The sequence below is a fragment of the Cibotium barometz genome, chromosome 8, assembly GCF_041138505.1.
Source record: "Cibotium barometz isolate CiBa-2024 chromosome 8, ASM4113850v1, whole genome shotgun sequence".
NCBI lineage: Eukaryota > Viridiplantae > Streptophyta > Polypodiopsida > Cyatheales > Cibotiaceae > Cibotium > Cibotium barometz.
In genome coordinates, this window is record NC_141053.1 from 53,405,523 (window position 1) to 53,526,275 (window position 120,753).

Consider the following 120,753-nt stretch of genomic DNA (forward strand, 5'->3'; position numbering starts at 1 on the left):
TGAATGCAGTCTTTTGTTTTATAAAATAGTTTTGGTACTAATTAGATTTACACTATCTAACTGTAGCATTCAAGAATGTCGCATTAAGACATCCTTGTGTTGACGCTATCCTTATTAAATTCAATAAGGATAGTGAGGGGGAGGTTCTCACAGTGATCTCTTGCTTAAATAGGTAAGAGAATATATATTTTAAGACTCTTTGAATTAGGAATATTTGACCTACTATGTTTCAATCTTTCATTAACCTTAAATTTTATTGCCATAGAATGAATGAAGTGGGCTATGTTTCTTCTTCCCTTGTGGACAAAGTGTGCCTCATTACGGCGCTTGGGCTGGCAAAACAAAGAAACAATTATGAACCACACTAGAGAGATGAACAAGGCATGGATGGAAAAGCATGCCTTGACACATAAAAAAAAGGGCTACCCATCCTGGTATAATTGCAAGCTCTTTCCCAAATAGTATTCTAGTTAGATACTTGCAATATATGATAGACATTTGCATATCATCCACTAATGTTGTAATTTGTGAATAATAGGATGAGTACATAGTTTGAAAAGAAATGGAGAACGGCATTTTATAAAGATGAAAGAAAGTGGAGGTATGGTACAAGGCGGCTAGCGGTGATTACAAACCACCCTACACAAGAGGAAGGTTTATTTGAGTAAGAAATCCTACACTATTTCTCTGTCTATTTCATAGGCAACAACATTTTATGGTTTTAATGTTGCGGTTTAATTATGGTGTTGTGTTGCAGATGACTAATGTAAGTTAATTGGAAAGACGAGAAACCGGATTATTTGACAGAGGATAGGCTATACAGCTTAGCAGTTAGCTTGTTGCCAAATGACCACAAAGCACAGATTTTGGATATTTTGATTGATGGTCATTTGCAGAGGCTGAAGGATTCACAAATCTCTAAAAGTATATAATGATTACTTTTTCTATCTTCTTGATATTTTACAAAGTACTCTATTTTGTTTGAATAACAATTTCAATGGCAATGCAGTAAATGCAAGTTTATTCAGGGTTGGCTTCGAAGAGAAGTCATATGGCATGAGATTGGAGCACATGGTGTAGTCGTCCTTGTAGAAATATCAAAAAGGTATAAGGCAATTATTTCATATACATTCCTGGATGACCTCACTGATCTTAAGAGAATGTATTTTGGGAAGCTGTTTGAGGAAATGGTGGGATCCCTAAAGAAACAAGATGTGGTAGCTTCGAAACCTACTGTCGTCCCAAGGCTACCAAAGCGTGCTGTGTTCAGGTGAGTAACATTCCATAAAGTATACTTACTACTTGGTTGTACTCTTATATTTGTAAACTGAACGGATATAATAATGTGTAGATGGATTTGTAAGTGCCATGCGAAGAGATCTATTGTAGATGTGTCTGCAATCTTAAAAGAATGGCACAATCCAAAACATGAAAGCACTATGTATACATAGCAGCAACTTCGAGACCTTTGGGATGCAGAGATATACAAGAGATGCCCATTGTTCCTTGACTTTCCAAGTGGCAAATTTCCCAAGAGCAAGAAGGAGATGTATACTCGAACTTGTAAAGAAAAGCAATCAACCATGGTATAAACTATACAATTAGATATTTTACTTTAATTTAAATATTGTTTCTTATATCTTTTCAAATGGTAAATTCTATTGTGAAGCCTAGAAGTCTATGTGAAATCACATGTTCAAGGCAAAGGTAAAGGTCTTATGAAAGATGAAGGGGGTGATGAAGATGAAGAGGATGATGATGAGATGAAGAGAATGATAATGATGAAGGGAAAAAAGTGCCAAAGGGATGATGATGATGAAGAGGATGATAATGATAAAGAGGATGATAATGATGATGGAAAAAAAGTGCCTATAAAGGATGCAACAAAGGGAAAGGAAAAAGGAAAGTCATTACAGGAAGAGGACGACTTTGATACCTCTCCATTAGAATATGACGAAAGCGATTCTGATGATAGCATATGCAAGATTGAGGCAATCCCAAAAGTTGAAGAAGTTAGTCATGCAGCAACATAGGCAAGGCACTCTTTTACTTGTGTTTCATTGGTATTATTGTTACATTGTTTGCATACTAACATAGATTAAGTTATGGATTTAGATAAGCTTGGCAAAAGGTGAAGTGCCAAATGCACCATTGCGACCAATTTATCCACCTAGCTTGGGTGACCTAACTCCAATCCAAATGAATTTGCCAGATATGATTTTACTAATTGGTAATGATAATGTAAAGTATTTGTGTGATGCATGCACTTACAAAATGTACGCTTTGTAGGAGTGTCTCATCATACCACGACAGTAGTCCTCGGTGCTCCTAGCGAACATCAAAGTGCTAGTTCCTCTACCGTTATAGAAGCCTCAACGTTAACAGGTGTAATAATCAATTGTGACCACATGTGAAATAATTGTAAAGGTGTGTCTTTTATATCTTGTAATAATAATGGATATATAACTCTACTCAACATGGTGTGGCATGACATTATTCTACAAAGATGATGGCATGTGTTGGGGATTCTTTGAAGATAGGCCGTGCACTTCTGAACCAAGTGTCCATCAGAGCTAGAACATGTCTTTGATACGTTGCTAAAGGCCAATGTGGGAGATAGGACCTTTACTAGTAAAGGTGTCAATACAAACATAGCGTGTGATTGTATTGTAGTGAGGTTGCCCACAGGAAGTTTTGTTTATGGTTACCCCGATGACATTATCCCACCATGGAATCTTTGCACATGTGAGTGATAAGATTATCTTCCCTTCAATCATTAAGACCATGTGTGTTGTTGTGCATATGTTGCATGTGTGTATGTCATGCTTACATTTTTTGTGTATGTCATTCTAATTAATGCCACATAGATGGAGAGGAGCATGTATTGCTTCAGATTTGTGATACCATCTTAGACGATAATGGCTCTATTATTGTCATCGATATTGTGTATCAATTAGCAATCATTATAGCTCACGTCGAGCGTTCTAGCTTTTCCTTGGACACCTTGGTGAATGTGTGATGTACAACGCAGATTGGAAGGGCTTTTGGACAAGAGGTAAGCAACACTTACCATAGAGGTTGCCATTGAGCATCATGTTTTGCTATAAAAAATCATCTCATAGTCTTGTGCAAATATATACCTCTTTCGCTGCTACCTTCATGAGCATAGTTGGACAAAACCATATACAACCTTTCTCACCTGATTATATCATTGATCCTTGCAACATGATGCACTGGGGCAGACGCCAAGATAAGATAGCATGGCAAGGTATGGAGTTAACTCTTCATATGCTCCTAAATAAGGGCCTTACATTTTTTGGTGGAATTAAGAGATGTTTTCTTTGTAGGTAGATCTCAGTGTGGATATGACTTTTGGGATAGCTTGTTGAGCCCTCATGTAAAGCAAGGGCAAGTGTTAGTAGAGCTTTATGCTGGATGTGGAGATTGTGCTATGGTAGCACAAAAACTAGGCATGAACATTGTTTGTATTGATCCCGAAAAGGATGTAGTGGAGGGTGTCTTGATGAAGATTTCATTGTAGTGTAGTAAACATATTTATTTGTGAATATTCAAGTGACTGGGTCATGATCTTATTTGTAGCAATTGTTTATGATTGTGTCATGATCTTATTTTTCATATTAAAAAATAGAGAAAGAGGATGAGAGCAATGTATGTTGGGGTTTTGCAATAAGAAATCATTCCCCTTAGCAAAGATGCTTATATATGTACAAACCAATAAAGAATTGACATTTTCTATATTATGTGAATGAATAAGGTAGTGAAGCGTTTGTAGACTCGAGGATTTGTACGTAAAACATGAGTTAAGTAAGCTTTGTTGAGAAATGAGAAAGAAATATAGAGAGAGTGAGCAAAGAGAAGGACATAAAGAGTGAGTGAGAGAGAGAAAGCGAGAGTGAGAGTGAGCAAAGAGAAGGACATAAAGAGTGAGTGAGTGAGAGAGAAAGCGAGAGCAAAGAGAAGGGAAGAGAGAGAGAGAGAGAGAGAGGGAGGATAAAGAGAGAGAGCAAAGAAAGGGACTGAAAGAGAGAGAGAAGGGTAGAGAAGAAAGATAGAGAGAGTGAGTAAAAAAGGGGGAGAGAGAGAGAGAGAGAGAGAGAGAGAGAGAGAAGGGTAGAGAGAGAGAGAGAGGGAGAGAGAGAGAGAGAGAGAGAGAGAGAGAGAGGGAGATGAGAGTGAGAGTGAGAGTGACAGTGAGAGTGAGCAAAGAGAATGATAGAGAGAGGGAGAGGGAGATGAGATGAGAGTGACAGTGACAGTGAGAGTGAGTAAAGAGAAGGACTGAAGAATTAGCAAAGAGAAGGATAGAGAGAGAGAAGGATAGCTAAGAGAAGGATAGAGGTAACAGAAGGATAAAGAGAGAGAAGGAGATACAAAAGAGAGAAGGATAGAGAGAGATAGCAAAGAGAATGATAGAGAGAGAGAGATAGAGAGAGTTAGCAAAGAGAATGATAGAGAGAGAGAGAGATAGAGAGAGAACGAGAGCCAAGAGAAGGATAGAGAGAGAGGGGGGAGGATATAGAGAGCGAGAGAGAGGGGGGAGGATATAGAGAAGGATAGAGAGAGAGTAAAGAGAAGGATAGAGAGAGTGAGCAAAGATATATATATATATATATATATATATATATATATATATATATATATATATATATATATATATATATATATAGAGAGAGAGAGAGAGAGAGAGAGAGAGAGAGAGAGAGAGAGAGAGGGGGAAGGGGCCTAAGAGGTAAGAGAAGGATAGAGAGGGAGAGAAGGATATAGGAGCGAGAGACGATAGGAGGATAGGAGGAGAAGGATAGAGAGGGAGGGTGGGAGAGTGAAAGGGAGGGAGAGAGAGGAGAGAGAGGGAGGGTGGGAGAGTGAAAGGGAGGGAAGAGAGAGGGGGAGGGAAGAGGGTGGGAGAAGGAGAGAGAGGGTGGTGTGGGCTAGGCGGTGGTGGGACAAGGAGAGAAAGAGAGGGAAGAGGGTGGAGAGGAGAGAGAGTGAGGGTGGGAGAAAGAAAGGGAGGAAGAGAGGAGAGAGAGGGAGGGTGGGAGAAGGAGAGAGAGGGAGGGTGGGAGAGTGAAAGGGAGGGAGAGAGGGAGGGTGGGAGAAGGAGAGAGGAGGATATAGAGATAAATATAGCCCACACCACACTCTCTCTCCTAGAGAGAGGAAAAGGGAGAGAAGAGAGAGAGGGGGAGGGAAGAGAGTGGGAGAAGGACATAGAGGGTGGTGTGGGCTAGGTTGGGCTAGACGACAGCAGCAGTGGCGGTGGCAATAGTTAGAGAGAGATTGTTCGTAGAGAGAGAGAGAGGACAGCCAAGAAAAGCTTCCTGCACAACCAAGCTCGCTCGATGACCATCCCCTAGAGACGATAATCCTTGCTTTTAGCACTAAAGCTAATAAAAAGGCATTTCACTACCTTGTCATCAAGCTTAGTTCTGCTTTGTGCTGGCACATGTGCATATGATAGTCTTCAAAGCTTTAGTAGGCCACATGTTCAACACATAGCTAGCACAAAGAACCGCTTACATCCAAAACTTTTGTGGAAGCTGTAAACCTTTAATCATCTCCCCATGAGAGTTTTTTTTTGCCTCTTAGTAACACCATTTTGTTGGGGTGTATAAGGATTTAAACACTGATGCTTAATGCCTTTCTATGCCAAAAATTATTTGAATACATTAGACATATATTCCTCCCCTCTGTTTGAATGGAGGGTTTGAAACTTTAAGCCAAATTCATTTTCAACCATAGCAGCAAAGTGTTGAAAATGCTAAAATACCTTTGATTTTTCTTTCATAGGGTAAGACCAGTTGAATGAACTGTAATCATCAATGAATGAAACAAAGTATAAGTTTTCTCCCAAAGAAGTAGTCTCTTCGCATTGGACCACACATATTATTGTGTATGAGTTGCAATTTATGATCAGTTCCATCTACTACATTCTTTGGGAAAGGTTGGCGAGAAAGTTTGCCAAGGATGTCCTTCACAAACATATCTTGGTCATGGATCATGTTGAGGAAGATCCGCTAAGCATTAAGCCCCACCAATAGAAGTGTGGCCAAACCTAGCATGCCACAATAACTGGGCATCTTCCATTGTATTAGTGTCTATCAGACAAGCAACATCACACTTATCATACATGTCTAGTTTGTACAAACCATAAGTGGTTATAGATCTAGTAAAAATATTATATTTATCATGTTCTCTGTCACATGGACACTGCTGTATCATCTGCAAATTCAACATTAAGACCCCCCTTGCTAGAGTGGACATAGAAAGTAGATTCTGTGAACTCCTAGAACACAAAGTACATTTTGAAGATAAAGCTTTTCACCACTAAAATAGTAGTGAGAACTATCTCTTCAATACCTTTGATGGGGTAAGAGGCATTGTTGGCACATGTAACCACCTTGTGCAGTGTCCATATGGTTGACCAAGCATTTTTAAGAAGTTATGTGCTTATTAGAAGCACCATTGTTTATAAGGAACCAATTCTTAGAGAGAGTTGCACTAACATATGCATCCTATTCAGAATTATAGCTGCAAACAAACATTAGTGAGAAGTCTTGATGGGTAATGACATTACCAGAGTCCTCTTTCTTAGAACTCTGATTGTCAGAGGCACAACTACTAGAACCCTTGTTGGATTCCTTTCTTTATTTTGAAGTTTAACGCAATTGTCAATTGCATGACTGAGCTTCTTGCAATACCGGCAAGTCACCTTCTTTGGCATGTCGGAATCACCCTTAGACTCAGAATTTTTGTTTGAATTAGTATTCCACTGTAATTTCTTACCCTTATCCTTGGTTTCTAGGCTAGAACTCTTAGAGATATTCTTTCTATTTCGCAACAGTAAGCTAACAAGCTCCTGATAGGTAAGAGGGACTGCATTGCCTCTCAAAGAAAGCCCTTTGAGAAGTAGCACGAGCAATTATGCTAGAGGAAAAGAGGAAAGTGAAAATAGAGGTCTCTTCTTCTATGAAAAGAGGAAAGTAAAAAAAGAGGTCTCTTCTTCTAGGAATTCAAATATGCCGAGAGCATAGACAAATTTGAGAACTTTATCATGGGTGATTTTGACACCAACAAATCTTTGGCTTTTTGAGATAGTCTTTTGTGATGAGGGGGACAATAATTAATTGTGGTGGTTGACATAAAAGATTTCTAATGATGCTCTAACCACTTGGAAAGATTTTAAGGCAAAATAGTATAGGTACCTTGGATGGTGGCACTAGTTCAGATATAATTGTGGCATCTACCTCTACACCTCCCACAACAAAACAAAACAGGTGGGATGAGAGGGATACACATGCACATGCATTGGTGGAACTTTGAGGAGCATTATTCCTCATATTTGCTTATATGAAATTGGCAAAGCAAGCTTGGAATGCACTTGTTGAGCTTTACCAATTGCATAATAAGGCACAAGAAGTGGTCTACTTATATAAATAGTTAGATTTCAAGCATACTGCCGAAAGCTTCTCGCTACTCCAAAACCTTTCTGTGGCTAGACAAAAGGAGAAGATGGATGTGGCCCAACAAGCACTCTTTCTGGTGCATGCCAACATTGCCCAACTAGAGACTTAGAAGAACGTCACCACCATTGCCCTCAATGATAGGCTGCAAGTATAGCCCCTTGAAGCCAACTCTATGATCACTCATCTTCAACGTGAGCTAAAGGTCCCACCTAGGAAGTGGGGGCAGCTAGGAAAGCTAGAGCACAAATCCATGAGGAACTCACCTTGGCTATTACTACACTCAAAACGGCCGAGACCGTGACACGTAAATCAGGCAAAAGCAAGTGGAAAATGTCCACAATCAAATGTCCAAGTAGTGGCACAAATTCTAGAGGGCCATTAAAGCCAAGGACCAAACCATCACCCAGCTCGAACACACCATTATAGAGATGAAGCTAGACCCCAACCCAAGCACGTCACCTCATAGACAGAGCGGAAGATCGACAGTCTTATGGATGCGCCTACCAAACCTCGCTATCCCTCCCCAACCAGCCTCGCAGAGCAACAGGACCCTTTGGCTCACCTCCTCCAAAACAACATCTTCCTCGACGAGGAGATTCCCACCTCCACCTTCTCCACCATGCTACTAAAGTCTCTAATGATGCCTCTCGCAACACCCTTGCCATGCTATTCTTCTAGAACACCATCTCCTTCACTAAGCCCTCCACCATCTTCGTTTCTCTCACCACATCCTCTGCCTAAACCTCTAGTCTTGGTGCCATGTCCTTACCTTTTTCGACCACTTGGAGGAGGGTGACTTCCTTGATATTTTTGTTCCCGATGAGTTATGCCAATACCCACTTCCAACACACATGGCTAGCATGCCGTGAATGAGACCTATCACCATCTCACTACTGAGGCCATCACTATCTACGCACCCATCCGCATCCTTGTATCAATAGGGCCATACAGTGGATGCACACACATGGCTAGCATGTCATGAATGAGACCTATCACCATATCACTATGAAGGCAAGCACTATCTACACACCCATCGACATCCTTATACAATAGAGTTTAAAAGAAGAGCTACAAATCGATGCGCATAGCAAGTGCCACCTCTTCAACATAGTGCACGTGGCCTACCCCTAAGACATCTCCGATAAAGAATATAGGGATACTCTCGAATTTTATCAATCCATGAAGCCAACACTCGAGGTAAAGGAAGAGGAAGAGGACACCATCGACACTGCCAGGGACAAGGATGACAATGATGCATCCGCGGTAGCAAAGACATGTCCAAAAACACTGCCAGGGACAAGGATGACAATGATGCATCCGCGGTAGCAAAGACATGTCCAAAAACATTGCCAGGGACAAGGATGACAATGATGCATCCGCGGTAGCAAAGACATGTCCAAAAAAGTCCCCCCCCATAGTTTTAGCAAATGGGTAGTTGCGGCATGAAGCTTCACAAGGCCCTTCCACATCATGCCTCCCTTTAGCTGCACCTGCTCTTGGGACTTCTGCCAAAGGTAAGGAAAAATTACTCCCTTTCTCTAGACCAACCCTCTACATTAGCTTCCCGTCTCCTCGCCTTCACCTCACCACCTGCCACTCCTGCTTGGATCACCCTATTATCTCCCAAGCTACCCCCACCACTTACCTCTCTTAAGGACGTTCTTAATGGACTCACCAAGGCCTCAACCTCACAAGCTAATCACCCCTCTCTCCCATCATAGGTCTTGGAAGAAGGCAAGATCCCAGAACCCCCATTCATCGGAGAGTAGCATCATATGCACCCCTTTACTCCCCATTCAACTGGTGTGATCCTCTCAATGGGATTGATACTGACAGAGCCCTCTAAATCTTGGACCAGTAACAATGCTCCAATTCTACCCTTGACATCAACAAGATCACCGATCGCTTGGATTTATGCCTTATCAATCTTTATCTAGAACATAAGTTCAATTGATGGTCTAGATCTCATCGTAAAAGAGAGACCGTGGGGGTTACAAATGACCATAAGCTAGGGCAGTCCCTAATACGCACAACCTGATAAGAGAGCAACCTATGTGGTGATGACCCTACCTTCGCCAGGCCAAGTATTGTGGAAGGAGTACTGCTATGCTCTAAGGTATCTTAAGATCAACCCTTCTTATTTCTTGATCAAATGCAGATGGGCACCACAAACCTCTTTGAACAAGAGGTGGAGAAGAATCCGAAGCTGCAGTTCAATTTCCCATGGATACCTCCACCTCAACATCCCTACTCCTGCATGCTTCGCACAATTAAAAAGTTCATACAAGATTACGATGTAGTGCAGGACCCATCTATGCTTTTTTCGATTCATCATCAACCTTTTGGTGGAATTTCCTAACTGGCATACATTTGATGAAGGTAAACAAGGCATGGTTTTCGATATTAACAAAGGCCCAACTCTTCACCAAATACTCAGCTACTATTAGCGAGTACAATGAATACAAGGTTGACACATGCTCACTTTCAAAGATATGTGCGAAGCAACCTTCCAGACATTCTACAAAGCTTTTCGTCGAACCACCAAGTACACAAAGTCTCGCTTCAACTTCTATTGGGATTTCAATGGCTTCTACCACTAGCCTCTCACTAAGCTTCACTGCCGATTCCGAGGTCGAAATCGTGATTAGGGAGGGGGTATGTTAACAACATTGATTAACATTACTTCGAACATGTGGCAACATCTTCAAGCCATATTTTTTGTATTGCGCCATATTTTTTGCACTGCACAATGCGCATTAGGTGAATTGATTATGGAAAATTTGAGCTTACGACTTGTGAAATGCTAGAAGATAGTTAAACACCGAGCTTACGACTTGTGTAATGTTGATAATATACATTTAGACTAGGAAATTGGCCTAGACTAACCCGAACATTATTTGGATAACTAGGCATTATACAAATGAGTCTTGTATATAAGACATTTTTGACTAAGAAAACATATAATTCCATTCTCACAATTGAATTTGAGTCTTCTTCCTCTTGTGGTTGAAGGGCTTGTATGCTTTCTCTTCTTCTTTGTAGCATGCACGCTTAGGGATTGTGTGGGTGAGTGATGGTGTTGATGGATACTCTCTTTTCTCTTTCTCCTTCTTTTGTCTAATCTCTCATGTTTTCACTCACCCCGCGGCATTGAAGAAACTGCCATGGTATATAAACTCGCTGTAGATATGACATGCAAAGATCTCTCATCCGTCATCTGAAGGCGATGCCGGCTCCGACCTGAAGGATACCCCCGTCAGGTGTGATGTCGCATGTGACACCCAAAGTCCCAGGGCACGTGCACATCGGCACTGGTGGATCGGCACACTCGTGGGGGCACTGGTGGGGGCACTGGTGGTGTGGTACTCTGCCGCCGCTGATGCCTACGCGCAATACAAACATACGATATATTGAGATGTGAGTTCGTAAAAAATACTTGATATTTAATCCGTAATCGCCATAAAAGATATACTTGCAGGAGGAACGGCCACTACCCTGTGAATCAGGTGTCACCTAAGTACTAGGAGGTACATCAGGAGTAAGCCGCTGACTCTCGTGATGTGATGTAACTGGGATAGGAGTCCTAAGCAAACAAAGACATCAAAAGGATATATATATTAAGGTTTTAATATCTCTCTCTCTCTCTCTCTCTCTCTCTCTCTCTTCCCTACCTAGTGCAAAGCTCTTTTGTGATGACTACAAAGGAGGCAAGGTTGAGGATCCTAACTCTCCCACAAGAGGGAGTTATTCTACCTAGAGTGAATTGAGGTGTAGACTAGTCAGACCCTTGCATTCTTCTCTCCTTCTCTCTATCTTGCAAGGTTCAAGTGTTCTCAATCGATGAAAAAAGTGTGTTCCCTGGTGCATACAATTATTGGTCCTTCACAAATCTCTCTTGTACAAAATTTTTATCATTATTAGAATTGGCTATTTTGACTTTTTGACGTATCCTATTTTTGGAAGTATAAAGTCATAAACAAGTACCTTATCAAGTTTTAAAGTGCTAGGGGTATTCTTTCTCTTCTTTGTTCATCTTGCTTATAGTCCACTTCTCATTTGGAAGTGTTATTTTCTAGTTTTTTTTTAATATAAAAATCGATGAATAGTGAGAGGAAAACTTATGTCCCCATTTATATCGTTTTTCATCCTTATGACTTATAAAAAATAGATAGCCAAGGTCATCATCCTCTACTAACATAGCCATGAGAGTTCCCTTATTAATATCTTGGGGATCTGCACTCCAAATCTTGAAGCTATTCTCTTCTTCGTCTTCAAAAACCTAGATGCATCTTTCATGCATTAGCATAAAGAAGACTCTCAATCTCCATGTGTATTTTCACTCTCAATCTCCTAAGGAATATGTGTTTGAGTGTGACACATGTTTTCACTTATGACTGACCAAACAAAAGGATTAACTAAATCCCAATAATCTCTAAGAATTTAGCAAGAGTTTTCTCTTAGTCATCATCAAAGAGAACCTCCCACCATTTCACATCTTATTGTTATGCATATTGAGTGGCTTTGTCTAGCAACCTCTTTCTCTCTTTCATTTTTGTTTTATGAAGTTGAAGGTATAGTTTCTTTGGCAATATACCTTCCTAAGATGAAATCACCAAATGTATTATTGCATATTTTATTGTAATTGTCAAATTGGAATCATTATACATATAGGATATGCAGACTTTAGAATGCACTCGTTGATGGTTGTATACAAGGCAACCAACCAAATGCATTTACACAAGAGTCTCCTCATTAACATCCTTTAATAGCCTTGATAAATGAGACAAGTAGGATTTATTTTGGTCCATTCTATCAATAACCAATCCAATGTACTTTTTTGGTGATGAAAAACACTTTTTCTTACGATCCATTGCCTTCTTTATCTCATTTTCTTTCTCATCTTTATGGATTTTCAAAGCAATCGTGATCATTTCAAGTTCTGCAAGATCTTTTGCACTCTTTCCTCTACTCTTTTCTATGACCCATTGCCTTCTTTCTCCCATTTTCTTATGCATTTTCAGAGCAATAATGATCATTTTAAGTTTTACAAGATCTTTTGCACTCTTTCTTCTACTCTTTAAATTTGCACAAACACCACACACACACACACACACACACACACACACACACACACACACACACACCCGTTCTTACCTTTGTAGGGATGAAAACATGGTCAAAGTAAATCTTCCATAGCCTTGGAATGAGTAATTAGCATTTAGCATCTAGCATTTAACTTGAAAACTCCTCATTTGCATTTAGAATATTCTCTTTGTAAAATGAGAACACCTCTCTCCTTCTAAAATTGTTTGCAAGATGAAGTTTCTTGTAGTTGGCATAACCTCAACATGTAGTTTATCCAAATGGGCCAATTTCCTTAGAAGCATTCACAAATCCAACCTTTTTTCTTTTCTTTATACCCTAGATTATACTTTCTCCATGTTAACATTCCCCAAACTCAAAGCAATTTTAAAAGTGATTGCAAACCACAATATTACCAAGGTTGCATTCAACCTTATCATGTAGCAATGGTAACAATTGACCAAAAAGATATTCATCGTGTTGCTCATAGTTTAGAACAAGATATAAGAATCTCAAGGACCTTAAACCTTTAATCTTTAATAAACAATCATGTAACACTAGTATCGATTGTTTTGACGAGAGAGAGAGATTCATTGTGTTTCTTATAATTTAGATTAAAATATAATAATCTTTAATAAGCAATTATTCTTAAAACAAACAACATTTTATGGCAATCCTAATTGATTATCCTAATTTGCACAAACACCACACACATCCGTTCTTACCTTTCTAGTGATGAATACATGGTTGAAGTAAACATTCCATAGCCTTGTAGTGGTAATTAGCATTTAACTTGTAAACTCCTAATTTGCATTTAGAATATTCTCTTTGCAAAATGAGAACACCTCTTTCCTTTACTTGTAGTGAGTAATTAGCATTTAACTTGTAAACTCCTCATTTGCATTTAGAATATTCCCTTTGTAAAATGAGAACCTCTCTTTTCTCTAAAAATTGTTTACAAGATAAAGCTTTCTTGTAGATGGCATAACCTCAACATGTAGTTTAAAATAAATTTCCACCTATGTCATTGCCAATTATCCAAACGGGCCAAACTGCCCTAGAAGCATCCACAAATCCAACTTTTTCCTTCTCTCTACCCTAGATTTTAGTTTCTCAAGGCAAACATTCCCCAAACTCAAAGCAACTTTCAAAGTGATTGCAAACCACAATATTGCCAAGGTTGCATTCAAACTTATCATGTAGCAATGGTAACATTTGACCAAAAAGATATTCATCATCTTCCTCGTAGTTTAGAACAAGATATAACAATCTCAAGGAGCTTAAAACTTTAATCTTCAATAAACAATCATGTTGCATTGGTATCAATTGACGAAAGAGATATTCATCGAGATATAATTATCTTTAATAAGGAGTTATTCTTATAGCAAACAACATTGCATGGCCATTCTAATTGATTATCAAAAGTTAAAAATTCTTTCTTTCTTACCTTAGGTTCTATTCCTCTTGTGCCAATGTTGCAATTGTAAACTAGCACTTTGTTTGATAAAATTATGCTAGCTCCTTGGCAAATCAACCAAAGATGGAGTCTCACACATTACACATCAAGGAAAAATGGGGAGTCAAAAGTTACACATCAAGCAAAGATAGGGAGTCAAAAGTTACACAATTAGGATCATAGGAGGCAAATGATAAGCCAAGGGAAGTATGGCTCACCTAAGAATGATGATTTTTGTTGAACTTCCATTATCAACACCTTGTGATGTTGGGAAATTGTAAGGGAAAAATGAGATACCTTTTCATTGCCTTGGTCAAAAGGAAGGTGTTGCTAAAGTTGTTGGCCTCATAAAGCTAATCACTAGGCGCATATTTGCCCTCATGGTAGGTCTCTAAATGAGTAAGGGCAATGAGTTATAAACCACACATTATACAGACTTACGAGATAATAGTAATCTAATTAAACTTTAAGGGTATGGTAATAAAAAACCTTAATGATCTTACTATTTCTGGCCTTGTGGGCAAGGTATAGACAGGAGTGAGGATACACATTTAGAGCTTAGATCACTACAAGAGTAACAAGAGCTCCTAGAGGCAAGGTTTGAAAAAAGCACACCAAGAACACAACATCACAAGCCAACTTTAAAAGATGGATAGATGGGTAATTTTCACCCCAAAAGAATCCTAGAAGATTCCTTTGTCAATCCTTGCAAAACTTGATTTGTTGAAAGTCGTGAAACTTTGAAACTAAAGACCTTGTAGGTTTGAAAAAAAAATGATGGAGATATATTTGAGAATATGTCTCAATGAAAAAAACACCACTAGCATGGTATGGCTTTTGATCATTACGGTTAGATAATAAAAAATAATACGGATATTTTGATGATTTAGCAAGCCTTTAATCTTAAGCACATTATGTTGAGGGCTACAAAAGAAATAAGGAAAACAAAATTTTAACACATTGTTAAGTGTAGCATTAAGAAAACAAAATTTATAATTTTAAGTAAGTACAGCATTAAGAACAAAATTAATAATTAAACAAACTCACATATACATGTCTTGTGAGTTTTAAGCTTCTTAAATCCTACACTCAATGTGTAGCATCGAGTTTCAAGGCCATTGGTCACAAATAACTAATATTTTAAAATGGAAATAGAAAAAGTAGTGCAAACAAATAATAATAATAAAACAATAAAAACTTCGTTGCTGTGAGCTTGGAGCCCAAACATCACAATTGCTTTTTTGCACTCAAGCAACACTTGATAAGTCAAGGCTTCCATATAACTCGATGCCACCAGCTCTCAATAAAGAGCTTTTATACTTTCACAAATAGCTTAATAATCTTTTTTTTTCGAAAGCCCTTCTCAAGGATGCAATGCAAGCATTGCACTAGTCAACACTCACACACCATAGATGTCAAGGTTTAAACACAGGCCTATTTGTTTGGGTACTTGCAATGCACCTACCACTCACACACACCACGGATGTCTGGGTTTGAACCCGGGTCAATTCGTTTGGGTAGGGTAGAATGACTCGGGCTAGACCACCGCGCTAGAGCTAGCTAACAATAGCTTAATAATCTTAACCTAAATCACATACTGAATGGCCTCTGCTTCGCTCGATAAGAGATCGTAGGCTTAACTATTGAAAGCACACTCCATACCACATCCCATGGTCACCTCTTACAACTCTTGTACATGTTGTAGTTGATGTTCAGAGAGGCTCCCTTTGTAAGATTTTTTATCCTTGCTTCTTCAAATTTAAACCCACGAAAAAATTGCTTTCCAATCTTCATTACCCTTTTCCCATCAAGTTAATTCTGAGTACCCTAAAGAGGTAACACACCAAATTATACTAAGAAAATATTTCCATTTGTTATCATATGCCTTCAAGATTGATGATTTCTTTTTTGGGAGTGGCCTTAGGGCCCAAGATCCTATTCATAGATACCGTTTTTTATCGCCCGCCGCTTGAAACCACCATGTGCGGTTTCGAACCATGGACCTCCCCTCATTGGCAAAAAATGATGAATTTTATCTTACTTTTTTCCATGCATAAGCGAATTTAAGGTCAAATCTGTGTTTCACTCTTGTCATCCATGTTTTTGACTTCAATATGGTTTTCATTAAGAAACTGCTTTTGTTTATTTTTTGGGTTTTTTTAAATATGTAAAGGTGATGAAGCGAACAAGCCCACTAAGAGAAGCAATGACCAATCTCTCTCAAGTTGAAGAAGGGATATTGTGCATAACTCTCCTCCTTCCATGAAAGTCACCAAGAAACCGAAGAAGAATTCTATGGGCTTCACAAATAAGAGTCAATAATAAGAGAGCTCTTTTTCAACCTAGTGGTTTGGATGAGTCATTCCTACCTTCATCTCAAGAAATAAGAGAAGAGATTTGGGGTTAGTCAATAAATCAAAGGCCACTTGGGGCACAATCTCTTACATCTCTTGAGGGAGGGCAAACACAAAAAGATCCTCAAAAGACCTTTGCTACTATCAAATATCCAAATCCACCTCCTCCTCATGAAAGATTCAAAGGAGAACGGTGAATCAACAACAAGTGATAGTGAAGAGTCAGATGAGAAAACGAGGCCGAGAGAAAGAGATTGTAAAGGTGAGAGCTAAGCCCATAACCAAACAAATAAGCTACCCTGTCCTCAGCAACTTGGATTTGCGAAGTCTTCTTTTACTCCTTGTGTGTTTCAATTGCAATGAGCCCGGACACTTTAAAGCGAATTGTTCCAAGCTTGCAACATCCTTTTCTCAAAGTGATCGAGCGAATCAAGGCCACGGAACCCCCATCCGCCAAGGTACAAGAGGTGGTGGACGTGGCAGAGGTTGCGAAGCAATTGCCCACGCCTGTGTTGTAAATGAAGAAACAACTTTGAAAATGGCCAAAGAAGAGCGCGCCACCATCCATGCGGCCGTAGAGCATCAAAGTCCTATGTTAGAATAAAATCGCGCACAGATTTCAAATTTGGACTCATAATTTTAAGATTCCAAGTAAAAATAGTTCAATTATTAAAATGATGATTTTTACATTATAAAAGGGACCATAATTTTATCTACTAAATGGACATACATTATTATTGAAGATGGACATGTTACAATAACAAAATGATTCTTGTAATAGTAAGGGCAATGGCCGGATGGACAAGGTCGTCCTTCCAAGATAGCAAAGAAGGAAGCAATTAGCAATTAGGAGATAGATATATAGAGGGATAGAGAGAACAGTAAACACACAGTTAGTTTGAAGTAGAATAGCATTGTACAGGTTTAACAATAATACAGAGCGCTTGAGCATTATTCATTGTGTACTATCTGAGTGAGTGAGTGAGAGAGTGAGCTTATGTAGTTCCATGTGCATTCTCTATTTAGGTTGACGGCTTGTAAGCTTTGAACCCATTGGGATTAGGCATTGACAGAATTACTTCTAACCAGTGGACTATCTTGCCTGTAGGATTGACCACTGACACCAACATCTCAGAGGAAGTTGCCAATGGATTGCACAGATTGATGCAGCTATACCTAACCATTGGATCACTTGTACATTCTTAGATAGGTATCAACACTTGTGGCAAGGGTTTTTTTCTTGGAGAGGCATGCCCCTTCAAGTGGTGAGATTCTTGAAACCAGAGGAGGAAGACGTTGCCTTCTATTGCATTCAATTAGGATGGCGGATGGAGAGATGTGCAGGTGATCACACATGGCTCTGTGATCCATCCAGTGAGAGTAGTGGGTCGCTCTCGGAAGAGTTGCTATACTGGCCCTTCCTCAATGATGGTTACTCATGCTTCGTGGTGCCTATCTGGGACCTGGTGAATGGGAATGGACTGATGTGACTAAGCCCATGAGGAGCATACCTTTCTTTAACTACACTGTGCATAACGCCATGTTACTCATGCTTGGACAGACCAAGAGAGTTCCCACTCTTAGGCCTCACTAGGAGGCGTATGACATTACAACCCCCATTCACAGGAGATTCTAGCAGACCAAGAGAGTTCCCACTCTTAGGCCTCACTAGGAGGCGTATGACATTACAACCCCCATTCACAGGAGATTCTAGCAGGGACTCTAGCACTCGTATAGGAGGAGCTAGGTATCCTACTTTTTCAAGCTGTCTCTACGCGGAGGGTTGCCCACCAACCACTGCAGATCTATTTTTGATGTGAACCTTCTTGTTCTAGTCTCTAGATGCTCAGCTCCATCCTGTGAGAAAGAAGAGATGAGAGAAGAGACAATGTACTCAAGAACTCATCAATGAACCACTAGCCAACTTGATTAGAAATGAACTACAATGCCTCATATATATAGAAAAGTTCCTCCACCCAAAAAGTGTGTAAATAGGAAAAATGGAAATGAATGCTATAAATCCCAAAAATGCCTAGAGGCTAAAGAGTGTGCTACTAGCATGACACCATCTGGAGATGACACCTATCCAACACCTCCTCTTCAGGTCCAGATGGGAGGACCAACACCAACGCGCTGAAGAAGATAATCCAAGGTAGGTCGAGGAAGAGGCTCAGTAAACAAATCAGCAACATTATCTTTGGTAGGACAATACTCAAGCTGAATGCGACCTTCAGAAATCCAATCACGAACAAAATGAAAATGAACATCAATGTGTTTGGATCGTCCTCGAATAACTGGATTTTTGGCTAAAGCAATAGCACTCTGTGAATCTGAGTAGATGAATGTCGGAGTAGATGAACATCCAAGGTGATTCAGAATTTGCTGAAGCCAAAGTGCTTCAGAAGTGGCATCAAGATATGACTTGTACTCTGCTTCGGTCAATGAAGAAGAAGTAATTCGCTGCTTTTGACATTTCCAAGAAACAAGTCCTTTACCAAGCATAAAACAATAGCCTGACATGGAACGCCTAGTATCAATACACCCTGCCCAATCAGAATCTGAGTAACCAATAAGTGTATCTTCACCTGCATAAGAAATGCCATACTCAAGAGTTCCATGAAGATATCGAAGAACCCTCAAAGCTGCCTGCCAATGAGATCGACGAGGCTGTGAAGAGAATTGGCTGAGAATACTCATAGCATAGGAGAGATCTGGCCGAGTGTTAACCAAATAAAGTAGAGAACCAATAAGTTGGCGATACTCTGTAGAATCAACCTCAAGAGAATCATCATCTTTGGATAATTTTGAATTAGGATCCATGGGACAAGTGAGTGATGCACAATCACGCATGCCATATTTCTCAAGCAACCTTAAAGTATACTTCTTTTGACAAAGAAAGATGCCAGAAGCAAATTGCCATAAAGTATACTTCTTTTGACAAAGAAAGATGCCAGAAGCAAATTGCCACACTTCTAAACCAAGAAAATAGTGTAGTAGTCCAAGATCAGTCATGGCAAATGATGTTGTGAGTTGAGTTTGAGCCCGCCCATTTGAGTAGATCTAAATTAGAGCCAGTGAGTGTCAAATCATCCACATAAAGCACAAGAATGCATATATCATCATCCACAATAAGCACATAAAGATTAGGATCTGCATGAGAGGACTAGGATCTTCTGATACCAAGCTCGAGGAGCTTGCTTAAGACCATAAAGAGCTTTCTGTAATAAATACACATCATGTTCATGACCCTGTGCAATAAAACCTTCAGGTTGTTCCACATAAACTTCCTCCTCTAGATCTCCATTCAAGAAGGCAGATTTAACATCCATTTGATATATAGGCCAGGCATAGTGAGAAGCAAGAGCAAAAACAACACGAATAGTAGAATATCTGGCAGTAGGAACAAAAGTTTCATCAAAGTCTTCACCTTCTTTTTGAGCATAACCTTTAGCAACAAGGCGTGCCTTGTACTTATCAAGAGTACCATCAGAATGAAACTTGACTTTGAAAATCCACTTAATACCAATGACCTTTTTATGTGAAGGTCGTCGAACTAACTGCCATGTGTTATTAGATTCAATAGAAGAAATCTCTGCTTGCATTGCTACACACCAATGTGGTAAGGAAAGAGCTTCCTTAACCGTTTCAGGCTCAAACACATCACCAATATGAGACATCAAGGCAATATTTACTGAAGGGCGTGTACGTAAGACACGTATAGTAGATTGTTGAGCATCTGAAAGTGATATACCTGAATCCTGAAGTAGAGAGCGAACCCATTTTGGAGGACCAGAAGTCCGTGTAAAATCCAATGAAGTAGTAGGTGTCGCAATCGAAATGGATGAAGGGCATGAAGTAGGAACTGATGGTCAGATGAGGATGAGACTGTAGGGAATGAGAGAGGCTCAAGCTCAAGAGATGAAAATGGATCTGAGAGAGATGTAGAAGATGGTAACTCATCAAGACCAAAAACATGCTCATCAAAGATGGCATCACGTGAAAGAACAATATCCTCACGAGAAGGATCCCAAAAACGGAACCCTTTGGAGCGAGAAGCATATCCTGTGAATATCATAGGTTTGGACTTAGCATCAAGAGTCCTCCTCTTAGAAGAAGGCACATGCACATGAGCAACACAACCAAAGACATGAAAATGAGAAACAGTAGGCTTGTGGCCTGTGAAAGCCTCCTCTGGAGTCATGCCGTCCACTGCTTTCGTAAGAGAGTGATTGAGAAGATAAACTGAAGTAGCTATAGCCTCACCCCAAAAGGAGGAAGGTAGCTTCGCATGATGTAAGAGAGAGCGGGCCATTTCCTTCACCGTTCTATTCTTTCTTTCAACCACACCATTCTGCTAAGGAGTGTAGGGTATGGTGGTTTGTCGTTGTATGCCTTTTGAAGCTAGAAAATCCTCAAATGCTATAAACTCACCTCCATTGTCAGTCATGAGAAAAGATACCTTTTGACTTGCTTGATTCTCCATTTGGGCAAGCCAAACCTTAAAATGAGAAAGAGCATCAGACTTCTTAGGTAAGAAATAAACCCATGATTTGCGAGAGAAGTCATCCCACAAGAAGCATAGGTCCTGCAAGATCAGCATGAATAAGCTCAAGTATGCGTGTGACCCTATGAGTAGCCTCCTCTGGAAAAGAAGCCCGATGTTGCTTTCCTTGAGCACAAGAAGAACAAATATGATGGCGAGGTTTCTGAAGCTTTGGTAGACCTGTAACCATGTCATGTGAGACAAGATGTTGCAAAGTAGCAAGAGGAACATGGCCAAAGCGGAAATGCCATAGATCACTATCTTCATTAGAAACAAGTGCTTTAGGAGAAGCAAATAATTGATGAAGATGAGACTCATGTGGTGGCAACTGTGCTGTAAAAGAGCTTATATGATAAAGCCCAGCATTTTGAGAACCATATGCCACACAAGAAAGTGACTGTCTATCAATGATTTCAATCACTTCATCATCAAAGTAAACCCCAAGACCTTTAGAAGTAGCCTTAGAGATAAAAAATAAGTTGGCAGAAATCTTAGGCACATGCAAAACATCATGTAAGATAGCATCTCCAAAAGAAACATCACCAATACCAATCACAGGGAGAGACGAAGCATCACCAATGTGTACTGATGAAGAGATAGACTTATAGTTTTCCAATAAGGAAGAACTATTCGTCATGTGAGAGGTAGCACCACTATCGGCAATCCACTCATCCACAGTATGCGTATCAAGATCTCTGATTACCACAAGTGATGTGTCACATGAAGAAGTAGAAGACATAGCAACATATGCAATCTTGGCGTTACCGTCTTCCTTCTTGTCTTTGTTTTTGTCGTGAGAAGATGTTGATGTAGAAGAACCCTTAGATTTGGATTCAAGTTCAGCTTTTACCTTCTTGGATGCCGCCTTCTTAGCAAAACAACGATCCTCCATATGGCCACTACGACCACAGAAAGTGCACTCCTTGGAAGAATCCTTTGATTTGTCCTTGTCGCCTTTGGTTGAAGAATCTTTAGCATTGGAATTAGAGCCTTTGCGTTGATCATTCCTCTTGCCTTTGCCTTTGCCCTTGCCTTGGCTTACAAAAGCCGAGTCCTTTTTGTTTTGCTTGCGAGTAAGGCACTTATCATGAAGAAGACCCATAGTCTCTTCAAAGGAAGGGAAAGGAACTCGAAGAAAGATGTTATCTTTGAACGATTCAAAAGAAGAAGGCAATTTACCAAGTAGCTTGTGGACCGGATTGCTTACTAATGTACCAAACTCTTCAAGTTGCCGCTTGATTCGATTGAATTCTCCAAGCTTCTCCACTATGTTGTCGGATTCGGAGATAGAAAGCTTATCCAAATCTTCTTCCAACTTAGCCATCTTAACCGTTGAAAGTCTTCCATATTGCATTTGTATAGCGTGCCATAATTGTTGAGCCGTACTCCTTGTAGAGAGAAATTGAGACACAACCGATGTAGACATGCCATGCACAAGTAAAGCTTTGGTCCGTGCATCCATATAGGTTTGAGATTGAGAAGGCACCATATGAGGAGAAGTGATTATAGACCACACCCCGGCGCTTTCCAAAAGAAGTTGCATAAACAAGGACCAAGTGTGGTAGTTGTTTGGGGTAAGCTTTTGTGAATCGGAAAGACTTGGAAGGCTCAAAGATTGAGTGAATGGGTTAAAGGGCTGATATGATTGAGTGGGAAGAGGAGTAGTAGTGGAAGTAGTAGAAGAAGGAATCATAGTAGATGAAGTTGCCATAAAAGACATAGATGATGTAGGGGGATATACCATAGAGGACATAGAAGTATGTGGATAGGAAGGCATAAAGGACAAAGAAGAAAGAGTGTATGGATCCGTAGAAGGTAATGGATACGACGGAAAAGAGAAAGTAGAAGCACCTACCGAAGAAGGAATTGCACCAACTTCCGTTGTAGTAGTTGCCGGTCCAACCGTCGTAGGAGATGTAGGATCCATAGTATCTTCAAGTTTGCCTTTGTCTTTTGGAGTAGAGGACTTCCGAGATCCCATAGGGAGAGGAGGGTGGGAAAACACGAGGGAAGAAGTGTCGTACCTCCAAAAACGCAGCCAATAGATGGGCAGTCCACCAAGAAAGTATCCCCAAAATATGCACAAAGATAGTGCAAAAACGCAACCACAAAACGCAGCCGATATATGAACCAATAGACTCCGTAGAAACCACCAAAAGAGGGCTGAGAATGTAGCCTTAGGTAGAAGGAGTATGGAGGAGTTGATTGTCCACAAAAACGCAAACACAAAGTGTGTAGCAAAGTGGAATTTTTAGCCGGTAGAAAGGTGTAGAAAAGAGGATGAATATGTACCTCAAAACACCATGAAGAAGGCTGAAGTTGATGATGAAAACGCAGCCAAGAAATCTCTCCACAAGAAGCCTCCAAAAAAAAACGCTACCGCATGTAGAGAAAACTAGTTGGCAATCTTTTCACCGCAAGTAGAGTTGTAGGACTCGGATTGAAGTGCTTTAAAAACACACTTGTAGAGGATGGTAAGGGGCTGGTTTGAAGCCTCTTGCATCATTGAATGAGTGCAAGGATGATGAGTAAGGGCTTCTGCAAAAAACGCAACAAAAATTCTGCATGCAGGCAATCTGCGAAGAATAACTCAAAAACGGTGAGGAATTTGCGAAAACTTTCTTCTGCAAAGTTGTAGACCACGATGATTCCAGTAGGTCACGCGGGCACAATCCTCAAAAACGCATCCGTTTAGCAGATAATCAAGAATGTAAGGGCTTTTGCAAAAAACGCAAGCAGAAATTCTGCATGCAGGCAGTCTGCGAAGAATAACTCAAAAATGGTGAGGAATTTGCAAAAACTTTCTTCTGCAAAGTTGTAAACCACGATGATTCCAGTAGGTCACGCGGGCACAATCCTCAAAAACGCATCCGTTTAGCAGATAATCAAGAATGAAAAAAACGCAATTGAAAGCGGGGTGGTTGAAGAGGACTAGAGGTAGAGAGGAAGAAGGATAAGGAGGCTCTATGTGCGCCACCACCTTGCTCTGATACCATGTGAGAAAGAAGAGATGAGAGAAGAGAGAATGTACTCAAGAACTCATCAATGAACCACTAGCCAACTTGATTAGAAATGAGCTACAATGCCTCGTATATATAGGAAAGTTCCTCTACCCTTTCCTCCACCCAAAAAGTGTGTAAATAGGAAAAAATGGAAATGAATGCTATAAATCCCAAAAATGCCTAGAGACTAAAGAGTGTGCCACTAGCATGACACCATCTGGAGATGACACCTATCCAACACATCCTAGACACTGTAGCATTGCTTATGGAGTGCAAAGGAGCACAGCAGATCTGGGTATCCATAGCCCAGCTCCTGGGTGGATTGAGGAGTGATCCTATCTATACTCCTCGGGGTGTTATTGGATGGTTGACTTAGTCTGGCCAACAGCTTCTTCTTGAGGGCAGGGGAATAGATCATGTTATACTTTTCCATAGGGACAAGCTCATAGATATTTGCTTCAGGATATCCCCCCATTACGATACACACCACCTTCGCTGAGTATCAACACCACCTTTTAGATTATTGTTGCTAGTATCGCGGTGTGACATATATGGAAGACCAGGTGCTCAGAGGCCGTCAATGGTATTTTCACACCCAGTGTATTTGCAATATATGGAGTAGCATCATTCATATTCTTTTGGCCACCTGGGTAGGGATCTTCTAGAGCTGTGTAGACAAAACACGACAGATTTATGAGAGAGAGGAGCCATGGTATTTTCTTCTCCTCCACTCCTACGGGGCTTTTATGTCAGCATAGTGTGCCCCCCATTGGTTGAGATCTCCCTACCTTTTGGCTTGAGGTCTCCCTTTATATGATTTTATTTTACTTAATAGAAGTCTCTTTTCTGGAAAAAAACAAAAAAAAGATTGGACCAACTTGTATCATCAGCTATCTCAAAATACTTGAAAAAAGACAAACTAAAAAAATGACCTGTATGCTTGAGAGACTGAGAACTCCAAAGCTGCCAAGCCTCAGCCCTCAGAATTGTACAAGGAGATTGCAAATGGCTTCATAGAATAGCTGGCCTTCCAAACCTCGACACTTGACAAACCAAAAAAATGACCTGTATGCTTGAGAGACTGAGAACTCCAAAGCTGCCAAGCCTCAGCCCTCAGAATTGTACAAGGAGATTGCAAATGGCTTCATAGAATAGCTGGCCTTCCAAACCTCGACACTTGACAAACCAAAAAAATGACCTGTATGCTTGAGAGACTGAGAACTCCAAAGCTGCCGCCTCAGCTCTCAGAATTGTAGAAGGAGATCGCAGATGGAAAAGCTCGCCTTCCAAACCTCAACGCTTCAATAACTTCCGAAACAAACATAGGTGGTGCCTCAACATGATTCAAATGGCAATGCAATTTGAGAACATGTTGGGCATGCTTGGCTAATTGTTCCACGTGATCAACCTCTTTGCACTGAAAAAGCAAGGGCAGGTCAGAAAAAGAGTAAAAAATCAATGTGTGGTTTACAACACGGCGGCTGGCCTGTTATTTGATACTAGCACCTCTTTGAATCACCCCTTCTCCTTTTTGAAAGAATCATTGAACCCAAATCAGACCAACCCTTGTACCATGTAGGCAGCAGTCCTAGGGTTGTATGTATGTTTGCATAGCAAGACCAAAGAACTGAAGGCTTTGGGTAATCAGGCTATGAAGAAGGCCACTTCAACAACAACAGTTGAAGTAGAGAGTGTCAAGAAAAGAATGATTGGCTCTTTCCTCTAAAATATTAAGACTGGGCATCCTTTCTATCACATAGAGTCCATGAGGAGCACAACAAAAAGAAAAAATGTTCCTGACACATCCTTTACTATAAGGCTTCACCTTGTCGGGTATGTTTCTGCAACAAGACAATTTCCAAATTCTAGTTATTAAAATACAGCGATGAAAGTGAAACTAAATGAGTCCTGTTAAACAAAAGTACCTGAGCTCCGGAATGCGCTTTCTCCTGATCAGTTCATGAGTTGTTTGATTTGTTACCACTAAATAGCTGCAAAAAACAACAAACAAACAAACGCGTAGTTGATTCCAATCATTTGACATACAAACTATCTTTAGTGGCTTAAAGGCCCACCAGGGACATCCGAAGGAAGGCAAGCATTTTGAGATCAATATATGACAACTCAACATGGTAGAATTATAAAAACTGTTTGTATTCTTTTTTTTTTCCGAGAAAAGATCCTTTCATTAGTTATGTAAAAAACGCCCGTAGGGCTACAAAAGATCTCTCCTGCTCCTAAGAGAGAGAAGAGCAGTGAAAACATCATGGCAGCCCGGGAGACTCTCCCTAGGTGCTGCAAAATACAAGCATCAGTCTAAAAAACTGAGCGGCTAAATCATACAATAGGGGGGGGGAAGAGCCAAACACGTGGCCTGTAGTGCCAACGGGGGGATCCCGTGTGGAGGGTGTAGAACGGGCCGCAGCGCCAAGTGGTGTGAAAGGCCTGGCGCCGTGAGGTCGCCTCATCCGAGTCTCCCCGGATGCGGTCGTACTGTCCTCGCAGGGTGTGGATCAACTCCTGCCAAATCCCCCGAACAGTCTCTGCTGGTGGCTCTAATCTCCCCTCAAAGGCCGTAAAGCACCGGGCCCTCCAGGTGAACCAGATGGTGAGGCTGCTGAGGAGCTCCCATCGTAAATCCCTCTCCTGTGTCCAGCTGGCGGACGAGAAATCCGGTGCCGGAACCAGGCGAGGCTGGCCCCTAATAAATCTGATGGCCTGATTGCCCTGCTCCATCTCATAGCCCATAGCAGGCCCTGACAAAGTCGACCAAGCAGCGGCACCCCACGTAAACATACCCTCTGGAGAGAGGGGGGCCAGAATACGCAGCATCCGCAGCCAAATCTGCTGTGCCTGAGGGCAGTCCCAAAGGCAATGTCTCTGTGTCTCCATAGGGTGGCCGCATCGGACGCAGGCCGCCGGAAGACCGCTGTAAACAAGCCAAGTGCCAACTGCTGAGCCCCTGTGGGCGACCAGCCACTGAAAAGCCGAGATCCCGCGGGCCTGTCGACTAGCCCAGAGCCGAGCCCAGAAATCCTCCAGGAACTCCTAAATCCTTCAGGAACTCCTGTGATAGTCCCTGCAATCGCCAATGCCCCGCTGCCGCCGCTGGAGTAACCGTCCTCCTCGCCGTCAAAATATGCCGTTCCAGCCGAACAGTATACTGGAAAAAGGTGATCTCTGTGGCCTCAAGGGATGCATAAGGATCATGCCACTCGTACTCCCCGGGGTCCCACTGTAGCCGGGCCAAGGGGCGCGCTGCATATGCCCATATGCGCCAATCCGGGAGCACATCAGCAGGGTCGGAGTCAATATGCCACTTCCGAGAAGCGACAGCCACTACCCGAATCCTCTGAAAGGTGCACTCTGCAACCAAAGGCGACTCCACCTCCACTCTCTGGAGTCTGCCCTCATCCTGAATCTCATAATAGAGGCATCTGCCATCCTCAGTGCTAGCTCTGACAGCAATCAGGATCTCCAACTGTGTAAAGGCTCCCATCCACCGTGGGGCCACTGGCTCGAGAGGGGTGAACCACTCCTCTGTAAGTGCCTCCTGAATATCATCCCTCATAATCAACCCCCCTCTGAAGTGACTCAGCCTCTCCACCTGGGTCTCCTCTGGTAGACTGCAGAAAGCCTGCCAGTCTCCAAAACTACGAGCTGGGCCTGCCGCTAAAGGTCCCCAGGCTAGACGAGGCCGAGAACCCAGCATATGACCCTGCTCTGTACGAACCGCTGGGCTCCAGATGAGCGGCTGCCTGGCCCGCTCCTCAACACAAGAAGGAGGCCGCTGAGAGAGCCCCGGTCTCAGCAGCTCCCAAGCTCTCAGGATACTCAAAGCAAATCTGTCCTCCCATCCTCTACTGAGGCCTGTTCCCTCATCTCTATGAAGATCCAGCGAATCTCTGGTGCCCAAGTACCCCCTGCAGGAGGCGCCCGGGCCTGCAGTCGCTGCAAGAGGAGCTCTTTCCAAGGCTCAGTGCCTGGAAGCAACCCCCGAACAATAAGCTTCCCCAATAAGGCTCTACTCTGATCGACTGGATCTATAATGCCCAAACCGCCCTGAGCCAGCGGAAGTGTAATAACTGCCCATGCAACCTTTGCCCGAGCTGGCTGACCGTCCCGCCCAGACCACAGAAAACTGTTTGTATTCTTGTATCCACTATCACAGCATTTGGAAATATCGGGAGCAAGGAAAGGCATGTCCAAGCCAAATAGTGCCTGCAGATCTCTGGCAGCTTTTCAATGGAACTATCAGATGGGTAGGCAAAGTTGCTCATCCAAGAGTGCCCACCCGTCATCAGATCTCTTACAGCTTTTGATGAACAGGCATATCTAGCATGGGCCGCTGGAATTTTTGGATGGACAGACAACATTGCCTGCCCAAGCTCAAGAGTGCCCCACACATCATCAGATCACTGACATCTTTGTGATGGGTGGGCATTTCTGGCATGGGCCTAGAACTCCCAGATAGACACAGGCACTGTTGCCTGTCCAAGGCCAAAAGTGCCCACCACCCATCAGATCTCTAGTTTTTTTTAAGTTTTTTAAAAGGGCGGGCATATGGCATGGGTGCTGGAACTCTTATCAAGCCCAAGGGTGGTCACCCATCATCCGTCTTTTTGACAGGAGCAAGCATATTTGGCTGCTGGCATGTGTGCTGGAACTCTCGGATGGATGGGCAATAATTGCTCACCCATCATGAGATCTCTGGCAACTTCCAGCGTGCATGCTGGAACTCACTGATGGACACGCAGCATTGCCCAAGATTGCCCGCCTGCCCATCATCAGATCTCTGACAGCTTTTTGACAGCAGAGAGGAATATCTGGCATCTGTGCCTAAAAGTTTCGAGTGGACCGCCAACATTGTTTGTCCAAGACCAAGCGTGCCCAGATATGTGATAGCTTTTCGATGGGCGGGCACATCTGTAAAGGCCCTCAGACTAAGCATGAAAAAGCTTGCACTCTTCAAGTGCGAGTTAACATATTTTACATCTTGCAATGCACCATCACAACAAATCTCCTCAAAACAGTACAGCAAACAAACAAAAGCAGTGATTAAAACATTTCCACCTCTACTCAAGGAATGATGAACAATGTCTAAAAGAGTTTTAAAGAAATACAAATTGTTAAAGCTTACCTATGGAACAAAAGTAGTAATACCAAAAATAAGAGGGCGGCTAATAGTACAATCAGTAAGATGATGACAGCGGTAGCATGCAACCTGCCAAATCAATCAACACCAAAGACATCAATTTCAACCTAAAGGCTCATACAAACTACAACACACACTGACTGAAGCTCCTAAACAAAATCGAATCGATATAGCACAGTCATTAGCAGGATGCACTTTGCTTAAAGCATTATTTGCCAGATAATCTTGAATGACCAGCATATTGGTACCATGAGTTGAAGCCCCCAAAACTTCTGAAGGATGTTGCATAGATAACGCTGGTCCAAAGACAGAGTACCGTCTCCTCAAAAATGTACCACCTGTGAAGCAGATTACTACATCATGTTTCTTGTAACATAAAAGTTCCCCCCCAATCCCCGCCCCCTCCGAGCCAGTTGCTGTGGAGGATCTTGGAGGTGGACCCTACAGAAGCAGTAAGATAAAATGGCAGCCAAGAAATTTCCACAAAGGAATATCCATGCAAAAAATGTGACGCATCAAAGACACCAGATGGAGCAGCATGTCAGCTGATAGCGATGGAGACATGTGACCACATTGACATGCTCTTATTACCTTTATGGTGCATAGCACACCGTACACGCATGCTTATCATGAATACCACACAACCACAGCCATAGCCACTCTTTTGACTGTATTCCATGTCTCTTTGCTATTGTCACGATGAGCTGTTGGCCTCCCAACCTAAAAAACAGAGGCCCATCCCATTATTTGAGCATTGGGCACTCACTTCAGGGCTATCATCTTGCCCCAAACCTTACATCTTGGAGGAAACTTCGATCCACTCTCCACCCCCACCCCCCCCCCCCCCCCCCCCCCCCCGGGTCGAGGGTGAGACGTTCAACCAGTTGGGCTACAACTCTTTCAGCGCTGTTTTCACAATTTCCCCAATAGCACTTGCTGTTCCCAAGTTTAGTTTGAGCCAAGTAACAGATTCTCACGTACCTATCTTCCCTCTTCTCTCTTTTTCTTTCGTCTCACCCCTTCCAAAATAGTCTGGACTCTGTTTTTTTTAATCTCTCCAGGCAAGAGGTCAACCGTCTTATCCATCTCAACTTGACAGGGCTTCACACGTGACGCACATGGATGTTCCCACCAAAGCTCCCTACAAAACTCCAGTTCTACAGAGAGCGGTTCCTGCAAGTTTCCAAGGATAGATTCATTGTAAACCCTGGATACCTTCATAGGCACATGTCACACGCCATGTGGATCACCATCAGCCAGTTAAGAGTATCATCACACCGAACAGATTGACTCTGGTAGAGCAAAGAGCATTCCTTGGGAGGCACAGGTATGCAAGGTATGCACGACTAGGGAGGTTGAGACAAAGGACGTTCAGATGCCCACACTATCATGAGATTCACAGGAGATTCCATTGTCTTTTTTGAGATGGATTCGTTCGTCTCTCACAGGTTAATGCAGTTTGAGGATCAGACATGCTTGGGTATGTACTTACCGGAGCTCTGTCGTCATCGGGAGGTCGTGCTCCTAGGGAGTCAACGTCCAAGACCTCCATTACAGACTTCTTTGACTTCATCTGCCTGCGACAAAGGATGTCACTCAGGTTCCACAAAGATAGAGAGAACACACAGCCCATCAACTACATGCCACATCATGGGACACTCTTGCCCCATGCAGCTGCGGATTCACTAGAGCACATTCCCTTCTGAGAGCTAGACATCCAAGCCCCCAGGCATCCTGACCTTCCACCTTCCAACTGTAGATCCGGGATATACTCTGGCAACATGGAGAGGTCTCACCACAGGAGGTGGACATCATCACAGGTTTGCACTCCGTTATGGAGGATGGTACTATTATTGGATGTGGCATGCACTCCTCCCACCCCAGTACACCTTGTATTAGCCATATGGCTACCCGTACTACTTCCCTTTGACACATGTTCATAGTATAGGTATCTAGTTTCTTTTTTAGCTTTCAGTTTTCCCATGGATCGGTCCATAACTATGATATAAAATGCCACTTTCTGAAGTTTGAAAACCATTCTCACCCTCACAATCAGAGCAACACTTATCTTGCTTCTATGCAATCAGAAAATGCAAGGATCAAACAGTTAAAAAGTAGCCGACTAGTAAACAAGCAAATGAACACTTTTTTGAACAAGATGCTTACCAAAACCTACAATGGTTGCCATATCCCACACAAGTGCCGAGCCAAGCACAATAATGATCGAATCTAAGAACACATTTGTTACAATCATGACAGTGTTTTGACCGTGGAGGCCTGCAGAAACATTTACATATATACATCAACGGTTATGACAAACAAAGAAATAACTAAAGGTGCAGGTTATGAATATGATGTATACAACAAATCAAGCAGCTAACCATAGCAAGAAGCTCATACTTAACCTGAAACACTCGACAGGTGGGGCATGTCTTATTACTGCAGCAATCAGAAGGAAAGTGAACGTCAGTTGTTTTAGATGCTCATTTGACATAAGGAAGTAGTTCTATCACCTTAGATGGGATAGAAGATTTCACCAAATCACATTTAACAATTTAAGAAGCCTTTACAGAGATGGACCACAGCTTTTGGATAGGCCCAGAAGCATGTGGAATAGTAACCAAGACTTAGAAGGGTGATAAGGACAATAAAGGTACTCAAACCAGAGTTGCATTTTTACATTTCTTCATAATGTTTTTTGCCTGTTCATGACGTTTCTGATGTATTTAAATCACAATGAGATGAAAACATCTGTCAACTTGTCTATAACATTTACAAACCCTCACGAGCTGATTTCATCCCACCATTGAGGTCGCAAGTGTCACTTCCAACCATAATCACAAGAAACGTTTGAGGCTTTTTTCATTTCGAGGTCTTTGAGGTTTTTTTTTTCTAGAAATATTTTTTCCCTTGGCCAAGAAGTTAATGAGGGTTTTGAAAAAACAATACATTGAAAATTACCCAAAAAAAAAATGGATGTTAGTTGTTTATGAGAGAACGGAAGTAACTATGGGGTTGGGTTCAAGTAGACCACCCCAAAAAGTCATCCAAAAGGTCATTTAGTGTGTTCCTGTGATGGTCTTCTAAAATTTCTATGCTCTTTTCTTCTTGTGCCTGGTACAAACTTCAAAATGTCATCCAAAAACTTATTGATGTGATCTAGCCATACGTAAATGAGAACTAGCAATTGAAAAGAATAATAACCTATAGTGGTTGCATTGGACGAAAAAACTAAGCACAAGAAACCTTTAGCTTGAATATCGATTTCCACCTATTGAACATTAACTTGATTTCCACACAATTTCATCATTAACTTGCAGCTACATTGTACCAATTTAACTTGCAGCTACATTATACCAATTTAATCAAAGCATTCATACTCAACTTGCAGCTACATTGTACCAATTTAATCAAAGCTAACTTGATTTCCACACAATTTCATCATTAACTTGCAGCTACATTCAGCTACATTGTACCAATTTAATCAAAGCATTCATACTCAAGGCAAAACCATTGTGATTCGTCTACTAAACAATACGCGAGCTCACTAGGAAACTCACTCAAAGATGACATCCTTTGTGATGTTGTACTTACACAGGACTATAACTTACTAAGACCTTCCCGAACCTGGTCATGTGAAACCATCTTTTCTCTTCTCTTAGTGGAGTTTCCCTCCACCTTGGCAACAAATGGAAGCATCAATTGGGATAATTGAATATACAGTTGTAGAAAAAGTGGGGCTAGAGTTAGCTAGGTGCAATTGCATTAACTATGCCCGACTACGTGGTAGAAGAAACATGATGTTTGTGACCATGGAGAGCTTAGTTACTGCACTAGACTGGAGACTTCGTTACTACAACAAACTTGGAGTAACTCCTTATGCTAGACTTTTTTTTTTTTCGAGAAAAGATCCTTTCATTAGTTATATAAAAACGCCCGTAGGGCTACAAAAAATCTCTCCTGCTCATAAGAGAAGAAGAGCAGTGAATACAGCATGGCAGCCCGGGAGACTCTCCCTAGGTGCTGCAAAATACAAGCATCAGCACAAAGGACTGAGAGGCTAAATCATACAATAGGGGGGGGAAGAGCCAAACAGGTGGCCTATAGTGCCAACGGGGGAATCCCGTGTGTAAGGTGTAGAAGGGGCCACAGCGCCAAGTGGTGTGAAAGGCCTGGCGCCGCAAGATCGCCTCATCCGAGTCTCCCCGGATGCAGTCGTACTGTCCTCGTAGGGTGTGGATCAACTCCTGCCAAATCCCTCGTACAGTCTCTGCTGGTGGCTCCAATCTCCCCTCAAAGGCCGTGAAGCACCGGGCCCTCCAGGTGAACCAGATGGTGAGGCTGCTGAGGAGCTCCCATCGTAAATCCCTCTCCTGTGTCCAGCTGGCGGACGAGAAATCCGGTGCCGGAACCAGGCGAGGCTGGCCCCTAATAAATCTGATGGCCTGACTGCCCTGCTCCATCTCATAGCCCATCGCAGGCCCTAACGAGGTCGACCAAGCAGCGGCACCCCACATAAACATACCCTCTGGAGAGAGGGGAGCCAGAATACGCAGCATCTGCAGCCAAATCTGCTGCGCCTGAGGGCAATCCCAAAGGCAATGTCTCTGTGTCTCCATAGGGTGGCCGCATCGGACGCAGGCCGCCGGAAGACCGCTGTAAACAAGCCAAGTGCCAACTGCTGAGCCCCTGTGGGCGATCAGCCACTGAAAAGTCGAGATCCTGCGGGCCTGTCGACTAGCCCAGAGCCGAGCCCAGAAATCCTCCAGGAACTCCTGTGAGAGTCCCTGTAGCCGCCAATGCCCCGCTGCCGCTGGAGAGACCGTCCTCCTCGCCGTCAAAATATGCCGCCCCAGCCAAACAGTATACTGGAAAAAGGTAATCTCTGTTGCCTCAAGGGATGCATAAGGATCATGCCACTCGTACTCCCCGGGGTCCCACTGTAGCCGGGCCAAGGGGCGCGCTGCATATGCCCATATGCGCCAATCCGGGAGCACATCAGCAGGGTCGGGGTCAATATGCCACTTACGAGAAGCGGCGGCCACTACCCGAATCCTCTGAAAGGTGCACTCTGCAACCAAGGGCGACTCCACCTCCGCTCTCTGGAGTCTGCCCTCATCCTGAATCTCATAGTAGAGGCAACTGCCATCCTCAGTGCAAGCTCTGACTGCAATCAGGATCTCCAACTGTGTAAAGGCTCCCATCCACCACGGGGCCACTGGCTCGAGAGGCGTGAACCACTCCTCTGTGAGTGCCTCCTGAATATCATCCCTCATAATCAACCCCCCTCTGAAGTGACTCAGCCTCTCCATCTGGATCTCCTCTGGGAGACTGCAGAAGGCCTGCCAGTCTCCAAAACTACGAGCTGGGCCTGCCGCCGCTAAAGGTCCCCAGGCTAGACGAGGCCGAGAACCCAGCATATGACCCTGCTCTGTGCGAACCGCTGGGCTCCAGATGAGCAGCTGTCTGGCCCGCTCTGTCCTCCCATCCTCTACTGAGGCCTGTTCTCCTCATCTCTATGAACATCCAGCGAATCTCTGGTGCCCAAGTGCCCCCTGCTGGGGGCGCCCGAGCCTGCAGCCGCTGCAAGAGGGGCTCTTTCCAATAACAAGCAACCCCCGAACAACAAGCTTCCCCAAAAAGGCTCTACTTTGATCGACTGGATCTATAATGCCCAAACCTCCCTGAGCCAGCGGAAGTGTAATAACTGCCCATGCAACCTTTGCCCGAGCTGGCTGACCGTCCCGCCCAGACCACACAAAGTTCCTGATCAGCCTCTGTACCTAGCTGACGCAAGAGCTCGAGAAAATCCAGCAAGACGTAATGTACCACATGGTCGCTAACAGCACCTGATTTGCCACCACCACCCTCCCAGCCAAGGATAGTCGAGCTGTACTCTAAAAGCTTCTTCCGAATGCTCAGAAGAAGCGGGGCAATCTGCTGCTCAGGTGACAAATCTAGGCCAATCTGGCATCCCAAATACCGCACTGTTGTGCCTGGAGGAATCCATCTAAAATCGGGGTCCGGGCTCCCTGCCGGAGTGGGGGCACTACTGATCCAAAAGGCCACTGTCTTGCGCCAATTGATCAATGCTCCCGAAGCTGCACTAAAAACCTGGAGCAACTGCTCTGCCCGAAGAAGATTGGCCTCTTGGCCATGCAAAAATAAGCCCGTGTCGTCTGCAAACTCACCATCGAGCAGGTCCTCCCCCCGGACTGGGAGCTGAAGTCCTCTCAAACCAACCTCCTCTGCCGTCAAATACATGCTCATAGCCTCCGCAAAGAAGAGAAAAAAAAAGGGGTGAGGGGACACCCCTGACGGACTGATCTGGTCAGCTCAAAACTCGGCCCCCGTCCTCCTGCAATCAGCACCTGGCTGCGAGCTGTGGAATACAGAGCCGCCACCCCTCTGATCCATCCTGGCTCAAAGCCCAAGCGAAGCATAGTGCCCTCTAAGAAACCCCAATCAACTCTATCGTATGCCTTCTCAAAATCGAGAAGCATCACGACCAAGTCCTCGCCAAGAAATCTAGCTCGGGCCGTCGCCTCCCAGAAAGTAAAGATGTTGTCAAGGATACTGCGCTCCTTGACAAATCCTGTCTGAGTAGCATGAATCAACTCCCCCAGGAAGGGCTGGATCCTCAAACTCAAGGCCTTTGCTAAGACCTTGTAGACAGTATTGAGGATCGTAATAGGCCTCCAATGCCGAATATCATCTGATACTCCCTCCCCCTTGGGGATAAGATAGATCAAGCCCTCTGAAAAGCTCTGCGGCATCACCCCAGTGTCCAAAACACGCTGAAAGCCCCTGCGAAGGCCTGGCCCCAAAAGGTCCCAATAGCGCATAAAAAAGGCCGGCGTCAGTCCGTCCTCCCCTGGGCAACTATGTCGCGGCAGGACCCTCAAAGCCTCGGCAAGCTCAATCTTTGACAAAGGCGCACCTAGAACTGTACGGATACGGTCTGTGACTCTCCTCTGCACATGGGCCCACACAGTCTGTCTGCAAACATCTCGATCCTCAGTGGGGCTGGCTCCGCTGAAAGCAGGTCTCTATAGAATGCAGTGGCAATGGCTCTAATCTCCCCGAGCTCAGTAGCTACCGATCCATCCGGTCTACCAAGCTGGCGGACTCCTGCTCGCGCATGACGGAGTCCAGTGATCTCAAAAAACTCTCCAGTCACTCTATCACCAAGCTGCGTCCACTGAGAGGCCTGACGACGATAGTAAAACTCATGTCTCTGCTCCTCTACCTCTCTAACCTCCTGGCGTACCTGGGTCAGCTGGGACGCCACCCACTCACATGCAGGCTGCTGCTCCTGAAGGCGCTGTAGCGAAGCAAGGCTGCGTCTCAGCCGATGCTCCCGCTCGCGAATCTCTCCCAGCCGTGTCAAAGCTGCAGCGTGTAGAAAAGAGCTAAGATCGGTGAGTCCCTGGGCACACTGGCCCGTTGCATCCTGTTCAGAGCACTGACTATCATGCCAGATCCTCTCAATGTCCTCAGCGAGACTGGGATCTGTAAGTACCCTCTCTAGGATCCTCAACTGCAAGCTGGGCTCCCGTGTCCTCTCCTCCAATGTCAATATAACTGGCGCATGATCTGAAAATGAGGTGCCAGCGAGAATGCTGACGGAGCCCCCTCGCTCCCCTAACCAGTCGCCCACATAAAAGCGATCAATCCGTGATAGATTAGTCCCTCCCTGTCGGCGATCCGACCGAGAGAAACTAAGACTGTCCTGAGACCGGGAGAAAGCCCCATGCTGCCATGCATCAGTGATCCTCAGTGACATGCAAAACCGGTCCCAAGCTGCAAGCTCCGTGCCATGCACTGTAACATGACTGCCTCCCACCCTATCTGCCGGGTCCTCAAGCATGTTGAAGTCTCCCCCGACACACCAATGTGCGGCCTCTGGCAATGCATCCGTAACCTGGGTCCAGAACTCTGCTCTGGCACTAGCATGATTGGGTGCATAGACGTTGAGCACACCCAATAGCTCATCATGCATCCTCAGAATGACATACTGTGCTCTACCACGCACAATGATCCCTCGATCCACAATGGCCTGCCGCCATACATCTGCAATGACCATGCATACTCCTCCCTGTCCACCCAAAGGACCAAACCCTGCAGACCAAAAAGTGTCCCATCTACCAGGCATCACCGAACCATATCTCCGGATCCTGCTCTCACCCAAGTGGTGCTCCTGCATCATCAAAATATCAATGCTGCCACCAACCAGGCATCTCTGAAGCTCCTGCCTCAAGCAACCACGATAGCGTATAAAATGTGCTCCGCCAAGACCCTGTACATTCCATGAGATGATCCTCATGGATGCCTTGCTGAGGTGGATGCTGTCTCAGCCGTACGGCGGGCCTTCGCAAGCGGCTTGGATGGAGAGTAGTCCCCATCCGAACGGCTGCGAATCTGCCCACCCGGTGTACTGCAAGAATCCCGGATCAGGCGCCAGTGGCTGTGGCCCATGGCGACTGCCTCCCGCTCTGACAGAGCAACCTCGTGTATACACACATATCCAGGGTCGCGTGCTAAGTCTGCCACTATGCGCACGACCAAATGCCGAATCCCTGAGGTATCCACACTCCCGGGATCCAAGAAAAAATGAGCCAACTCCCAAAGTCGGCCTATCACATCTGTCACCTCCAGATCGCTCATGTGATGAGAAAACTCAACTGCCTGAGTCTTCAAAGTGCTGAGAGCGAGCTCTAGAGTCCACTCCCGGTCGCAAGGGCCACACAGAGGGAAAGAGAAGGCCACCGCTGAGTCTAGTGCCTCCTCCCCGCGGGCCAGAGGTATCACTACATGAACTCGGATGGGTGCTGGCTCATGGGGGACCTCTGCTCCAAAAAGCCGTGTGAAGGCATAATCAAAAGCCTCCGAGCGCTGTCTAATGCCAAGGCGACTCAGCCGACTGCGGATAGATGAAATCCGTGAAGCCCGAATCAGCACAGTAGGTCTCCTCTGTGATGCTCGAGCGAGGTCAGTGCTCAGCGCCCTCCGGAATGCAGGTGAACGCCAGGGGACTGCCAGGGCCTCCCGGGAAGGTGAGGCGGGCGGAGGGGGAGGAGGGGGGGCGAGGGGGGTGGAGAGGGAGCCGCTGCCGAAACTAGAGCGGGGACGGGATGAGGCGATGGTGGAAGCGAGGCAGAGGGAGGGGACGGGGGTGGGGGGGGGGGGGTGAAGGAGGGGGTGCTGGCATCTCCTGGTCCTCAGTCGTAGCCGCGGGGTCTACTCCTGGAGGGGAGAAAAGCTGTTCCTCACGAAAACCCAGTGAGGCTGAGACTGTGGCTGCTGCTGCAGCGGTCTTTGGGCGTGCTGCTGTGGCTGTCTCCCTCGACGGCGCCCCTGTCCAGGCTGCCACTCCGAGGTCTCTGTGGCCTGAGCAGGTGTCCCGGAGGCAGCCTGCCGAGCCGAATCTGTGGGCGGGCCATCAGTAGCCTGCTGCTGTGGTGAGGGTCGGGGTCTCCTGCGAGGGCATGCCTTGGCCAGATGGCCGACCTGCCTGCAAATGAAGCACTGATTCGGGAGCCCTGAGAACTCCACTCTCTGATCTATCCATCCCCCCCCTATCCTAGGTAGCTGAATGACCTTAGGAAGGGAGGAGATGTCAGACACCAACACTCTGACCGAAGGTAGCCCAGCTACTCTGGCCACCACTGAAGCTGCTGAGGGGCCAGTCTCTCTCTAGTATCGAGCCCACCAATGCTCCGAGCCTGGAGAGGAGCGGAAGATACTCCCGGCGGAGTCCAGGGAAGCAAACTGTAACATGGAAAAGGCGCTCTCCCTACTCCGCCGCTGCTGGGTCAAATCCATGCTGCCAAGGTCTGAAGAAAGCCCGAGCACCCCTGATGTCAAGGGGACTCATGGCAAGGACCTTGGCAACGTTTTAAGGGCCTCGAGCTCGATTTGGTAATGTCCTCGGCCCAGGAGCTGTACATCCAGGATCTTGCCCACATCTGCAAGAAGGCGGGCCTGAAGAAGATCCCTGATCTCCCCTCTGCTGGGGCGAGTGCCGACTATACGGCAGATGGTGGAATGAGCCTGGAGGCGTCCCACCTCTGCGGTGAGGCTCGCTTCCTCTTCTGGCGAAAGAGAAAGCCTGATGGGGGTGTCCTCAGGGGCGGGCTAAGGGGCTGTGGATGAGTCCCTCTGAGGCGGGGCGGGAGGAGCCTCCATCAGAGTCTGAAGCTGCGGCGAAGGCGAGGCGAAGGCAGGATCCTGCTGGAACCGAGTTGCACACAGAGAAGCGGAAGACGGAGCAAAAAGGAAAACAAAACCCCCTGGGGGCGGAAGCAAGAAAAAGGAGGGGGGGGGGGGGGGGGGGGGGGGGGGGGAGGGCGGGAGGGAGCTGCGCGCAAAAGGGAGGGGAGGAAAGCGAGCTGGCGGAGGGGGGGGGGGGATGAGGCGCTGCAGAGGGGAGGAGGGCGCGAAGACAAGGGGGGGGGGGGCGCGAAGGAGAGGAAGGGCAGCGAGCAGAGCAGGGCGGCGGCAGCGAAGGCAGGCGGAAGGGCGTGCAGCAGCGAATGCAGGCGGGGGGGGGGGGGGGGGGGGGGGGGGGGGCTAAAAGATAGGCGGCGGGCAATGCAGGGCGCAGCAGCGAAGGCAGGCGGGGGGGCAAGGAGAGGCGCGAGGAGCGAGGGGAGGCGAGGGGGCGAGCAGGTAGGGAGGGCGACGGGCGCTATGCAGGCAACGCGAGCAGGGAGGGGGGGCGGGAGCTTCAGCGAGCAGGATTGAGTACGTAATAATACCTCCTTATGCTAGACTTAGTAGCTCCCTATGCAAATTGACTAGAGGATTTTAGTTATTATAACAAACCTGGAGGAACTCCTTGTGCCAAGTCTCCCATGCAATTATTGCTAAGCACACGAGATCAATGCTAATCAAACTTATCTTTCACGCACGCAAAAGACAACACTGAAATAAACTAAATCTAAAGTATAATACAGAACATAGAGATCCTCATTACACATACCTATTTCCAAATGCTACTTGCATTTAAGGCTAAAGGCTGCAACAAACAGTTGTATCACCCTATATGTCTGCAATAACCGATGAGATGAGATGCCTAAAATAAACTTTAAACTACACTTTCATAGGGTTTGTTATTTATCTATAAACAAAACCCTATAAATAACCCGCAGCAACAAACACTAAATGACCTTTTGGATGACTTTTTGGGTGGCTCTGATACCACTGTTGGGTTAGGGTTGCACAGAGACACACAGAGAAGTACACAGCAGCACTCTAAAGAGAGTGAGAGAGATAGTGATAGATGCTCAAAGAAGATGGATACAATGTGTGGAGCAAGAGAGTTGACTCCACAATATCAAAATACATAATAATTGTGGTGTTCTTTAACACCTAATATCCAAGGGGAAAATCCCAAAGGGAGAAGAGTGCCCTTGGTTAGCCCATGTTCACATAAGGCACTACTCATATCATATGTGGCATTACTCATATCATATGTGCCAATAGTCCATGTATGAAAGCTAGCGGGTCAAGTGCATTGGGGGGCGACTGTTGGCTAGAAGTTTTTCTTGATGGAGGAGGAATCCAATATGAAGAGGATGGTGATGTTTCTTGGCATTGTGAAGGTGATATAGGGATTCTTGTTGATTGTGATGCTCACGTAGGAGAACGTGAAGCCTAGATAGATGTTGATCGTGGTGTTTTGAAGATTCTTGGTCACCATATGAGCTTTTTCTGCACCTTACTTTGCACACACATGCCTTGTACAATTGTTGGTTGCAGGTTTTGACGTTCTTAGTGTTGTTGATGTGTTTTGTTTTAAGAGAAGTGCTCTATGCTTGTGAATGCTCGGCTAGCCTATGTGGGGCTGTCAGACCGAGCCTTTTGGAAACAGGTACAGGGATTCTTATGGGACAGTTGTGTTGTGGTGCTTCTAGTAGAGGTTGTGTGTAGGTTGGTTAATCTTGTGAGAGTATAATCCCAAGTCTTGTGAGCAAGCGGGTGTGGAAGCGGTTGCCCTTCGTGTATTTGTGCAGGTACTTGGCTTCTGTTTGAGGTGTTTGGGAAGTGCTAGGTGAGGCTATCAGCTATAAAGGTGTTTGGGAAGTGCTAGGTGAGGCTATCAGCTATAAAGGTGATTCTCTGCTTTGCCTAACATTTCAGTGGTGCACCCACTGAAGAACAAACCTCAAGTACCTTTGGTGATTGGGTTTTTGTGGTAAGAAAGTAAAGATGGCTGAGGGTTTTCCAGAGTTTCATGGTTTACCTGGAGAGGATGCTTCCCAATTCATAGAAAAAATGGAGATCATTGCTATGCTTAAGGACAAGCAGGATCCAGCCGTTCTGTTGAGGCTTCTTATCTTTTGTTTGCAGGGTCGAGCTAGAATTTGGATTATGGCTTATGAAGCTGGACTTAGGGCTGCGAATCCACCAGCGGCCATGGATTATCAGGTTACTAGGGCTGCTTTCCTAGCTCATTACAGGAAGGTTGAGGATCCTACAAAGCTATGGCATGAGATTCTAAGTTTGGTGCAAAGGGAAGATCAGATAGTGGATGTGTTCATTGGGGAGTTTAACAAATTATACGACAAATGGCAAGGATCTTCAGGGGCTGAAGTGCCTCCTACCATGCTTAAGAAGGACAGGTTCATTGCTAGCCTTAAGGGAAACCTTAGGTTGAAGGTGGAGTTAAAGGAGCCAGCTACTTTTGATGATGCATTCAAGATTGCCAGAGTGAAAGAAAGAAAGATGCTTAGATTGAAGCAGATTTGTAATGAGATAGAACATAGAGAGGAAGTGAGGATTGAGACTATGCCTAAACTCCTTACTAGAGAGACCGTGCCAGTCACTATAGGAACAGGGAATCAGGTGGTTGCTAAATCACATGAGGAGGATGATTACAAGAAAGAAATGCACGAGGTTTTGAGGATGCTCTCGAACATGCAACTCAGCACAATTGGTGGGGAAGAGGTAGAGGTTTTGGTGGAGGAGGCAGTATATGGAGCAGGGTAGTTATCCACAAGGTAATCAAGGCAGCTGGTATAGTGGAAGAGGAAGAGGGATGTATGGATGGAGAAGCATTGATACTACCAGTGTTATAATTGTGGTGAATGGGGTCACACTAGTCCTTTTGTGATAAGCCACCTAGGAGAGGTGGAGACATGTTTCCTTTGCCTCAAAACTTGCATAATAGAGCCGGAGACTATGGGGTAGACATCAGAGATGAAGCAGGTCCAAGTGGTTTATCACCTGAGGAAAAAGGGAAAGCAGTGAGCATCATTCAAATTGAAGAGGCTAAGGTTATGCAAGTGAGCAAGAGGTTAAGAAGCCAGGAGACAATGGTGCAGGGCCAAGTAAGAAAAAAGGGAAACAAGTAATTGAGGAGGAAACAAAGAAGAAAACCAGAGGACCCAAAAAGAATTACCACACCTCAGATTTTCCCTTGGGGGAGGGGCAAGAAGACTATAGTTTGCAGGCTGATTTGATGAGTAAGAAGGTTGAGATGAGTTTTGGTCAATTGATGAAGGAATGTCCCAAGCTTAGGAGGGAATGGAAGCATGTGGTAAATCCTAAGGGTCAGCGAAGAACGAACGTCAAGGAGCCAAAGAGTGGAGTGGTCAAGGTGCTAGCAGCGGACGAGGAACTTCCAGATGTATTTCGGGCGGTGGATGCATGGCATGTCAGCCAAAGTATTGGAGAGGCTTATGTTGATGGGGGAGCATAGGTGTGTGTCATTACACAAACATGCATGGAAAGGCTTGGCCTTCATTTGTCAGATGCTTCTGGTTTCAAGATTAAGTTGGCTAATCATGCAAAAGTCAAATGCTTGCGAGTCATTGCAGGTTTCGAGGTTAAGGCTTTTGGTGTGTCGGTGAAAGTGAATTGCCATGTAATGCCCACTGGTTTGGGTGCTTTCCCTCTCATCTTAGGGAGACCTTGGCTGAGGGCTGTTAGTGCCATTCAAAATTGGAGGAATTGCACTATCACTATTTATGACAACAGGGGTGTAAAGAAAAAGCTTGACATGTCAAGTGGAAGGATTCTTGATGATGAGGATGAGAGTGAAGAGGAGGAGTATAGTAATGGTAGTGAGTAGGAAGAGGTAGAGGAAGATTCAGAGACAGATTCCAAGGAAGATACACAGGTTTCCTTCTTGTTAAAGGAGGAAGATGAGCCTTTGGAAATGCAGGTGCAGGATGCTATGCCTTCACCGGAAGAAGATCAAGAGGGGCCTTACGAAATGATTGAAGAATTTTCGAAACCAAAAGCTGCATTTAATGTCAAAGAGGATTTACTGCGAAAGATGTTGAGTACAGATTTGTCCAAGGAAGAGAAGAGGGATTACATGTGTATGTTGCAGAAATTTCCTCACTTGTTTGTTACCTCCTATGAGGAAATTAGAGGGTTCAAGGAAGAGGATCTTCATATTGTTCTTAAAGAGGGTGCTAAGCCTGTGTCAAAAATTAAGAAGACTTGGAGAGGAGAAAATGGCTATACTAAAAGAAGAGGTGGACAAGTCGCTGAAGGCTGGAATTATACATCCAATGGAAACCTCTGAGTGGGTGAGCCCAGTGGTGATGCTGTAACTAAAAGAGATCATTGCCCTGCTGCCTTGATGAGATTTTGGACTCCGTGGCTGGTTTTGAGAGATATTGTATATGTGATGGATGCTCGGGGTATTTTCAGATTGCCATTCACCAAAGGATCAAAAAAGGACTACATTTATCACACCTTGGGAATCTTTTTGCTATAGAGTGCTTCTGTTTGGATTGACTAACGGTCCGTACAGTTTTTAGAGGAGGATGTATTATGTTTTCTCTCCTTATCTTGGAAAGTTTATCAAGGTATTCTTGGATGATTTTTGTGTTCACAGTAGCAGTAGCAGAGTGGAGCATTGTAGGAAGTTGGAATTGGCCTTTCAACGTTTGGATCAAATGGGTGGGCATCTTAACCCAAAAAATGTCATTTGGCACAGCCTAGGGTTAAACTTCTTGGACATGTAATTTCTGAGAATGGCATAGAGGCTGATCCGGACAAAGCTAAGGCATTGATGTTTTTACCATCTCCAGAGACTACTAAGCAGTTAGCCACTTTCATTCAAACGGTGAGGTACATGCCAAGGTTCATCCTTCTGGCTTCGCAATTGCTTAATCCTTTGCAAGTGGCTGCAAAGAGAGATCCTTTGGAATGGACTATAGATAGAGTGTGAGGAGGTTTTCCTTCATGTGAAGGAAGTGCTTGGAAGTTTGTCAGCAGTTATGGCTCTTGATTGGGAGAAGGAATTTTATGTAAATCCCTCGGTTGGTGTGGATGCTATTGGGGCGGTACTCTCCCACAAGGGAAGGGAACTCAATACATGAGGCCAGTTTATTATGCTAGTAGAGTTAAGACAGAGGCAGACTGGAGTTACACTCAGGTGGAATTGGTGATGGTGAATGTGGTGTTTGCATGCAAAAGATTCAGGCGTTACCTTCTTCCGAAGCCATTCACTTTCCTTACTAGTTACTCCCTTTTACCTCAGTTGATCAACAATGCAAATATCTCTAAAAGGTTGATGAAGTGGGTGGTGGAGTTACAAGAGTTTCAATTTTCATTCTTGATTGAGAAGTCCACTAGGGCTTCATTGGCGGACTTATTGACCTGTAAAGAGAATCCAGTGCTTATCAAGGAGGTTGACATAAAGAGACAAAAGAAGGAACCACCCGACATAGATAATGCATTTGTGCTCTACTTTGATGGCTGTTATAAGAGGAGTCATGGAGAAGAATCGGGCGGGGGGGGGGGGGGGGGGGGGGGGGCGGGGGGGGGGCACAGTGATATATGAGCCCCAAGGTCGCTTGGTGAAAAAGCTAGGAATGAAGCTTAGGTATACTACACTATATTATCCACAATGCAATGGCCTCAATGAAAGGTTCAATGGGGAGTTGATCAGGATGCTTACAAAGATGATGGAAGCGTATGTTAAGACTTGGGATTTGGAGTTACCATGTGCTTCATGGGCTTATCAGACTGCCATCAAGAGCACCACAGGGTTTCATCTTGTTTTTGGTAAGGAAGCATTAATGCCTATTGATGTTGAAATTCCTGCACTGAAGTTTATGATGAAGCACAAGGGCGGGCCAATAGATTACTTGTAAGAACGATTGTTCACTTTGCAAAAAATGCAGTTGGATAGGATACAAGCCGATGAATACTATGAGGAAATTCAAAAACATAATCACATGAAAGCCAACGAGATGGTGAGGAATACGCGCATTGAGAAGGGTGATTTGGTTCTCAGGTACAACAGTAAATTGGATCATACCTTCCAGAAGAAGCTCCAGATTAAGTGGGAGGGTCCCTCCTTGGTGATTGACCGATTCAAAAATGGTACTTATCAATTGGCTGATTTGGATGGTACTTGGCATAAGGTGAGAGTGAATGGCTATCGACTCAAGAAGTATGTTTCCCCATTAATGGTAATCGTCAAGGATAAAATGTTGGGCATGGATACTACTTCAAGTGGAGCTTCTATTGATGATGGGATAGCCAATCCCAATGTGGCCTCATATGATCTTCATCACTTATTCCATGCTCCTGATCATGAATGATCATCAGAGTGGGGGATGGGCAAACTATGTTGTGTTTTTCTGGAGAAGTAGGAAACTTGCATATTTGTTATGATAGGGAAGCTTTCTTAATACTTAGCCTTGACACATGATTAAGACACGTTGTCTCATTTAAGACATGCTTAAGGTCATGCTATTATTAGCAAGAGTTTCTTTTGTAGAGGGCGACTGTTGGCTAGAGGTTTTTCTTGATGGAGGAGGAAGCCAATATGAGGAGGATGGTGATGGTTTTTGGCATTGTAAAGATGATAATAGGGATTCTTGTTGATCGTGATGCTCATGGAGGAGAACGTAAAGCCTGGATAGATGTTGATCGTGGTGTTTTGAAGATTCTTGGTCGCCATATGAGCTTTTTCTGCACCTTACTTTGCACACACATGCCTTGTGCACTTGTTGGTTGCAGGTTTTGACGTTCTTAGTGATGTTGTTGATGTGTTTTGTTTTGCTCGGCTAGCCTATGTGAGGCTGTCAGACCGAACCTTTTGGAAACAGGTACACGGATTCTTATGGGACAGTTGTGTTGTGGTGCTTCTAAGACTTGGTTAGTCTTGTGAGACTATAATCCTAAGTCTTGTGATCGGAAGCGGTTGCCATTGGTGTATTGGCGCAGGTACTTGGCTTCTGTCTGGGGTGTTTGGGAAGTGCTAGGTGAGGCTGTCAGCTATAGAAGTGATTCTCTGCTTTGCGTAATTTTCAATCCAGCAGCAACGAGTTTGTTTTGCAAAAATAAACATTATTATAAGGTTATAAAGGAGTATAAAGATCCAGAGGAACAGCTCCTGCGCATCTCTCCCGTCAGCAGCGCCCTCTCTATTGCCTCTACAAAAACACTGCCTCCACTTGACAGAGCCACCATCGTCATCAAATTTGAGGATTCTCTAATTCATGATAAACATCCGCTAATTAAATCTCCTACATTTCACAAAAAATAGGGCTTTTGTGAAAATCAGCTCTCTGCATATCGTCAAAGCACCTGCATTAGGTTTTAAGTTTGGGGGTTTTCAAAATCAAGAAAAAAAAAATGCCTAATTACCCACTCCAGCATTGATAAGATTTGGGGCATTTTAGAAATTGGGCAAAAATTGTCTAAAAGAAGTTCCTGTAATCCCTAATGATATTTGGGGCTTTTTGTAAATTGAAGTTTGAACCATTAGCTTCAAATTGGGGTTCTTTCCCAATTGACCTTTTTCTGGACAAAAAGGACTGGTGCTACAAAAGGAGAGACACTAGATCATATGAACCCTGACTGCTACAATTCTTGGAGTTAGCAGTCCAACTCCGATTGCATACCTTGCTCAAGCGATAGAGCAACTTACTAGGGGTTTTTGAAAATGGGAGGAAATCAATTCTGTGATGCTCTGGTCTAGACAGGGGGGAGCTTGGGTGGGGAAAATCTTTTGAAATCAATCATGTAGGATGTGGTACTTCTCCAAAGCACTGGCAACAGTCTAGGTGGTTTGAACATAGATCACCGCATACTACGTGCCTTTCCTCGTTTCTCTTTTAGCGTGCATGTGGCTTATGAGAGGAAAGTTACGAATGCTTGCCTCACATTTGATGATGAGAGGAGCTTGGACACATTCCCGAGAATCCGAAAAGTGTGCCGCTCCCAGTCAATGTCTAGCTGAAACTTGTGAAACCAACGAATCCCTAAGATTATATCTACTCCTACAACAAACTCTGTGCCCTGGATGACTAACTTACCACTACGAGCCTCAAACTTCATACTCGTGGTCATTCCTATGTTTTCTCCCTCACCTGCTCCTCAACTTGCTTGTCTACCGAAGTCAGTTAGAGAAGCATATGAACGTGCTCTAATACCATGTTGGTATCCACAAGATTTGGTGCTCAAGCTATGGAGGGTGGAATATTTCCATGATGTGAATGTAAGAGAGATGAGGCCTCAAGGAGAGAGGGGAAGCTCAAACCATGACAATGGTGAAGAGAGAAAGAAAAGAAAAGAAAGATATATTAAGTGTTTACTAAAGACCCAATGGGCTTATGAGACCAAAGTAATACAATAATTTCCATGACATATCTCATCATGGAACGGAAAATAAAATAGAAACAAAACAAATCCAAGCTGAAAAGCTGAAACTGTTTTGCCAATTTAGTTGCCTTCACTGACACTTTTGTAGGTAAAAACTCCTTCCATCTTCATGAATCTTTCTACTACCACGCCGATAGCATCATGAATTCTATTGGTCCATGGCAATCCTTCAATCAAGTCCATGAAAATACTCTCCCATTTACCTCCCTGGATCTCTAGAGGATGTAACATACCTCCAGCCCTAAGGCATTCAGCCTTATTCACTTGACATTGACGACACTTAAACACACAATCTTGAACATATGCCTTCATCTTAGCCCAGTAAAACATTCGTTTTACTAAATCGTAGGTTCGTTGTATCCTTGGATGGCCTGTTGTAGGAGCGTCATGACATTCATATAGGATCCCTTTCCTAATCTCAGCGTTATGTGATACACAAATCTTCTCATTCCGGAATAGCAAACCATTTCGGATAAGGAACTGACCACCTACCCACACGGACGGCCTAACTCCCAAGTCTCCCTGCCTGGACTTGCTGCCAATACTGATCAAAAGGAGTGTCAATCTTGCATAGCCCTCTGAGAGAGTCATAAAGGCCAACCCTAATCTCGGTGACTTAAAGAGTTCACCTCCAAAATTCTACTCAAGGCATCTGCCACTCTATTCACCGATACTTTATTTCCATATCAAAGTCTTGCATCAACTCACCCCATCGTGCCTTCCTCCCCCTTAATTCGTGTCTATCACATATATACTTAATCAACTCATGGTCAGTCAGTACAACAAACTTAGTTCCATGAAGATAATGTTGCCAAGTTTTTAAAGCGGGTATAACCACATACAACTCTTTCTCATGAGTGTGCCATTTGACCTAGGTATCATCAAGCTTTTTACTTTCAAATGCCACAGGTCAGCCATCTTAGAACAATGTCGCACCTACGCGAAATCACTAGCATTTGTCTCGACCACAAATGGTCTGCCAGCATCCAACAAGGCCAATACAGGTGCTTCCCTCACCTTAAGCTTGAGAGCTTGAAAAGCCTCATCAAGCTTCTTGTTCCAAGAGATCAGGCTGTTGGACTCACATCCTCTTCCCCGAAGGAGGTCTGTGAAAGGTACAATTAACTGTGAATAATCCCCTCACCAACTTCTTAAGAAAGATGGGTGAATCCCAAAAACGCATGAAGTTGCCTCAATCTGAGGAACCGGCCAATCTAAAACCTTATGTATCCGCTCAAGATCTATGCTCATCCCATCTCAAGATATTCGATGTCCTAGATATTTGAATTCTCTTTTGAAGAAATCACACTTTGTATACTTGGCATACAACTTCTCCCACCTCAAAATCCTCAAGACGATCTAGAGATATTCGGCGTGCTCCTCCAAAGTACAACTGTATATCAAGATATCATCTAGAAACACGACCACAAATTTCCCTAAATAATCTCTAAAGAGATCATTCATCATCTGTTGAAAAGTAGAAAAAGAATTCGTGAGCCAAAAAGTAATATGAGAAACTCGTAATGGCCACATCGCCTGCAGAATCCTGTCTTAAAGACATCGCCCTCATCTATCCAGATTCCGTATCTCGTGATAACCAATACAAAGGTTAATCTTCGTAAAATAGAAAGCTCCCTGCAACCTATCAATCAAATCATTTGCTTTAGAAGGAGATATCTATTCTTGATCGTAACTTTATTCAACTTTTCATATTTTAGTGGCTCCGAGTAGCTTTGTATAGTTATAGTTAGCTAAGACATTTGCCAATCCCAAAATGGTGTGCCTGATGCATGTCAACAGGATACTAGTGATCCTTATTAGGTCCGTAGGATTGAAAACTTTCATATTGAAGCTACAAGCCTTCCAAGAACTCTAATCTAAAACAATAGTATGTTCAGAAGTTATCTTACCTTTGGCCTTGGTCGCCGGATCCCCCTTTGACTTTGACTTGCCCTTGCACTGCTGACAGTTCATCCTCATGTGCCCTTGTTGACCACAAGTGAAGCATCGATCCTCAATGTATTGAAGAGCCTGCTCCACTTTGCTTGATTTCTTTGAATTGGGGTCACCCATAGTCTGTAACTGACTTTGGGTCTTTGTAGGAGCATGCTGTGATACCAACTTTAAAGTTCTTCCCAAAATCTGCCCTAAACACAACTGAAAGCCAAGGTTAGTCCTAAACCAAATCATGAGGTAGTACGCTACTTCACCTCCCACCGGCATCATCTACCGATCTCCCTCGAGCCAAGGCAAGGCTTTCTTCAGAATTCCATAGGCCTATCTCTAACTCATACCACCGAAGCCTACCCGTAGGCCTTCGACATGCCAACCTACATACTCGACATGTGCATGGCATGAGCATGTTTGCTGTCCTAGTCCAAGCCATACCTTTAGTGGTGCATCCTCACAACTATATCTCATAATAACCCAAGCTCTCACTTATATAATGATAACTACGCCATAAACAGCTAACTCACTATAAAAGGCCATTAAGCTTGTTTTATCAATCTAGGAACCCTAGCCAAGTATTTGCCTGCTAATCCCTAATCTTGGGACCCCCTACCCCATTGGATTAGGTCCCTAATCTGTAGATTAGTGTCCATGTCACATGCACCCTGCATTGGAGTGCTATGTGACACACTGGCTCTACATCAATGCAACATTCATTCAGTAGGATTACCTTTTTTAGAAAATTTTGTTGTATGGTGTGACCCCATTGTGAGCCCCAATTCGGGAGATGTCAGGCATGAGCTACGTAGGTCAGTCTCCACAGCCATAGAGATTTTGCATGTGTTAGTCCTCTTACCCACTTGGAGAATTCATCAGATAAGGTTCATGGAGAGGTCAATCTCATCTTAGTCTTTGCATTAGCAAGCATGTAGAAGCTTAGTCATGTAGATACATGTTAAGCATGCTTATGGGCCAGCCAAAGGCCAGCCCATCCCCATGGGGCACAATAGGCAGCACATATAATGGACTAAGGTCTAGTCGTCGGCTGTCTAGTCAGCCACCATCAGGAGCCTCCATACAACAATCGGCCAGCATAAACATTGGACAGCAGCAAGTTGGGTAGGTGCTTGCAGTCGGCCAGCAGTAAAAGGCACGTATGATGTTAAGCGCAGCATTATATACTGTAAATTAGCATTTCATGTCCCATAAGAACAGGCCCACAGCCCTTGAACAGGCCGACCTGCAGCACAAGTCCATATATAAGCAACGCTTCAGCCTACAGCATAATCATTCATCATAAATTCAGTCTACCAGTAGTTATATGTGCCTAGAGCCTCCAGCCTCTTTAGCATACATCCAGCATTCTGTGCTACAGCCCCAAGGCCTCCATTATTCAGCATTCAGCCAGCATATGTGCATTCAGCAGTTCTGGGTTTGCAAAGTGGTCATCAAAGAGCTATTCAAAGGAGCTTGAGCATACATCCAGCATTCAGCACTTCACTGTGCTACAGCCCCAAGGCCTCCATGAAGAGCATTCAGCCAGCATATGTGCATCCCACAGTTCTGGGTTTGCAAATCGGTCATAGAAGTGCTATTTGAAGGAGTTACAGTCCAAGTACATAACACTACTCATAATGGGAGCTCTGGACAATATAAAATGAGGGTGGAGCATTGATATCCAACACTCCCCCTCAATGTCCACCCAAAGATAAACTACCCGTGTGATTTGATACCGAGTCAATGAAGATGTCGATCCATCGTGCTATGAGCCTTTGTCAAGATGCCTGCATCATTCTATGTCATCGGGCATTAGGCCATCTCCACCTCACTCAACATGATGATACCAAATCTCAGTGTGTTTCATGCGAGCATGAACCACAAGATACCAAATCTCGGTGTGTTTCGTGCAAGCATCAAACACAAGATTCAAGCAATAGCCATGCAACTCCGGTTCTCACATTGTAGTGTTGTAGGTTGCTTCTACACCAAACCCATATCCTAAAGAAACCTCCTCATCCAATCTCAAATGATGCAAAGCATCTCAACCTTTGTCGATGGCAACAATGGATTGTTTCTAACTAATCCAAGAAATGCATCCCGAACCAAGAGAAAAACAATACCCTGTTACTAAGTGCCTTGTGTCCAATTCAACCACCCAATCTGGTCCCATAAGCCCCTACATATTTACGTGGAGAGATGAAAATTTTATTTGGCTTTTGCCAGACCTCAATCCCCAAACAATAATGCGTCAACCCAGATCAGTCATCTCAAACTCTGCACGAAGGATCTACTATGTCTGTGAGATCTTATTCTAGTGATCCCTATCAAAATAAGGTCATCTACATAGAGAACAATAACCATAAGATCGTAAGGAGGTTGTATTGTTTGGGATGGAATGGTGAGACTTGACACCTAGGTTTGAAGCCACCCTATACATTCACTACTCACAAAATACATACAAATTTGCATATGAAGGACTGCGTAAAAGACCATTACTCACAAAATTGGCATCAATCCTTTAGTACCATGCTTGTGGGGCTTATTTCAGCCCATAGAGTTCCTTTTGTAACCTGCAAAATTTGCTTTCGGAATTGGGATTCATGAACCCTTATGGCCACTCCACATATACCTCCTCCTCGAAGTTTCCATTGAGGAAAGTAAATTTTACATCCATTTGGAGAGGAGGCCACCCTCATGCATTGCCAATGCAAGGACGGTGTAGATTGCCGTTAACATGGATGTCTTGTACTTTTCCAAAGTACCATCAGATATGTATTTTGCATTGTAAACCCACTTAGTGCCAATTACCTTGCGTCTCAGAGGGCGACCTACAAGGCCTCAAATGTAGTTTTTGAGGATGGAGTCATATTCTACTTGCATGGTTACCAGCCAATTCGGATCCCCTTGTGCTTCGGCAAGAGTGGGGGGGCTCTTGAATCTTGAGAACCTCTAACATGAGAGCATAGTTCACAAGATTCTCCTGAGCCATGTTTTTCTTCTCTTAACCTTCTTGATGTACGAACATCTTGAGACCCATCCTCAATGGCTGGAGATATAGTTGCATTAGGTGCTTATACGACAGCCAAGGCCATCCCATGAGCATGGCAGCCCACCAAGGGCAGCACCTAGGCCATAAGGGGGCCTGGGCAGCCAGTCGACTGCCTACATGTGCCCTTCATGCAGTCGACCAGCATTAAATGCTGCAGGACTGCAGTCGGCCATCATCAGAGACCAGCCAAATCAGGTCGGCCAACATCAATGAGTCGGCCAAGCTTTAAAAACAGCCTCAGGATAATGCGCAGCATTTAATGCTGCAAAATTAGCATTTTTGTCCATTTTTTGCTAGCCAACAGCCTCTTTTTGGACCGACTAGCAGCCCTACACCATATATAAGCAGCGCATACCACTCAGCATTAATCATCCATTCAGAAATCAGTCCATCATCATTCCCAGCAGGTCAAGGGTGCTTACAGCCACTGGCGACCTTGTGCATACTTGCTGCAGCATTCCCAAGTCTTCCATGAAGAGCATCTTCAGCATTCAGCCAGCATGCATGCATCCCTCAGTTTTGGGATTGCATAGTGGTCATTGAAGAGCAATTCAACGGAGCTTGGATAGCATCTCGATCAGCTTGCGTTTGGTCTTCATGTCCTTGCGTTAAGTATTACCATCCACCGGATGCTCTCACTTCTTTAGCTAGTTGGGTTGGGTCACCAACCTAATGCTCTGATACCAATGTTACATGCACTAAGGTTGATCATGGTAACGCAAAACAAACCCTTCTTTAAACCTTTACTTTGGTGAGATCTTTAACATCCATTAACTGAGTAGAGAAATGAAATGAAATGTTATATTAACGTCTTCAAAAGGCCATAATGACCTATGAGACCAAAAAGTTACATCATGGTGGATCTGATACAATGTCTGGATTAAAAAAACCAGAAAATGAAAAATAAAGATGATACTACTGGCACCTAGAAAATGAAACTGGAACTGGAAGGTAAACAGAAACCCTTATAGGGTGTGAATATAGTGAGGGGGGGGGTACGCTATGGAGGTGAGTGGAGTACAGTGAGGGGATACAATATCATGTGGGACGGGGGGGTACACTATGGAGGTGCCTCCATCTCATAATATGTGCCGCATCGGACGTTGGCGGATCTCCTCAATAACTGGGTGTCCCGCATGTCTCGCAAGAATAATCCGAATCTGCCACTGCAACCTCCGTCTATGCTGGGATGCCCTCCTCCGTAGTCGTGGGCGTCTGGACCACCCAAGCTCAATCACACAATCAATCAGTGTACCGCTGGTGTGGGCGGTATCCATATCCTGCTGCTGTTGTGGTCCATCTGGCGCAGTGATGGCTGGACTAAAGAAGTCTGTAATGTGCCTCTGAGTCTGGCTCTTTGTGCGCCTAAGCAAGCTATCTCTATATCTCCGCAGCTCAAGCAGGAACAATCCCAAACACCTCTGGTCTTGGTACCCATGACTCTGGAAAGTGGTCCAAAACCCTCTCTGAATAAATAGTGGAAACGACCACGTATCTCATAGTATGCAGTACAATGCATATATAATGCCAATGACTGGGTGTAGGATGTCATACATCAGGTTAGGGGCAAGATATCTCCCAATCTGTGCTAGATCAACAATCTGGGGTCTGCCCTCTCTGCTATGTCTCCTCAAGATCTCATCAATCTATGTCTGGTGGAGACCTCGGGGACGAGGGCCAGGTGGAGAGGGGCTGATGTCACTCCTCTACTAGTAGATGTAGAGATCGTGCGTCTCTAAGTGACTCGGGTTTTCTCTATGACGTCGTAACTCCATCAAAAATCCCCCCAAGCATCTTTGATCATGAAACTGCATAACTCTGCTGTGTGGACCAAATCCCTCCCTGAAGAGGTAGTGGTATCTCCCCCGAATCTCATAGTATACTAGGCAATGGCAAACATAATGCTCCTCTATCTCCACCTCTATGTGGCACAATCTGTAGATACGTGTCTCCCTCGGGGCTCCTATAGCTCTCCCTACCTTATCTCTAGAGTGTGTGAAGATACCCGAAGCTGCCCAATAGTAGTGCGCATGGCATGAGACATATATACATCCATGTACCCTGGTCTCTACACAAACCCATCCTCTGTGAACTGTAAGAAATGATCATGGTAGTGCTGCCTCTTCACAGGAAGAGGCTGTGGAGGATCAATCCATGTATGACGTGTGTATAGCTATATCAAATCCTGACGTATCAATCGGTTCCTCTCCACAAGGATAGGCTCATGGTCGGATGGTCCTAATCATACTGAACAGAGGCAGCATGTCCATACTCATCCCATGTAGTGAAAACCACTGTAAAACCTTTGCATACCATGATTGTCGCCCTGATGCTGCTACTTGCTCTGATGACTCTAGGGCCTATCTCGGTAATCTATCTGAGGGCATGTGCCTAACCCGCTGAATAAATGTCACTGTTTGAAAGCGTGCCTCCACTATCATGGGCAAAGATGCAAACTCTGCCAAAACTATCTCATGTAGCGTCGAGGTTTTACTATGAATCATCCGTGAGAACATAAGTAACTGTGGGCGCTCTAAACCTCGCCATCCGCTCACTGATAGTCCTAGAGCCCATGGGGGATGCATACATCAAGGCTGGTGTGACCATGGTATCAAAAAGCCATCCCTTTGTACGGGGTTCCTGAAAATGCGCTTGGTGACATCACCTCTCAAGTAAAGCTAAAGTTGCATACCCTCTGGCTACCCTGTCCTGAACTACATGTCTCGTGGAGAACCTCCCCGCCACCCTAGTAAAGGTGACACCGAAATATACATATAAAGTCACTACATCCACACGTCTGTCTTGGTATATGATGTGGGTGGTCTCTCGCCCCTGGTTCGTGGGGTATTGAAAATCATAACCTTGGTTTTACCAAGATTGACCGTCACGCCCCTTTGATTACAAAACTCTCCCAAGGCATCCATGTGCCGCTGTAACCCCTGCTGTGTATCTGAGACAAGTACTACATCGTCTGCGTAAAGCATCAAAGCTACATATAGATCTGCCAAAGATGATCCATTGCCCCCCCCCCCCCCCCCCCCCTTTCTGCCCACAAAATCTGCTAGCTCATCAATGTATAATCCAAGTAGGGTGGGAGATAATGGACATCCTTGCTTAACACCAATAGTGCTAGCAAGCTCCTTTGATAATCCACCCGGGCATCGCACACGACCCACAACTCTCTCATACAAAGCAATAATACCCCATATCATCTTTGATGGTACGCCAAGTGTCTGCAATCTCTGCATAAGTCTGTCGCGAGGCACAGTGTCAAATGCCTTGCGAAAATCCACTAAGCAGCAATATAATCTACATCTATGTGCCTCCGCCTCCTCTATGAGGCTCCTAAGTGTGAAGATATGATCAAGAGTGGAGTGGTTTCGGCAGAAACCAGCCTGCCCAATAGCTCTGAATCCAGAGATCTCTACCAATTTACTACGCTCATGCTCAATGACCGACTCATAAAGTTTGGCCAATGTGTGGCCTACCATCACAGTCCTGTAGTTACCCGGATCCATAGGGTCGCCAGCCTTATGGATGGGGGCAATAGTGTGTAAATTCCATGCGGGCGATAACCCCTCTACGATAGCCTTGTTAAAGAGATGTGCTATAAACGGCGCCACCGTGTCGGCTGCATATGAAAAATGCTCACCTCTAAGGCCTGTGTGGTCCTCCGTGCGTTTGTGCTAGAGTCGGCATATAGCACTCTCCACCATATCTGTTGTAAAGAAAGTAAAGTGAGTGGGCCGAGGCTCTGAAGGATAGGGTATAGGCGGCTGATCTAGCACATCATATAGTGACTAAGCATACATATGCTAGATCTCGGGGTCAGAGACAGGGGTGTGTGGCGGCTGATCTAGCACATCATATAGTGACTAAGCATACATATGCTAGATCTCGGGGTCAGAGACAGGGGTGTGTGAACGGTGTTCTCATAGCCTCCGCCAAGCCTCAGCTGAATCGTTGCTCAAAAATAGGTGGTACATGTCCTAGTGTTTGGTTTCCTTGAACATGCGTTTCTTACAGCGAGTTAAATTCTTACAATGAGTTAAAGATTGGTTAAGTCTTTGTGCCTTAAGGCCCAAGATTTCACCTCTCTCTACCTCCCGTTTGAGACGCGAACGAGTAGCCCGACACTCGTCATTGTACCAACTATTTTGGGGCATTTTTCCAGTGTTACTCTTGGCAATACTCCTACAGGAATGTGGGAAGCTCTATAGGGCGGATGTATGTAATAAATCTGTAAGCTGTGTAGTAAGAGTGTCAAGAGGTGAGTGTGGGGTCCCAAATACCCATTGAAGGGGGGGGGCCTTGCAAGCAGGAGTATTTGCTTATATTAATTCTTTGGAGAACTGCTGTACAATGCTTTAGAACAAGGTCTATGATTGCCCAACGCAAGGACGAGAAAGACCATATGTCGGCTGAGAATCCACCAATCCAAAGGCATTGTAGAAGACTCTTTTGGGCCACTTATGCAAGTCCAAGATAGCTGTAGGACTGCACATATGCTGGCTGAATGCTAAATAGGACTTCACTGATTGCCTGGAGAGAAAGGACTGAATGTTGTCTTTATGCTTGACTGCATTCTGCTTGATCACTTGATTTATGATGAATAATTTATGCTTGAAACTTGGCGACTGTTTATATAAGGCTTGGGGCTGCTGGTCAGCCAGTAGAGAGGCTGTCAGCAGATCTGGTGGGACAAAAAGTGCTGAATTTAGCATTGGATGCTGCGCAGTCAGCATTTAATGCTGTCAAATGCTGCGCATAATTCTGTTGTCCCACATACTGGTGTCAGCCATGCTTAATGCCCACAATTGCTGCCTATAAGCTGCTGTTGGCCAGTCCTGTCTACTGCTAGGGCTGCCGACTATGCTCTACAGCCTGGTTTGGCTGTTGTATGGGCTTCCCATGCTATCCATAAGGCATGGGCTGCCCACGCTAATGATGCTTCTAATGCAAACCTAGGCTATCGCTGACTGCTACATGCACTTACCTGATGGGGTTCTTCAAATGGGTTAAGAGGGACTGACCTCTATGGCTCGGAGGTTGACCTACATAGCTCGTGCCTGACTATCCCTAGACTAAGGGCTCACAATGGAGTCACGCCGTACGACAAATGTTCCTAAAAAAGTACTATTTCTGTACAAATGTTGCACTGATGATGATGCCAATGTGTCACTGTGTGCCCCAGTGCAGGGTGCACGTGACACCTGGAGTCCACCAAACACCTTTCATACTGGGACATAGACATAGGCTAGAGTCTCCAACATACTCTCAGTCACACAACACCCATCCAATAATGAGGCCTTTCTTATGATAAAGTTTCTCTTGTTTTGAAATATTTATTTTTCATGTGGCTCAGTGCTTTTTTGCTTGGCCTCCTTTCCCTCTAAAGGACCCACTAGAGTATGTGCAACTCATGCTGTATGGACCTACCAATGGTGACGGCAACTGGGAAGACGTGTGCATAGAGTATTGTATCCTGCTGGCAACGGAAGTAATAGAGGAAAAGAGTACAGCCAAAATCCATTTGGCCAATACTGAGTTAGACAAATGGTCTTTTGCAACGGCACTTTACAGGATCATTTAAGATATAATTCTCCAGGTACAAAAGGAGTACAGTAATAATTTAGTGTAGCACCACCGTGTGGAGGCAGGTGCCACAGCCCAATTTACATTGATAGGGCAAGTAGAATTTAATGATGGGACAGATTAACAAGATTCTACAGATACTTGTGAACATGGAAGCATGAGCCAATCCATTAGCTTGAATAGAATTAATCTTAGAAAACATCTTCCGAGGTGGTCACTAGGCAGAGTTTGGCATCAATATCAAGGCCATGTCAGAAGCAGCTACCACTACTTTACTCCAGTTTGTCAGCAAGTATTGGACCTTAGAATTTATAAGTATGCTTTGGGTTCTCTGCCCCACCCTGTGGAGATGAGATATTAAGACCCTGGTCTTTTCGAATAACTGAAAAATGGGGAAAAAAAATCAAAAAGAAAAGGTGCCTTCAATGAGAGCAAACATTTGCAATGCTCACAATGAGTTCCACTTGACAATGGTATCCTTTTGCTTATATATATAATATATATATAATATTATAATATTATATATATATATATATATATATATATATATATATTATAAGGATGAAAATGAATCAAGAGTTACAGTCGGGCCTATCCAAGAAGAAGAAAGGCACATCTAGACTGAGTTACACGAGATCAGCATGTAATGTTGGAGAAACGATCATAATACTGAGTCTGTAATTATCTTATATGAACTACAGAAAAGAAACTGAAGCCTATTTTTGTTCCGACATCATCTTAAAAACCTCAAGCACCTCCTGTTTCCTGGAACGCAAATATCAGCAACGACCGTAAACATCCAAAAAGATAAAACTTGCCTTGAACTACTGCCTGAACTAAGCCAAAGAGTTAGCCTTGTGCTTGAATTGTAGCCAGAAACTCCTCCTGTTCTTTCCGTCCTCAGCGGCCTGACTAGCAATTAAACAAGTCTTCATATCAGCACCTCACCTGTCTTGATAACTAATCAGTAAAATTAATCCAGAACTCTCAAGATCAATCCTCTAAATCAACACATTTAAAAGCTTAACTAAGAGTCTGATTCAGAAAACCTTAAGCAGAGTTGTAGTTGGGCAGAAGAATGGTGATGAAGAGCCAAACGTGAGATCGAAAAGGTGACAGATTTGAGCCAACCTCAAGGAGATTCAACAGCATGCTCAAGAGAAAGAGTCATGAGTTTGGGCTGAGCCAGCAGCAACAGAGCTCTGAGCTCACAACATAAGATTTGGGCAGACAAGCTGCAGCTGTGACGAAAGTTGAAAAGAGGAACTTGCAATGTCTGAAAGAGTACTGAGGTAGTTTTTTTCACTTGGGGTCAAAACTCAGCAGGAGAGCGTTACCTTAGTAGACAAAATAATTGGTCAAAATTCAGCACAAAGGTGTACATTAGTTTTTTATAGGAGTTTGGAGGAGTTGCTCGTCATTTTTGAATTCTCAGCAAACCCCCAAGGACACCAACCGCTTAATGTCACCTTAGTGCTTCACACTTGGTTCAGGGTGTGTAACTTGGATCAGCAAGCAGCCTACTAGGGAAGCCTAATCTACAGAGGCTGAGTACAAATTGCTGTATGGTTAAGGAGGATTCTTAAGAACAATGCAACAACACAAGAGCAACCAACAAAGTTCAGTCTGACAACCAAAGCTATGCAGATATTGCAAAGAAACCCATGTTTCATGCTTGTACAAAGCACATTGAGATGGAGTATCTTTTTGTGCATGAACTCATCATTGGTGGAGTGGTCAAGATGGTCTAATGCTCAACAACCGAGATTTTGTGAGGACATCTTCAGCAAGGCTCCTAAAAGGAAGCGAGCCTATCTAGCCAATCTCGAGCAGGAGCTGTACCAGTTATTTCTGGAAGGAGACTACAAGGAGGCCTGGAGCATCTTCCAGGATCATCACGTACCGACCCCGATCACCTCACCCGACATATGGCATCCTATGCCGCCTCCCTTTACCACATCCCCGGACAGCCACCCCTCCCTCGCCCACCTGAGCCTCATCCCGCCCATTCCTCCTTCCACTTGAGCATGGTGACAGATGCAGAGGTTGAGACAGAGGCCCACTATATATGCCAATGCTCGGTATACTATGAGATTAGGGGGAGGTTCCACAGCCTCTTCCGAGACGAATTTGGACCACTTTCCAGGATCATGGATTTCCTAGACCAGAGATGCCTAGGGCTCTTCCTTCTAGAGCTCTGAAACACAGGAAGTCCTTATTGCAACCCAAACCAACTGCACCCGCCCGAGGACTTGCACAGAGAGCTCTCATTGACTTCTTCCATACTAGAGCTCCGAGAGCAGATTCACCCACTACACTCGACGGTACCCATGATGATGTACTCCATGGACATGATGTAATATTTTGGTCTCATAGGCTATTTTGGCCTTTTGTAGACGTTAATATAACTCTGTCTTTTCGTCTTTTTCGTAATGGTTGGATGATTAGATTACGAAAATGTAATACAAAGCAAAGGTCGCATGACCAGCTATACAAACAAGTACATAGAGGCAGTTAGATTGCACACACTAGAAGGCCACATGAGGCATGCCCACCGTACGAAGAGCATGTAACCAGGGGTCAGCTTGCGCCCTGGTGATAACATGTGCATCGATCAAAGAAGAAACAATAGACCATGAACGCGCTGGACATGACCTTTCACCCCTGATTGTGAATCAAAGATGAAAGCATTTCGCATGAGCCAATTATGCCAAAGACCCAACCATCGAAAGAAAACAAAGAAGACCTCATGTTGCTGATTGCTCCCCCTGGGCTGATCATGTCCAAATACCCACTGCTTGGGTGACAAAGTGTGTCCATTCACCATTTGCCACACTGAAGAGATGAACTCCCATATCTGGCGAGCCATCGAGCAAGAAATAAACCAATGCCGACTAGATTCTCGACAAGTCTGGCAGAAGAAACAACTGCCATTCGAAAGTCTCCAATGACGAAGGGCAATGGCCAAAGGCAAGCCCCCAACCATGTCTCGCCAAATAAACACTTTGCCCTAAAAAGGAAGCTTGTAATGCCAACCAGAGAATAGGATGCGCTTCCACACCAGGAGGCCATTTTCTTAACATTCCATACTTTATTAGCTTTTGCTGCAAGCCATCTCTTCTCTTGGACCAAAAGATGATATACAACATTAGCGGAAGCCTTCAACAGCCTGGTCTTGCGACCCAACACCCAATCGTCCCATGCATGAGAAGAATCCATCCTAGGAAGGCACCCGAGAGACTGTACTTGTTGTTGCAACTGCAACCAAACACACTTGTAACCTCGGGGCAGACGAAATCTATGACGAGCATGGCGGCGGAATGATAACATTCGCAGCCGCCTAGGCAACAAAGTATCAGACATCCTCACAACACCCGGTCTCGCCATACGATTGAATTGCCACCTACAATTATTCTTCTCTGGCCAAGTAATCACACGAGCGGCGGCCAACACCTCTGCAAGCAGGGAGTTCTCACCTCAACGAGAATCTCGAGGTCTCCAAGAAGTGAACCGTAACACCACCTACCATGATTTAACCAAATGATCCAATAGAGGAGAAGTAGATACACGCAGATACCGTGAAGCATTTAGAACATCCCACCAAGATGCAACAATCCGGGTCTTCCCATGCACAATACCCACATCCTCCAAAAAAGCAATAGTCATGTCTATCCATGACTAGGAATCAACACACATAGCCTGAAGTAAAGTCCACCTACGGGCAAGAAGGTGTACCCAAACATCCAACAGAACTGCCTCTCCCAACCTCTTCGGGGTGGTAATATGCTTCCATGAATTCCAAGTCAGAGAGGAGGATCTTCCAAGTCCATGCTTCTACAGAGGTTGAGATGGAGGAGCATTACATATGCCGCTGCCCAGTATACTATGAGATCCACGGGAGGTTTCACTGTCTATTTCGTGAGGGATTTGGTCCACTCTCTAGGATCATTGACTTCCAGGACCAGTGTTGCCTAGGCCTCTTCTTGCTTGAGCTCCGCAGACACAGGAACACCTTCTTGAGAGAGCTTCGGCCCCAGCCACCCCGCCCCCTCCCTCGCCAGCCAACCATCACCAGTTTCTTCCGGACCCAGGAGGTGGAGGACACCAACATAGTAGATCTTGTGGACCCTCCACAAGCTGCTCTGGACCTACCTCACCCGAGAGGAGTTACCTCGGACCGAGCCTCTGCACTCCAGCATGCCCGACACCCTCAGTCCCCCCCCCCCCGTTGGTATCACGTCATCAGCTCCAAATCCAGGACATGCTCCACCGCATCGAGCTACCTTTCCACATGACATAGCTGAGGGAGACCTCTCGGCCATACTCATTAGTAAAGGAGATAGCGCAAGCGGAAGCATAAACAGAAAACATATGAGAGTGCAAAGGAGATTGAGAGAGTTGGACAAGATCACCTTTTATAACAGCAGTAAAGCTTTACAATGGCAATGGCCAGCAACAACTGAATGTTGAACTATGCGCAAGGGAAGTGGATGAAGGAGTGGATAATGGGGAACTCCTTATATAGTGCATCAGTGAGCTGGCCGACTGCCTCTAGGACTGGCCGAGTGCTCACAAGACAAATAAATAGGAGAAATACAATTAAATACCAGATAAATGGTAAAGCCCCAGAACACTAGGATGCACAATTCTAACACCCCCTCTGTAGCTCATAGTGTGCAAGAGTTGGAAGAAGATAAGTTGATGAAGATGCAACCATGGACCCTCCAGCGCCGCGAATACTGGAATCACCTCGGAGAGAGCACCCACCAACCTGTTTCCTCGAAACAAGATGGCACCACGAACAGCAAGGAACTTTGCTTGGCCACGAATTCCTACACAAGTGTGCAGTGAACTCCAAGAATAGATGATGAGCTGCTGGACACACCGCACCCATAATCCCCAACAGTGGATGGAACACATCGTCCCAAAAGCCTTGAACAATGAACTCGGAACAGATCCAATTCATATTCTGTGTTGTACCAAAGATAACCGATTCCTGCCACATGTCTAATGCTTGGAACTCTGAATCACAGTCCCCAGGCACTAGTGGGTGGAGCTGTAATCAGCCCCCTCTCCCGCCCACAAGCATGTTCTGGCTAGAAGCACATGGGGGGAAACTGCATGTGTACTAGAGAAGCACACCATCTGGGGTCTCTTGAGCCAGAAGCGCCCTCGGAGCCCTAGAAGTGGTACTGGAATCTGTATCACTATCCTATGTCGTGTCTTTGCCTTTTCTCTGAGATGAAGCCTTGCTCTTGGTCTTGTTCTACTTCTTGGATAAACAATCCTTGGACAGATGTTCTCTTTTCCCGCAAGAGAAGCAGCGACTCCGACCTTTCTTCTAAACTGAGGACTGACACCTTCAATTTACCCTGTGAGATGAGAACGGACTCCTCAAAAAGTAGGGAGCTAAGATCATCAAAATCCAACTGAGTGGATGTGACCTGGCACCGCAAAGATCGAGAAATCACATCATAGTCCGGAGGAAGCTTGGTGAAGATAAGAGCAGCCAGCTGAGAAGAGGACAAAGCAGCACCCATAGCTAGTAACTCGTCATGGATAACCTTGGCCTTCATAAGAAAAGACTACATGGAATTGCCTTCAGGAAATATAAAGCTGTAGAGCTGCCCCTACAAGGTAACTGCCCTCATCGATGAATCTTGTGCAAAGAGATCTTCCAACTTTGACCATACTTGATGAGCACTGGAGCGAGTTTGCACTACCGGTGAGACCTCCTCGGTGATGGTCCGCACAAGCACAGAATGCGCCTTCAAGTCTCGATTCTCCCAGTCTTGTAATTCCACAACAAATTCATCCTCCTAATCCTGAGTCCACCTCCTAGAGTTTTGAGGACACTCGAGCTTCCTTTCGGTGCCCTGAACAATGTCCCACAAACCCTTGTGGATGAACCAGACCGCATCTGAAGCTTCCAATGAGCGTAGTTGGGTCCTTTCAACTTGTCATCTTTGTTCGTACAGGGGGGAGCCTTATCCACAGCAGCAAAGAACAAATCTCAGCTCTCAAACACTTCTCTCAAGTGCTTACCAACGAAGCGAGGCACCAGGAACAATCAACCCCCTCTCAAACTGTAGCGAGAAAGAGGCGGGACATTAGCAAAATAGTCCAAGATCCACCGGGAACCGCCTACCGGAAGAGCAAGGACTCGTGGAGGAAGAAGAAAATGTACAGCCACTTGTCTGGCAACTCCACATGCAAGAGAACTCACCAAATCTGATGCTGGTGCAGAAAACAAAGCCACTCCACCTTATACCTCTGTAGAAGAAAACACAGCCAAGTGAACTAGCCAGATTGCCTCTGTAGGAGAAAACGCAGCCACCAAAACTGGCCTGCAGCAAACAGCCGGCTGGCTGGACCTGAAAACGCAGCACTGTTGGGGAAACGCAACCACTGTTGTCAAAGACCTGCTGCCGGGAGAGATGTGGAGATAAACGCACAACAAAAGGAGGGAAGGGTGGGAAGATTTGCAAAGTTTGGAGCAGCCTTGACCTAAGCGTATGATACCATGAAGGAGATAGCACAAGCGGAAGCATAAACAGAAAACATATGAGAGAGTGCAAAGGAGATTGAGAGAGTTGGACAAGATCACCTTTTATAGCAGCAGTAAAGCTGTTACATGCGGAAGCAATGAGAGTCTTCTTTCAACCCTAAACACCACTTAAAACATGCTGATGCAAAAATGCAGACAGAAGAGAGAGTAGAGAGAGAGACAGCTGGAAATTCAATATATTCATATGGTATAAAAAGGTACATCTAAATCTTGCCATGGCTGCCTTCCATCAAAAAGGTAGAACACCTATTCTAGTCCTAGTCTAGACCCACACCCAAAGTGGGAGTGAATGAATAACACAATGAGCCATGAGTGCCTTGTATAGGCCTTTGGACAAACTAGAGAGCTGGCCGACTGCTGGTCGGCCAGCCGACTGGACACAAACTTGCAAAAGCTGTTCACAACCTGCCGTCTCTTGCAGCCGACAGCACATTACGCCACCGACAGGCTCCTCTTTCACTCCATGCAGCCGACAGGTCATCTGGTCCATTCCTAGTCCAACAATTTCCATGCTTTGCACTCCTTTGCTCCAAAATCTGGTTCTGGCTGATTCTTAAGTCCTTTATCTATTGCCCTTCAAGACTAGCCTCAAAGAATGTCCATGGCAAATCTTGCACATGACATCCCCCTCTGCTAAACTTGATGACGGGATTCCAACCTGTTCTTGGATGACTGTCATCATCCCATTCTATTCCCGGAGTCCCTCTGTCATCCTTCCTACTCTAGCAACCTTTTCACTGAATGCCCGGCCCAATCTCCAAATCCACTTTGACTCTGAATAAGATCTATGCATCTGTTCCATCCAGTCCCCAATCCGTTTCTGCCCTGTCTCTGAACACCGTCTTGGTCTTCATTCCTGAGAAATGAGTCTGGCACTCTCACTCCACCCCCCTTGGAGGATCATCCTCCCTTGGAACCGTTGCCCGAAAGCCTTTCCTGGCTCACAGGAATGCCATCCCCTTTGGGCTTTGTGGAACACCACCAACCAACCTCCTGGGAGCTCTTCCCGGTCTTGTGTTCCTTGCCTTGGGCTTCGTACCTGTGCACTTTCCTGAACCTTGGACTTGTACACCTTCATATGGGACTGAATCAGTGTTTAGCCGTACTGAGCCAGATGCTCTGATACCAATGTTACATGCGAAAGCTCTGAGAATCTTCCTTCAGCCCTAAACACCACTTAGAACATGCTGATGCAATAATGCAGACAGAAGAAAGAGTAGAGAGAGAGAGATGGCTGGAAATTCAGTATATTCATATGGTACAAAAAGGTACATCTAAATCTTGCAGCCATGGGCTGCATTCCATGAAAAGGTAGAACACCTATTCTAGTCGTAGTCTAGACCCACACCCAAAGTGGGAGTGAATGAATAACACAATGAGCCATGAGTTTCTTATATAGGCCTTTGGACAGTTTTGTATCTCCGCAGTGAGATAGCTATGTTTTTGTTTCTATTTTTATTTTCCATTCCATGATGAGATATGCCATGGACATTATTGTATCACTTTCGTCTCACAGGCCCATTGGGTCTTTAGTAGAGACTCTCTCTCTCTCTCTCTCAATATCTCTCATAGACCCTTTGGGTCTTTTGAAGACGTTAATACAACTTTCTCTTTTACTTTCTCACCCAAATTCACTTCCACCATGATGGGGACTCGACTTACTCCAACCATCTCTACCGACATCTAACATGTGTAGACCCCAATCTCCCACTACCCGACCTCACCTCTCACCTCACAACAATCTTACACACCTCTCCCATAGCCGCATTTCCATCCATTTCCAGACCCCCAGCGGCACCATGCCCTAGAACAATTGGGATGACGAGGAATGCCCAACAACACCTGAGCATCTCCTATGCGAGGTTGCAACTGGCTAAATCCGAGAGCAAGATGCTCAAAGGATTAACCAAACACCACCAAGAAACGAGCACATGTTAAGGGCCAATACAAGGACTTATACCAATCTCTCAAAGGTGTGAACTGTAACGAGGGCTGGAAGAAAATCCGGGAGAAACACCCACCCAAACCCATCACATCTCCATCCATGTGGCACACATATGCACGATCCATGTATAAGGTAACAAATTAGACCCCCATCTCACCACCATCACATCCACCTTTTTCATACTTGCCATGGTGGCGCGAGCCATCCGAAGACTCAAAAACGGTAAATCACAGGACCACGAGTGTCACATGCACTCTGCACTCAGTGCATGGTGACAAGATGGCTCATCATCAACAGTGCAACATTTGTACATTATTAGAACCGGGTCATTCCTCAGCCTTAGCGGATCAGTCAGTCAGTCAAGTCCCTTAACCCACTTGGAGAGAATCATTCATGCATGTAGAGTCAGTAGAAGCCTTAGGGTTTGCATCAGAAAGCACTCTGTATCCTGCATAATATGCATTCATATGCCTGTGCATCATTTAGAACATCCCAGAAGCCTTAGGGAATTCACTAGGATTTATCTGGTATTTTTTCCATATTTTCTGGTATTTATTTAGCATTATTGTCATTTATAAATATAAACTTTACTAAATAAATGACCAGTCAACTTGACCAGCCTCTAGTTAGTATAAATAGGCTTGCATAGGGCTTAGTTTCCCATTAAGTCTTCAGTGTGCTACGAGTTTTCCTCCTCAGCCCTAGGAGTTCCCTTGCCTTCAGCACTAGACTAGTCTCATCCAGCCCTTGGAGTGCTTGAGTTTGCTTCAGCCAGCCCTGGTTCTCCAACGCATGCAGTTCAGCAGTCCCTACAGCCATAAGCGCAGCAATTCAGCAGTACTAACGCAGCCATTCAGCAGTCATAACTCAGCAATTCAGTAGGACAGCACACAGACGCAGCCGTACAATCCTCCACAGTCCCCAGCAAACAGTCCTGCGTTTTCTGTCCAGCATCAGCACAGCCCTGCGTTTACAGTTCCACAGCAGTCCTACCTTGCGTTTTCAGTCCTACAGCAGTTCTACAGCAGTTCCTCCGCCTATATGCATCATCCATACATGCTACAGCCCTCTGGTGAAGGTAACACAGCATTCATAAGCATTTACAGCATTCTAACATAGCTTAGAACAGTCCACCGCCTTCTTTTCTTAGCCTCAGGTGTGCATCCCTTCCTCAGCCGTGTACAGTTCAGCCAGGCTTCCGATCCTCCAAGATCTTGCGTTTGTCTTATCTACAGTCCACAATCATTCTCTCTAAAGAAATAAAGCAAATACTATCTCGTTATCAGGATAGGGGGCCCTTCAGTGGGTAATTCGGGACCCAATCTGGTGTACAGTTCTCATATATCTCTCTGTCATCTCTTTAGAGTTTGAAGTTTTAAAATGGATTACTAAACTCATGAAACTCAGGATACAGAAGACGGTGTGAGCACTTGTGTGACAGGATCTTCCAATACAAAGACTTCCGCTGCATATCACATTGGTATCAGATTCAAATTGTCCACACACACCGTATCCTAGCGTGGGGGCATCCTTGGATGGTTAGATTGCGTTCCGGCATGACCACCAACTTCAGCATCATGTCTACAGAAAAGAGTACTCGTCAGCCGGAAGACGTCTCCCCCGAAGGAGACCATGTTCTTCCGCCTACAGCAGACACCATAACTCTTCTTAGAGCTCAGAACCAGCTGCTCATGGAGCGTCTTCAACTCTTGGAGGCACGTCCTTCTCCACCTCCAGCAGCACCCAACTACATCTCCCTCTTCTTTCAGATGGAACAACAAAGGAGAGAGGATGAGACCCGAAGGAAAGAAGAAAAAGTAGAAAGACGTGACTATGAGGAAGCCCAGCGCAGGATCGACGAAGACCGGCGTCAGGCTGAACTCGCCGCTCAGGAACACCAACGTGAGCTTGATTGAGAACATATGTTACTCGAGCACCAACAGGAAAAGGAGACTATACACTTGAGGGATCAGCAGCTGACCCTTGAGCTCACAGGTTGTAAGATGATATATGCCCTTGGCTGGCTGCTCTTATATAGGCATCAAGAGCTAGTGTTGGTCTCAAAAGATGTGCCCTTAAAGTTTCTTTACATAGGCACCCTCCACCAGCCCAATAATTGGTCCACCTTTGCCCCTTTTTGGTCCCCACCTAGGGTGCTCATGGTTCCCAAAGACTAAGGCTTTTGACCATATAAATGGCTTCCTTTTGACACTTCAACATGACACATTTGCCCTGGACATGGACAAGTACTTGACACACACTTGGGCTTCCCTAGCACCTGACCAAATATTCTAATAAGTGCCCAGTTGGCTAGTACAACAGTGTGTTAGACATGTCATCTCCAGCTCTCTTTTACTCCATTTTATCCCCTTTTTATCGAGATATTTATGTGATATTTTTAGGGATTTCCCCATATTTCTTAGGCTATTTTAAGCATTTTTATATGTATTTGTCCTCCAGAGTCCAGTGCTACTAGTGATTGCTCTACATGAGATGTATATAAGCATGGTCATGTGCCTTCATTTATTCATTCAACACAATCCAATACATTCAATGTATTCAATCTCTAGCTCAAGTGTTGGATCTCTTTTTGCTGTATATTCTCACATGGTATCAGAGATCTTGTGCTTGAACATATCAACAAGAAGAGTTTTCAATGTGTGTTTTTTTCTCCTTTGCTCCCTTGGCGGCTACATTTGGAGATCTACTTCATCGCACAAATTAGTGTTTTTTTGTTGCGTTTCTCCTATAGTATCACCTTGCTGCATTTTTTTTCCGGCCCTCCCTCTCCTCTCCCAATTTGTATCATGTCCCTACCCCAAACTAGTGGTAGCACCGTGCACTTGCTCCATTAGCCTCTCCCTCTCTTACTTCATCTGTAGTGCCCAATCAAGATAACTGGTTCCATCTAAGATGGATTCCTTGGGGAGTTGAGAAATGGATGAAAAGATGATAGTCAGTGTAGAAGCCATGGAATCCTCCTCTTGAATTTGTAGCAGAAAGGCTGCAAGTAGGTACCCGGGGGTTGCCCACTTCTCCCTAGAGGCTAGGTGAGGTGAAAGAAGATGTAGAACTATACTCCTACCGGAGATCAAGGCACACAGGCGAAGACAGGAGCCGACCAGATACACATTCATCGGCTTGGTTCCATCTAAGATGGATTCCTTGGGGAGTTGAGAAATGGATGAAGGGATGATAGTCAGTGTAGAAGCCATGGAATCCTCCTCTTGAATTTATAGCAGAAAGGCTGCAAGTAGGTACCCGGGGGTTGCCCACTCCTCCCTAGACGCTAGGTGAGGTGAAAGAAGATGTAGAATTGTACTCCCACCGGAGATCAAGGCACACAGGTGAAGACGGGAGCCGACCAGATGCGCATTCATCGGTTGTGGGGTATTGTTTCTGGTACTAATGCCTCTCCGGATGCTACTTCTCCTCGGGCTGAGATTGATGCCTGGGTTGACATAGATGCAAGGGCTTATGCCTTTATCTTCTTCAACATAAAACCCTCTATTGCTGGTCAATTTGACGACAATGATAAGGAAACTGCAGAAGAACTGTGGGATACCATTCCGAGGAGGTATCACTGTGAGAACTTTGCCCAGAAGTAGCCTTGGAGAATAAGCTCTCCAATGTGACGCTCGCTGATACTACTAACATCATGGATTCTATTACGGAGTTCATAATCATTCAGAAGCAGTTGGTCTCTTTGGGGAGCAAAGCTATCCATGAGGACTTCAATCGGTTCCTCGCCAAATTGCTTGAGACTCTCTTTGCCTTTTGTGATACTCTATCACTTCTCCCTTCTACTCATGATCTACATACCGTTGTTGGTATGCTTCAAGATAAGGCCATGAGAAAGAAGACCAGCCAGGGTGCTTCCGAGACTCTTCTTTAGGCTAAGGGCAAATGCAAATGGTAGTCCAAGGTTTCCACGAGCAACAAAGGTGACTCCAAACCTGCCAACAATCCCTCTCATAAAGAGCTTACTTGTCATTATTGTGGTCTCAAAGGTCACATTCAGCTTGATTGTTGCAAGCAGAAGAGAGAAGGTGGTGCTGCTAAGAAACCCCCCAATCAAACCTCTTCATCCACCAAGGAAACTCAAAAATCCTCTTCCACCATGGACACTATCTTCATCGGTATTGAGGAGCTTCTCTTTGATTCTCCTGTTCCTTCCACCTTACGTCTTATGGATTGAGTGGTTGATAGTGGGTGTACTACTCACATGATTCTTGACAGGACCATTCTTCATGACATTGTCCTAGCTCTTCGTGTCCATTGGTGATGCTTCCAATGTGGGGACTTCTTTGGCTAGTAATGTGCGACTCAACTCTTCCCCGGGACCGCCTTCTACCATTTGGGATGTGCTTCATGTTCCCAAGTCTTCCAGTAATCTCCTCTTAGTTTTTCGAATTGCGGAGAAAGGATATGGTGTCTACTTCGAGAGCATAGTTGTCATGATACGAAAATACGATACCGTATGCGAATTTTTGGTACAATATGAAATTTTGGGATACCGTGCGATAAAATAAGGTTTTTTTTATAACAATAAAAAACTATGGAGCTTCAAGCTTGAATGTGAGGGAAGGTTGCGGGGGAGGAGTCTACAGTGCTTGAGGAACCAGAACATGGAGATGTGTCTCTCCCAATTGTCTCCAAAAAAGAGACTGCATGGGTAATGCGATACCAAAGGTCTCCCGGTGTAGCGTTTATGACTAAGGGACCGTCCTTGCACAAATATGGGCAGTGCATCTAGGGTGACAGGTTTAGGGACTCTTCTGTAGATCAAAATGGCCCTACCCAAATCTTCTCCCTCGTACATAACTTGAGGATATGACTGTCTAGCCTACCTATACTAGGGATCTTCAAGTGATGTAGCAAGATTCTCTCATCCTACCAATCAAGTGTACACTACGAGTCTACCTTGCCATATTTTTTAGGTCTCTCAGCAATCCCATGTGGACATGAAAGTTGTGAAGTATTGCGGGCATTTGGGATCTTCGTTGAGCAGGATTTCTATTTTTTTTGAGCATTTGGAATTTTTTTCTCAAAAGGGGGGGGGGGATAAAATAAATCAAACCGTACGGTACGAATAGGTTCGTACTGGTACGAGAAACAACCCTGTTCGAGAGTTCTGTCGATGAGATCATCGACACCAGCACCTTGCAGATTGTTGCCACTGGTATCTAGGAAGGTGGTCTTTATCGAGTGAAGGACCTTGGAGGCTCTTTGACCGAGTCCCAATCTCATGTGCTACAACTTCTTCACAGCTATCATGCCTTGGTAGCTCAAGTGGATACGGATTTGTGGCATGCTCGCTACGGGCATTTGAATTATACTTCTCTGCAGCCGCTGTCTTCTCAACAGATGGTCGAGGGTCTTCCACAGGTGAAACTCTCCCACTCCACTTTGTGGATTGTCTTCCATTGCAAGCAACACCGAGATGCCTTTCTTCTCGAGGCTACTGATATTCCGGAGCTCATTCACATGGACCTATGCGGACTACTACCCAAGGAGGAGCCAAGTACTTTATGCTTATTATTGATGATTACTCACGCAAAGTTGACATTCTCATTGGCAAGCCACTTTGAGGGTTCTCCAATATTTATCCGGTACCTTGGACTATGGTCTCTCTTTCAGAGGAGGCACTGAGCTTGTTGGATACTTTGATGCTGATTGGGCAGGTGATTAGGATACTCGACGATCCACTTCTGGTTATTGCTTCACTCTTGGTTCCGGTCTTACTTCATGGAGATCCAAGAAGCAAAGTACAGTTTCATTATCTTCTGCTGAGGCTGAGTACCGTGCTTATCTGGATACTTGTTCTGAGCTGTTATGGTTGTTCCAGATGTTGAGAAATCTTGATGTACTCTCGAATTCTGTGATCTGTATTCTTACAGACAGCCAGAGTGCCTTGGCATTGGCTCAAACTTCATCCTTCCATGGCAGGACCAAACATGTTGAGGTCCACTTTTACTTTGTTTGTGAGCTGATCGCCAACAGCATCATTACACTGGAGTATTGGCCTTCTCAGGACAACATTGCTGATCTCTTCACAAAACCTCTTCTCGAGATACTATTGATCAGCTCCTTATCCATATGGAAGTCGAACCCCCATGCTTGCTGGAGCTGAGAGGAGGTGTTGGACATGTCATCTCCAGCTCTCTTTTTCTCCATTTTATCCCCTTTTTATCCATATATTTATCTGATATTTTTAGGGAATTTCCCTATATTTCTTAGGCTATTTTAGGCATTTTTATCTGTCGTGGACATTTGTCCTCCAGTACTACTGGCGGACTGAGATGTATATAAGCATGGCCATTGTGCCTTCATTTATTCATTCAACACAATTCAATACACTCAATATATTCTGTCACATAGGCTGTAACGCCTGTGACCGACGGCAAACCGGATGGCCGAGGACGTGGCCATCCGGGGTTCAGTGGGAGAGGACGCCCATGCGGAGTCATGGGCAGCTAGGCTAGTGTGGACGGCAGGCCACACACTATATAGCCTGGGGGATGAGGGGCAATCCGGATTCTTCCTCTGTGGCTGGGTGGTGAGCCAGAGGCCGTCCCCTCCTGTGGTAGCACCCGTAGTGGCGCTACGGTGATCTAACATTGGTATCAGAGCTTGGCGTCGGGATCGCGAGTGGCGTGCGAAGCGGACCCAGCCGTTTAATGATTTGCTCTCAATCAAAATTGGGGGGATAACCTTATCCCAAAGGTCTTCATCATCTTCTACAGCAAGAAGTCAGGAGAGAAGAAGAAGTTGGCCATAGCTGGAAGGAAGGTTTTCCTCTATTTTCTCTCTCTCTCTCTCTCCCTTGCACACACTCAAGCTCTCCATTGCAGGTAAGCAATTTCTGTGTTTTGCTTTGGAGCTTGTCAATTTTGTGTTTAATTCTGTGTGGAAGAAGAGGTCGACTGTGTAAAATAGCCCACTGTGTGGGGGGGAATACGACCAGCCAGGGGGAAGACGGAGCTCTCTAGCTGGAGAATAGTCGCAGCCGGGGGGAATACGACCAGCCAGGGGGAAGACGGAGCTCTCTAGCTGGAGAATAGTCGCAGCGAGCGGCCTACCTGGTGCAGCCGACGGCCAGCCCACAGGCGGCCAGCCAGGCCAGCGTAGCGGCCGGCGGCCAACCCACAAGTGGCGAGCCAGGCCAGCAGCCGACGGCGGCCAGCCCTGATGGGCGGGCGGCCTGCCTGCCTGGCGCTGCCGGCGGCCAGCTAGGCTAGCGTTGGTGGTCAGCCCCGCAGGCGGATGCAGGATTTAAAAATAAAATAAAATCCAGTTTTGGATGTTCAATCCATAGCATCTCATTGGCCAAGCACCTTCAGCCCCTACTTGGCTTGCCCTCCCCCACGGCCTACTGCGTACGCCCGCGCACACGCCTGGCACCGCCTCACCATGTTTTCCATACATTTTTTGGGTATTTGGAATGTTTTGGCTTGCACCATAGGTGGTCTATCTTCTAGAAAGCAGAAGGTGCATTGGCATATCAACAAAAGACACGGCTAGGCTGCTCGTGCTAAGGTCTCTCAAGTTTCTAATGCAGACTGGAATGTGAATGTAGATTCATCTTCAGGCACCTTTCTCTCGAATCGGAGCATCCCAGAGTAGCGACGCTTGAAGAGGCTCGCAGCGCAACACAAATCGGCAGTCGACGACAGTCGTAGGCGACAGTAAGGGGGGTGACTATTATCTCTCCATTGCTCATTTTATTAGCATTTTTTTTGTAATTTTCGAGTTCTCGCATTTTTATTTGTGCAAGAATTAAAATGTGTCTGCTAGGCGTAGTGTGTCCCCACCGCCTTCTACTTCTCTAGGGTTTTCAGGTCTCTTGTCCTCGATCGCGGGTTTGACACTGAGCAAATTGTCAGGCCGTATACGCCCGACTGTTGTCCGGTCCGGAGTGCGCTCGTCGATCACGTGTGATCCGCCAGCGCTCTCCTCGTTTGTTGACACCGCCTTAGGACCCAGCGAGCCTGCAGCGGCCGCAGTAGCAGATGACCTCTTTCTGGCTGATGAGCCAGATGACATGAACACCGACGTCGCCGAGGGGACCGAGGAGGACCTCTTGGAATATGACGATGACGATTATGACCTATTGGACCCTGCCGACGTCTTGACAGAGACGAAGCTCTCTAGTGGACTTTTTAAATATCTTAATGCAAAACTGAAGGCTGACTTAGTCACGATGCTACAGAGCATCTCCACACGGTTAGACGCACTGACAGCCGACTCGGCTAGTACTCCGACTCCTCGTGATAGACGAGCTCCTGCAGCACGGGTGAGCGTAGCCTCGCCAGTGGTTACAGGAGTACAGGCCGATGCGCCTGTGAGGCCGTCCGTAGAGACAGCTTCGTCGTTATTGAAAGACTTGAAGCCGCCTAGTTTTGGTGGCGAGGAGAAGGAGAGAAACAAGAACTCGGTCAACATGTTTCTAGTGAAGTGGTCAGACTTGCATGCGCTACGACAGCAGCCTAGCCGGGTGCAGCCCGTAGAGACTAGCGTCTCATTAACCGGCAAAGCGTACAAGTGGTGGATGAGTTTGACAACTCGTCCTGCCACTTGGACGGAGTTTGAAACGATGTTTCGAAAAGAGTTTTTGCCTGTTAATGAGGTGGAGAGAAGCTGGGTGTTATGGGACAAGTGCTCGATGGAGAACAAATCCCTGACTCCTTACATCTCAGACTATAAGGAGATAGTACTCAAGCTAAAGGGGATCGATGAATTCCAGACATTGCGAGGCTTTAAAAGAGGCCTCAAAGATTATTACCTTGAGTACGTAGAGCCCGTACAGCCTAAAGACTTAGCAGAGGTAATTAAGTGTGCGCAGATATTTGATGACATCAAGCGCCGTAGTGCGTGTGGTGGTTCGAGCAGGACCGAGGGTAGTGAGAAGAGGAGGTCAGGACTTAAAAGAAAAGGGTTCCGCAGTGATAAGCAGGGGGGATAGGATGGACCAAGGAGGACAGGGTGATCATTGGTCTAAAAAACCGCAACCATCCAGGAAGAGAAGAGACAGCGAAGTCCAAAAAAAAGAGGAGTATATTAAAGCGCGAAAGGAAAATCGTTGCTTAATTGCAACGATGTAGAGCACACGAAGGCTGAGTGTCCAAAACTTAAAGCCAGCACGAGCGGCAACGAGCCCAAAAGAGATGGTAAATACTCTAGGCAGTTGCATACAGTGCAGAGACTCCCTCTCAGATCCGCAGAGTTCAGAGAGGTGACACTGTGTCATTGTGATGAGCATCCTGCTTGTTCGGTGACACCAGCGATGTGGCAGCCTACTGTAGGTCCGCATGACATGGTGCGCATGTATGGCACCATAGGTGGACGTAGAGTCACAGTTTTTATTGATGATGGAGCTAGCCACAACTTCTTGAACTACTCGTTAGTCAAGAAGTTGGGGTTGACTGAGACCCAGAGCGATCATGAGTATACTGTTGGCCTAGCCAACGGGTATGACAAAACGGTATGGAATACCGTAGTATTGGGGGTCCCATTATCTATGCAGGACTACGAGGCTCCGCTTGACTTTCAGGTCATGTACTTAGCCAGAGAAGACGTATATCTAGGCAGGGAGTGGCTGTATGGCTTGGGCTCTAGTCTAGCTCGGAGTTACCTACATAATACGCTACGTTTTGAGCATGGAGATAGAGTCATTACCCTGCAGGGCGACCGTATTGTCCCCGCCACACCACTTATTTCCTCCATGGAGCTGTGCACAGCGGTAGATAGCAGAGGTATATGCTTGTTACCCTCTTTTAAATTCCGTTTCCGTAGATGAAACTGTAGATGATGTTTGCGTAGACAAACAAGGAAAACAAAATAGCCTTGGACGAGACCCACTGTTTGAAAACCCTGTTTGGCATGCATGCGATTCAAACAAGAAAAAATCCAAGGCGAAAGAGACATTAAAGAAAAAGTACATAGATACTTTAATGAATTTATTAGAGGAATTTCAGGATGTTTTTCCTGATCATATACGTTACCAGAAAGGTAGTATAACGTGGTGGCAGATGCACTTAGTCGCATGCCACAGATTAATGAACTTAGTTTCACAGTCTTCAAGAATGATTTCTTGGAGTCACTACATGGTTTATGTGAGCACGATCCATCTTTTACAGAGGTCTGGCGCGCTGTACGCGTACGCACTTCTTCACAGACGCGACCACCTCCCTTGTTGGCACGAATTGCTAGTCCGGAGAGACTGGCCGAAGGTGCAACGGGAAGGGAAGCGAGAGTTAGTCTGGAGAGACTAGCCGTGTCTTCTGGGTATAGTTTGGAGCCGGAGAGCTCTGACGTAGGCCCTTTATCACCTTTGACTGCCACGGCTTCAAAGGGGAATGATAAACTTTGTCGGGGGGAGAAATATGCTAATTACTCCATTGACGACCGGTACTTACTCTACAAGGGTAGAGTATGTGTACCAACTATTGGTGACTTTCGGACCCAAATTCTTAAAGAAAGTCATGATAGTCCAAGTGCGGGTCATCTCGGGGATCAGAAGACCTATGCACTACTAAAAAGACAGTTTTATTGGCCTAGTTTGTTTAAGAACGTCCAGACTTATGTGCTGAAATGCAATAAGTGCTAGGTCAATAAACACGAACGTCTTAAGGTTGGAGGACTACTCCATCCGTTGGAGATTCCTCAGGGGAAATGAGAAAGCATTTCCATGGATTTCATTACCGGTTTACACAGACGAGTCGAGGGAATGACTCGGTGTGGGTGGTAGTGGATAGGTTATAACTAAAATGGCAAAGTTTATCGCCACGAAGAAAAGTGTTAAAACACCAGAGTTCGCAAAACTCTTTATTGAACATCTCTACAAGCTATATGGCGTACCCGCAGATATAGTGTCGGATAGAGATAGAAAGTTCAACAGTCATTTTTGGAGGAAAGTCTTCAAAAAGTTGGATACTACTCTGAGTATCAGTACGACAGATCATCCGGAGTCTGATGGTCAAACTGAAAGAGTTAACCAAATTCTAGAGGATACGTTGCGTTCTTATGTTAGTAAGAAGCAATCTAATTGGGAAGAGTACTTGCTCTTATTGGAGTTTGCCTATAACAGCTCCAAACACTCAGCGACGGGATTTACACCATTCATGTTAATGTATGGATTCCAGCCGAGATCTCCGATGGCTGTAAGCCTAGAAAAGGAGAAGATTCAATCTGTCAAGGAGTTCCTTGAAGATATGAATGATATGCTCAGAGCCGCACGTGAGAGCGTTCGTAGCGCTCAGGATCTCGCTAAAACTTATGTGGATAAAGGACGTAGAAAGGTGACCTTTGCAGAAGGTGACTTTGTATTCCTCAAGGTTCCTGCGCAGTCGGAAACCATGAAAACGGGAAAGTGTGATAAACTTTCTCCGAGATATTGTGGTCCTTTTAAAATCCTTAAGAAGATTGGGGACGTAGCATATAAACTTGAGTTACCGGAGAGTTCTCAAGTCCATCCTGTCTTCCATGTCAGTAAACTGAAGAAATCAGTTCACAGGTTAGAGAACGCAGTTTCTCTAGAGATTTTGGTGGACTTGATAGAGCCACCAACGATACCACATGAACCTGAAAAGATTCTAGGGTATCGTGACAGACAAACCCGACATAAAATGTACCAGGAGGTACTTTTGTTAAATGGACAGATAGGGATGAGGAGGCAGCTACTTGGGAACGCCGTAGTGCAATTTCCAAGAGGTTTCCCTAGTTTGTTTTCGAGGACGAAAACTCTTCTTAAGGGGGGGATAATGTCACATAGGCTGTAACGCCTGTGACCGATGGTAGACCGGATGGCCGAGGACGTGGCCATCCGGGGTTCAGTGGGAGGAGGACGCCCATGCGGAGTCATGGGCGGCCAGGCTAGTGTGGACGGCAGGCCACACACTATATAGCCTGGGGGATGAGGGGCAATCCTGATTCTTCCTCTGTGGCTGGGTGGTGAGCCAGAGGCCGTCCCCTCCTGTGGTAGCACCCGTAGTGGCGCTACGGTGATCTAACATATTCAATCTCTAGCTCAAGTGTTGGATCTCTCTTGGCTGTCTACTCTCGTGTGATCTCTATTTACTTCCGCTTTACATTCACATATTCTCACAGTGTCCAGCTTGCAAAGAGGGTTACATAGACTTGTGCCACGATGGACACTGACCCTAAACCTTGTTGATGCTTGGCGACGTGTCCCTTGGTCTAGGGCTCACAACATGCTCTTGACCCACAAGTGAAGGTGACTGACTGTCCTAGAAGCTGCAGAATGTCCATGTGGCACCCTAGGGCAATAGTGCGCATGACATGGCTAAAGGGCTAGTCCGCTGCTAGGGTGGGCTAGTTTGGCCAATTGGGCTAAGTATGCCAACTATACATGACTAAATACAATGTATCTTGAAAGTTTTCTTTAGTGATATTCTTGCTGTCCAATATCGAGATATGTCTAAAGCTGGAGTGTGTGAGGTGAAAAAAAGAAAGAAAAGCCTACCTCTATAGCCCTTCCACCTCGCAAACTTGGAATAACAACACGAACGGGGGCACCACCAGCCACCGGCTGGAACAATTCTCTCACTCACCACCCAACCCACGCCAGACAGACAGCCAAAAACAGGGGCACCGTACTCAAAGTAAACACCCAGCAATATATATTCCCAGTCAAAACATTTTACAAGCTTCTCCCGACACAGAAGCCTTACTCACACCACTTACAAACACACACTCAGACCTGTCAGCCGAGGATACACCACATCCCCAATCACCACATGATCCACTCGCCTGCCTGCTGTACCAACCACACCAGAATGAACCCGGCCTCTCTCGCTCCAGAAGGCGCCCACACCAGCTAACCCTCGAGTCCTCTGCAGCCCATCACTTCTGCATGTGTCGTCAGCAGCAGCTACACAATCATCTCTCTCTCACTCTCTGTGCTGATCCTCTGCCAGCCTCACAACAAACCCAGGCAGCTTATCTGCCCTGCTACCGGCCCACCACCAAGCAGCAACCAACCCTTCTCTGTCTTCTTCACTCGGCACCCTGCTCTCTGTCCAGAGTCCTGTCTTCTAGGCGGCCCACACCAGCCAGCCTGTCACTTGCAGCTTATCTGCATCCCTTTCTTGTCCACACCTCAAAGGCGGCCTCCACTGGCTCCCACAATCGTCACACCAGCAGCCCAAACACACCTTACGCTTCTGCCCCGTTCCAGCTGCAGTCACACGACCACCTCTGTCTCTTTCCACAGGCGTCGCTCCACCCACTTGCTGCAGCCCTTCACTTCACAAGCCCACACTTTTACACTCTTAGTAAATCTGTCCCACACCCGCCGGTGCTTCAGCCACGCCACAGCGCTCACCTGGCTGCGCCCTCTTGCTCTCTGCAAGCCGCCAGTTTCCTTGACCAGCTGCGTTTCACTTCAGCTTCCTGTACACGATGGCCTTACACCATCTGTCATTTCACCTGGGAGGCTCCCACACTTCTGCGCTGACCAGCTGCGCTCCATAGCCCACTGGCTTCTCTAGCCCGTCAGCCTCTCCACAACAGCGTCTCCAGCTGCTACACGACGACCACCACAGCTGCGCCTCCTCAGTTGCACTAGAGAGCCCCCCCTTACTCAGTACGACGGCCTCCCTTTTCTTCTGCAGCGCCGACTCCACCAGCTCGCTAGCTTCTGGAACGCTGCGTTGGCAGCCCTTCAGCGCTCCACGCCCACGTTACCTTTTTGGCCATATAATATTATATATATTTCATTTTACCTAAGAGACGGCCACCCCAACCTTTTCACACCAATACCCATGACACATAGCCCCTTAAATCTTTTATTGCTCATGCACCTCTTCAAATGCCATCTTTAATTGCCTCGATGCTATCACACCTTCAAACACAACCAGGTGACCAGTCCATTTCTTGGACGCGCACACACTTAAAGACGACCAAGCGGCTGATACCATCTCCATGGACCCTGTTTCGGACAGGCCTGCCAACAGCTCAAACCAAATCTGTCCACACTAAACACCTGGCCAGGCATTCCACGGCCAAATTCTTACACACACCACGCATCCATATGTACACTGACCAGAAAGACCTCTCAAAAAAACGCCTGACATACTTTGCCACCCCCCCCATCTGCTAGAGCATTCATGCTCAGCAGCATTTAGCAATTCCAGAAGTCATCCACCAGGATCAAAAGGAAACAGCTCCTCACCATCCCATTCCCCAGCATCCCTCAAACACCATGGCTGCATCACTGCACACCAAACATCAACCATAGCCATCACAAAATCATTTCTATCCTGATCAGCATTCACCGACTCTGACCACACAGCATCATCTTCAAGCCTTCGCTCTTCACCCACCACAGACCTCCTCATCTTCAAAACCTGTGGCATTACAGCATCTAGCATCCCATCCATCAACACCTGTGAAGGCCAGGTTCCAGCATCTTGACCCTTCTCCACACCAAAATCCACATCCTCTCCAATGGGAGTGTCCACCAGCACTTCCAGCTCCTGTATTTCAGGCATCTCTTCACAACTATTCAGCTCAACTGGCTCAGAATCCTTGTTATCCTTGCACTTTGCCTTCAGCATTTCAGCAATCCGCAAAGAAGCCTTTGCCACATTCTCGACCATGTCAGCATCCATCTCCACCTCTGGTTCCTGTTCATCAAGGCTAGCAACTTCCCACATATCATCCTCAGGCACACTACTCTCCTCACAACGCTCTTCATCAGCCAAATCCTCATGCATACCTTCTTCAGTGTTGCCAACCCCCCTGGTATCATCGTCCAAAGACTCTCCAGCACACAATGCATCAAATGGAAGAACATCCATACCATCCATCGCAGGTACCATACCATCATCCAGCTGTCCAAGAAAATCCATAATGATGGAGTCTTCCTCCACACTCTCCACATCCGCATCCGTCTTCACTTCATCAGAAGTCTCTACCCCATCCTCCTCCCTCGTAGAATCTGACAAAAAACCATCTTCAAAGCATCCTGTATCCAGCTCCTCTTCCTTCTTATCATCAGCCAATCCCAAAGCATCATCCTCTTTGTTTCCCTGTGCCTGCATGTCATCCAGATCACCCAAATGATTTCCAATAGAACCTTTCAACTCACTGTCATGTACAGCCACGACGTCCAAATCCAAAGAAGAATCCACTGGCAACTTCTCATCTACACTTTGCTCCTTCACCTGCTTCCCATCCACCTGCACATGCTTTTCAAACTTTGGAAAAAAATCAGAAGGCATATAGAACATACCCCTTTGCACCTGTCTCGGCCTTTGAGGTTCCTGTCTAATCAAACTTTGCATAGGACTCTTACCCACCTCAACCAAATTTACCTGCTTGTCCCTTGCAGACACAACACCTTCATACGGATAAAAACCCATCTCCATTTGCTTCAAAACCTTGCCTTTCTTTTCCCTAGCAATGCTAACAGCATCATCAAATGACCTGGGATTCTTCAACTCAACCCTGACCTTCAAATGGGGTAGCAAACCATCAATAAACAAGCTCTTCTTCAAAAACATTGGAGGAACTTCCTGCTTCAATGTCATGCACCACTTACCCCAGAAACATGTAAATACCTTCACAAAATCGTCCAGTGGTTGCCCATGTACCTGTCTCAAGACGCTCAGCTCCTGCCAAAGCACACTAGAATCCTCCACTTGCTGAAAACGCTCCAAAAGGCCTTCTTTCAACCTGTCCAAGGTCAGAACACCAGCATTCTGTGCTTCAAAACCCTTCAGCCAGCTTCGGGCATCTCCCTTCAAGAAAATCCTTATCAGCTTCAGAACCTGCTCTTCATCTGTCACATGGTTGCTAATGCATGCCAACTCCATCTGCTCCAAAAAGTCACACACATCTTCTCCCTTCCTGCCATGAAACTCTGGATAAGACCACATCATGACAGCCTGTAACAATCCCTGAGCTCAACTCACAGTGGAACACACGCCAAAGCACAAAGCCAGAGTTACTCCTCAGTCACACAATCCTTGAGAAATCCTCAGTGGGGGCACCAGAAGGATGTGAGGTGAAAAAAAGAAAGAAAAGCCTACCTCTATAGCCCTTCCACCTCGCAAACTTGGAATAACAACACGAACGGGGGCACCACCAGCCACCGGCTGGAACAATTCTCTCACTCACCACCCAACCCACGCCAGACAGACAGCCAAAAACAGGGGCACCGTACTCAAAGTAAACACCCAGCAATATATATTCCCAGTCAAAACATTTTACAAGCTTCTCCCGACACAGAAGCCTTACTCACACCACTTACAAACACACACTCAGACCTGTCAGCCGAGGATACACCACATCCCCAATCACCACATGATCCACTCGCCTGCCTGCTGTACCAACCACACCAGAATGAACCCGGCCTCTCTCGCTCCAGAAGGCGCCCACACCAGCTAACCCTCGAGTCCTCTGCAGCCCATCACTTCTGCATGTGTCGTCAGCAGCAGCTACACAATCATCTCTCTCTCACTCTCTGTGCTGATCCTCTGCCAGCCTCACAACAAACCCAGGCAGCTTATCTGCCCTGCTACCGGCCCACCACCAAGCAGCAACCAACCCTTCTCTGTCTTCTTCACTCGGCACCCTGCTCTCTGTCCAGAGTCCTGTCTTCTAGGCGGCCCACACCAGCCAGCCTGTCACTTGCAGCTTATCTGCATCCCTTTCTTGTCCACACCTCAAAGGCGGCCTCCACTGGCTCCCACAATCGTCACACCAGCAGCCCAAACACACCTTACGCTTCTGCCCCGTTCCAGCTGCAGTCACACGACCACCTCTGTCTCTTTCCACAGGCGTCGCTCCACCCACTTGCTGCAGCCCTTCACTTCACAAGCCCACACTTTTACACTCTTAGTAAATCTGTCCCACACCCGCCGGTGCTTCAGCCACGCCACAGCGCTCACCTGGCTGCGCCCTCTTGCTCTCTGCAAGCCGCCAGTTTCCTTGACCAGCTGCGTTTCACTTCAGCTTCCTGTACACGATGGCCTTACACCATCTGTCATTTCACCTGGGAGGCTCCCACACTTCTGCGCTGACCAGCTGCGCTCCATAGCCCACTGGCTTCTCTAGCCCGTCAGCCTCTCCACAACAGCGTCTCCAGCTGCTACACGACGGCCACCACAGCTGCGCCTCCTCAGTTGCACTAGAGAGCCCCCCCTTACTCAGTACGACGGCCTCCCTTTTCTTCTGCAGCGCCGACTCCACCAGCTCGCTAGCTTCTGGAACGCTGCGTTGGCAGCCCTTCAGCGCTCCACGCCCACGTTACCTTTTTGGCCATATAATATTATATATATTTCATTTTACCTAAGAGACGCCCACCCCAACCTTTTCACACCAATACCCATGACACATAGCCCCTTAAATCTTTTATTGCTCATGCACCTCTTCAAATGCCATCTTTAATTGCCTCGATGCTATCACACCTTCAAACACAACCAGGTGACCAGTCCATTTCTTGGACGCGCATACACTTAAAGACGACCAAGCGGCTGATACCATCTCCATGGACCCTGTTTCGGACAGGCCTGCCAACAGCTCAAACCAAATCTGTCCACACTAAACACCTGGCCAGGCATTCCACGGCCAAATTCTTACACACACCACGCATCCATATGTACACTGACCAGAAAGACCTCTCAAAAAAACGCCTGACAGAGTGCATTGGCTCAAACATGGCCTTTGATACTACTCATAAGGTGGGTGCACTTGTAGGACATCTCCATGGGTATCCTTGAATGGGCACTAGATGTAGGCTCTTGAGGGCTGAAGTGGTGTTCAAGGGGTTGGAATGGAGATTGATTCAAAGTGGGTGGAGAGGGGCCCCTTTTATAACCCCTATCGGCGGCCAGCTGCTAGGGGCCCATCTAAGGATAAACTCCCCCGCCCCCCCCCCCCCCCCCCCCTTTATCCTTATTAAGCCACATGCTCAGTCCATGACCAAGCCCCTAGGGCCTAGCTGGACTGCTTTTGGCTGCCCTAAATCTGCCCAAACTGTCATGCAATCTGTTTAATGTGAAATGTGCTGATTTTTCCCACTTTGCAATAATACCTAGTCACAAGTGAAATCAACCAATAAAAGCAAATGTGGTGAGGATCTCACACTTCCTTTTCAAGAGTAAAAAGCATGCCTTCCATTCTCTTTCCTTCATAAAACAGCTTGATGGAATGCATATATAGGGCGTCTAACCTGCATTTTCATGATATAGCTTCTTTTTACTGAAAATAGGCAAGAAAATAACCAAAAGCTAACTCCATGATGGTCAAACATTGATAACTTAGTGGTAGAACCTTTGTACAAATTTGGTCAACAGAGTCAAGTGCTGTTAACATTGAACCTCAGTCCAAATTCGCTGCTGGAAAGGTTGCATCATTTCGGAAATGACTCTCTAGATTGGCCTGTGATGCATCCCCAAATTACATTGCGTGACAGCTTGTGGAAAAGTGAAAACATAACCATTTTCATCTGCGATGTCACATATGTGACGAATCCCCAATGTTTACCCTGATTCGAGGCCTATCGGACCATTGTAGATGGCATAGGATAGCTTGCCAATCTTGAATAAAAGCAATCGCATATGGAAAGCCCGGAATACGACCAATGAAACGCCCAAATACTATATCATCATAATGCATGTATGCATCTGTAGGCATGTTAGTGCACATAGCTCCCAACATATGTGCGCATGGCTTCACTTGCTCTATAAAATCTTGTAAAAGAGTGGCGAGTGAGAGAAGCATACCTCGCATTAGTCTAGCCTCTTCAGGATGGTTCATCGAGAAGACCGGTCCGGTAAAAGTGACTCGCGAGTATACATATGACGTTGCAATCTCCACTGGGCTGCCCATGTAGATGAAACTCTGTTGAGATGTGAAAAGAGGGGGTGTGTTGAAGACCATAACCTTGGTTTTCCCAAGGTTTAATGTGAGATCCCGTTGTGCACAAAAGTCCTATAATGTGTCAAGATGCCTTTGGAGAGCCTCTAGAGAATCCGCAATAAGCACAATGTCATCAGCATAAAGTACTATGGAAACAAGGATGCCTACTAGTGATACGCCTCCTCCCCCTCCTCTATCAAAGAAGGCCGAAATCTTATCGATGTAGAGGTCAAAGAGCATGGGGGACAGTGGGCAGATCTCTGGCTTCATGGATGGGTGTGATGATATGGGTTGTCTAGGTGGATGGGAAGCCTTCCGAAAGAGCTCGGTTGAACATATGAGCTAGGAGGGGTGCTAGAGTTTCCCCCACATGGGAGATGTGCTCTGCCAAGAGGCCCTCGTGGTTTTGTGATCTACCGTTTTTAAGTCTCCGGATGGCTTGGGCATCCCGAGTCCCTGCCTCTTGAACCAGGTGCATACTCGGCTATACCATGACTCGTGCCCATCTATTGGGAGGACTGTAGGATGAGCCTCATAAGTCTCCGGGGGGCCATGACATTGATCCTTTGAATATATGTGAAACAAGGATGCTTGCTAGTGATACATCTCCTCCCCCTCCTCTTATCATTGAAGGCCGAAATCTCGTCATTGTAGAGGCGAAAGAGAGTGGGAGACACTCCGATGGTACTGGAGATCTCCTCTAATAATCCTTTTGGGCATCTCACCCACCCTATGACTGACTCATATAATGCAATGATCCCTCATATCATGTTTGATGGTACCCCGAAATCATGGAGTCTTTGCAGTAGTCTGGCTCAAGGCACCATATCAAAGGATTTGCGGAAATCTAAAAAGCAGCAATAAACATATCGTTGTAGCGCTTTGGCCTCCTCTATGATGGCTTGGAGGGTGAAGATGTGATCCAATGTGGGGATTGACTTGCGGAAGCCTCCTTGCCCTGATGCTCTGTGCACATGTCTCTCTGCTAGTGTGTTGAGCTCCATCTCAAGTACTGACGTGTAAAGTTTGGCCAGTGTGTGGCCAATCCTAATAGTCCTGTAATTGTTGGGGTTCATGGGATATCCAGCTTTATGGATGAGTGTGATGATATGGGCTGTCGAGGTGGGTGGGAAGCCTTTTGAAGGAGCCTGGTTGAATATATATGCCAGGAAAGTTGCCAGAGTTTCCCTTGCATGGGAGATCTGCCAAGAGGCCCTCGTTGTGATATGCAGCGGAAGTCTTTGTATTGGAAGATCCTGTCACACAAATGCTCACACCGTCTTCTGTATCCTGAGTTTCGTGAGTTTAGCAATCCATTTTAGAGAGAGAGATATATGAGAACTGTACACCAGATTGGGTCCCGAATTACCCACTGAAGGGCCCCCTATCCCGATAACGAGATAGTATTTGCTTTATTTCTTTAGAGAGAATGACTGTGGACTGTAGATAAGCCAAACGCAAGATCTTAGAGGATCGGAAGCCTGGCTAAACAGTACACGGCTGTAGAAACACCTCAATGAACCGATCTCGAGCCTATGCACTCTTCCCAAGGGCATGAGGAAGGGTTGCACACCTGAGGCTGAGAAAAGAAGGCGGTGGACTGTTCTAAGCTATGTTAGAATGCTGTAAATGCTTATGAATGCTGTGTTACCTTCACCAGAGGGCTGTAGCATGTATGGATGATGCATATAGGCGGAGGAACTGCTGTAGAACTGCTGTAGGACTGAAAATGCAAGGTAGGACTGCTGTGGAACTGTAAACGTAGGGCTGTGCTGATGCTCGACACAAAACGCAGGACTGTTTGCTGTTTTGGGGACTGTGGAGGACTGTACGGCTGTGCCTGTGTGCTGTTCTACTGAATTGCTGCGTTATGACTGCTGAATGGCTGCATTAGTACTGCTGAATTGCTGCGCTTATGGCTGTAGGGACTGTTGAACTGTATGCGTTGGAGAACCAGGGCTGGCTGAAGCAAACTCAAGCACTCCAAGGGCTGGATGAGACTAGTCTAGTGCTGAAGGCTAGGGAACTCCTAGGGTTGAGGAGGAAAGCTTTTAGCACATTGAAGACTGAATGGGAAACTAAGCCCTATGCAAGCCTATTTATACTAACTAGAGGCTGGTCAAGTTGGCTGGTCATTTATTTAATAAAGTTTATATTTATAAATGACAATAATGCTAAATAAATACCAGAAAATATGGAAAAAATACCAGATAAATCCTAGTAAATTCCCTAAGGCTTCTGGGATGTTCTAAATGATGCACAGGCATATGAATGCATATTATGCAGGATGCAGAGTGCTTTCTGATGCAAACCCTAAGGCTTCTACTGACTCTACAAGCATGAATGATTCTCTCCAAGCGGGTTAAGGGACTTGACTGACTGACTGACCCGCTAAGGCTGAGGAATGACCTATGTAGCTTGTGCCTGACTTATCCTGGACTGAGGATGTACAATGGGGTCACGGCGTACGACAAATATCATCCACTGGGTTCTAATAATGTACAAATGTTGCACTGTTGATGATGAGCCATCTTGTCACCATGCATTGAGTGCAGAGTTTATGTGACATTTCCTTCTGCTTAGCTTGGCGGCAAGTTCATGGCTTCCAAGTAGTCTGCTAACAACTGGGGGTACTCGTGGAAGAACTCCTCGTCTAGCCATACTGTCACCAGCCTGGACATTTCCCAGTCTGAAAGGGGTCTGGTGGACTCCAGGATGTTTAAATATTTGGAAAGTACAAGCTTTGGGAATGGGGGATTATCCTAGAATACAAAGGACCACACTCCTAAAATTTAGGAGAGTTGCTATTTTTGGCCCGACTCCGATGGAAATTCTGTTCGCGTCATTACATCTGGAATTGAGCAAATACCAAGAGTTGGCAAAGTGCCTATGACAGAATGTCTACCAGTTGGGATATTTTTAGAGGTAAAGATTATGGAAGGACCCATCTCTTAGATTGGGACATGTGGCAAGAAAGTGGACCAAAGTGAGACAAGTGGCCTGACACTTGTTAGAAAAAGGATCAAAGTGAGACAAGTGGCCTCACACTTGTCACTTCAGCTATTGTGTGGCTCTCCACTTGTCATTGTAGCCTTCTCTTGCCATTTCAGCTCATGGGAGGCCCAAATCTATAAATTGGAGCCCTCTCTTTTCATTAATAGAGGCTCTCTTGCTGCACACTAGCCTCTACCACCGTTGAAGGCTGCCCTAATGATGGCTACTCTCTTTCTCTCTCTCTTGAAGGCTGCCCATGAAGTATACCGGCTGTTGGGGACTGTTTTAGAGGCTTCCATCGCGAAGAAATACTGAAGGCAAGGGTATTCAATCATTTATTATGATTTCTAGCCATTGTATGTGTTGTACCAGCATTTGTACTTGCTGTACCAGCTTCTGTACTTGCTGTACCAACCACTGTACCGGCTGTACCAGCTTCTGTACTTGCTGTATCAACTGTACCAACCACCGTACCGGCTGTACCACCCATTGTACTTGCTGTACCGGCTGAATGGAGAGTTGTACTTGCTGTACCCTTTCTATTGCATGAAGACCCGTGGTTTTTGGGGAAGAATCAGTACCCACACGGAGGTATATGGATTATATTGTTGGCTCGGCATTTCTACAGCCTATGTTCCGGCTCAGTTGCCTTGTGTTGGGCTGTGTTATGGCATTTGTATATGGATAATCCGGCATCTCCCGTGGGGAGAGTAAGGCCCTCAAAGCTTTGTACATGATATTATTCTCCTTGGGTAATAAAATACTCCAAGGGGGGGGTCGGCCCATTCCGGCCTCTATGCGGTGTCACGTGTGCAAGCTCCATTTTCAGCATTTGTGGATGTTTTGTCCAGCTTTATGTTTTATGCAAAGTGATGATGGATATGTGTTGAGGCCGTGGCCATGTTTAAGTGTTTTAACATGTATTGATGGTATCAACAAGTGTGTCAAAGGCCCTAGTCCCCCGGGCACCCGCCGCGAGTTACACATACGGCTTTGTGGGTGCCTCGATCTCGGAATTTCGTATAAAACTGATGTATCCCTTGATCGGAACCATGCTTCCATCGATGAAGAAGGATCTGCACGGGCTCAATAACTTATGCTTCGTCTACCACGTCTGGCTACTGTTCATTTGAAACATCAAACACTTCTGGACCAACATATGGTTTTAGCCAAGAAACATGGAAAACATCATGCATTGTCCAACTGGTAGGCAACTTTAACTTCATGGAGACATCACTTAACTTCTTAACTATTGGAAAAGGGCCAAAACTACGGAATGAAAGCTTGGGACAACGTTTGCCCACTTGTTTCAATCTCTGTTTCATGATACGCAAATAGACCCAATCCCCTTCCTTGAAGTGGACATCTCGTCTAGACTTATTCGCCTGTCTGCTATATGCTTCCTGAGCTTTGGTCAAGCGGTCCTTGACTGACTCAATGATCTCGGAAAATGCTTCCGTGGTTTTATTAGCCTCTAAAGATGGAGACACCATTCTCGTCAAAAGAGAAGAAACACGGCGACCAAAGGCTGCTTCATATGGAGTCCGTCGGACACTGGATGAATGAGTGTAGTTCAAGATAGCTTGGACCAATGGAAGATAATGTTCCCATTTGGACTGCTGGTCATGACAGTATGACTTGAGAACATCAAAGGCCAACTCGTTATAAATTTCTGTTTGGCCATCTGTCTGCGGATGGAATGCACTAGACAACTGCAACTTAGTTTCGAAGTTTTCAAAGAATGCCCTCCAGAAATGCGAGGTAAACTTGGAATCTCTATATGATGTTATGGTACTAGGCAAACCACAAACTGGATACCAATGCTTGAGAAACAAACGGGTTACGTCCTCGACTGTGGCCGTATGCTTGCATGGGATGAGCATGCAGAATTTACTAAAGCGATCCACAATGGTAAAACACTGAGTGTTACGGGATCCGGTGGATGGTGGTAGAGGCCCTACAAAGTCCATAGATATGTCGATGAAAGGTCCGTCGGGGATAGGCAAAGGTTGAAGTAAACCTGCCTTCTTTGTATGGGGAACCTTGACTTTTTGACAAATCTTACAGGCTTGTACATGTGCGTAGACATCACGCCTCATCTTTGGCCAATAAGAGGACCGTCCTAATTTCTCGAGGGTATTGTTGATACCCCTATGTCCTCCAACTAAGGAGTCATGGGCATCGTAGAGAAGAGCGGAACGTTTTTCCCCGAGTAACACAGAGACGGTGCTTGTAGAACAACCAACCGTTCTGTACTGAATAGTGGCCAGGCTCAGAATTGAGGGCCAAACTGTACTGAGTACCAAACTCAGGGGAGTCGACATATTGGTCTTTCATACTATCTAAGTCCTTTCCCGTGATTTCGAGAATGGTAGATTCGTGGACTGCTTGGATGCTGGACTTTCGACTAAGAGCATCTGCTACTGGGTTATGCTTACCAGGGATGTATTCAATCATACCTCCAAACTGTTGGAAGATTTGACTCCACCTGGCCTGTCGATCACTCCACTGGGCACTTAGCATAGTCTAAAGCCACTTAAGTGCTTGGTGGTCTATTTTCACTGTGAAAGCCTGTCCATAAAGAAAAGGCTTCCAATGTTTGAGTGCTGTGATCACACCCAAAAGCTCTTTGTCATATACCGAATAATTCTTTTTGGTGACATCCAACTTTCTACTATAATATGCCACGGGTCTATTGTCCTGCTGGAGGACTGCACCTATGGCTACATTGCTGGCATCGGTGATGACCTCGAAAGGTTTGTCCTATGATGCTAACTTTAATACAATTGCTTCTGAGGCAGCTTTCTGGAGTGCACGGAATGCATCAAGCGCCTTGCTTGTAACTGAGACTTTCTGCTTGCGAGTCTTCATCCCCTTGAGCAAGTCGGTAAGAGGTGCTGCAAGGTTGGAAAACTGATGGACATGAGTACTATAGGCCTGACAAAGACCTACGAATGAATGGATTTCTTGGGTGGTCTTAGGAATGTCCCAATCTAAGATCTCCTGAACCTTTGATGGATCCAGTCTAATCCCATCGGAACCGATGATGTAGCCCAAATACTGAACTTCCTTAACACCAAAGACTGACTTTTTGGCGTTTATGTAGAGCTGATTATCTCGCAAAAGTTGCAAGACTTTCTCCACATCTTTCTCATGCTGCTCCGCAGTGGCTGAGAAGACTATTATGTCATTAAGGAATATGAAAACACACTTCCCGATGCCAAGAATGCTTCTATCCCCATGAATCATGATAGGCTCAGGAAAATCTTTACAAATAGTAAAAGTGTCCTGTCCCCAAACGGGAATAGACTCATACCGACAGAACCACTGAATTCCTAAGATCATGTCACACCCTAGCAGAGGTGAGACAATGAAATCTCGTTGAAATGAGGCCTTCTGAATTATGGAAAATGTGGGTGCGAAGACCGTGTAAACCGGTCCACATCCAGATGATATGGGACTAATGTGCAGTTCAATTTATTAGCCAACTGGGGAGAGATGGCATCTTCAGAACTACCCATATCGAAAAGGACTACAAACTGTCGGCCCTGGGCAGAGCTATAAGCTCGGATGAGGCTCTTCTGAGCAGCATCGCTCTCACCCTCCTGCTTAGCATCAAATACCACGGATGGCATAGGATGCATAGAAGGTAAAAGTTAAACTACATTTGAGGTAGTAGGCGGGGCTGGAGGAGCTGGGGAGGCTGTGGCAACTGTGGCAGAAGGAGCCTTGGCGGCTTGTGCCGCTTGCCATTTGTGGCAATCCTTCTTACCATGCCCTATAATATGAGAGAAAAAACATCTATTTTCTGACTGGTACTTCCTTTGTTCCTTTGGAGGAAGATAACCTCCAGTGATGCTTGCTTTAGCCTTTTCATCAGGGGTTTTCTTAGGTTCTTTATCTTTCTTACCCCCTGAACTGGAGCTATTACTGCCATCCTTCTTAGCATCTCTAGAAGAAGCGTTACCTTTCCCTGTCTGTGCAGCTGATTGTTGCTGCTGGGGTTTGGTACTGGATGGAGATGACTGCTTGGGCTTGCCCCCGTTGAGCTTCATTTCTTCATTCTGAGCGAGAGTCAGAGCCCGGTCATATATACTTGGTTCAAAGTTACGAACTGTGAACCGAATGTTAGAGTCCAATCCACGAATGAATTGCTCCATCTTAGTCTGCTAAGATAACCCTAACTGCTGTGCTAAAGTAATAACCTTACCGAAAAACTGGACTGGGAATCCGTTCTGTCTGAGTCCATGGAACTCGTCTTTCGGACCGGTCATGTACTGGGGCGGGAGAAATCTGGTCTTCAGGTCATGGACAAAGATGTCCCAGTCAAAGGCTATGACACCTGTGGCCTGGTCTGTATGAATACTAGACCAATGCTGCCACCTAGTGACTGCCTCACCAGTGAGATGGGGAGCCGCTAAGTGGACTTTATCTTGTGGGTCTGTGATCCTAGCTAATGGAAAATGAGCATTAAACTGATGAATAAATTGATTAACTGATGAATGATCACACTTACCATCATACTTACTGAAGTTTGGTCGACTGCGAATGACGGTGGTTGATGCTGTTGCGGATTGCTTGCTGGTGACACGTATGACTGGGGAGACTAAGACGAATCAGCCTCAAAACAAAGGTTCCATTCTTCCCAAAACTGTTCCCAAGTGTCTTTGTTCGCTGTTTAATGGACAGCCAGTAAGTCAATCTTGTACTTCATTTACATCTTGTAATACATAAGCAAATACACCTGGCGACAGATGAAGGCCCTTAAGAGGATGGTTGGGAGCCAATCGGGTGTGTTGTGTGCTCTCTCTATCTCTCCTTTATCATTTCTGCAAATCCAGAAAGCACTTTAAGCAATCTCTTCTCTATTCCTTTGAAAGAATACTTCCGCATAAGGCGCATATAACACTAGTATCAGAGCTTTGGTTGTCGTAAAAAAGAGAGCTAAAAAATTTCTTCCTTGTGTGATTGGTTTTCAGGCTCCAAGGGCACACCCAAGTACCAGGATGTGGCTCGCCATCTCTCATAGGTGGTTGGTTTACTAGCCTACCGCGAAAGCCCCTGAAAGAGCCTCCCACACCCGTGGTGGATGATTTACTTGCGTTCGGGCTTGAACATGAGCACTCCCACCTTGAGTAATCTGGAACAGACTGGAAGACTCAGCCTCACCAAGGGAGCAGCTCACTACTCCCCTTGATTCATCTTCTCCCACGGAGCATCCTTCTTCTCCCAATTTTCTCTTCATCTGGACCCAAGCCTTCCATGACTTCCATTTTTTCCTAGATACAACAGCAGATGCAGCAGCAAACAGGACATGTAGAGGTTACTTCTTGCCGTCCTCCATCCTTCTACCCAGGTATCCCCGCTACATTGAGATCCGGATGCAGATCGTCAGCAAGCAGCCATGGAGACTAAAGGCAAGTAAGTCAACCGACATCATGAATCCTTATGCTAAAGTTGCTAGAAAGTCTAGATGGTTGGACATTCTTGAGCCTGTTTTCATACAAGTTGAGGAAGTACTCGACTCTCATTCTGACTCAAAGATTGACTTGATGGCTCAAATGTTTATATACCTAGATGAACCCAAGAACATGCCCAAATTCACCTTTCAGGAACGTGCATGTTATATACTCATGGTAGTCAGCCCACAAGACTATATAACTATCAACTCCATTATGCATAGTATGGACTAGATACTACGACACATCCCCACTAACGTCATCAGTGCCCAATAGTGGGTGTAGAACTGTGTATCAAGATATGCTCTCACACATGCACTCCACACACGCACACATCTAAGAGCATATATTCACACAAAGGCCTTTGTACTGAGTTTGTATTTCTGATAGGTGAAGTCCCAAGCTTAGTCCTTTACCAAGACAGCTTTAATCAGGAGGTGGTGGCCCTTGGTATCAGAAAGCACTCCACAATCCTTCAAGGTGGTGGCTGGATCACTGACTAAAACGCCATCATTGTACCGCAATCCCCTTTATCTTGGTCCTTCCTCCAATTTTGCAGATATATGATGTCTATGCTTTATTTCGATTCACTTAAATGTTCAAATTGACTTAGGAACCACCTTATATAAGAATGTTTCTTAGTACAGCCTATCGCATACAGGTGTAATGGTCTCAAAAAGGTTACCCAGCTGAACTGTCCCTTGCATGTTTCATGTCGGCTTCTGCTACTAAATCATCCCTCAACGCATCTGCAACATACCTGAATTGATACAGGTGATCAAGACAAAGTAAGGATGTTGTTCATCCAAAAGACAGTGAGGTGCAGACATGCCATAGCCCAGCAGCTAAAGCAAACATGTGCTTTGACAGAGGTTCCACATGTCTTCTCAGGTGCAAGGTATGTGAGTGGGTGAGATGTTCGTGCACAGTTTCTTATTTATTTTTTTGCTTTGTCCTGGAAATAAACAGGCACATTCACTAAAATTCGATTTACTTGCCCTGGATTGGATCCTGCTGTGTATAGGTACTGGGAGATGGTGACAATGACAAGCAGTAAGTACAAGGCTGTGTACCTGGGAAGCAACACACCAGTATTATGACGCTCTCCTTAGATGAACAAAAAATGTGCCTGCTATAGTCCTGTGTTTATGATCATGTTGGGCAACGATATAGGCATGAAAACCATCTTTTATTAGGTTGGTTACACAACCACCCCTGCTGACAGCGGAGGTCCATCCAGGCTGCCTGCCATCAGGAATGCACAGGCAATCTTGCCCATCCAGCTCCCTGCCCACCGTATAGCAGGGGCAGGGAATGTTGTGCAACCAGCCTCAGTATACTTTCATGTATATTGAGATACAATGAGACAATGCACTCTCTTACGGAGAGTTACATGAAAACCAAAGATGGGTACCATTTATTTGAAAAGATTGTGCACGACATTGTTGTGCAAGCTCTTACCAAGGATGCAGTAGGGTCTGGTGCAGAAGACTGTGGTCTAGAAGAAACAAGCACCCTACAAACAGTATGTGCAAAGCGATCATGAGAATCCTCGCCCTCCATCGTGACAGAAAAGCTGCCCACCACCACCGTCCAACACAATTTGCCACTGTTAGCTCCAAATGGCTACACTTAGATAGAGAAAGACAGCAAACTAATCACTACCATTACAAGGTCTTTTCTGTTATTGGGGGCGCTTAAAACTCACATAGAATCCTCATATCATGCTTTGCAGGGAGCTCCTCTGGTCAACTGAAGCAGGCAAAACCCATTAGAGAAGTGGCATTTGTTGAAACAACCCACACACACGCAGGCAGAGAGTGCTGAGTTCGAGATCTTGCTGGATGATAACTTGGACAGGCTAGGGCCAACGATACAGCTGCGTACCATGACATGACACTGACTACGATGGTGCACGTGCTACACACATTGAATACGAGCCAGCATGCCCTTCATCTGCTTCATACCATGGGCACCCTTACTCCGAGTCCACAGCCGTGCAAAACGGCAGCTTAGTGTATTTTTACAGGCTAGAATTATGAACTAAGATTGCTTTGTGTATTTTTAACGCTAAATTATGAACTAAGATTGCTTTGTGTATTTTTACACGCTAAATTATGAAAAAAACGCCTAAGATTTTCATTTGTTTTTATTTTAAGGATTCATTTATTATAATAAAAACTAACATGTAGTATACATTTTAAGATGCTTCAAGAGTTGTCCTTATTTTGATTTAAGACCATAAACACAGCTTGAAGAGTTGTCCTTATTTTGATTGGTTGATAATAAACGATTTTATCGAGCATTGAGCACTCGTCCCCACGGAGCCTTGCTCCCTCTCTTCGCATTTAGGCGTGTGTAAAGACATTTTACACTTGGTGGCACTTAAAAGCTTTTAACCTCATCACTGGTAGTCAAGGCAACCCACCACATAAAATATAAATGCATCATACATGTGAAGTTTGAACTTAAATGCATTAAATTATTTTAACTGCCTATTTTGCATAAAATAAAGAGTGTGTGCACGCTTATACATGTTAACATATACTTCTAAATTTACATCACAAAATAATCATGATCAGTATATAACCATGCTTCATTACAAAATCACTTTAAGACTACACCTATGTAGCACTTCAATCAATGTCACAACTCTAAGGAACAACATTTCTTTTACCCAATCATAACAAGCATTATTGACGATCCATATTTTATAAAAGTCACAACTATTTGCATGGATATTCAAAACATTGAAACTTAAGACAAAAATATTTTCACATGGTAGTACAATATTCTCAAGCCAAAACATAAGTCCAAAGAAAATCCTTGCATATACTACCAAAAGAGTAAGTGTCCAAGTACTCAAGCTAGATATTAAGCAAACTAAGTCAAATCAAATATTTAACAGTTGTGTTGGCTCTTTACTCTCTTTTTCAACTCCTTCTCCTTGTTGATTGTTTGTACATAAGAGGATCAAATTGGGTGTAACTTCATGTCCTCTCTGGAAGGTCCTTAATTTTGAAAGAGTAGAGTGTCTCCTCATGGGTGCAACTTCATGTCCCTTTGGAAGGTCCTTTAATAGTAACGTCCACTCTTCAAGCTCTACCCTTCAACATAACATTTTCATTATCTTGCCCTTTTGTGTGCTTTTGGCCTTTCAATTATTTGTTTTCCCACATAGAAAAGATCTTGTCCCCTATATTTCCCATAGTTGTCATGTTCTAAAAGCAAGTTGAAAATAAGGATCATGTTTCCAAAGACTTTCAAAAATCTTAAACTCATCAACAATGACCCCCACTTCCATAATACATTGCCTACACAAGGTTCCATCGGCTCTCTCATTCTTTGCAACATTTTTGTTTACTTCTGTTTGTGCTATTATTCATTTATGTTCTTTGTCTTTGTCCGTAATGTGTTAATATGAATAATTGTATACGTTGGCTATCCGCCAACAATGTGACAGCCACTGTGGTGTATTAGAGTTATGGCATAGTTATCGTGCCCAACTTATGTACTATGGACCAACTATTTAATGTTATAGTAGGAGAGTACTTTCCGCAAGTTCAAGACCTTACTTGGAGAGTAAATGGTATGGAGTTGAGCTCGAGGGGGAGTTAAGATATTGAGCTCAACTAGTGCGGATATTGGTGACACGAAGATGACAACTCTGCACTTACACCATTGGCATGGTTGGTGAGATTATGGATGATATGCCGCTAGTGGTTTACAGGCTATAGCCACTTTGGTGTATTAGAGTTATGGCATAGCTATAGTGCCATCTCATGTCCTATGGATCGAATATTGTATGTTATAGTAGGATAGTATGTTAATGGTTGTAGAGAAAAGAAGAGAATAGAAAATAATCAACCATCTATCTCTCTTGTGTGCTTGTCTACTCTTGTGTTTGTGTGTTTGCTTTGCAAGGAATTTTGTGTGATGAATTAGGTGTCCAAATCAAGGGAAAATTTGGATTTGATGCAATCTAAGGCAAAAGAAATCCCCAATGTGATGTTTGAACCCCAATGGCCCAAAAAACCCAAGGTAACTAGCAATTAATGACTCGATTAATATATTTAACTTTTTATTAATAGTAATTAGCAATTAATGATTTGATTAACATATTTAATTTTCTATTAATAGGGTAAAAAATGGGGCAACTTTGAGCTATGATATTTTTTATTTTCCTCAAAGATTTGGTCAAATCAGTGTTAGTGGCATAAATAGCAATATTTCTACTTGGGTTTGACCACCATAAGAATGAACTAAGCCAATTAAATTAATGCTTAATCTCTCATTACCAAAACAATTTCTGGATTTGTCCAACATCTTAGAAATGGTGCTTGGCAATGTTTTTGACTAAAACGGACTAAAACCACCTCCACTAGCATGTTTAACATGGTGAAAACCCCACAATAGGGGAATGCCTCTAATTTGATGTAATGACATCGATTTAATTATTTCCTCGAAAGAAACTGGCACTCAAGAATTGCAAATTTTCCTTGTTCTCTTGGTTGTCGATGCCATTAAGTAAGTGCATGGAGGTGGTTACCTAGGAGTAGGAGTGAGATTAGGTACTAGTCTCTACCAAGAATCTCTGAACCATCTCCTAGATTTAAGCACCTAAAAGTAAGCACCAAGTGCCTAGTTTTGAGGGCATGGATTGTTCTCTTCCCACTTGATCTCCATGAGTTTTTATGCTGAGGTAGAGGCCAACCTTGACCACTTTTACTGCTTGGTAAATGTTACTTTTGACCATTGAACCACATGCCCTTAGCCCCTATGCCATGTACATGATATTTTGGTGCATCGATAGACACTAATTACTCGTAAGAGGTTTCTCACTCACAGCAAACACCCTAGTTGTCTTAACTTTGAGAGTAAGATATTAAATCTTCATAGTGTTCACTAAGGTCTCTTTCACGTGATTTGGGAATACTTTATATTTGTCCTTCTTATCCATGTCTAGCAATGAAGAAAATAAGCTTCTTGTCTTATGTATATGAAAGACTTCATTCATGGTTTGGATACTTGAAAGTGTATTGCAAACCATGTGCTGCAAGTAAATGTTTTTCAAGTTTAGAGACAAAAAAAGGCCGACTTTGCTTCTCAAAACCAAGTTTGCCACGCCGAGGGAGAAATCAACTTGTTTGTTTGGTTATAGGCTTAGCTCTCACCTCTACATTCTCTTGCTCCTCAACCTCTTCTTGCTCATCTGAATTTCATGAGGAGGAGGTGGATTTGGGTATTTGATAGTAGCAAAGGTCTTTTGAGGACCTTTTTATATTTACCCTCCGTTAAGAGACTTATAGAATTCCCCGACTTATAGAATAAGGCGAGAATGACTGTAGGATTCCTCAATCCATAAAATGTGAAGAGGCACACACAATCATCAACAAAGAATAAGGTACCATGGTCCTTAGTGCAACATCATTCTAGTAGACCATACTAGGAGAGGATGTTGGAGGACTTGAGCAATTTTGGTGACTTATGGTACATTCTTTATTCTTGGAGGTTTTTTATGTCATTTCTTTTTTTGTCTTGGCACTCAGACAATGCAGATCCATCTTTGATTACTCACCTCTCTATAACCGTGGTGGAGTTTAAGAACCTTGCCAACCTAGTTGTCATCCAGGCGGATTGGCATCAATAGTGGCTATAGTGGGCCCAATTGGAGGAATTTATCTCCCTGCCTTGGAGCACTAGGGAAGTTAATATGCAAACATATCACCAACTCGTGTGTTGTTGCAAGCCAATCTGGTGGACGTGAAGACTAACAGAAGAGGCTAGGTGTGGTCAGCCAAATAGAATACCTCACAATCTGATTACCATTCATGAAGTGGGGATTGGAAAAGTGCATAGTGGATAAGAAAATGCTATATCTTGGTTGCAACATACTACTACACCAAGTGGGTGTAGAGGCAAAGGCCCTCATGGATAACTCATCTTAAGTGGCAAATTGTTTGTATGATAATATGACATGGTTTGGATGCCTCGTGGATCAGTTAGTGACCAAGGCATACATTTGTTAAATGACAAAATGGAAGAGTTGACAAGTTGGTAGTCCACAAAAATTCTATAGTATACTACCCATAGTATAATGGTCAAGTAGAGTCAAGCAATCAAGTGCTCTTACATATACTGAAGAAGATCATAAATGAGAACATGATTGATTGGAATAAAAACATTGAGCGTTATGGGATTTTTGAACAACCCATAAGGTTAGCACAGGTCAGACTCCATTTAATCTTGAGTATTTGTAGTGCCAAGCATATGAGAATTACGACCTATGGGAAAGGCTTAGCCCTAGATCAGTCACAGTAACACTAAAAGGAGCTGGTGATCACTATAGAGAAGAGAGACAAGAAGACTTAGGTCCTTGTATAAGTGATCCAAAGGAGAAGGAAAGCATGGGTTGACATGAATACAATGTAAAAACTCTTTTAGGAAGGTTATTGGGTGTTTGTGTTTAACTCAAGAATGGGTCCACATCCATGAAAACTAAAGCTCAAACGCACAAGCCCTTATCAGATAACTGGAGTATTGAGGCAGGAATGGGTCCACATCCAACTAAAGAATGCGCCCACATCCAAGAAAACTAGAGCTCAAATGGACAAGCCCTTACCAATAAGTGGAGTATTAGGGCAGGGTACATTCAACTTGACTTCACCAAACGGCATGTCATTGCCCAAAGTAGTCAATGGATTTAGATTAAAGCCATATCACAAGCCGGTCACATGGCTATCGGATACTAGGAGTATACCATGCAATGGCATAAAGCAATGACATGTTAAAAAAATAGATAAGCAAGTAATGATGTGACAAAGCTTTTTCTATTTCCAATATTTATGGTGTGGAATAGGCAAACAGGATAGAGAATCAATATGTTCACGTGTAGGCATAAGTGTGATACTCACAAGCCTCGTATGCCATACTCTCATCACATGACGAAAGGATATGTGGGTTTCAATCCCCTGACCAGAACTTCCCACTCTACATGCTGATTAGGAAGATGTTAATAACCACTCCGTACCTTGTGCTTAATGTCAAATAGGGAAAGTCTAAGGACTCCATACTTACTTAAGATTAGTAATAGAGGTCAGACCATTTTTAAGTTTGGTCGACCTAGTGTGAAAACTAGTCACTTGCATATAAGTCATTTTTTAGAATAAGCAATACAAAGTCATTCTCTTGTAATATAATACTTGTGATCTCCCCTCCTTCTCCACTCTTGCTTGCTTGTGTTCTATTGAATCTGTCTATATAGGACTATTTGTAGGTTTTCAGCTTGCATTACGTTCCTCTTCCTTGCCTTTTGTGAGAGAGAACCATCATGAAGGACCATCTCTATTTGCCTCCATCTAGCCGAAGAGATCTCTCCCTTCACCCCATTGGTGAGGATAGGGAGCATTTTGATCTGACAATGGAGTGAGGATGAAACAAATGAGCTAGTGTACCCACATTGAGAAGTTGCCCAACAATGGCAAGTCTAAGAAGGTAAGTTCTTAAACATATTTGGAGCTATCAATAGTACGCACTAGCCAAGCTTAGCTCAATTCATCCGTCCACTCCAAGCTATTGGGATTACCCAATATTGCGTGGTGTTGATAAGGAGATCACACTTGAAAAAACATATGGTTTTGGAGTCTTGGACGTGTTTAGTTTGTTGTTATTGATTTTGTTTTGAAGCTTGCTGCATTAGGACATTTTATTTTTCATCTCTTGGAAAGGGAAAACCTTGGTTTCTTGGTGATTTTCATGATTTTGAAGCCCATAAAGCTTTGATCTTGTTGCATTGAGTCAAGGAGGAATAGCTTAACAATTTTGATTTGGAGTGGAATCCAATGAGCATTAAGCTACACTAGGTGTGGATTAGAGTAAGATAGGTAATTTTTGTCTATACATTTCATATTTTTTAATGCATTATTTGATTTAGATTAAAACCATATAAACCCAATAAAAAATAATTCAGACAACTCTTAATTACTTGTATAACCACCATTAGCTAGACTTACAACCCTTAGTCACCTCCATTAAAGTCCAAAAAATCTAAAAAACTTTAAAAACCAGGCCAAACGAGCTCTCAAGTTGGGAGATGTTGCCTACGGTCCCATGAAAAAGGACTTGAGTCCACAATCCTACAAAAAAAAGAAGCAAGTCAATACATGTGAACCTAGAGACATGAGCCATGAGTCTTGGCACACCAGTTGTGAGCCTAAAGATGCAAGTCAATAGATATAAGTCAGCCAGACGTGAGTCTACAATAGATATAAGTCAGCCAGACGTGAGTCTACAATAGATATAAGTCAGCCAGACGTGAGTCTACAATAGATATAAGTCAGCCAGACGTGAGTCTTGGCACACCAGTTGTGATGCAAGTCAATAGATATAAGTCAGCCAGACGTGAGTCTACAATAGATATAAGTCAGCCAGACGTGAGTCTACAATAGATATAAGTCAGCCAGATGTGAGTCTACAATAGATATAAGTCAGCCAGACGTGAGTCTACAATCTAAACACATGAACCGTGAGGTTCGAGATGTGAGTCAACCAGACGTGAGTCTAAAGGTAGGTATACCTAATATTTTACCAACCAATTATTACTACCTTAAATACTTGTTGTAAGGACATAACTACTCGTGTCCTTTAAAGATTTTCTTGTCATACGATTTGTGTCAGCTCTACAATTTCCAAGGAAATTTCTTATTCTTTATAATTATTGGGACATTAAAGTTATTGCCCAATAATTATTAAGACATTAAAGTATAGAATTATTACCCACCAATAATTGTACACCAACTCTACCATAGGCCTAGTGTATAAAATTTCATACCCCAAGTCGGCCTATTTCATAAAAATAAAGTAAATGATCCTAGTTCATATAAAAAAGACACGAGTCTATGGACGTGAGTCAACGGGCATGAGTTAACACATGTGAGTCTCTAAAGACGTGAGTTAACAAATGTGAGTCAACATATGTGAACCTAGAGATATGACCTAGAAAAAAAAAACAGAAAACAAAAAAAAAACTTAAAATTCATTAAAAATTTATGTGACATAAAAGTAACATATTTTTGTAGAAGCCTGAGCAGAACAAACATGTCTAAAATGAGTTTCAGACCTACTTCCAAGAAGCCCTAGTAGAGAATGTTTCACTAGAGTGAAACCCTTGCAAACCCAATTTGGACTAAATATTGGAAATGACAATACAATTAACTATAGTGCATTAAACCACACTTTCTTAAATCCACCCAGCCTTCAATCCTATCAAACAACCAACACTTAGCAAAGTGCTCCTTTGATAAGAAGGCTAAACTCTTTTTGAATCCACCTCAAGCATGGAGCTTTGGGATAAATAATGAGCCAAATAAATGCAAACATATAACGAAACACCTGGAAACAAAAGCTGGCATAGTCCTCCGTCCCAACTTCACCCCCCAAATATAGTGCCAAACCCTAATGTCATTCCATATAGAGGCATATGTTACAAGTGTAGATTCAAACATTCTTTCAAGGAATGTGCCAATAAAGGGTGACAATCACCCCAGTGGTGATAGGAGCATCATCACATAGCTATTAGTCATGGACTCATCCATTGAAGACCAGCAAGGTCAATCAACCAGATCCATGCCCGGTTTCAGAAAACAACTCTTACTCCTTGTTCCAATATCTTCCTCGACGCACGCGTGGGTATCCTAGGCGACCCAGAGCCCGAGCACCGTATGGTCAGCACCCTCTAGGATCCTTCGCAGGTGACCTAGCGCTTCACTTATAGGCCGCTTCCTTGGTCCCTCATCCACCGTACCGGAAGCTCACCATTTTAATCGAACCGAGGCTGGTCAAGACCTCGGCCGACTTTGCTACGTGAGACGTCCTCCATTGACTCTCCGTCAGCAATTGCAACTTTATCAGTTAGGTCTCCACGACCTTAATCACAAGACGGTCAAAAAGCTTCCCCAGCATTCTTGACATAAAACAGCCATTTACAAACAGCATTTACAACAGTTTACAAATACAGTTTCTATATTAACTCTCATTTTTCCACATTATCCCTCATTAATCCACATTACTTATTCCACATTCCATTTATATATGTACTCATCCAATCACATCATTTTCCATCTCTTCACTTCAGATTCCTTCACATCACATATCATATATTCACATCCATATCCACATCCATACATCCACATCCACATCCACATTCACATCCATACATCCACATCTACATGCTTACCCTCCATTTTCACATCCTCATTTATACATCTACATCCCGTATCCACATTCATACATACACATCCATATCCACATCCATACATCCACACCCACATGCATACATCCACTATCACGTCCTCTTCATACATCCACATCCACATACATACATACATCCATATCCACATTCCCATTCACATTCCACATTCCCATTCCCATCCACATACATACATACATCCTCATCCACATTTCCATTCACATCTATACATCCACATTCACATTCCACATTCACATCTATACATCCACATCTACATCCACATACATACATACATCCACATTCACATTCCACATTCACATCTATACATCCACATCCACATCCACATTCACATCTATACATCCACATCCACATTCCCGTTCACATCTATACATCCACATCTACATCCACATACATACATACATCCACATCCACATTCCACATTCACATCTACATCCACATTCACATACATCCACATCCACATTCCCATTCACATCTATACATCCACATTCACATCTATACATATACATCCTCATTCACATTCACATCTATACATCCACATTCACATCTATGCATATACATCCTCATGCATACATCTACATCCACATTCACATCTATGCATATACATCCTCATGCATACATCTACATCCACATTCACATCTATGCATATACATCCTTTCACATCTATGCATATACATCCTCATGCATACATCCACATTCACATCTATACATCCACATCTACATCCACATTCAATTAATTATGCATAATATCAATTTCTCTATGATTACAATGAATATCTTTCAATTAATCTAGGATGATAATTCCTAGAATATGGTAGGAAGTCCTCTTTTCATGCTTTGAATAAAATTATATTATGCATAATTTTTATAAAAATTTTGCCATAGCTCCGCTGCTATGACTGATAAATCTCAATTTTTCTAAGAGATAAAGCTTATCATTAAGGAAATAATTTGAATGGTCTCTAATTCGATCATCAATCCCTAATGGATTGAATCATCAATATACATAAACTAAAAGCATAGAAAAAAAACCATTAATTTGGCCTCAAGCATAGCTTAATCTTGGATTAAGGAAAAGCTTTATGAAAAGCTTCATTTGGATTGAGAATGGGTCATGAGTATGACCATTTCTTGAGTGAGAGAGAGAAATTACATAAAAACCATTAGAATTTAAACATAAATAAAAATTAACTTCAATAGCATTTATTAAATTATGTAACTCTTCACTACTATTCACCAATTAACTTCAATAGCATTTAAAAAACCATACCAATTAAGCTTCTCAAGCTTGAGAGGGGTTGAGAAGAGAGAAACCTTGAGAAATTATAGAAAAGATCAATATTCACTAATTACCTTACAAATTGCTTGATTCTTTGTTCACGGTAGAGGCCCCCAACCAATCAATTGGTTAAGTATGTTGATGGAGCCACCAATGGGGATTGAAGAAAGAGGGAAGCTCCAAAAACTAGTGAATTATTAAATGAATTCACAGTTCTTGGCTTAGGTGGAGTAGAGTAACAATGCATAGACACTATATATTTTTCAACAAGGGGGAGGCTTCTATTTATAGGAAAAATTGAGCTCCTAACTAAACAAACTGATTCTAGAATTTTCTAAACCAGTTTGGTCAATATTTGACCATTTTTAGGTCAGTTAAGCTATCTTTTTGGAACTAGACTTGAATGAGGAGAGAGGAGAGATGAAATATCTCAATTTTTATGAGTTTAAAACTCATTCAAGCATGTGAAATATGCACCTCCTTTAAAGAACTCCCCTTCCTTACATATGTGTCATAATGGAATCATTTTAATATTGCTCATAGTTTTTTTTTAACTAATAAACCTTGTACATTTTCAACTCTTCATCTTATGTGAAATATGCACCTCCTTTAAAGAACTCCCCTTCCTTACATATGTGTCATAATGGAATCATTTTAATATTGCTCATAGTTTTTTACTAATAAACCTTGTACATTTTCAACTCTTCATCTTATGTGAAATATGCACCTCCTTTAAAGAACTCCCCTTCCTTACATATGTGTCATAATGGAATCATTTTAATATTGCTCATAGTTTTTTACTAATAAACCTTGTACATTTTCAACTCTTCATCTTATGTGAGCATTTACTCATTTTTGGATACCCAAAATATCTCATATTTTTAATATTGCTCATAGTTTTTTACTAATAAACCTTGTACATTTTCAACTCTTCATCTTATGTGAGCATTTACTCATTTTTGGGTATCTTCTTTTACAAATTGGATTTATCTCCTCCCTACACATGGATTGATGCTATTGGCCCATAGGAACCTTAATTGGACCATAATCCAAAAATTTCTGAAAATCTAGACCCTTAGGCTGCTAAGGTCCTTTATACCCATTTCCAATTAATTCCAATTGCACATTGGAAAGTTTTTTTTTGAATTTCTATTTCAAGGGAACTTATTTTAATAAGATGAGATAATTTTCTATCCAAAAATATTAAAAATCTGAATATTCTCTCTCTAGAATATTTTCTCTCTCTAGATTAAAACAGTTAGAAACAAGGTCTTTTATATTTCTGAAGAGGGATTGATTATAGGGGAAGATTCTGGACATTTTGAGAGGATGGGGAGGAATCTTACAGTGTTGTGGCTGACCAACATGGATCGTGTAGTTGCAAGGGAGGGCTCGTTTGTAATGCTCAGAATAGATGGAAACTTGGTGCTTGTTAGCTTTAATGGAATCTAAGTCTAGATGAGCAACACCAGCATATTGAGTGCAAGGAGCATTGATGGGTGATGATGGGAATTTGCAATTACTCAAGGGCAGCAATAATAACCCCGCATGGCAAAGCTTCTCCTATCCCACTCACACGCTTCTTCCCAACCAAGTGTTCAGTAACAACTTGGGCCAGTTGATTGCAAGAAAGAGCTAGTATGGTCTCTCATATGGGCAGTATTCTCTCTCCATAAGTGTATCCATTCTGATGCTAAAATACCTCAACGAGCGAGTCTTATTGGACCTTGAATAATACAACCCACTTTCAGCTCATCGATGTAGATGGAGCTGAGGAGCTCAACGATGGGTTCAACAATCTTCAGTACTTGTGGCCCTTAAATATCTATATGACCGGGCTTACAAGGTTATCGTTGGACGATGATGGCAATCTGAGGACCTATACAGGTGGGACACCAATTCCACTTATTGGCTTGTGGTGTGGGCAAAAGCATTAGTCACCCAACCGTGCAAAGTATCTAGTCTGTGTGGGCCAAATGGAATCTGCACACGTTTCCCATGCCTTGCTTGCACATGTGCTCATGGTTTCCATATAAAAGACAATAGAGCGACTGGTCGCATGGTTGCATGCGCAGCAAACCCCTCACATGTGGCAGCGCGTCCAAGCTTATCACCCAACCGTGCAAAGTATCTAGTTTGTGTGGGCCAAATGGAATCTGCACACGTTTCCCACGCCTTGCTTGCACATGTGCTCATGGCCATATAAAAGAGAATAGAGCGACTGGTCGCATGGTTGCATGCGCAGCAAACCCCTCACATGTGGCGGCGCGTCCAAGCTTATCAAGGTGGAGCGACCATATTTCTACGATCCGAATCTGCATTGGAACCCTAACACCACACTGAGGAGGCTTGCACGCACTTGTGCTTGAGCGACTACAAGCCACCACTGTATACAAGAAAGCTTAAGCTTACTGCTACCACAAAGGTAACGATGATGTCAATGGTTACCTCCTTAGCTAGATGCAAGGCCCGCAAGCTCCTAACACCATGTTCCTCAAGGTGTTGGTGGGGATGAGATATCAGCCCACAATGTCTCATCGGAGATGACTCTCCCTTCTTGACTAGCATATCCCTAACTTGCACAAATTCCACAGCGCCTTAGCTGCCCACTCAACCTGGTGATGAGTCCAGCAAAGAATCTACAACATCACGTTGGGCACTGGAATTGGGCATCATCTTTGCTGCTGCTGTGACCTTAACCCAGCTGATGGGGGTTCTTGGTGGCGTGATGGTTTTTGAACAGAGCCTATACTCGGAAGGGGAGGCGCTCAGATCAGATATTGGATAAGAAATTGATCATGGCAATTAGCATAGATTAAGCATAAAGATTAAGGTGGGTTAAGCCACACCAAGAAATCCATAAGAGAGCGAGAGAGTAGCACACTCAACACAGAATCTCTATTGCATAAGATGTATGAACCATACAAATGAGAGGCTTCTAATATAGATAGCCTCAAGCCCAAATATCAATACATGTGTCCACCTACGTGGCACTCTTATCCATCGACACACTCAATATAATATCTAGCACCTCTAGGGTGCGTTCACATACTCAAGCCCAATATTTCCTCTCACACAAGATTTTTAACTCCCCTCCTCAATGTAAACTTGGGTGTGTGCATAAAATCTCTCCAACCAGATTACCATTCAACTTTCACCCTCGACAATTTGGCATTGCCAATCTCAACACTCCCCCCTCAATGCAAATTGGAGTGTTCAACAGGTGTGTGTGCATGTGTCTAGGCAACCTAGACACTAAGTCCATTTTGAGCCCCACTTTGCTCCAGCAAAACCATCAAGTGCTTTTTGGACATTCACATTCCTGGGAAAAGGAACCAATCCACGTGCACCCAATTTGTGCACAACTTACACACACCACTATATAACCATTTTGAGACTCTTGTCTTAGGTTAGGCACCCCACGTGATGAGCCAATTTCTCTCATAGTATCTCGAACTCCATCGAGACCAACACATGGATACAATTCCTCATTTTGAGCTTCCAACAAGCTCGGGTATGGTTAGCCTCATACCATGGGTGAAGATGATTTACATACCAATCCACGTGCACCCAATTTGTGCACAACTTATACACACTACTATATAACCATTTGAGACTCTTGTCTCAGGCTGGGCACCCTTATATTATATCTATCCATCGACACACTCAATATTATATCTAGCACCTCTAGGGTGCGTTCACATACTCAAGCCCAATATTCACTCTCACACATGATTTTACATTGCACATTTTAACTCCCCTCCTCAATGTAAACTTGGGTGTGTGCATAAAATCTCTCCAACCAGATTACCATTCAACTTTCACCCCCGACAATTTGGCATTGCCAATCTCAACACTCCCCCCTCAATGCAAATTGGAGTGTTCAACAGGTGTGTGTGCATGTGTCTAGCCAACCTACACACTAAGTCCATTTTGAGCCCCACTTTGCTCCAGCAAAACCATCAAGTGCTTTTGGACATTCACATTCCTAAGGAACCAATCCACGTGCACCCAATTTGTGCACAACTTACACACACCACTATATAACCATTTCGAGACTCTTGTCTCAGGCTGGGCACCCCACGTGATGAGCCGATTTCTCTCATAGTATCTCGAACTCCATCGAGACCAACACATGGATACAATTCCTCATTTTGAGCTTCCAATAAGCTCGAGTATGGTTAGCCTCATACCAGGGGTGAAGATGATTTATAAACCATTTAGCCTACAGTCGGGCAGTATCACGGTAGCGAGATTTTTCAGAATATTTTATCGTGGGAGTGAATTCGATTAATTATGTGTGATGCATGGTTCATGTGTGAAGCATGGTAATGAATGATTTCAATTTGTTAAAATTATTTTTGTGAGTGATTCCAAAGAAATTACGATCTAACATTGTGGACTATTTTGAGTATAGATCATGAGTTTGGAACAACCAAGGTGGACATTGGACGAGATTATCTAGCCAAGCACATGTGTGCTAAATATTTGTTTTTGTATGGTTTGGCCCATTGTACATATGTTGGGTAAGGTTTATTTTTTATGAGACACTTTAAAAGCATTGGACTATGGTTCAATTTTGTAACATCCCAAATTTAGAAAAGCTATGCTATTTATGGCTCCAAGGGCTAAATTTATGATAATATGATTTAAATACCGTGTGTGGGAGTGGAGCCACACATGTCGGGGGGGAAGATTGCACCCAATCTTGTGTTTGATTTTTATGCTCTTGATTTATGCTATGGTGTTTATGATTTATTTCTTCTAATATTCAATTTGTGGAATATTCGAACCTCCATGGAGTGTGGTCTTGTAATAGGCAGGGGACCCTTCTGTTTGGTTACATAAAAACACAACATAATTTAAGTTATGTGATAAGGCATATACCTTGGTGGTGTGAATGCACCCTTATATTTGATAAAGCGTTAAAATGATCACTTTTAAGGAAAAAAGGATTAAAAAATGATTCACGAATCTCCTTATCTCTAAGTTGGCCGTCCACCGAAACTTGCTACATGCTCCAAAATTACGCACTAGTGTTGCTGTAGCCTTAAGGCTCTTTGTCAAGCCTTGCATGATTTGATCAACAGAGCCTTCATGCTTATCTTGAAGTATATATCCTCCATAACAAGTCTTTCATAAGAAGCTTGCACTTGCTTCTCCTCACAAAGCTTTATAGCATCTCCTGTAGCAAGCCATCAACATGGCTTTGATGAACTCCATACTGAGCTCCCAAACTTTCATGCTTCTCTGTTGTATACATTAGCTTCCAAGGGTGCTTCACAAGTTTCTCTTAAGAATCCAAGGTGCAAAATCCCACAAAAAGAATGCTCCAATAGCATCCACAATAAAACTCAAATTTTGGAATTTTGGAAAATATACACAATTTTGGGACAATTCTTTGTTAGATCCAATACAATGTTTACTGTGCGATATGCAAGATTTATTATTGGATGTTCTCAACAAGCATTTGAATAATGCGATATGATTTATATACTATTATACATTTGTAACAAGTATATATGATGTTGGTGGGATGTAAATTTGCCTGCACACACACACACACACATGCACACCAAGAATTAAGCTTGTTTATATCACATAGCCTCCAGTTGACCATCAAACACAGAAACTTTAACAAAGAAAGGATATTTAATGTAACTTTGAGTTGTAAAAGAAAGACTAGGTGATAGAATTAAAAAGATCACCATCTGTATTGAATCAAAATTCTTGAACAATGGGTGAACCATAAATCTAAAAGCTTAAGAAAGCCTTACAATCTGAATAATGATTGAACTAACCCCACGTGCCTTCCTTGCAGAATTATCAATGAGAAGCACTGAAACACCTTGTTTTAGACCCTGCAATCCCTGAGAAAATCAAAATCTCAATAAGAAAGATTGAAGCGATGTTTTTGTGATAGTACACAAAACTATAAATGTAATTCAATCTCAACATGAGTTCAGGCTCCAACCAAAGTTTGAATCTCACCTATCAATGCTAGTTTGCTAGGAGGCTAGGCTCCATCTAAAGCTTGAGCCTTTGCCTGCATATGCTAGCTTGTTAATAGGAGGCTCCATGAGCCTCACCATCATATGTTAGTTTGCTAGGAGGCTCCAGTTAAAGTTATCATCCTCACTTGCATCATATATTAGTTTGCATATGTTAGCTAGAATGGTAGGCTCCTCCAACAAAAGTTTAAGCCTCACCCGCGGATGCTAGTTCGCTTCTAGGAAGCTGAAAGTAAAGTTTGAACCTCACCCACAGATGCTAGTTTGCTTGGAGGCTCCAACCAAAGTTTGAGCCTCACCTTCATATGCTAGTTTGCTATTAAGAGGTCCCAATTGAAGTGATAATCCTCACCTCATGTATATGCTAGTTTCCCAAGAGGTAGGCTTCATCACCCTCTACATTTGGCCACACCGTTTCATTGGGATATTGAGTCAAGATATGGTGTCAATTAGCCATCAATGTTTCATAGCTACAAAAGGCAAAGGTGAGTGGTTACAACAGCAGCAAAGGCAAAGAGAAAGCAATAGAGAGAAACAATATGCTAGTGAAGAGAATGTGACATGGAAATGAGCAAATGGACATTGGATTTGAGACTCTTCTCCTTCGTGAGACTCAAACTCAAGTTTGAGCCATTGTGCATTATATAGATTTTAGTTGAATTTTTAATCGCATAGTTTATAAGTATATTTGGGTGTATGGGGAAAGAGGGAAGAAAAGAAGAAATCTCAACAAGCTCAAGGTCAAGCTCAAGGCTCAACCTTGAGTTTGAGCCTTGTCTATTACACAAGTAAGTAGGAATAGAGAGGGAAGCTAGGATAATCCCATAGAACAAGTGGGGTGTGGGTGAAGATGGGTATATAACCAAAAGTGAAAGTAACTATAATCAAAAGACCTGGGACCTGGGCCTGGGCTTGGGCTTGGGTTTAGGTTTTGGGAAGAAATCGAAACCCGACTTTCTGCCCTACTGGGATGGGACGACGCTCTTTCGACTTTCTACCGCGCCCCTCGGGCAATGCTCGGCCCCCTCTCCTCCGTCCGGTGCAGCCCGCCGCCCTCGCCCACCTCCTCCTCTCCCGGCGATGCCCGACCCCGGCCCCCTCTCCTCCGTTCAACGCAGCCCACGCCTCCTCCTCTCTCGGTGCAGCCCACGCCCCCGCCCCCTCTCCTCCGTCCGGTGCAGCCCCCGCCTCCTCCTCTCCCGTCCGGCGCAGCCCGCCCCCGCCCACCTCCTCCTCTCCCGTCTGGCGCAGCCCACGTCCCCGCCCCCTCTCCTCCGTCCGGCGTAGCCCACGCCCCCGCCTCCTCCTCTCCTCCGTCCGGTGTGCAGCCCAAGCCCTCGGTGGGATTTGAAATTCAAACTTCCCTCCCCCGAATTTGAAATTCAAACTTCCCCCCCGCCCCTCCAAATTTGAATTTCAAAATTTTCCCCCAACCAAATCCAAAATTTTCGCCTTCCGCCTTCCTCCCACTGACCTCACAAAATTTCCGCCTTCCGCCTACTGACCTCACAAAATTTCCGCCTTCCGCCTTCCCCCCACTGACCTCACACGAAAAAAAAAGCGGTCGACCTCACGTTTCAACCAGACAAAAGGACATGCGAACCCTGGAGCGATTCTGTGTGGTGAGCGAACACGATTCTGTGTGGTGAGCGTGTAGTTCTCGTAATCGCCATCGTGCGCAATAATCATCTCTGTTTCCTGTCTCTGAAGTCCTCGCTCAGCCCTGCATTTCAAACAGTTTCTTTTCCTCCCGCAAGTGACACGTCTGCATTGGTTCGACCTCTGTTTCCTGCAGAACCATCACGCCCACACGCCATCGACGGATACTTCAAGCATCCGTCACGTCTGTGCGACATCGGAGACTTTCGTGCGCCCATCTACGTTTCGTGTGTTCCCTCATCTAATTGAATACTTTACGCAGCAAGTAAGTCCTTCTTTAATTGATTGTCTATATCAATATAAACGCTTACTTGATTGCACGCTAAGTGTGCCATTTGTCAATCGTTGCTCGTCGTAGATTGTTTGCACTTCTTGCTACTCTCTTTTGTATCTTCACATATGTCGAGAACCTGTAAAACTGATCTTTGTGCACATTATATAATCTTAATGACAAGGGTTCTCTATATAAACATGGTATATGTGTCACATATCTCAGTGCACAACTTGGATATAGACTCCACCTTAAGTTCGAGCCTCCCCTACATAGAACTTATATGTTAATGCTCGACCTAGATTGAGTCTTTGTTCTCCATGTTAGTGCACCGGTCTTAAGGCTCGAACTTGAGTTTGAGCCTTTGCTCTCCATGCTAGTGCACCCCGGCCCCTTAAGGCTCGAACTTGAGTTTGAGCCTTTGCTCTCCATGCTAGTGCACCCCGGCCCCTTAAGGCTCGAACTTCAGTTTGAGCCTTTGCTCTCCATGCTAGTGCACCTCGGCCTTAAGGCTTGAACTTCAGATTGAGCCTTTGTTCTCCATGCTAGTGTACACTGGCCTTAAGGCTCGAACTTGAGTTGGAGCCTTGGCTTTCCATGCTAGTACATCCTGGTGTTAAGGCTCGACCTTCAAATTGAGCCTTTGTTCTCCATGCTAATGTACACCTGCCTTAAGGCTCGAACTTGAGTTGGAGCCTTTGTTCTCCATGCTAGTGTACACCGGCCTTAAGGCTCGAACTTGAGTTGGAGCCTTGGCTCTTGATGCTAGTGTACACCGGCCTTAAGGCTCGAACTTCAGATTGAGCCTTTGTTCTCCATGCTAGTGTACTCCGGCCTCAAGGCTTGAACTTGAGTTTGAGCATTTGCTCTCCATGCTAGTGCACCCCTAGCATCTGAGTGCACAACTTGGATATAGACCCCACCTTAAGATCTAACCTCCTCTACATGGAACTTATGTGTTAAGGCTCATTCTCCATGCTTAACTTTACATGGAACTTGGCCTTAAGGCTCCAACTTGAGTTCGAGCCTTGCCTATCTATGCTAGCGTATCCCTAGCATATGAGTGCACAACTTGGATTTAGGCTCCAGCTTAAGTTCGAGCCTCTTCTACATAAAACTTAGCCTTAAGGCTCGAACTTGAGCTTGAGCCTTGTCTCTATATGCTGGTGTACCCTTGTCATATGAGTGCACAACTTGGATCTAGGCTCTAGCTTAAGTTCGGGTTTCCCCTATATATGGAACTTGGCCTTAAGGCTCCAATATACTAGTGTACCCCTAGCATATGAGTGCACAACTTGGATCTAGACTCCAACTTAAGTTCAAGCCTCCCATACATGGAACTTCGCCTTAAGGCTCAAACTTGAGTTTGAGCCTTGCCTCTCTATGCTAGCGTACCCCTAGCATATGAGTGCACAACTTGGATCTAGGCTCCAGCTTCAGTCGAGCTTCTGTATAGATTAAGTAAATGCAAGTGAGGCCCCGCTATTCAAGAAAACTTTTTGTAGCATGCATTAAGTTTCTTAAGAGCGCCCACTACCTCGCAACCACATGGTGCACCAATCTTTACTCTGGATGCTCTCGAAACAACAACTCAAGCTAAAAGTGTCACTCTTAGAATTAAGGTGGATAGAACCTTCGAATTGAGTAACAAAGAAGGAGTAAAATGGTTTGTGGATAGCTGCGATGCTAGTGCAAACTTCAAAGGAGTCCTCCATTTGTTTCTGTCTCAAGGTGATACATCATATGGAGATATGGGGATTGTGGTAGGCGCGAATGATGTGGATGCAAGAGCAAACCCATGCTTCACATGCACTGTATTGCCAGAAGGAGAAACTACAAAAGCAAATAAGTTTTGCTTATCATTAGACACTTTTCACCCAGCAGACATGACTGGCAGTAAACTAGGAAAGGACAATTCTATTGTAAAGCTAGGATTGAAGATCATTGACTTTTCCAATCAAGAAGACTCAGGGGTGGATAATGTGGAGGACCTGGTGAAAGCGGTGAGGCATGCAAAGAAGGCTTTGGATTCACGAAAAAAGTCCATACCTGAAAAGGAGACAACAACCACTCAAGTTAGAAAAATTGTGGAGAAAAAAGGCAGGGCCATAGTGAAGAGTACACTTGAAGCATCTACAAATGCTGGTGCAACTTCTTCAAAACATAAAAAGGAGAGTGACAAAATAAAAGTCCTTGATGTAAGCACAATAGCAGCTGAAGACATGGTAGGCTCTCAGGTGCAAGAAGAGGAGCAAGCACTTGCAAAGAAGAGAAAGGCAAAGCACTCTACAAAGGTTCAAGAAATCTCTTCAAAGAGGCAAAGGACAAAACCAGCAAAGTGGTTCAAAGGAGATAGATGCGTCCGATGACGAGCTAATGGAGGTTGAGACTCTAAACAAGGGCAGCAAAGCAATTATCTCATTAGAAATAAAGAAGGGATATTATCCCTTTGGTGGTCTAAATGAGGTCTTCAACATTGATGTGATGAAATGTTATCCTGCTCCTTCAAACTATGTGTATAGAAGGTTAAATAAGGATTGGGTTCATATTTTGACCCAAGACTTTATTGAGGGCCCAAAGCAAGAGGAGATACTTGCAATTTTGATGCCCTGTAATCGTGCTACAAAACAACCCCTTGATAAACTCGCAAAAGAAGATATTCATAAAGTTGAATATTGGATTATCTCTGGTCAACACTCCATTAGTGCTGCAAAAAGCTTGCAGGCTCTAAATATGGCTAAAGTGACCCCTCAACTGCGTCAGCAATTTAGGTTCAGGAGATCAAAGATAATTATAAATTGCCCGCCCAAGATTTCTCATGACATTTCCAAGGATGCAAATTTATCTGTTGCAAAGTCAATGCAAAAGGAGCCATTCCTCGATCAACTTTTACAAGCTCGAGCACAATGGCATGCAAACGGTCGTCCTGGTTAACCTTTGCCTGGTGTCAATCAACCCAAGATGGACGAGTCTTGGAAGGTACTCTTTTGATTCTTTGCTATATCTTGGTAAATCATAGACCTACATTACTTCTTCTTTACTTTTCATAATATCTTTTACGGATCTATAGTTTTAAGTGTAGCAGTAGCATAAGAAAGATGCATGTGAGGCTTCTTCTCAAACTGCATAAACTTAATAGTTTGGTTTGAAATTGAACTTCAAGCCTCACCTCTCTGTGATGGTGTAGCACTTGCATATCTAATTGAAGCTCAAACTAAGTTGGAGCCTCACTTGCAAAAGTGCTAGATTTGCATACGGAGGTGACGCTCAAACCTAAGATCGAGCATCACCATTATATACTAGTTTAGCACTGCAAGTGAGGCTCAAACTCAAGTTTGAGCATAAGCTCCAAATGATTGAAAAACCATAGATGCATAATTCCTCCTAATATTTTGTGATATCTATAGTGAGGGGGCTAACTTCTTACTTTGCAACTTTGCAGGCCTTTGTGGAGACCACGGAGCACACACTACATAAGAATTTTGTCAAAAATGATTTACACTTGCTTCTATGTGATGATGATGTATAGCAGAATTGGGTTAAGATCATGAGGCTATATGCAAAAGGCTTGCTACCAAATACAAACTACCAAATACAAAGAGCGAAACTCAAACTAAAGGTCTTGATCAAAATCCCAAACTTCCAACTTTGAAGAGTGGGCAAATTCAGCAGAGCAGGCTTGGAAACAGGTGTGTGAGACATATAAGCTAGGGGAGTATGAGTATAATCAATTGAGGAGCTACAGCCAGTCCTTTGTTAGGGATGCTCTCAATCGTTCAAAAAAAAATCCTTCACTTTCAAAAAGTGTAGTAACTTTACTGAATCACCTATATAGAGCATCTATGGGTATTGTATCTCAACAAGAGTCTATTCCTTGGACAATTAGGGGGGTGGGTTTTTGATATGACAAAGATTATAGCCTTCTGTAGTGAAGAGCATGTACCATTTCAACTGGCAATCATGGACCTACATGGTACAATGGAACAGCTCTCGTCAGAATTTTTCTCCAAGTTGGCACTTCCTTTGAACACACTAAACTCACAATATGAATATATTCTTGTGTGTTTTGTTGATTTCATCACCATTGGAATGCTTATCGAAGGGATTTCTAGCCAGTCAACAAAGGTACACTATGAATTTGGCGTGATCCACACACAAAAAGATGATGCCTGGACATCTGGAACAGTTGAGATTGCAACTGTTATTCTTTTCATCAGCAAGGTTGACAAGTTTGAGGCCATTGATAAGGTTCTCACAAAAAACGTATTCATCTCAGGCTCTAGTGGCCAAAATAGAGAATTCATTGATAAAAGCTTTATTGACGGTCTCATCACAGGGTTTTGTCCTGAACAAAGCTATGTTGTAGAGATATATTGTGGTGGAGTTGTGCTAGAGGAGAGCTTGCTAAAGAAGAGATGATGTATTGCTTTATGCAAAGATGATTTGGAAGCGATGGCATTAGAATCAAAGAGTTCTGCTCTTTTAGACGGTCACCCGTCCTTGCAAGAGTGGTGTGGTGCAAGTGGCGGCACAAAAAAGCAAACACTAGATGATGCAAAAAAAGAGAACCTTTAAAATCTTCACATTGACGACCCACCAAGTACAGAGGACGAAGACGAAGGTGATGATATTGACAACAAAAATGACACAGATGATGATAAAGAAGTTGGGGATGCTATAGACTTTGAAGATGCAGGGCAAAGGAATGAAGAGGACCAAGGGAATGATGCTCTATTCAATGAGGATGCCGAAGACAATTTTGAAGATATTGGAAGGCATGAAAATGATGATGGTGGGAATGGTGATGATATATTGGATACTGCAAAAGCCATGGAAGCTACAAATGTTGGGGTTGCTATGGCCGTTGAGAATATTGGGGATACAGATGTCAACAAGGCTGTCCATGCTCATAGCCCATCAAGCTCTCAACCAAAGAAAGGTAGAAAAGTGCATTGATAGTGCTTATTATGAATGTACAACGAATGGTGATCATTGAAAGGAGCTTATCAACAACTAATATTAGCATAGGTTTTGTTCAAAGTGTGGATTTGTTGAAATAATTATTAGTCTTTTGATTAATACATTGGCTTTTTTGGATTCACTTTTAACATTTTTCTATTAAAGTGAATATTTCTATTCTATTTATCCTTTATTTCATGCCAACGTCTAGTACAAATGATGATGCACACTTACTATTAAGAAATAACTCCATATCCTAGTGTAGCAGTGAGGCTCAAAATAAAGTTTGAGCCTAATACAAATGATGACGCACACTTACTATTAAGAAATTACACTTACTCCATATCCTAGTGTAGCGGTGAGGCTCAAACTTCAGTTTCAGCCGTACCTCCACTTATGTCCAACCTTGGGGATGTCTTCCAACACAAGGCACAATCTCAAGTTGAGCGATCTTTACGTTTCCCTTGTAAGTGAGGCTCAAACTCAAGTTTGACTCTTATGTTATGGTTCCTAATTCATTATGGTACATCACTCGAAGTTGAGTAATCTAAGTTTGGATACAAAGTATATGTGTAGATATAAAAATGACTAGTATTGTATTAGCCTTGGTGTATTATTTAAATCCTAAAAGTAATAGCATTTTATTTTAATCTTACAGATATATACAAAGAAGGGAAAGACGAAGATAACATTGCTCAACTAGAACATCATCATGAAAGCCCTACTAGAGAGATCAACTCTCATGATTCAAATGCTAGAAATAATGAAGACAACATGGTGGAGGTAGATCACATCGATGATTCAGCTTTGCAAACATCTTCAAGGCCTTCAAGTGATAGGACTAAAGAGACTAAGGACATTCCTGATTTGCAAGTTAATGCTGAGGTTAGTGAGAATAAAGATAAAGTTAATGAAGAGCTTCAAGAGACTTTTGCAACCAAGGAGAGACAAGAAGAGATTGTTGAACAAATTGATGAGGTTACATATGCTACGAATAAAGGGAAAATAGTTGAAATCAAGGACTCTGTGGTAAAGGGTGTTAAAGAAATTGACGAGACTACATATGCTACGAATAAAGAGAGAATAGTTGAAATCAAGGACTCTGTGGTGGCAGAGGGTGCCAAGAAAACTAAAGGTATATTTTTTTCAATAGGATGTTATTTAAGATGATTTATTCAGCAATTTTGTGTGTTAAAAAGTATGTTTCTCAGCGAGAGTTGTTTTTGCAGGTATAGCTGCTTCTAACAATCACAAGTTAAGTGCGCAAGAAATAGAGCAACGTGTTGAGGAGCTACGTTCCGATACACAAAAGAGTACGCCTCTAGGAAGTTTATATTCTTTTGAGAGAGATGGAGATAGATTAGTATTTCAATCTTCACCAATCAATAGGGAAATGCAATCAAGTCTAGGAGCCATCGTCTCATAGATGAGTATGGGAGCATGAAACGAAAGTAAACTTGTGGATGTTTTGTTGTAATTAGCTCTCATTGATAATATAGGATCACTTGTTTTAATATTGTTAAGTATGTAAACACATTAAAGTGTTATCATTCTTCTATATTGTATGCAGAAAATATTCCTCGTGCAAGCACCATAAAGAAACATGCACTTATACTTGATCTTAATGGAGTTTTACTCAACAAGGAAGAGAAGAGGCATCCATAAACAAATTGTATTCGAATTGATATTGGTCGCACCACAGTTGTTATTCGCCCCGGGTGTTTTGAATATTTGGATGAGATTTGCCAGTACTTTCATGTTGGTATTTGGTCCACCATCCTACACAAGAATGTTTGTGCCTATGTAAACACTCTTGAACAGTATGCACATAAGAAATATCATTTCTTTATGGTGTGGGGACAAGAAGAATGTTATATCCATAATCTTTGAAAAGTGTATAGGCTAGATAAGCCTACTATTGAGGCTATGTTTAAACCTTTACTCAAGGTTTGGAATCAGTGCCAAGATATTTGCAATAAGAAGAATACATTGCTTATTGATGATAGCCCTTTCAAGGGATGTGTTAATCCAAAAGACAACTGTCTCCTCCCTGAAAGTTTTCAAGGAGGGCACGACTACGTACTGTGCAATGACCTTCTACCCTACCTTTTAAATCTAAATAATACAAATGACATTAGGTCTATTAT

At 44.2% G+C, this 120,753-nt stretch overlaps 1 protein-coding gene across 2 annotated transcripts; it reads right to left on the bottom strand.

The window, feature by feature from the left end:
- Nucleotides 1–24,799: 24,799 nt before the first annotated feature.
- LOC147636402 (protein S-acyltransferase 10-like) lies at nt 24,800–96,253 on the bottom strand. 2 transcript variants are annotated; one of them, XM_086801840.1, is made up of 13 exons: nt 96,051–96,253; nt 95,872–95,915; nt 95,625–95,739; nt 95,162–95,236; nt 94,849–94,923; nt 59,128–59,217; nt 31,482–31,515; nt 31,243–31,352; nt 29,325–29,414; nt 29,062–29,145; nt 25,847–25,912; nt 25,747–25,762; nt 24,800–25,338 (listed from the first exon to the last, which is right to left on the bottom strand). In XM_086801840.1, the coding sequence occupies exons 2-13, from the start codon at nt 95,882–95,884 to the stop codon at nt 25,159–25,161; spliced, it is 948 nt and encodes a 315-aa protein (XP_086657966.1). In that variant the 5' UTR covers nt 95,885–95,915; nt 96,051–96,253; the 3' UTR covers nt 24,800–25,158. The 2 variants fall into 2 exon arrangements, with proteins under 2 accessions (XP_086657966.1, XP_086657967.1); XM_086801841.1 differs by lacking the exon at nt 25,747–25,762.
- Nucleotides 96,254–120,753: the final 24,500 nt, after the last annotated feature.

What these genes read in the sequence shown, in the direction of transcription:
- LOC147636402 (XM_086801840.1), bottom strand. An exon ending in GGCAACCATTGTAGGTTTTG is followed by an intron (nt 29,415 to 31,242) that starts GTAAGCATCTTG and finishes TCTGCTTCACAG; the next exon opens with GTGGTACATTTTTGAGGAGA. An exon ending in TTACTACTTTTGTTCCATAG is followed by an intron (nt 25,913 to 29,061) that starts GTAAGCTTTAAC and finishes TGTTTTTTGCAG; the next exon opens with CTATTTAGTGGTAACAAATC.